The sequence below is a fragment of the Anser anser genome (assembly GCF_964211835.1).
Source record: "Anser anser genome assembly, chromosome: 16".
In the NCBI taxonomy this organism is placed as follows: Eukaryota; Metazoa; Chordata; class Aves; order Anseriformes; family Anatidae; genus Anser; species Anser anser.
In genome coordinates, this window is record NC_139737.1 from 8,227,255 (window position 1) to 8,332,780 (window position 105,526).

Consider the following 105,526-nt stretch of genomic DNA (forward strand, 5'->3'; position numbering starts at 1 on the left):
CACGGAAAAGCAGGCAGGCCCCTTGGATTCAGCACGCACACGGTTCGGTGTCACAGCTCCTTTCCACCACCTCTACTAGCACGCACTTACAAAAAGAGCCCAGATGCCCCAAAAAAAAAAGCTCGTGGTAAGAACGGATTTGGGCCAGTGAGCAGTAACCTGCAATGCCCCAAATCCCTTATATCACATTCTAGATAACATTTCTGTTCTCTGTGTTTGTGAACTGCAAATTATTATAATCCAATTCATGGAAAACAGAATCCTAAAAAGATGAAAAGGCAATGTTTAGAATTTATATAAGAAATATAGCACCGTAAATATTTTTAATTGGTACTATGAATTACATTTGGTTTATGCTGCTTGTACTGTGCACTGCACATGTTTTGAAATCAGTAGTTTATGACTGAGGCTGGCTCATGGTTTCCACCGAATGCACACTAAGAACTGGGATATGAGAGTACAATAAATACTGCTGAATAAATGGGAAAACTTTTCACTGCAGAAGTAATGTATTTTTCCTGAGTCTCTCTCCTCCTTATCTTGACAACAGAATTTGATTGTCTTCAACCTATCTGGAAAAAAAATAAATCAGAAAATGCCAAGTTTTCAAAGAAGAGAGGGAAATGTTTGCTCTGCTGGCCAAGGGTGTCTGAAATCCAGGTTTAAATTCCTTTTCTCTCTAAATCAACCTAAATGGGTTGGTTAGCTACGTTTTGCCAAGCAGGCAGGTAACCTTTGAAGTTTTGAGGCTTTTAGCGTCACCCTAGAGCACAGCTCAAGTGTTTGGTGGTTTTTTTTTCCCCAATGAAAATATCTTTTGAGGATGAGAAATCAGTTTCCTTCTCAACTCCATTTTTAAACAGCAAGTCAGAACAAAGCTATCTACTTCCTTCATGCTTTTAAGAGGTTTCTCTTTCTCTGCACCTTGTAATAACAGCAATTCAGAGGCGTATAAGAAGTGACAAATAAGAAGCTAATGGCACAGGGGTGTTCTCCTTCCTACAACAGTACAGCCAGCTGCCTACAAGAAGGGAGAAAGGCAGAAGAGAAAGTTAGACCACCCCTCACTTTCTTGTGTGGATGAACCCCAAAGGCTTTCAGTCTCACCCAAATCAGGCCTACTGGCGCATAGGGCAGGTACACGGCCGTGACACACGCACACTACAAGGACAACTTCTGCATTCAGAATCGTGCATTAAATTTTGAAAAAGTCTGACCCCAAATTATCAGATCTTCATAAACTGGAAAAAACATTTCTTTAAGGTAGCCAGGCTTGCATAACAAAGCTAACGCATGCCCTTCACACAACATCAGTGAAAGCTCAGTGAATTGTTAAATGCATTTAAATTCGATTGCATCAGGAAGATGAATCCTCTCCACAAAAGATTTTCAATAACCCTGAAATGGCAAAAGAGTGAAATTACTCTGCTAAAATCTAAGGCACTCTGAGTTTTTCTCACATTTTTGTTTATGGCGTTAAGCTGCCAGGTAGGGCTGCCGCAGCAGCCCACAGAGCAGCGCAAGATAATGCTCTGCGTTCAGTAACGCAAGTGTGCGCCAAGAAGTAGTCAGCTGGAGCATATCAAAACAGCTCCAGGGACCTTCAACAGCAAGAGCTCTTAGAAAGAAGCCCTTAAGCATTGAACTGAGACAGTGAACTCTGATGGACCGCCCAGGCCACCCCAGGAAACTAATAGCTGTGCCCATTGTAGGTGATCCATGCTTTATCTTATCAAAACGACATGCATCTGTAGAGGTTCAAAGACATCTCTTGTGCACTTCTTGGAAAACAACTGCACAATCGTTCTTGTTGGCTGAACTGTCATTAGTAACAGCCTCCTTTCCACTCCTCTTCCTGAAAGCAATGGAACTACCTCAGAATACAAAAACCTGCAATGTGCTAGTAAGGATATAGTCTCAGAGGTGTATTTTCAATCCTCCAGCATCCCAATCCTCTGCTGTTGCAGTTTTACCCTCTGCGTCCATGTATGTGCATCAGCCCTGAGGTCTCTGTGACTGCCACCTACCAGCACGTAGGTGGGATTGGTTTCCCTCGTTCAGCCGTGGGTGCAAAATATTTCTCCTTTTTTGCAGACAGTTATTTTGAGACCTACCTCTCTTCTTGGTGACATTAGCTTATCTCTTAGTTTTATATTGATAACAGAGCATTAGCATGCACAACTGCAATTCGTATTTTATTATTTTCCTACCTCATAAAATATAGAAATTTAAATCACCAAGGAATTAGAGGAATGAAAGGAGCATTATGTTTAAGCAGCTACAAAATGTGGTTTACGTCATGTAATGGGACATGTTTAATGTGGTTTTACACAGCAACCTTTCATCATTTACATTTGCCTCTGGCTTAATAAACTCTGTCATTCTGTTTATGTTTGTTACAGTTGGATATAAATGCTTCCCAGGCAGCATCCCCATGAATCACACCTGGAACATGGAAATTGGCAATCAACATTTTCATACATCACTTATGTGCTTCTGCCTCTCAGCCTTAAGCTTTAATATTTTATTTAGGAGTGTGCCAAGTGCTTTCAATTATACTTGATGGCCAGCCACGAGCACTGATATCAAACAGTGTGAAGTGATGTAAGGTTTCAGCCTGCCAACCTCACTCTGAATTATATCCTGTTCCAGGAGTCATCATGCTGATGGGGCTGCATACATCCTCTGGCTTACTGAAGGAGGTGAAACGCGGTCTGTGATATGCATTTTGTGGTAACTACAACAGCTAAGTGTCCTTCTCCACAAAAGGTGATGGGCTCAGTGACAGCCCCCCATTGGTTCCAACAGGGACAGGAATTTACCTCCAAGCTTCCGGGTACTTCGGGCATGGACAACAGCAGCGAGTAGAGACATGTTACTGAAGATGGTTCATCTGGGAGGTCATATTTCCAGATAAAGCCTTGCCTCTGTGCAGTAGCCTTCAGGTGCTGAGAAAGTCCTCCCCGAATAGCCAGGTTGGAATGCCCATATGGAGCAGTACCTCCTGAAGACATCGCAGGAGCTCAGCCTACGCTGCGATCAGTTGACTCAACATATATTTTTAAGCCTACAACCACAGTGGGATTTCACAAAAGACAGAATACATATTTGGAAACTGTCAAGAAACAGCCACCTTCACGTTGCAGCTGCCTTTGGTACGTTGGAGCTGTCGGAAGTAACAGAACTGGAAATGGGGAGGCTGGAAACACTGCGTAGGACCCACTTCTAACCCCAAGCTGCTGCAGAAGCAGCCTTTCTGGTGCTTTTTGGCATGTGCATTGAGATTTCCTGTGCAACAGCTGAGCCAAAGCTTCACTGCAGGTAGCTGTGACGTGTGTCCATGCACAAAGACTCGCTGCACAGGGACAGCCATGGCTGCTGCAGCACGGGGAGGTGGCCCCGGTGCTCCCCAGCCTTGAGCAGTGAGGAGTCTGTGGAGCTCACAGACCTCAGCACCCCTGGCTGCCTTGTGCTGTGGGGTAGCTGAGTAGGGACTTGGTGTTACAGGCACAAACTGAACGGCACGCAGAGGTTGTGCTGCTCTTGTAGCAGGGGCATGGCAATAACCTGCCCCAGCAAGTCCATGGCAGCCAGAAAATGGAAATGCCTTGACAAGCTGTTTTCCATAAATCCAAGAACATCCAGAAAGTATTAGATACAGCAATTTCACATCCAATAAAACAAGAGTAAACATTATCGATTTCTTTAAAAATCGCCTTTCATGGGCATTTTTATGCAGAAGCAGTTTTTATGTGTAGAAAAATATTCACTCTATAAAAGAGATTACAAGCACATAGATACCTAATCTCTTTCATCAGTTTTCATTAAAAATCAGTAGTGCAGGGTTGAAAGTTCTCCAAGATTTTATTAAGTTGGGCAAAGCTGGAGGAGGAATAACAAGCATGTTCACAGGAAAGAAGTTTTGGTCTTATTATCTGAACTTCCACATTTTCCACTAGTTTCTGGGCTTCTATTCTTTTCCTCCAGCACTTTCTGGCTCCTGCTCATTTTGATGTTCATAGTCTTAATTTAAATCTAGATACACTGTTTATGATACGGCATAACAAAGATTACAAATCTTGTTTGGAAGTTGCATTTTTATAGGCATGTCAAGGAATTACTTTCATAAAAATCTTCCCAAAATGCACTTTACATTTAAATAATAGACCTACCAAGTCAGCATAATAGTAGCAAAAGAGGGTGAAAGAAAGGAAGAAAAAAAAAAAGGAAATGAAACAGGTAATAAAAGACATTTTTAAATGAGATTTGGAATCAAAAGCAGTGCCAAGAACATATCTCAGTGGAAAGGAACTACCCTGCCTATTAGAGACAGCAGAGGAGAAGGCTCTTGTATAAGTCTTATAGTAGAGTAGGAGTACAGGCAAAAATCACAGTCTATATGGAAAATCACTATGGCAAGGGTAATTCTGGGATGAGAGGAGAGCCTAGTGAAGGACATGGCTGCATGTCTACATCTACAGCATCTACATCTACAGCATGCCCAGAATGGCAGGGATAACATGAAGCATGTGGAGAAAGGCATGAGTTCTCAGTTAAGCACTGGTAAACTCCAAACACAACTAAATCTCTACCCAGGACAAGACAAGAGAGGAATTTAAGACAGTAAGACATTAAGACTATGAGCAGTGTTGGCAAAAGAAATGAAGTCAAAAAAGAAATGGGCAGGCAATAAAACTTTGCTTTTAGTCTAATCACTCTCTGAAGGAGATTGCACTGTACTCAGTAACAGCATGGATAGCTTCCACTCACAGCAAACTTCATTTCATTCCAAATAATTATCAAAGACAGATTACAGCTGCTCTACTAACACATGCGTACTCTATTAAGGTATAAGAGGGAGGAGGCAACAAAAGCAGATAGCACTTCTGCATTACTTCCACATTTGCAATCACTGCAGTTAATCAAAACTCATCAAGAAAACACTGTCAATGAAATCAGGAGAAATATTACTTGAGTAACTCTTGAGACAAGATTGAAGATTTTTGCAGTACTACATTATTAAAAATGATGGGCAAGTACTGATCATTTTCTAATAACATCAAGTATAGTAATCTGCATGTTTTTAGTAGCTGCTTTTATCCAGTTTAACTGCAAAATCACTGATAACAGTAAGCTGTCAATCTCTAGCAGGTTTGGAAACCCCACTGAAACAGAAACTGTTGAATTTAAGTTTTCAAAGTATCATGAGAAAACAGTCGGAAAACATTTTTTTACTAGCTCTCACCCATGTTTTATATGACAAAAACGACTGCAAAGTAGAGCATATGATTTGAAATGCTAGATGCTTAATATGACCCAAAGTGACAAGCGTTATCGACAAGACCTTCACTAGACTTACAAGTAAATAGAATAGCACCTAGATTAAACATGTTGTAGTCAAAGTTTAAAAATTTTGTCTACTTACTGAAGATTTGACAGTGGATTTACAAAATCCACTGCAGCTTCCTGCTGTCTAAATCTTTTTTGGGTATGTCAGGACCTATTTCTAACAAAACACTGCAAGAAATATTATGATAAATCCATTATATGTTGGCTCTGATGCATTGTGCTCATGATTTGCAATGATAAAATACCCCTAATGCAACATTTTATTGCTTTCATAAATCAAATTCACAATGTCAATTACATTTGTGGTAACCTACTGTGAAAGATCTCACTCTTTTATTAGACAGATCTATTTCTGTGCAAAATACAGTGTACTCCTACCATATATCATAAAAAAACACTTCCAAAAAGTTTCTCAATGCCTGGAGTTTTCATCCAGTCTTTCTGAGTACTGGCTAATCATGTTTATCAAAGCAACAATAATTTGCAGTGAGATGGAATAGGCTTTGTTTTGCTTTGTTTTAATTTCATTAAACTCAACCTAGAGACAGACTCATTGTACCATGAAGATAGAAATCTCAACAGGTTTGAAATCTCATGTCTGAAAATCTGAGATTTCAAATAGTCAGCTTTTTCAGGCAGGATCCAAAATTTGGTTAGACTCACTACAAGCTGAAGTTATTCAGTAGAGCTATGATGATAGTTCTTTATTCTGAGACACGCACAATTAGCCATGCTGTCCATGTATGGCACTGCTTCAATTCCCTCCATCTCTATTTCCACTGTCACACCATGTATAACCAATGTTCTTATCATCTTATCTTATGAACATGGATCCAGCTTGATGGGGAGCACTGGTTTTTCTGTGTTAAGAGAATCTTCACTTCCAGACTGGGTAGAAATCTGAACTTACAGAGAAATGCGGAAATAATTAAACTAGGGGAAAAAACTACTCATGTTTAAATTTCATGCTTAGGTTCATTCACAGTTTGAAATGAAGGCATGAGTCATCAGTTCTTATTTTATTCAAACCAGGCCCCTGGAGAGTGTTAGATTACACCAAGTTACACTCTGTACTCTGGCAATTAACCAGGTTTGTTTATTGGCTGCCATTTTTCTGATCCTTCATACCAGAGAAGTAGCCTAAATTGCAGGAGCCAAAAAGCAGTGCCCATGTTACGGCACAGTGCAGCCTCCAAACAGAATGGCCATGCTGTCCCCGGGCTGCTGGAACCTCGGGGCTTCATCTCTATTAACCTGGGGCTGAAGGCCCCTGAGAGGCTCTGAACACTTTCGAGGACGTGAAGGACTGTGCACAGCTTATCACAAGAGCTGAGGCTTCAGGGTTTTTGGCTCCAACAACTTACAGGAAGCACATCCACAGAGGCATGAAGTAAAGAGAAGAGCTGCTCATCTGTCTCCGGAGCACCCCTTCCCTTTGCAACGCTAATGCCTCAGGGTGCGGAGAAAACTGTTGGATGTCACATACAACCAAGGATTAACCACAGCTTCTGAAGTTCAGACAATGCCCTTTCCTAAAGCACACGATTTTCTGACAAAAGTACTTGTAAATTAGAAGGGGCTTGTCTGTATTTAAAGGTTCCGGTAGGAAGAGACATGGGATTTTTCTTTGCTGTACATCATTATTTGTATCGAAGACATTTCCTCATTGTAATTCTGAATGAGAATGAGCACTGCTATTCACAGAATTCTCTGCACAGTCTCAGAGCTTTTCCTTTCATATGCTCCTTCAAAAAAAAAAATTTAATGTAGTGCAATTTGGTATCAACAAGAAAGAAAGCAAGAAAGAGCCCATTTCAGCATAGAGCCAAAATCCTCCTCCCAACTCAGCCCCCTGCAAAAAGACATGTATTATGGCTTTAGCTAGAGAAGACAGAATGACATTTTCCTAAATTCCTGAAAGGCATCATGTCACTTCACAGTATAATCATACAGCAAGAGCACAAAAGTCACAGAGACCTCTTGGTCACACAGGATATGGCTACAGCTCCAACTCAAGACAAATGAGATGGTGAGACTGTGATTCTGTCCTGGGTGTCCAGTGGCACCCATAAAACAGAAACTCCCAAGCAAACACGAATTTAAAGAGTTAGCTCGGCCCAACAGTTGTCTGAGATGATCTAAAGAGCCTGGGTGCACTTTTCTGTATATGGACTAGATTTCCTCACTATGTGATGAATACTGATCAGCTACACAGCCACAGAAGCATATTTCATTTGAAAGATGGAGCTGCTTGCTATATCCATAGAGAAGGGGTTTCAATAAATGCAACATATGAGACGTGGGGCTGATATATTTTTTCTTATTTGCCTACATCTCATTTTTGCACATGTACATGAGTAATAACAAAGAGGGTTAGGTTGTTAATGATCAGATTTCTGTTTCCTCAAACAGCTCCGGTGCCTTTCAATTAGTTGTTTTAACAGGAATGGGAACCCAATAAAGTTAAAGTTTCATGAATAATTTGGACTTAATTGTCATACTTCATAACAAATCACTTCACTTATACTTTCATGCTCTATTCTGTCTAAGCTTTCATTACCTTTCATACAGCATACATTTTATTCTTTAAGAATGTGACTGTGATGTTAAACAATTGCCCTCAACAGAAACATTCCTGATGGTGGGCTGTACCTTGTACCTGTCTGAGGTCATCAGAGGCTTTCATAGACTTTTACATTATGATTTAATAATCCTATTTCACTGTGTTCTAGTATTATTTTTAATAATACTTTGCATAGAATGTATGCTTGATTTGTATCTATTTTTGGTTAAAAAGGAAGGATCTGAGCCCTGCCATCCATTACACACTTTGTTATCTTCCACAAGACAGCCTTAAACAAACAAATGCTAAACTCATGTCTGCCAGTGCCTCAATACGTTGTGAGTTTGGTTATTTATTATTGTGTCTTGGTTTATTACTATAGCACCAGCACACATTAGGCTTGTTCTTTCCAACCTTCCCTCAGGCTGCTGCGACAGGAGAATGACTAATCAGTGGGGACTGCTGCTGGGCTTCTGCCTCTGCCCAGCACACAGCACGTACCTGGAAGCAAGGGGACACGCTCTGCTGAGAACTAGGATAGTCTGGTCACCACTTCATTGGCATTCCCTTCTAGTCAAATACACGCAGTCCCAGCTGAAATAAAAACTCCACAGAAAATAAGACAGAGAAGGAATTACACCAAGATAAATTCTCATCTATGAGAAGCATCTCAAAAGCAGGAAGAGTGAGGTTCCTTTTTCATTGAGATCTACAGGCCTCAAAAATCTCCTCTGAACTCTACCCTGTATGTGCCAGCACATGGCAAATCATCACATTTAGCAGTGAAAAACAATTTCCAAAATGGGAAACATTTTAATTCATCATTAGAAACTTTTTCATCAGCTTGCCCAGACCACTTCATAGAATTTATGAGCTTCATACCCATCAACACTCATTTCACTGCCAGCCTCTGACAGGCTTTTCATCTTCGGACCATTAGACCTCCGCAGTGAAGCACAAGCCTTACTTGACCCACAAACATTTTTTTTTCCACTCTCTTCCTCCAGCAGAGTTGAGAGAAAAGTGTTTGGGGCGCTTTTTTACAAGGGCTTCATCTTCAAAGAATCAAGGCCTGGCTGCACTGTCCGTATCTTCAGCCATCTGAAAGTTAGACATCTCATCCAGCACTGGCAGTGAGCCTAAGCTCCCTCTACATTTAAAAAAGAAAAAGAAGTGCATTGTATGGGTAATTCATCATCTTGTGAAGACTTCACTTCTTGTTGTTGCCTACTGAGGGAACCCAGAACCTAGTTTAGCTGAGGGGTCTTGTGCCTGGATGGTGGCTGGGAGGAGTGGAGTAAGCAGCCACTTATTTCTACCACGGCATGTGTACTGGTTTGCACACACACAGCTCCGCTCACTGTGCACAAATCAAGCTGTACATTCACTGAAGCCTGTATTCCCCCAAAATACAATCACATGAATGTACATGCATGTTTCTGGAAATAATTATAACTTTCTTGACGATATGGTGCCTGACGCACAGTCTAAAAATGCTTTTGAAAATCAACCTCCCTCTGGCAAGAGTCAAAAGAGAGGATTACATGTGCTACCTGCTAGTCAAGGATCTAACTAGTCATTCGTGTTGGCAGTTGAATGGAATGAAATACATCAGCTTACATGTAATAATTGGGTAAATAATTCTGCACCTACAATCCCAAAAGAATATTTCAAAAAAGAGACCGAAGCAAGTGAAGACACACAGAGCACCCAGGAAATGTATGTGAAGCCCCTGAGGCTTTGGGTCTCATGAAGAGTTTTGGTGTTTATTTAAAAGATTGGATTTATTTATTTTTAAAATCAGCTGCCCACATCCACTTTTCTTAGTTTTAAAATGTAAATGTTTCTTGTAATCTAAAAGCGGGCAGCATCAATAAGTAGCATTACAGGAATAAAACAGTACATCCAGTTTGCTGTCAATATAATGAAGTTTACAAGTGACAGATATCTGAACCACCCTCCAGGTGAGATCACTCACTTGGTAGCCCAGATTCACGAACAGCATTTTTCACTTTAATAAGACGAAGAAGAACAAGCAACCACATATTTCAGAGTAGGAAGCTGGAATTGCAATTAGAAGATTTTTTAAAAGAGAGAGATTGCATGTTGAGTGCTGCTGAATGAGTCATATGTCAAGACTCCAATGTAGGGAGGATGTAGGAAGAAATTCAGCATGCTGATTTCAGCATCTCCAGAATTACAAACAATTTCTACAACTGACAGATATTCAAAGATTATCTATAAACCTAAAACACAAAGGGTGATAATACATTTCTTATTAATTCAAAGTGATCTGTTTCAGAAACAGTTCAGCTCTCCTAGAACTATACCATTGCTTCTGCCCAACAGAATTGGATAAATCAGTATAGATTTGATGATGCTTTGTCTGTATAATCATATAGATTGTTAACTCCTGGGGCAGGGAGTGAATTCATTACAAATTTAAAAAGCTCAGCAAATAAAATATTAAATACTATGTTGATCACAGTCATTATCCAATAGCACTAGACCCATTACATGGTGTACCACAGGGCCAGTGGGCAGGATATTTCAAATTAGTCAATGCTATGGCTTTTTGTTACTATGATTAATGACATTTGCATGCTGCAGAAGGATCCAGTTCAGTTCCCACTGTGCCACATTCATTTCTCCAACAAAGATTACACATGCTGCCAAACCCTACCCTGTGGTCCTCTTAGTCTTTTCTTCAGGCAAAATCCCAGTAAATGCCACTGGAAGCTTTTCCTGACTAAGAACTTCATTATCTGACCTTTAATGTTATGCATGAGCATTTTGTGAGTAATGCAATTCACTAGTAACACTTTCCATCATACGATCCTACAAAAAATTCTTCTCCATCTCTTAGGATAAATTCAGCAACAGGCAATGTGAACTAGCATTGATGCCTAATGGGAAGCTCTGATCACTAACATTTGTTGTGCTGCCTCGTTCTTTGGCTTTTGGCCAGCCACTTGAGCAGTCTTTGCCTCAGTTTCTCTACCAGTGCCACATGACATTAAAGGCAGTGAAGGAATTAGCTTATCTGCAGAGCTGCTTAAAAAGCAAAAAATGAATAAAGGCCATAACCTAGTTAGGAATTAGCATTAAATATAGATTGAGAATTTCAGTTTCCTGGTTTGCTCTCATCCCCAGTACAGACTGGTGCAAGGCCAGTTACAGCTTGGGTCCAATGTATCAAGAACTGGGCCCTCAAGAAAACAGAGAAGCAGCTTCAGCCCACATGTCTGCAGCACAGGTTAAATTCACTGGAGTTGATTCTACCCAGCATTCAGGCACTGCACTTACTCAGATGTGATTTTTTTTTTTTTTTTATCCTGCTCACAGCAAAGACTGATCTCATGATATTTCGAGCTAGAGGTAAGAGAATCTTTACCTTGAGCTAACCAGTGCAGCTCTGGAAGCACCGCCATGGCTTACCTGTGTTCACCGGCTGAAGTTCAGCTGGGATGCACGCTGAAGAACAGGCTGGATGGACACAATTGCAAAAATTGGACAAGCACCATTAGAAGGGACTCCAAGCTCCTCTTTCAGATCATTAGGAAGTGGGAAAAAGTGCAAGAAGTAAAAGGATGCCTTTTAAGAGAAACAGTGAAGTATTCTTTGACTAGAATGAATGTATGAAAGGAAGGCAAGCTTCCAACACCATAAAACTCCAGCTTTTAGCTGCTTCACAAGTTCTCACAATGATTGCCCTTAAAAGCAAGTTTGGGGTTTCATCTTCAAATTGAATGAGGGAAGAAAAAACTATACCAATGATACAAAGAGACAGGGCTAATTAGAATTTCAATCTAAAGCCCAGGTATGTCCCAGATAAGAACAAAAAATGAAACAGTAGTAGAAAGCAATCCTACAATAACAGCCACCTCACTTATATGCTAATAGGATCACCACAGCCTGCAGTAATACGTGGAGTAGGGCAGCATCTCATTTTGGATCATTTGCTTTTTCCAGACTCAGAGTTCACATAGTTCTTCTCAACTCATCCCTGCTGCTCTTCCTTGCTCACCTCCATACAACCATCCCCGAGATCAGGGAGGTTTTAGTGAGTGAGCTACTCAAAACACCACTTCAGACAACAGATTTTCCAAAGCCTAAGGTGAGAAAGAATTAACTTGTTTTATCTAAAGCACTAGGTGTCAGTGCTTTCTAGAGTACTCAGCTCTGATTACTGCAGCTGACTGACCCAACCGCATACAAATACACACTGGCGCGAGCTAAGGAGACGGGAGCCTTATTTTTTGGCAGAAAAGATCGCAGATCACGCAGGAGGATGAGAGAAGGTTAACACAGTAAAGCTGCCTCTGTTTCCCAACAGCCTCATGAATTCACAAGTAGTCAGCCACGAAAAAGGACAGCTAGAAATTCCTGAGTCTGAGTTCTACTCTAGCCCTCTAACTTGGAAGAAGAATCTATTAATTAAAATATAGCTACAAAAAGCCACAAGAAGCTGCCTTTTAGAGGCAGAGATGTTTAATTATGCTGTTGAGAATAGCAAGGCAGGCAGACCACATGAACAGAGGGGTTAAAGATACAGGCTGAGAAAAAAAGATTGCAGTGGTCCTTTGCCTGGCTGACTGAGTGACTTGGCTAAGTTGCTTCATCTCAGTAAAATGAGGCTTGCGTTGAGGAATACTGCCCATACTTTCAAAGCACGTCACAGAAGGTAACATACAAGGAGCTCCACAGGAATAAAAGGAACAGTATTCAATTCTCTTTTGTTATTAATACTGTATTTCCTTTTCCTAACAAGCCAGTATGTGTGTATATAGATATATATTTTTTTTTTTTTCTGCACAGAAGTCCCAAATACCATAACACCAGAGAATCCTCAGAATAAAACACAGGCTTTAAAAATGATGGCCTGTTTAATCCCATCATTTAATCAATTTAGAAGAAGAAGGAAAGCAGGAAAAAATGGGAACAAGAGGCTGTGAAAGAATGAATACATGGGGGGGAGAGGGGGGGGGAAATCTCACACCTTGATTATGGCTCTTATTTCTCTGTTTAGAAAGCAGCTGGCTTCCATGTGTCCTAATCCCTGGCCTTCTTAAAAGCAAATATCACCACTGCTGCTTGACTGCAGATGATGGCTGTGCTGCACGAAGAGGAGTGAATTCCAGCAGTACCTCATCAGTCATCCCTTCTAACTCAGCAGCAGGGACAGCCCAGAGCATCAATCCGGTGACATTTGGGCTCCAATTATATATCATCGCATTAAAAGCTCAAGAGCTGATCTCGCAGCATTGTTCTTTCACATGGCACCCATGGATGAGATTCCTAAATGGTTTTTAAAACAAAGATAAGAGGACAGCTATAACAATTACAAGAAACTAGCCACTTTGAAGGACAATTTGCTGCGGCATTTGGTAGGGCCTCGCAGTTGTGTTTCTGGGCCTTTTGAAGCTTGTTGTTGAATAAGAATTGTAAATGCTACATAGCAGAGGTACAGCCCTCTCCAGCCTACATGAAAGCTGGCAATTACACAGCTGCAGGCAACATAAAAAGCCTTTAAAAAAAATAAAAAGAATGACACGTATAGTTTAATAACACCTCAGCCTCCTTGCTGCTCTGAAATGAGGTGCTGCTTCAGAGGCTCTGCTCCCGCCCGGCCACATCTCCAGATCTCGGTAGGGACGAGGGCCGCCGAAGGGAAGGCCCCAGGGCCTGGCTCCCCGCGGTGGCCACGCTCAGCATCCTGCAGCAAGGGACAAGGGATGGGCAGGCCAAGGCTGTGCCCTCCCCGCAGCCCCCTCTGCCTCCCCAAATTCCTCCTCTTCTCTAAGAAACCTAATTATCGAAAGAGAACTGCAGGGGCCTAGGAATCGCTTGTGTTCTTGCGGCGCTCAACTGCCATGCAGCTCCTGTTAATTAATGCTCTTGATTTGCATTTGCATTGGGCCTAACTTGATTACACACTTTGTTCCATCACCAGGGGACCGTGTAATTCCCCTGTTCAATTGCAGAGATGGGGGTATTGCTTTTCATTGATCACGATGCTGTAATTCAGGTGCAGCACGGCCCTTCACGTCAGGCCAGTGACAGATTACTTTGGTTGCCCTGTGCCATGCCTCTTTCCAGCAGCACATTACACAGCTAAGATCTTAGGGTCTCTAAAAATAAAATTGTTTCTTTCTCCCTTATTCTCTCTTCCCCGCATTTCCCCTCAAAACACACGTTCCCTCTTCCTTCCAAGAGTGCTTACAGCAAAATAGTATACACAAAATAGGAATAAAAAACACTGAATGCTAGTGAAGAGTCTTTCTCTTAACAGGCTTTCAAGACTTCTGTGCATAAACCCACCAAAATAATGAACTTTTCCATATGCTTTCTTGCAGCTCTAGCCCAAAGAGTTAATGGTGACAGAAGCATCCACACGCCCGTTTTGCAGCTTAAGGAACAAAGCCAGAAAGCCAAGGAGACTGGACCGGCACGCACCGACATCGTTACCTTTTGTCCATACCAGCTGTGAGTGCCCGTACGGACATTCGCAGAGTCTCTGGCAGGTTTAGTAGGAAATCTGATTCTTCCCTCTCCCTGCACCCTGCAATCCGTTGGGACTGAGTAGCCCGTACGGACAAATTGCTGCCTCGAGCACTTCTCCAGCTTTGCGCTCAGCAGGAGTCAGTACATTTTCCTCGGCCAAGCCTAACTTAACCTCCACTTTCTCCCGTATGTCATCACTCAATCAGCATGACACTACCACTCATGCTTCAGGCAATGAAGCTGCTCTCAAAAGCTGCCTTTCCCCCCAAAATGCAAAAGATGAGATTGTATTAGTTTGGGTTTCACAGTATTTTCACAGAAACCGTCAGCTTGCCAAGCCCTAGAAAGCCTGCAGTGCACCTCCAGCTCCCATTCACATCCATCGCTGAACCAGGCTCCCTGGCTGGATGGCATCTCCTGGGGTTTGCTGCAGCAGTTCAACAAGAGAGGGGAAAGTTCTTAACCACAGAAACGTAATACAAGAACATAATAAACCCAGTCCAAAGAGGGGCATTTAACTGATTTAATTTTTTTTTTTTTTGAACATATGCATATAAATACAGGGACCCTCAAAGATATGACCATGCGATTGAATGCCTTCATTTATTTTTTTGGTTGAAAGAAAATAATTGATACTTTGTGGTTTGCTTTCAAAATTCAGATTCTTAGTGGAGTGCTGTTCTGCGAGTTATGCAGTTGCTATACTGAAAGTCTTTCACTGAATAGAAAGAAGCTCAGGTTCTGGCTGGTGCAGACAAATATCCGCCTGCTCTCAGGCAGGTACAGGAGGTGGGTGAGCCACCTCAGCACTGAGCTCTATAGGGAAAGATGCCTTCTCCTTCCCAAGGTAAGTTAACTTTATGCCACTGCCTTTATACAAATTCTGGTATGTGCTAGATTACTTACAACTTTACAGCTTAGTTGTCTCTGCACTGAGTCACACCGTGGTGCAGATTTATCTTTAGAGAACCAAACCTCCACGGATTGTCAAATAGGGGTACCAAGCAGCCATGATCCTTGGGGCCCTTTGACATTCCCAGCCGTATATCTACAAGCTGGCCTTGCCCATAAAGTATGTAAGCACATCTCTGAATATTTTTTTCTGCTTACTTGTCAGACTCTGCAGCCAGGCATCTGGATATCAGACACTGAATTTTTTTCTGTATTTCGCACAGACTTCATTAAAAAATAACAAATACCCACTAAATACACAAGCTATTTCCCATAGCTAAGATCTGCTTTAGACTAATTTCCGTGATGTCTTCCATAACCCCAGTTGCCATTCACAGCATCATCTGGCAGAAACAGTCATGCCTATGACTGTTCAGTTTGAAGGCAACGCACAGTAAAACAAATTAATTTTATAAAAATTAATTTAAAAAAAATAAAAAATAAAGTTCCATACAGCTAACCACCATTAGACAGTCACTATTTTTGAGGTCATATAGCTTCTCTTCGTTTTTCCTGCCACTCAGCTGAGAATCTTTAAGTTACTTAAGTCTTCAGTGCTGGACCTTGCTTTACCCTTTGACAGCAGTGTATTTTCTTCTGCTCAGCTCAAAGGGGGTAGTTTTAATTGATTAACTCAGACATGCTCCAGAAAGACTTTCCTCTAATTTAATTTTTAAATTAAGAACACCGTGTTCACATTAGGAGCAGCAATAGGGAAAGAAAGAATAATTTCTCAATAATTATTAAAAAGACCAGAATTTCAATTAAATTCATGACCAGTAACAGGAAGGGTAAGAGGATCCAATTACAGCAGCTCTTACTTCCATCACATGCTCCATGGGAATAAAGATGATCACGTGTGTGAGTAAAAATTGCAATATGAGATCCTATTTAAGATGTATGCTCTGAACTTCTGCAGCAAGCAGCTTTGATTTTCTGCCACTTCCACTGACAAGCAACGCGCTTCTCTCCTCTAACTTACAGGTAGTCAGTATTTACCAACGAGGTATCCTTTGGGTTAATAGATATAAAGAACCCATTACATGTATCTTATTCTATATCCTCCCAGTGTGCATTAAGGATCTGTGCATTTGCTACCAGCTCAGCTAGACAGTTATAAGTGGAAGCAGAATTGTGCTGGCTGCTCTTAAATGGAACTTTCAAGATGGTAAATATATATATATCTTGTTCGATTGGATGAGATGGAGAAATTTCTTGGCTGTCAGAACAGCTGTTTCTGTAAGAAGAAAAAGGATGTGTGCATCCTGTGTCCCTTGCTTCCAAACGAAGAACAAAATAAATCTTTCCCTTTCATCTTTTTCTCACTGCAGGGATATCATCTCACTGCCATTGAATTGCTGCCACAAGTTGTGAATGACATCTGAATTGAAAGCCTCTGCCCGTTGCACAAGGGGAATGCACGTAACACTGTGTAATCACGGCTGTGCAGTGATATTTACTTTAATACTGTACCCAGACAAGCAGAAAAGGCCAAATCAAAATGGCTCCTGCTAACTGAAAGGGGTGAAGTTTAAGGGGTTACAGTTACAGCCACCTGCAGCATAAAATTCTAAGGGCAATTCTCCAAAACATGGACCTTCATACACTCCTATGAATCAGTGAAGTTATACTCCACATTTGCAAATCAGCACCTCACCTTGAAAACATGGAAAATCCTTTCTAGAGCTCAAATATACCATTCCAAGAAATGGGGAAACGGTACGTTTTAGGCCACCTTTGCAAAATTTCACTTTTGCAGGCACTTCTGGGCACATCCTTAGTGTATGTTGCCATTTATGCAGCCTGCATATCAAAAACGAGCTAGGAAATAACCTAGGAGGAAATGGGATCAATTTCCAACTCTGTTTCCTCCCCAGTTAATGCACTTCATCCTGCGCTGCCAATTTTCTAACAGAAATATCAAATCCACAGAAAATGCCAAATGTAATTGTAAAAATGACACCTGGGTAACGTGAGCCCAGGTTTGGTGTCTTTGCCCCAAGAAGGGAGAAGCTGGGAAAGTTTTATCACCCAGTTGGTCTAGTCTATGGTCTTTGCTGGCATTCTCCCCACCACCACGAGACCCTGGAGGGAAGGATGTCATCCTCATAAACGTGTCTGAGAGCACAGTTTGTAACTGCAGCCCACAGCGCTCCCACACAGGCTGCCTATTTGTTCATGGAGTTTAATTGATAAGCAAATGTCAGGTTTGTTTGTTTTTTAATTATTTCTCAGCTCAAGCCATCAAAAAGTTCTGGAACAGAGAGACAGCAGCTATTTGGAAAGAAAAAGGGCAGCTTCATATCTGTGAAATAAATTTACTGCAAATAATGCTTGTTTGAAATAATTGCTCTCTCCAGAGTGCCTAAGAGTGTCTTTCCTAAAAACAAGTTGGAAAACACAATTTGCGTTAAGTTCCTTTCAGTTCAGAGCAATGGAAGAGTTGAGAACATCAGTGCAAATATTTCTGCTATGTCCATGTCTGAATCCAAGCATGATCTGAGTGATGAATCACTTCAGTCAAGGGGAAAAGTAATATGCTTCGTACCTTAAAGAATTGAACGTGTTTAAATTCATGCTGCACAGCAAAACAAATTATTAAAAAAAAGCTCACTTGCTGGAAACTGCATCCAAGGACCTGCTAGGAGACAGGCAGCAGTGTTGGGTGCTGTTGGGTTCTGCGATTATGGGTTGCTAATCTTGAATCCTAGCATGGTGCTCATTTTTATGAATTGCTTTCCAGCCAGAAGATCTCAGAGTATTTGGGAAACTTCTCTGAGCTAGGGCAAGTTTACCTGTAACTGAGCGGTCATGCCTGCTGGGACACGCTCACAGGTGTTGTGTTTGCTCCATGTAAAACACATTTTAAAAAAAAGGAGGAAGCACCATGAACCATGAACATACCACGGTTCCTGGCAACCAGGCTTTCTGTTCCAGCATTCACTGGTGCTGGCAAAGTAAAATACCTGTGCATCTCAACTGGAAGAGAGCTATTAAGACAATTAAATTTCTCCCCTCAATATCGCCAGCAGATATGAGGCTTTCCTGAGCTTCAAGCAATCTATGTTGGGGAGCGTTATGGACCATTATTCTGGGATGTGAGGAGAAATACAAGAAAGCTCGGGTAAAAATGAAAAAAAAAAAAAGACAAGAAAGCAGCAATGCTGCCTAGGCAGAATTACTGGGCCCAGTCTGAGCCTGGGACTTTTTGTTACAAGGAAGCCAGATACAGGCTAGGTACTGACCAAAGGGATGGTCCATCCTATTTGCTCTTCATTACTTGTAGAACACCTGTTCCTTCAGGGGGACAAACCAGCAAAAATCTCTAAGCCAAAATGATAGGTATTATAGTTTTAATTTTGTACAACTAGTCCTGCCTAAGCTTTTTTCTTTCAAATAAAGGGATCCTCTCTAAACGCTTACAAATGCTTCTGCTCTCCTGGATCTGGTAGTTTCTACACTTAGAAGACAGGCAAACGTGGCAAATTTTTTATGAAGTATTGAAAAGAATACTACTCAAATCCCAGGTGATAAAATAGCATTGCTGTTAGAATTGAAATGCTAGAACAGCGAGAATAACATTTTTTTTCTGCAAGAAAACAAAGAATATTAATCAGACAGAATTGGTTCACACTGGAATTTTACCACGTTAAGACTGTAAGACTGATGCCCTGCACAAAAGCAACAAACCAACCGTCCCCACGCAGATATTTCATGTGGAAGGGCCACACTGGATTTCCTACACGGAGATAATGGATGTATTTATTTTTGAAATGGCACATTTTGAATGTTACGTTTTCAATATGATGGGAACTTTTATTCAACCTTTATTCATAAACGAGCCCAGCAGCTTTTTGAGAATCTGGCTACACTGAAATAATTGTACAAGTATGCTCACATTAAATTTATAATGAAAGACCAAAACAAACAAAATAAAACCCTTTCACACATTGAATTTCCAGTAGTTTTGTCACTTGCTGTAAACCCGTCCACAGAGTGACAGGACTCATTTTCTCTTTGCTTGTTTTCAGAAAACAACATAACTAAACTGAACCTTAGTATTAAATCTCACCCAGTCCCTGACAGCAGTGACACATGTCAGCATTGACTGAAAGAGAAAAGTCACTGACCACCAAAACAAGAGTTGTTTTTTTTCTTTTTTTTCCAAAAGGAAATATTTTTTCTTCATAAGGGCAAGCTGATTACATAAATAGAAGAAAATTATTAATGTCATTTGACTGAAAATGAACACATGCAGCTGCAACAAGAGTTCAGCAAAATTTTAAGCAGAGCCTTTAACTCCAACTTGCTGGTAGCTGAGCACAAGCAACATGAGTAACAGCGCTCAGCACTGTTCCTCCTCACTGACTCAGGCACGGACTGCCAGGGAGTACTCATGCCTTCAGAAATGTTCTTTTCAATGTACAAACATACTTCACAGTAAAATATCTAGTTTTTTGTTTTTTTTTACTGTTTTAAAATGGATTTTAGACGAGTAATGGCAATGCACTTATTGTCCTGATTTTGTCCCCGAGGTTCTCCTACTGATGCTAGGACGCAACGTAAATAGCTGAACAAACAAGAGACAGAAATGAACGGTGGAAAGGGAGATAGTGAAAAGCCATTACCTGGTGGAAGACAGCTCAGCATTTTTATCAGCGTTTGACTAATGGAACTTCAAAATTGGGCAAAACAGGAAGGGAAACAGGTCAAGGCCAAACACCAACAGTGAAGAGCATGCCCATGAAAACCACTGAGCTGCCAGGGAGCAGGCACAGCTCTGGGCACATAGCCACAGAGAAATGACTGAACCGATACACACTGCGTCTGGGAGTCACCCTCCACCCAGTTCACATTCAAAATTCTTATAAACCCTTGTGTTGTGCTTCAAGATACAAAAAGTACATTCACATTTTAGTCTTATCTCCAGGAGCAGACAGTGCTTATGGTTATTAAGTGACTGCTCCTTTTCTATGTAGCGTAACAACACAAAGGGGACAATCTCAGGGGACAATCCCAGTGGGGCTGTGCCTGCCTGAGATCCCCTCCTTGTCCAGAAGGCCCAGAGATGTCTTCAGGGCTAAGTGAAAGCACAGCAGCAGACGTGGCTGCTTTTATCTGGTCTTAAACCAGACAAATTCATGTGCTGTGATAACATTGCTAAATCACCTCTTAAGCATTCTCTTCCTCTTTCAGGCTCTCCATCCCTAAATTGGTTTGACTGTGGAGCCTGTGATGCTTCCAAAATGGTTTGATTGTCTTTAGTTTTCCCTTTTCTTCCTTCTTACTGAGTCAACAGAATAATGAGGAGACTGTTCTTTGGTTTTGAAGCTGAATGAATAAATGACATTCCTATTCATTATTTATCTGCATTGAAATTCTCATGAATATCACACCAGTGGTAATTACCTAATTTCTATCAATTTATTTCTAGATTACCATCACATACAAAGTGTACTGAAGGTTGCAGCTCAATCCACTATTGATGAAGTGATATATATATGTTTTTAATGAATATCTGGAGGCTCAGTAGTTATAAGTAGAGCTGTTCTTTGAAATTCCATACTGGGGATACAATGAATAGAAATACATCTCAGTTTGTTGGAGTTTATGCTATTACTTGAAAATGTCATAATCTTTCAAGAAAAAGGATACAGTAGCTATAGAATTTAGTAGACATAGAATTAGATCTACAAAAAAGGTGTCTCTCTCTAGTAAAGTCTGCCATTTCTGCTCAGCAGGGTACTAGCACACCAACCAGTACTGGCAGCGTCCACCTGGGCTGAGATAAAGGCCACTTCTCCAACGGCTGAGCACTAGGGTAGGCAGAGAGCTTGCAGGTAACTGCAAGGAGCTTACGTCCATGAACAACTGAGCAGTTAGGGAGGCTCACATCAACTTAGCACAGCAGAAAGTTGGGCAACTGTCACCTCAATGACCAAGAGACCCCCAAGGCAAGCCCGAGGCAGATCTCCGTGCAGCAGCCCGTGCTTGTGGTGCCAAACGTAGGCATAGTGTCAGACCTCTAATTGCATGAAGATTTGCTAGAAGGTTTTCCCTGTGTTTCACCGGCTGCTTTCAAAACACTGTAATGAGAGGGTGTCCACTCACAGCAGTGACAGAAACAGCCTGGGGAATTCAAGCATTTCAGGACTTTTAAAGCTTCCTGCAGGACATAAGGAAGGCAGTGTCTTTCATGCTGGATTTATCAGACATCCTGGGTAACGTCATCACATTCAGTGAGTTTTAGACTATAGATCTTCATTGCTTTCACGTCACTGCTTGTTTTACAGGACTTTGTTATAGGTCTTTGAACAAATACGTACAACTTGGGAGGCCTTGGTAAATAAAGGGCTGTAACAAACTGACATTTTGGATCACAGTTACTGATAAAGAATGATAACGAACTCTCTTGTACAGTTAGCATGCACAAAAATGAAAACCAGCGCAAAGCCGACGGAATAGCAGCATTTAATGATTGTCATGACAACAAGCTATATGTTTGGCTCAAATGAAAAACCAGAAACTCTATATGGCTGTAGATTAAAAATCAAATTATATTTCTTGCAGCTACCTCTGCCAATGCCATTGGTCTATATAATACAGAATTTTTCAGACTAAGAATTGTTACAGATCCTCAGGTCATCTGTCGAAAGTTGAGGGTTACAGTGCACTTCAACTGAAGTGTTGAACAAAAGAGGTTCAACTGCTTCTCCAGAGGACAGATAAGAAGAATTGTCTGTTAGCATTGAATGAATTTTTGCTGACTCCATGCAGAATACTTGCAGTTCTGTTCCAGCCATGCCTATTTGCCAGGTGCAGGGTTAGTCCAGAACAGCATCTAGATCTCCTCTGGCAGCCAAGGGCACTCTCATGCTGGACAGAAACCCAAAAGTCTGTTTTCAGTTCTGGGTAAGGACCAAGGCTGGAACCTTCAAAACCTGTTGAATATCTCAGGAAATTTCTACTTGCAACCTTGGATACAAACAAGCACGCTGTGATCTAATCCCACCTTCAATCCAAAACACGGATGGGATTTATCTTCAGAATCTGTACAGCCAAAGGAATCTTGTTAAGACAGGTGGCACTAAAAGATTTCAGGCCAGCTTATACTGAAATTGTGTATGATGATTTATGAGATTTTAATGCTATTGAATTTGAACTCTGATTCAACCTTGGACGTGAAGCAAAAGCTGATGTATATCTGAATGCTGACAGCTCTTCTACAATCTATCTACTCCCTGCACTGTCCCAGCTATTCCCTAACCCAATTTAGCCAGCAGTGATCAACAGCAGACCCAGGCAATTGAGTTGTTTTCCTCCAAATCTGACAAACTTTACTCTGACTCAAGCTGATCGTCGTTCCAAAATAGGGAAAGGGAAAGCAGCCAAGTCAAGGAAAGGAGGAGGAGGAGGAAAGGGAGGAGCTGGCAGTTTCTTTGCTTTTGGAAATAATAGCAAAAGGAAGCTCGCATGTCAGCAAATCCAAACAGAACGAGTATCCCATTTTTAATCTTCCCCATGAAATTCAACTGTTGCACAAGTCTTGGGATAACAGTGAAGCAGAAAGAATGGGCACGACATTAATTTGGCATGCATATGTAAACATTGAATAACTACATTTTATATATATGTAGCATGCACAGCCACCACCCATGAAGAGGATGATAAGAAATCCTTGTGGTGGGCATAGCGAAAGATCTAAAGGCGAAAATTTGACCATAAAAACACCCCAGTCCATGTTTGTTTAATAGGGGAGGGACATTGCAGTGCTTATGTGATGATTTGCTTTTTCCTCACTCCCTTTGAGCACATTACAAGAGTAAATCCTCCCGCCCTCAGAGGCATTTGTATAAGAAAATGGCAGTGCCCAGCTTTGCAGTCAGTCAGCATTAAAAGCTGGGACTGCTGTGAGCTGGCTGGCTGACTGGGTGTAATCTGGTAGCTATTAGCAAGAGAAATGAACCAGAAAATATCCATAATAAGCACATGATCAAAAATGAAGTATTGAAAGGAGAATCCATCCCAAAGGGAAGGCAGCCACGAAACTGTCTGCTCCTCAAAATCCCTGCAGGAGGCACAGTGATTTCCTTCTGGAGTTTTATTTCCTTCTGGAGTTTTCTAGCATTAAGGACGGTGGTAGGAACACAGCACAAAGGTTTGTAGTTTGGCTCTTTTCTTTCACACCTGCCACTCAGTCCCCTCCTTGTGCCTATGTGGAAGCCAGCAAGTCCCCTTCCACAACCCTTTACAGATCTGCAATGTTTTTCTTGTCCGAGTGCCAAAGCATGTCTCTGTTCAGCATTTGCTTTCTATGGAGACCGATTCTTCCAGGGCTGGAGCGCCCTCAGGGATGCTCTACTGCACAACAGGTAGCGTGGAGGGTGCCTCTGGTTCCCTTTCTGCCTGGGGGACCACATGAAGGGTTAGCAGCTCAGCCGAGGCATGCTTGCAGAGCATTTTGGGACAGTGTCCTCCAGAAGGATGGGTGGTAAAAAGCTATAAAACTATACAAAGGAAGAGAAAATTAAGAAAGGACTGTCAGGAAGGAAATATCTGAGTGGAGCAAGCACCATGTCAAGAAGGCCAGTGACAAGCTGAAGGAGCAAAGCGATGTTTCAGATGCTAGAACTGTCAGTGGAAGGACAGTCCGTGATAACAAGCTCAAGAAGGATCTCAGAAGAGCACCCAAAGTGAAAATTCCTATTTCTCAGGTGTAAATATAAACTAATCCCACTCAAACATGGCTCATGCCAGCTATTCAGCAGGAGCCCCGCCCTGACGTGCAAAGCTGCTCTCAGTGCCAGGTTCAAGGGCAGGACCCTGACGTCCCCTTGGCCACGAGGGCCACCGGCAGCAGGAGGCCGGCTCGGGGCGCACAGCACCCTCCCTGCACGGCCCCACAAAAGGGACCACTCGCTGCGGTTGTTGCTATAACAACCATAAGAAAGGCCCATAAATAGAACATCTTCTGCCGGCAGGAGATCATATCGGCAGAGATTTCGCCCCAGCTTCTTACAGTGCGCCTGCTCCTTAAATATACAGATACGCATACATGTGTATGCCTATATATAACGCATGCATGCATATAAATGAATACGCATATGCATGATGTACAGAATGTGTGTAAATAATACCTATGCATCCATACAAGGACTACAGTCAGCGGCACATACAAGTGCGTGGCTTCAGCCAAGCTGTGAGGGCGGCCACTTGGAGCTTTGTGGCAACCAAGGGAAGAGCTCAGGTCCTTCGCTCCTCCTCTGTCCCAAGGAAGACATTTTTGGTGGTGATGTGGCCTTGGAGCCCTGCATAAATCTTTTCTACTCTGTCTAGAGAAAATACACCAAGAATTCTTGCTCCCCCTCCTCTGAGCATCAGAACGGACAGAGCGGAAGGGCTGTCCTACTTCTTTGGAAAGAACAGAAAAATAATTCAAATCACTCAGGTGAGAAAGTTCCCCAAGCAAGAAAGCAGCAGGAGACTCCGTGGTACGGGCAGCTCCCTGGCACAGACACAATGGTTCTTGCTCAGATTTCTGGATGATGCAAGGAACCCTTACCACATCCTTTCATTGAATATCAGCATCTTAAACCTTCTCTGCCAACTGGGGGGTTTAGACAAAGAGACATTTATTACAGCAGTCACATTAAAAATAAAAGTAAACTTTTACACTTCAGTTGTCACAGCAGCAAGGCACATTTAAACTGCACTCCCCCAGCAATCATAACAGCTGCATCCAGCCATCGCCGTCAGGGCGCCCTGAGAGGAAGTGAATGCCATGCTTCAAGCCCCTTCCAACATAAATGTCAGTCGTTGTTTTCAAATACTAGACATTGCCAGCGATAATAATACCTCTGCATTCCACCGTCCATAACTCCCACTAGCGCTCCCCGCAGCCCCATCCCTTGTGCCATGCACGCTCCAGAGGCAGTGAAATCACCCACACTGTCCTCAGGCCCTTTATGTGCAACAGACCCCACTGCCTGCCCTCTGTCCAACTCCGCTGGAGTTCCCCAACAAGAACATCTCTGCAGAGACCTCCACATCCTTCTGAGTAGTGTAAGAAAATGGTGTGTTCAGTTTTAGAGACAGGGAACGCAGACAGGGTAATTCGTCTGAGGCACGTAATACATCTGTGGTTTATTATGGAGGCAACCCTCTCCATAATACGGATGGGGAAACTGAGGCACAGGCACATGGCATATCTGAACTAAGGTCACCCAGTGACAAATCATGAATAAGTCCCAGGCCTACTGACTGCAACACAATGTTTTACATACAAGATCATATTGTTTACCAGCAAAACCCATATCCTAGTAGAGATCATCATAATCCCAGCTAAGATTAATAACTCTCCCTTCAGAGTCCTCAGGTCTCATCTGCACCGGACAACACACTGAGATAAAGGAAGATAAAGATAAAGCTTCCCAAGTATCTGATCACATCCCTATTATTCACTCCTGCAGCTGTTTTAATCCCACTGATTTTGGACTAAACTTCAAAATAAATAACATGGTGCTTTTTCCACCACCATTAAATGTAATTAATGGATCCAGCTAGTCAAAGATAAAATCCCCTAGCAGAAAGTCCACAGCAATGTGAATTTTTGCTCAATTTTTCAAAGCATTTTGTTTACTTGGCATCTTTGACTTTGTTTTTCATTCATCGTAATCTTTTCATCTATATTGATTTCATTTCAAACTGCTCTTAATCTCAGCTAATAAATGTAGCTGTTACACCATTTCATATTCCAGTTGTCTGAGAAGTTGACACAAACAGGTTTTTAATATCTCATTTCCCATTTAAATATTTTTCAAATTATGTTTTCAGCACAGAGTCATCTTGTTTACTTTATCCTGAGTCTCAATAAACGTGTATCATGACAAACACCTGTGACTACAGGGCAGCAGATATTCAAGTTCAACCTGCAAAAGAGCTGATTCCCAGACTTTGTGCATCTGTTTTTGAACCTGTAAGGCATCCAAATGAGGGCACAATATTGGCATATGATGAGGTACTGTGTCCAGTTCCTCTGGATGCATACAAATGACTTATTTTTTACCCACAGCCACACCGTTTGTGCATGCACTCCCATTAACTCTGCCTGTCAATTAAGCAATGCTTTACTGACAAATTGCATGAAAAATCAGAATTCATGTATGTAAGGAATGAAGACTAATGGACATGAAAAATCGAAACCCTCATCATTCAAGCAATTGCAAGTTGCAGAGGTTTCTGATAAACCTCTGCCTCACCTGTAAAGCCAACTGAAGTCAATGGAGTTGAAAGGATGTAAAGCAACAGCAAAATCTTCTTTCTATATACTCAGAGATTTTCGTCCCAAAGGTTGCAGAAGAGCTTTTCCAAGATACATAACGTGAAATAATTCAATTCATCTCTGAAATGAGACCATCTCGAAGGTGAAATGTGATAAACTTTTATAAAAGACACTTGGAATGTATGGGCAGAACATGCTGTACATTAGCATTGCAATCAAACGTATTGCTCAGACAAGGATTAATATCACAGTTCTGCCAAAAGACGCGTGCATTGCCATGAGACCCTGTGTGTTTAGAACCTCAGCTTTCAACCAGAACCAAACCAGCTCCTTGTTGCATGATTCAGCGTTGACTTGTGTGCAACCTATGCTTCTCTGTGTGGTGGGGCTGCAGAATCCTGCCCTGATCCTTCTTTACTCCTAATCAATAGCTTTTCATCATTAGGGGGTAGGCAAAGGGCAAAACTGAGGTGGCAACTGACTCCTGGGGGAAAGACTGGTAAAAGAGCAGAAAGAAGCACCATCTCATTTCATACGAGAACTTTTTTTTTTGATGGAAATTCTGATTCTTGCAAAAAGAATTTGTTATTTGAGGGCTGAAGTGATTCCACGACATTTCAGGGGGCACAAGTAGCAAAATTACAGGCTACTTGCTGGTGACCATTTTAACTAAACAAATCTTCTGCTGATCCTCTAGCGAAAAATAAGCAGCCTTAAGAGGCCTCCTTTGTATGGGACAAACTTGCCCTCTGCAGTAAATGTGCCGCAACAAATTCCTTTGTAACCGACCTCAGCAGTGCCTGTCCCATGTGGGAAATGAATTTGTGTTATACTCCAGCAATCGATTCTTTACCAGGGATTCTTCCTTCATGCACCTTTGGGCTCACTTGGGAAGCTTAGCTCTCATTCCATATCCATCAGTAGAGATGAAAGGAAAACTGCAAAGCAGGTACTTAAGGACTTTGTATTATATATATCAAATAAGTGTGTTAAAGAAAATCTTTATCAACAAAAGTCCTTTTAGAGAAATAAATATCATTGTCAAAATTTGCTATAAAAGTGGGATAAATTTTCCCTGAGTAACAACAAATAGAAAACAGTGCGGGTAACCACTATTGGACCACAGGCAGCTCACAAACTACAAGGCACAGCTTGGAACGAATCAAAAGCTTCCACAGATCAATATTAGTAGCGAGTAAAAGCCATGTCAGGTTTTGATTTTGCAAAACTATTACTAAATCAGACCAAAAATTCTTTTCATCTAAGACCAAAGTTCAAATAAATATTCTAACATTGATTTGACTCTAAATATCTGACTTGGAACAAAACTCCAACAGAAGAGAGATAAGCACACGATGCCATGGAAATGAAGGAAATTCTTTAATGAAAAAAATTAACTCTTACCAAAATGAAAACAACAAAAACACAAACAATTGCTCTTTGAGACCAAATTAACACAACAATTTAAAGTCTTGTTATATCAAGTAATTTTAGGGCACGTGGCTTCAGCTGCCTCCTACTCTGACCCTAGACTTTAAACCCACCCACATGCCATTTGCCCGTGGTCTTCACATCAGCCTTCCAGGCCTGCTTTGATAAGGAATTGCCCTGGCATCTCAGCAGGGCCAAGCATCAGCTTGGGTGAATGCTACTGCATCCCATGCACGTTTTGTACATACAAAATACCCAGTGGAAGTGCCACTTGCCCAGGCTAACATTTGACCGAAATGTTGAATATAGACACATGCTGAAATGGATATATATGGAGGTGTGAGCGATGCACTTACACAGAGACTGTGCAAGGATAACCAGGCTCCAACCCTCACAGCCATCCCCAGCATAGCTATCACAAACCTGCATGCAAGACGTGTACTATGTGGTAAGTGGCTCTTTGTACATGGCCTGCTGTGACTCACATTTTATATTCCTTTCTAAATCATCTCTAATGATTTCATCTCTAATGATTTTCTTTGAAGACATTTTTCCCCTAAAAAAAAAATCATTTTTAATGTAAAATAGCATTCTGCAGCCAAAATGTGTTTCTGCAAGAACTGATCCATACTTTGTCTAAGAGAAAGAATAAGATCAAAAAGGAAACACTTATTTCTGTAACACAAATCTATACCAGCAAAAGTCAGCTGTAATTTAATTAGCAGCTATTGAAGATTAGAAGATTTGTGATTCCTTCACTAGAGAGAGATTTTTAGGACCAATTAACACAAAACCAGATGTGAAGCCTTGAAGTTCAGAGAGAACGAAGGTGGGAAGCAGACATGAAAAGACAGATGCAGGAACTGGAAACAAATAAGTTTTCTAATTTTTAATTACAATTCTCCTTGGTTGGGGCAAGACACGTTGCTGCTGTAAGCAGGTAAGTGCCTAAAGTTGGGCCATAGTTTGCTCAGCTGCTGAACATAACTCCTTCTCTCAGTGTTCCTCTATTTACAGCAAAGTTGCTTACTCATTAAAAAACAAAACAAAACCACACACACACACTGGTAGCAGAATTGCCTTTTACTGGGTCATGAACTTTTATTTGTTGCATCTAATCAACACAGAGAAAGAAAATGGTTCTGTCTTGACTGGAATAGCATGGGAAGTAATATATCAGCAAAGCACAGAAGCCAAAGGCAGTCCACTTACTGCTGCTGCATCTGATTGTTTGCTTTATGGTTTAATAGTGTAAATGGAAAGAGAGCTTAAATGTTAGCATATCTGACAAGATGGTAAATTCAAAACAATAAGGAAGGAAATAAAATGATTCATGTGGAATTTAGAAATATCTCAAAATATGCCAGCCACCAGATGTCACGAAGCCTGCAAGCGATGATGCACTGAAGCGAGAGAAGGGCAAGGCTCCGGCAATAGCACCCAAATGCAGAGCGCGGCAGGAAAATTTTCCTATAAACCTCCATAAATCTCAGAGTCTTGGAACAAACGGCATAAAACACACTTAAGACAAAACAAACAGATTTTCTCTGCAGTCATCTACCTCAAAGTGGAAATAATATGTTCAAAAGCAGCATCCAGAGCACCAGAGAAAATACAGGCCACCTGTACACTAAAAGGAGCATTTAAAGATATATAGGGCCAATCTGATCTTCCATAAGCACAGACAAGGTCAAATGCTTACCATCACTCACAAATTTTCACAGACAGTTACTTAAACTGCTAGCAACACAAATTCCCAAGCATTTATTTTTATTCACACACATATAGAGAGAAAGATGGTCATCTGTAAGCTCACTGTAGCCTTCATGCAACATTTGAATACCTATGTTAAAGCCACAATTTAGTCTAACTAGAAAGGAATCTTTCTGCTGGCCTTGCCAGATCCATTATCAGATACTTATGGAATCACACAAAATATGTACAAACCAATTTCCATCACGTTCTGATGCTAATAGCAAGAGTCTAAAGAAATGATACTCAGTAAAGAACTTGACAAAGCCTGATTCTTAATATTAGTTCCACAAAAAGCATTTGAAATCTTAAACTGAAGTAAAGGTTAAATCTTACCCTATACCATAATAGTTCTGTTTCACACTCTGTAAAAAGAATGTGCATTTCCCCAACCAAAATAGCACTGTAAATCAAGAATATCTACTGAGAAAAAGATGTCAATAGGTATGAAGTAGAAAGAAAAAGTGATTACTAACATTCTGCGATCCAAAGAAAAATTCATTCAGAGCAATAAATAACTTCACTTTTGTTAATATAAGCTCCTATTGCTGTTGTGTGACTACAGCAATCTCCAAGAGCTGCAACAATATGAAAAAAAATGAACGAATTTGCTCAAGGAAGTAGCAGTTTATAACCTCTGATAACGCTTCCTACACTTGATTGCTTTTATTTACTACTTTTCTATTTTAAAAATCAAATGCTGGACTATAGAGCTATCTGGTGCCTGTGCCAAAACCTTGTATACGGTATGTCAGATGTGAAAGGTCAGTATTTATACTGCTGTATTGCACAACCCATTAATCATCGGTCTCTGCTGTCGCCTAATCCCACCGCAGGATGCTGTTGTTGTACGAAGTGCTTGGAAATTAATAAAAGATGAACAGAGTAATTTGTTTTATCTATCTGAAAACTATATAGAGGCTTAATGTGTTTTGCACCGTGGTGCACCCAGACAAGGACACCTATCTTTGCTACTAATCTAAAACCCAACCTTACAGAATAAAGTACTCTGAGCAAATCAGAAGACACAGATCATTACGAGCTCCCTAGTTTAGGAGGAAGAGGGGTGTCCTGCACCTTCACTACGTTACCTGTATGTTCACAGGTCTGACCGGGGTCAGAGCCAAGGGCTGCGGCACACCCAGGTCAGCGCAGCAGGTATGCGAAATCCCAGAGTTCCTTTATAGCTCTGGCTCTTCACAGTGGCCCCGAAGGCGATTCAAGAGATTCAACCGGAGTACAAAGCCAGGAGGAAGAAACTGGAATTGCTTACTCCAGCAGCACCAAAATCTTAGATTCAATTAAGTGAATGTTTTCTCTAATGCATACAGACGTGAACCTAAGGTAAATACAGTGATCCTACAGGATTACCAAATTCTGAAACCTACAGGCAAGAGGGTTGGGATTTAAATTCACAACAATCAGGGCTGAAGCCTTAAACACTGCCCCACACACAGTGCATAAATGGCCCTTTAGTTACTAGTACTTGGGTAGTACAAGTGACATGGACAACGCCAGGTCATGCTTTCTGTGCTCTCATTAGCCAGGAGATGCGAGCCGCAGAAGGTGCAAGTGACCACAGCTAATTTAGTCAAAAGTAAGGCAGCAAAGCATGAAAACAAGCGTTTAACCTATGCAAGAAGGAGCTCGAGTGAAAAACTGTATTAAAGACTTTTGAACACTTAAGTGTTCTGCAGAGAAGAGCACCGCTCTGTTGGACTCCTTCAATTTACAGGGTTGGTTTGCAGTGACCCAGGAGCTCTGGGAAGCATTGCAACCAAAATAGGGTGCCTGGGCTGCAATGCCAAAATAGGGTGCTCGGAGTGCGATGCAGCAGGATGCTTGCTAACAGCAGAGCCTTTGGCTGGGGGTGCAGCAGAGTGACTTCAAAATGTTAGGGTAAAAGTTGTTATGATCACATTAATCAAATTAAACATCAACACTAAAAAGTTAATAAAAGAAAGAGTAAGACTGATTTTCCACCTTTTTGACCTTGAGTTGTTAATGAAGCACAAATGCCCTTAGCAGGAAATGTGCCTGCTTGGTGGAAGCCTGAGAGTCTACAGTTGCACCTCCGTAACTGCTGTATAGGTCCTGTTTATTTTATTCTGACTGAGGATGCAGCAAGGGAAATATAGAGCTTTGAATCCGAAGCAGCTTGTGACATATAGAAAGGAAACAGAAGTGATTTTTCAGTCAGATCACCCACTACGTCCAAAATAACAATCCACCCTATCCACTCTGACAAAATAACACATAATAGAACTAAAACTGGGCTGAAAAAAATAGTCTGTTAAGCTTCCCATTCCTCTGAGGGCTGACATCTATTTTTAACATGGAGAACTGAAGTTACATACGCCCCATCGAAGCTGCCTCGCTGCAGCCAATTGAGAGAAGCAGCCTGCAAAGCATTAATAATTCATCTGATTTAGTTTAGCTGGCATATTTCAGCAACCAAACTGCACCAAATTCTCCTCCATGGAAAGAGAGAGAATATTTCAGAACAAGCTCTCCTCTCTCACAGTGTGTTTTTTCTTCTTTCTTTCTTTCCCATTTTCCCATGTACTTATTGGTGATGAAAAGCCTTCACAGGCAGTCATGGAGTTAAAAAAAAAAAAGGTCTCCACATAGCACTGGAGTGGGAAAAGCAGAGACACTAGTAAGAAAAGATTTCCATGTCAACAACAAACCTCCAATCCAATCTATTTCTGGTGAAAGGCAGATTATTCTGTGCTCTTTGATAGTCATTTCGAGAAGTTATCCCTGGCGCGGCAAGAATAACAAAGACCTTTGTCTGCCAGCTGTACCTTTACACTACATCTAAGACCAGGCTCTTTTCCCATTCAGTCTTAAAGCCAAACAAAACTGTGGACATAACTTGCATGCAAAACATCCCACTTTTTTTTTTGTTGTTCTGATATGAGCCACGTACAGCTTCAAAAGGAAAGCCTCTGTTGCTTTGCTACACCAGCGCTTTACCAACTCTTCAGCATACTCAGTCCTGCATTTATGTCCATTCATTTCACTTTTAAAATGGTTTCTAGAAAATGGGAGTGAATTAAAACAGTGGCTGTCTCTAGGTTTATTCACTGTATTGATTGCTTTGGAGATGAGTGGGAGTAATTATTCTGAAAAGGTTCACTCTTAAGAGTGAACATGGAGGGTGCTAAATGTATTCAAAGTGGTGAATAACATACAGCTGAAAGTGAGAAAAAGATGCAATTATGAATGAATGAAGAGGAAAGCACACAAAGGACAGGGGTCTGAAACAGTAATTTCTGGTGACCAGTACAGCATAAAGGGGAAGCTGAGAATGTCCTAAATAGCGACTTCACACTTCTGACCAAGCTGATGTGTTTGAGAAGGGCCAGCTTTATTTCTAGACATCCCCACCACAGCCTCCTATGGAGTAGGGGCCGGTGTCTTCAAGGATCATGTGGATGGGAAGGAAGCAGGATTTACTGCCTGATAGGGTTTGTCCCAGGTTAGGAGCAGTATTTAGCAGTATCAGGTTTCACAACTTTTTACAACTAACAAGAGTCCTGTGAGATTTACTATTACTTTTAATACTACTGGTAAAAGTGTTTGTCAAAAACTGAGAAAAATGGTTTATAATCCAAGGATATTAATCATCCAAGCACCTGTGGACAGAAAGTTCTGCAAAAGAAAGGACACGAAATCTGACAATACGCCTCCAAGAGAAAGTGCATGGTCTGAGACAGGCTGGGATTTCATTGGGAAGAGCTGCGTGCACCTCACAAATAAATGGGTTAGGGCTTTGTGTGTGCTTTTTGCTCGGTGCTTTCTTAGCTCTGAGCGTTTTGTAATTGTGCTTTTAATAAATGTATAGCTTGCTTAGCACTTGAAAAAAATTAGGCCCCTCTGGCATGAATTTGTTTGCAATTTTTCATTTGCATGAAACACAAACCCTAGGTACTTTGTATTCATAAAAATCTAACACCTTTACCATGTTGAACTTTGTCCTCACATGGAGCAGGTCATTTAGTCATTACTGAATCATCTTCAGTAATTAAGTCTCTTCTATATAGCAGTTATTCATCTGAGTAGGTCTTAAAATATTACAGAAAGAGCATTAGAGACCACTTTTAGAAAAGCCACTTACTAAAGTAAAAAATAACAGAAGACCATTTGTCCTTCCCAGTTTGTTTTTCTGGCCTCAGTCACACACAGCCCTCAGGTATTACTGGATTAAACATGGATTGGAACGGAAATATTTACTCACCCACGTAGAGTAGGAGCCTTTTCTTTTTCAGAAGCTTCAACATTTTACCAGAGTGCTCATTTCCTTACATATTGCAACTGTTTGTGCCATGTTAACCAAAAGTGAATAGCTGTATCTGTCATACCCAGATTTACTATCACATGAATATTTTGCAAACAAATCTTAGAGGGGTGGGATTTTTATTGTTGTTCAAATGCATTTATCAAATTGCCTAGGTTAGCCCATTGTGAGGCATTCTGTGCCTTGGAGCACAAACAAAATGAAAAGTTATATACAAGAAAAAGAAGGACCAATCTAATATACTACAGAGGTCCTGTAAGCATTCCAGCACCAGATTTCCCCGTGGAAGCGTGGCATAGGTCAGTGCCCCCAGGGCACCCACCAGCTGACCGCTGCGCTGGCGATGGAGTCGGCCTTCAGCAAAGAGCAGAACGTACTAGAGCAGGAAGCACAGAAGCACAGTTTTCACTTGGAATTGCAGTAGATTTTCCTTCACAGAGTTCCCTTTTGCACACAATCCGGTGCTGCATTACAGACACTGCAGTGAAAAGCAGACAAAGCCTGGGCAGCAGCAACACCGTATTCCCAGGAGGCCTCAGTCCTCGAGAAGAACGTAGTGAAGGTCATCGCAGGACTGCAGCTCCCGACCACGCTGCTCTCAGGGGAAGCAGCGACAAGTGCTGTGGATGTGCTCAGGGGTCAGGCACAAGCCTGGAATCACAAGTTCTGGAGGCAGCGTCCCCACGGGAGCCATGCTCAGGTGCCTTGACCTATACATACTGGTTCCCCGTCACTGGCAACCCACAACTCAGCATAATTCCTCTCATGGGGAGCAGTCTTTCAAGTATTACCATTCTGCTTGGCTGCTGTGATTACTGAATTAATGCAAAGGATTTATAAAATAGAGCTACCAGCTCTTGCTAACTTATTTAGTGAATAATCCTCCATCTTCTGGTAAACCAATAAAGAGAAGCAGCAAAACAGCGTAACGAAATGGCATGACCACGGGAAAAAAATCAGGGTAGCTTTCCTATGGATAGCTGAAAATGGTATTAATTTCCTACCTGGAACAGTGATGATGTATTTGGTTGAATAGAAAACCAATTTCTTTATCAAAAGTTTGCATGCACAGTCCCTACAGAGCTCCTTTAGTAAGAACCTCAATAGGGCAAAGCAAAGAAAGATGAGATCTCTTCATTCTCTGCCACTTGTAGAGCAATGATTAATCCCCCTTTTCCTTCTCCTTTGCCTTTCCCAACTCTGCAGGAGGAACTCCTGGTTAGTCAGCCAGTTATCATAAAATTATTTAGCAAGAATCCCCAAGAACAGGGTTTGTGTCAAAGTATCATTAATTCCTGCATCCTTATTCCAGAAACGCTTTTCCCTTTAAGACAGCTGCTTAATTTAGCACGTACAACAACAGCTCGAAAACAGGACGCGGTGGCTGTTTTCAAAAACCTGACAGCCGCTCTCTAAAATATCACAAGGACCACGTACTTGCTGTGACCTTTTGGTGCTGGATTATGATGAGGAACAAGACTACACTTCAAAGGCCTATCAAAACCAGCACTACTGGGAGATGGTTGGCCTTCTTCAGCACTGCTCTCCGGAGAGGAAGCATAACTCAGTCATTAAGGTGCGCGTGCCTAGCAGTTCCCCAAACACACCTCATAGAAGGAGCTTGTCTCGTTTTTGTCACAATAAATTTCCAACAGGACAGGAAGTCCTTGCAATGGGAGCAGGCACTGCATCAGGAGAAGGTCATTTTCATTGAACGACTGACACACTGGGTCTGATACCTCATATTTTTGCATCTTGTATCAGGCTGTACAACTGCATAATGCCACCTCTGCTGCATGGGTTTCTTCTGCCATGTAGCAGGAAATCACCTTATTAGGTGGAAGCAGCACAGAATTGCATCCACATCCAGATTTAAGAACTTATACATCCTTATCTAAATTTAAAGAATTTATCGCTTCACATAGGAAGATTTAATTTTTAATAAAAGGTTAAAATACTTCAATATTTGGGGTAAGAAACACATGCTTTGATTCAGGAATTCTGTGCTCCCATTTACTTTGGTACATTGAACTTCCTGAGCGGACCATTTACTCCGCTATGGATCCTCCTCTTCGAGGGTAGATGCTGGACTGCAACACTTCAGAGGCCCATCAGTATGATCCCAGAAGAACGTCCTTTCCATAGGGAGCAATACGTAAAGTCAACTGAAGCATCAAATGGGCAAATGCAGCAACATATACAAAAAAAACTGGTTCAACTCAGAGCCAAAATATTTTTCATTTCCTACCAAAAAAATCAACATGACCTAGAGAAAGCTTACGTGGGAAAAATTACCTAGGAAGTCTAACATTTTTCAAAAAACAATTAGCATTCAATTTTAACAGTCCTTGTACTTTATCCCATCTGCAGCCCTGCATGACTTCAACCAGATTTTGAAAAATATAAGCATCATCTTGTTCTTTAGTTGTAGCAACTTATTCACAATGTTAAAAACTAGTACGTTCTCAAATTCCTTTTCACCTTTTGCCACCAGCAGTGATTCATCCCTACTTTTTACTTCCCCTTCCCTGAGGACTCATTTAATTGTCCATGCAGGATGAATTCATGGCTATTGGATCAAGTACCCCAAGTCTAACAAAAAAAAGGAGGCTCGTCCTAGACATAGCTGTAGGAACTGGATATCGCATGCAAAAGAATATGCAAGTTTTAGTTCTCTTTGTTATCCAAAATATTCCAGACAGCCCAGGGACCAGTCCTTTATTGCAGGCATTCACTGTCATATTCATGCTTCCTTCAGCATACCTTTCACTAAAAAAGATATTTTTTGCTGATTTAGTCTCTTTTTCAATGCCCTTTGCTTGTGGGTACACACCTGCAAAGGGCATCAGGGACACACAAACTGCACCTGGCATTGACCTCCGGCGGTTTTAGTGCTGTAAAAGCAACACGCCCATAAGGCATGAACAGCTTTTTCAAACAAACAAACAAACAAACAAAAAAAAAAACCCGCAGATATTTAGCCAGCTTTTATGTCCATTTCGTCAAGGATTCTAGTTTAAGACATCATTATGTAACCAGAGCAGAAATTTCCTGTATGCCAAGGAGAACGTTGGAAAAGTTCTCCTCCCCGCCCCGAAAGCTTGCTGTAGGTCAGATTGCCCTCTGGAACAAGAGATTCACAACAAGACAGTTTTCCTGCAAAGAGACAGCCAGTTCTCATCACATTTCATCTGGTTAGGACCGGAAAGCCAAATAAAGAAGAGCAAATCGCCAGCTGACCCAAACAATCCTGCAGGTATGTAACGCGCCGTGTTTGCTGCCTGTGCTCACTTGTTTGTCCCCTGCCCTCGTGGCTCTCGCAGCAAACACAAACGGGCACAAACGCTTCCCGCTGGTGCCAGAGGACAGCCTTATCCCTGAGCAGGAGGCATTTATCGGGAAAAGAAATTCAGTTAACACTGGGGGACTTATTTTGCTTTTGTGCTCATAATTCAGGCTTCTTGATTTTGCTTGTTTCTGCAATTCCAGATATATAGAGGCCTGTATTAAAAAGTTGCCTGGCACAAAGCCTGCATCATTTGCCTACTCCTCAATGCCAAATGCTCCTGGTTTTAGCATCCTCTTCCAGGATTCTCAGAGCACGCAGCCATCTGCAGAGCTCCCCTCCACCCCCAATTTTCAATTATTTCGCCGCCTAAGTAGCAGTTACTCTACCACTGAGCTGCAATTCCCATGAGACTCTGCAGCTCTCCTTCAATCTGACTGTATTTCTAGCTGAGCATCTTTCCTGTTTTGTGAAATTATTCTGATCAGCCGAACATCACCGGTGTCGTGTAACTTTGCAATTCCTGGACAAAGCTGTTTAGAGTCCTGCAGCTTACATCCTTCAAGTCTTATGAATAAATTATAGCTCCCTGCACCAAAATATTCCATTGAACTGACAAAAAAGCTCCCCACCCAAAAGCTTTGGTTTTTAACAGCTCTTTTCAAGACAGCAGAATTTCTAAACAGACTTCCAGAGGTCTGAAATCTGCACTAACAGTGAAGAGAGTCCCAGACCAGGCAGACTGCATATGTCTTTCTAAACACTGTCACTCCGATTTAGCAGCATCGGAGAAGTCTAAATTATTCTTCACACATTTCCCAGATGAAATAAGGGAAATGGGTAATCCGTACGCATTTACAGGATATTGCTTGCTGGCAGGTGGGGCTTTCAACCCACTCAGGAGGCCAGGGCAGCTCCTATTCACTGCCCCAAATCCCCACTGCCCAGCAGTAATGTGGGTTGTGCCCAGGGCGCCCTGATCCTTGATCTCCCCTCTACCTTGCCCTCCCGTTTTAGGGTCTCCACTCTCCTTGCACAAGAACTTACGGAAAAGTAAAATCAATTTCTTTATTAAGATAAGCAAAAAATAATATTTGAGGAGGAAGATTTGCCATTTTTGTTATCTTCATTTTCTGGTCCTGCATTTTCTAAAGAACTGTGCTCACATGGGCAGATTTCTTGTAGCAATTTTTAATCACTTTAAGAAGAAAAAAATCTCTCCAGCTTCTGCTGTACCTTGATTGTTGCTACCACAGACACTCATTTATGATTCTGCCAGCTCTGTATGCAGACGTGGCAGAACATCATTCAGAAAAAGGCCACGCTTACGAACATCAAGCCAACCTAAACGCTGCCACTGAAAGCAACAGTCCCAGCCCGCCCCAGCCGCCCACTCCCACCGCAGCTCGGTGCCAGCACAGGCATTCGTACAGCTGCTTAAGGAGTAAGTGCATCTGAGGAGCAACCTGGCAGAACTAAATGAATTATTGTTCAGCTGGCTGTCTCCTGGCCCAGGCCGGCAGCGCCGCTGAGCTCAGGGCACACAGGGAGGAAGGGCAGCAAGCAGCACCGAGCCCCCCGGGTGTGCTGCCGTGGGCGCTGTGCAGACCCACTGCTAGCAGACACCAGTGGGAGAGGTCAGGAGCTGCGTAACCGTGTGTTTCAGCTTGTCAGGAGGGGAAAAGGCAGTTTGCTGCCACTCAAAGTCAGAAAGGAATTTTAAAATGTGAAGGACTCCGATTACAGCAGCTGGGTCTTGGCTAGGACACAGCCGTGCTGAGAAGTCAGAGCATTGCTTCAATGCCTTCCAGGACGTAGAAACCAGAGCCCACAGCTAGGCACAGCTCTTGACTGAAGGGCAATGTCAAAGCCATCACTTCCCACAGTTCTGACTTAGTGCACAGAGTAAACAGTGCAGAAACGTACAGAAACGTACTCCACTTGTGCGAGCCGGCTGGTTGCCAATACCAGTGGCTTGATTTTTTCAGGAACTAACACATTTCCACTGCAGCGCTGGCATGATATTTCTTTGATCAACAAGCTCTGCTGTAACTGCCCCTTTTCACTCACTTTCTCATGACAGGACACAACACAAAGCAGCTCCACACAATAAAGTTACCAGAAGAGCCCCCGCCCCAAAGCCCGTTCTGCCTCTGAAGCCTCGCACCCAGAGCACACCAGGCCTGTCACCGAGCACAATGTCCTGGATTTATTCCTTTTTAATCGAGACAACTCTGGTGGTCATTTTTATAGTCAGGCCATTTTTATGGTCTCCCCTTCAAGTCATTTGAGCAGCTGTTATACTTCTCTGGTTGCCTTTGTTCTATTTTTCATTTATACAGGTTTGTAGCTGGTGTTTGCTTTGGATTATTTTTTTAAATTTATTGAGCTTGCTTAGACTCCCATATTCATGTGACATCATCACAAGGATCGCAGAGAGGACTGCAGCTGTGAACATGATCAAATCCACCACTGAGCCTTAATAGCGGTCATAATGCTGCGGCACGGAAAATGCCAGTGCCTGTTAGCGGCAGCCCTAACTCTGACCCTCCTCGCACCGCACACCTCATTATCGAGATCAGAGCCAGCAGCCTTGAACTCCCTCCAAGTTCAAAGAGATGAGCCCATTCGGATAACCCCTATCACTGTACCAGTGAAGATGGGCTCATGTTCAATTAGTAAGGGGAAAATCAGGTCTTTTGGCATGGGTGCTGTTTTGAACTGCCAAAGTGAACTTGAAAGCATGCTAGCTTAAAGTTACCAATTCAGATAAAAACAAACCAGTCCTTTGTCCATCCTGCATACCCCCCTTAAACTAAAAGTGTTTGAGATCATAAATCCTGCTGTAATCACTTCTGTTGGTTTAACTCAACTGTAGCTACTGAAGTTTGTGCTGGTCGCTGAGTTTGATATTTCCCCATGCAGTTCAGTCGTTCTTCCACGCAAGCTCCTCTGGCTGCAGCATGCGAGCTGCTTGCCAAAGATGCCAATAAACAAAACAGCAGCAACAAGCCCTGAGCATATAGCGAGGCTGTTTATACAGACAACGTGACAGGAACATATATCTGAGACTGCTTAGCTGCTGTGACATTTGCCTAGCCTGTATTTTAAATGCACTTCTGTAAAGTTAGTGTTAATCCTATTTATATAAAGTGATTCTATATAAAGTGATTCTGTTCAGCTACTGAGCACTCTTCTCCTTTCCATGGACATACATGGAACCACAGAAAGTGATGAAACCTGTAATTCACCATGGTGACGTTCACTGGTGTTCTGACTGCTGAAGTAGAGGGCTGTTTGTATGGGGTTTTTGGTTTTTTAAACTTCATATTGTGCAATATATATATTTTAGTTGCCCGTTAAATGGGTGAAATGATGACTTGTTATGTACAATTTCATTTTTTTTCCTCTTTAAAATTTTTCAAATCAGCCTTTCTTATCTCTCTGCCTACACAAAAGCAAATACTTGAACAGCAAACACTGGAAGAATCCCTTCGAGGTCTGCAGAAACACAGGTATTTCCATGCTAAAATGTAAGATGCCATCAGAAGTGGGAACCAACACTAAATGCTGCTTTGAACGTGAAATGGAATACATCAAAACATGAATGAGAGCAGCTGAAGATATATTCTGTGCACAGACATCAATTTACAGCACGTTAACCTCCAGAGAAGTGGCTTCTGCTCCTGGAGAACTCAGCACGCTGCCCCTGCACCCTGACGTGCTGTAACTTCAGAAATGCAGGAGACTTAATTCTCTCTGAATTTCACAAAAGCCATCTTGCTTAGACTAAAAAGGCATTGCAACCATTTGAAGAAACAAGGCTTCCTTTGTATGTTTTTAAAGTTGTCTCTTGTACCTTTCACAAAGAACCTGTAACTGATGATCAAAACTTAAAAGGACAGTTCAAATACATTTGCCATGTGTATTAACTGGGCTTCAGTTCAATTGCAATGTGTCTCAGAGTACTAGATTTATTACTACGTAGGGTAACTCTTGGAGAGCAAAGTTTCTGCTACATTATCCACACTTACTCTCTTTGCTGTGGGGATTCTGATTATCTGCTGCACTACAAACGCTAGTGCAGACAGATAAGCACATTGTAATGTTTGTTTCCAGTTCAAATTCGTCTTTTTGTCTATTTGGCAAATGACCAATTTATAGAGAATGAGAAAAAGGGCGAAATTAAAACAGGCAAAAGCATTACACTTAAAATCAATTTCAATTTAGGTACAGCCCCTCTGCTGAGAAGCAGACATGTTCTTACAAAGCAGCCCACCAATCACAGAAATAAATAACGCTTAGAGACAAGGTTTTCCTGATGCCAGAATAATATGTCAAGTGCTGGAATTTAATTCCCATTTCCAATATGTTTGAAAACTGAGCTGATTTCCATTTCTGCAGGTAACCATTAGTTAGATGTGGTTCCATATTACCTTCACGAGCACATAGCCTTCTACTGACAAGAATGACCACAAAAAAATAAACACACTGCCTGGAAACTGCTTAGCTGCTGTTAAGCAGCCGTTTTGGCATTTTTTTGTAATCTCAGACTTGCATCATTATACCCAACATTGCATGCAGTATAAGATAGATGTGTTTTATTTAACCCGAAGTGTTATATAATGACCAGCAACTTTTCAAAGCCTAATTTTATATCTTAGCTTTCAGCAGAGTCCATTCCATGAAAGAAATTACTAAGCACACACCAGCATTTACACTATGGTGGTTTTTTTTTGTTTTTTTTTTTTTAAGCTGCGGGAACATTAAGTATTCCCACACCCTCTCTTATTGCCTCTCCTTTAATATAGTTTCTCTCTAACTCCGCTTACAGAAGAGAATGGAAGCACACTGATGGTTTGGGGAGTTGGGGGACTGAAGGATGCGTGCAGGGGGCTGCACAGAAACAGACTAAAAGCAGAACATGACAGAATAGTTTGCAGATACCTTTGTCTGATGAATCTTTTGTTCATTTGTGAGCCTTTCTGCCAATTGTTCCATTTTCGGTAAATTGACTATAAGGTAGTACTTACCCTGGTTTCTCTTCTGGCTTATTTACAAATGTTATTTGTTCCAGTGCTTTGTGCCTGGCCACTTTGAATACCTAAGATTACTACTATTGTTTCAGAAGAGAAGCTCTTCAGACAGAGAGAGGAAAGCAGACAGACACTGACGGCAAGAGTAATGAGTGATATAAATTCAGCCATCTCCAGATATTGTGACTTGCATTGCGGGAGAATAGTGTTCTTACTAAAAATACCCACTACTTAATAGTATAACAACAACAAAAAAAAACAAGTAGCCACATTCATATTAGCATTTCTGTCTGAACAGACATTCAGAAAGGCAAACAACTTCACATGTCTGTTAGTTTGGGGGTGCTTTGCTATCTCAACTAATTTAATATAGTCATCTAATAAAAAGATGATTTGCTTTAAGTACAATTATATTCTGTCCACAGACCTTAACAGAACAGGTTTAAGAGTTTAGCCCGTTGTCTGTGATGATAAATGCAGAAGTTTCTGCAACTTCATGGGGATGCAACTGAGTCAAGGCTGATCCCTTGGGAAGATTATGCCTGAAAACTTCTCACTGTAGAGTTTGCAATGCTTCCTTTACACTATGACATTATACAGTATGCTGTATAATTTATAATAGTGTCATAACTGCCCCCTCCATCATTACAAGTATTCATTCTCTACAATTCAGACCCCAAAACCTCACTATGAACATTTTTGTATCTTCGGTATCATTGGTTGTGTGTTAGTCTCACAGCTCTAGGGATAGTCTGATCCCAGCTCCTCTAATGCTCTTTGCTGAACCTATTTAACTTCTACCAGTAAAATGAAAATAGTTAAACTTGTCTGCTTTCAGAACGGATTTCTGAGAGAAGAATGGAAGCATATTATGACAATATATGAAAATACCACAAAACCAAAAGGCTCTTCAGGTACTTATAGACTTTTATGCCCTCTAGGAATTGGTAGGTAATAGTCATATGTCATAAATGTTAATAGAAGATGCCTACAGAGGCAAACATTAATATCTGAAGCAAAGAAATGAGTATTCATTATCACTTGCAATTAACATTTTAATTCATTAACCTAAAAAATGAAAAAACTAAACTGTATTTCCAAGTTTAAAAAGGTTTACTAAAGAGGATTGATTATCTGATGTTGTTAATGTTTTGAAAAAAACTCTTTTCAGAACAAAATGCAGAATTATTTCTTGCATGATGAAAATACATTTTTCCTTGGCCTAAATCCCCTTCCTTACAGAGACTTTTTCCTGGACACAGACTTGTACTTGCCTATTCCAAGTTTGGGGTCATTCATTAGACCATGATCATTGCAATGGAGCTGCTTAAGACAAATGTGGAAATTCAGATAAAAATTTAAGTTATCACCTGATTTGAATTCAATTCTCTACTCCCCTATTCCCATCTTTTTCATCTAGGTCATTCTGACAAACCATTTCATGCTAAGGCAGTACAAAAAAACCCTGAGCACAAATTCCTTCCCCTCACAGGCTGAAGCTTCATGAGGTTGTAACCAACGGGTAAGAGAACATCACAGTTTTGTGAAAGTTCTGTGACTGATTCCAATCTCAGGCTTGAAACAGCATCCACTTATGAAGTCCCTGTTCTGTTCCCTTTCTGTTGAGTCAAGATAAGTTATGTCTAGACAGTAACAACCAAATATCTGTCCAGGAGCTTGTTGCAGATCTCCAAAGACTCTTCCCAGCTCTTTGCAATGCTTCACTGCCCTGGCCGATGGATGGTATTCTCAAATCTCATCTAAATCCTCCTCACCTCAAATCAAACCAGGTAACTGTTGCCCTGCTCTCTCCTGAATTAAACCACTCGTGTTTACATTGCTGTTTGCTAGCGTACTGTACTTGAATCCAAATCCAGCTGGAAAATGAAAGAAACTAGAGTTTAAACTCTATCCCTTCCCACCTCTTTATTAATGTTTAGAGGAAAAAAATTATTGCTGGAAGGTACAAGCATTTTTTCATGAGTAACTCACCAGTTTAGCAAATGGCTGCAGTCCTAGCCAGTCCCAGCTGGAACTAATCTGAGCTTTGCCTGAGGTTCAGGAGGATCCTTTTACTATCTTGAAATTACTCCTGCCTGTCTGTAGATTGTGGCTCCAACACAGCAAACATACCTCCTGAGTCTTGCTTCTATAGTATCAAGCCCAATTTGTAAGTGTTAGCATTTAATAGTAATGTTCCTGCTTTTAAGCACAGGATACTGTGAGACCTTTTGCATGAAACAAAGGAAAGAGGTATCAGGAGTTAGTATGTAAGATGTTCAGATTTCACAACTATTGTAGAGAACAGCAGATAGTAAGAACAAAAAACAAACAAACAAAAAAAACAAACAAGAATTAAGTAATTTACTCATAGGATAAGAAGTACTGTAATGAATAAAGTTCAGAAAAAATCAGGCTGAAGTTGCTGTGCACTGCAGTTTGAAACTTGCAGTGAATAAAGGCAAGAAGTGTTCTGGAGACCAATGCAAAAGTTTTATTCAAGTTTCTGTTAAAATAGTTGGTGATATTTGGCAAATAAACCCACAGAGCTCTGAATATTAGAGAGACAGAAGTTATTTATGGCTGGCAAAAAGTGCAAAATACCAGACCATATTACTTTGCAACAGAGGCAGGCAATGCCAGATGTTTCATGGCAGTATATATTTTCAGCCCTTAATTAAAAGAAAGAAAAACAAGAACAAGAAGTCCCAAGTCAAAATTATTACAAAGCTTTGGAGGAAAAAACTAAATCAAGTCTCTTACGATTCTCTAGGGACTTAAATTAAGTGCCCAATAAAATGGGCGGTTAACCATATAAGCATAGATCTCTTCACCGCTTTAATTAAATGTGACTCATCTAAGTCACAATTTTCTTGGAAACTTCAGGTACATTCTTCTCAAGGGGGAAAAGCCCCAGAACATGGAATAGGATGAAAATTAGTTAACTAAAAAGTTGCACTCTGGGGGTAAAGTGTGCAGATAGATTCAATATATTAAAAGGAACAAAAACAGAATTTGCAAAATGATGTGTCATGCTTTGTGACACTTGATACACATTTTCTTCCCCCTTCCAACAGGAAAGTAATAGGAAGAAGCTGCAGAGCACAGTATTTCAAGGGAACGGCAAATTTATAATTATACAAATGAACATTGAAGAACGATCTTCAGAAAAGAATAATATATGCCTATTTCTCCATATCCAGTGGAAAAAGACTTTTTCCCTTTAAGATGTGCACAACCTCCTGGAACAGAGGGCAGAAAAAGAGCAGAGCTCTCAGGATCAGGAGATGCTCTGTACTGAGCCCACTCCTGCTTAAAAGGTGAGCAGAGACTGTCCCAGATCGTGTCATATGCCAAAAAGAGTGGTGCGGTCTGAGTCTGGAGAGCTGATCAAGCTGAAACACCCTATAGTTCATAGGAAACTGGGACATTTTGGAAAGTTTTAACTCTGGTTCTGAACAAAACCTGAAGTTTTAGAAATTTTCCACCAAAACATACTAAAGGACACATTTCGGGAAGAGCAAAACTCTGTTCCAAGAAGAAACACAGGCAGCAATACCTGCTGCAGACCAGCTGCACCGCCACAGCTCTGGAAAACTTCCTGGGCTACTCCCAAAGCGGTGAGCCCAGCTGGGGACCCTGGGTCCCATGGGGGCTCTGCGCACCCAGGGGCAGCCCCACAGCAGGACGGCAGCTGCCAGGGGCCCGGCTGCACCGCAGAAAGCTGCAACAACCTTTGTGTTAGAAAAGTCCAAAAGAGGCAACGGCCAAGCGTGAGCGCCTCCCAAGCTAGCTCGTGTGTGCGCACATCTGCTCCAGTTGGAATTAAGGCTGGAGACTGGTGAACCCGTGTGGGTGAAGTAAGAAGAGATTTAACTTGTCCCTTTAACTGAGTCCAACCCCAAATCCTGCCAAGGATTCAAAACACTTCCAGTTAAGTGTTTTTCCATGTGACACGGGACATGCGGTTCCAGGGCTGGCACAGAAACAAATGCAAGAAATGCTCTCAGCGGCCTGTCAGAGAAGCACAGCAAAGAGGGCTGGAAACTCTGAAGATGCTTTGCTTCATTTGCTGCTAGAGGAACCTGGAGAAGTTTCCAGATTTTTGTGACTTTTTCAAATGGCAATTTTGGAATCCTAATCAAAAAAAAGTCCCTCTAGATCCTCCTGCTTTGCTTTTCTATTTTGCAACAGAACAAGAGAAGTAAATTTGCCAGAAGCGTCTTTCACTCAAAATTGAAAAATGAACAAAACTGCATAGTTAAAGCACCACAGAGGTGAAGATACTTCACATCGGGTGAAAACAAGAAGTAATATCTAGTAAAAGAGCCTTTTATGAAGAGATTGTATGTCACTCTCCGCCTGTAAGATTTCTGATCATAGCTTTATTGCATTCTTTGATCCCCTAGCATAAGAAGAGGATATGTGAAAGATTATTACAGAGAAGCTGAACTAGATGAGATGACCGAACCATAATGCTACTCCTGCTCTTTCCATACCGTTGTATCCACTGATGACTTACTCTGCACAAGAATGAGATCATCTCATACTCCTGGATAAACATGCCATTATGGGTTGTTCTCAAGCCTGCAAATAAAGTGGGTTTTTAAGCCTGGGTGATAGGTCCAACTCTTCTCTTTTATCACTCCCTGTACAGATGTGAGGTATTCTTTCATGTGAGACAGCAGTAACTGCCCCAAACCTCCCCCGCTTCTGCAGCCAGGCCAGGCTTTGCCACATCCTCATTCCACTACTTTAACTTGAACTGTTGGCATGGCACCTAGCCTGCATAAATGAATTCCTGCTTCATTAAATGTTAATTCCTGTTTTTCCAGGAGTGTTGTGAATGATGCGTTATTGATGTTTACAAAGTGCTTAGGAACATTGGACTGGAGATGAAAGATGTGATATGTTACGATCTCTCCAGGCATATCTATAGCAGAAAGAAATTGGGCTGAACGGTGGATTTATTAACCTTGGAACTTTATTTGACTTTAATCATTGTTGTGACAAATGTGGGTTTTAAGTGGGAATTTAGAAGTGAATTTAAGTTTTAAATTACAGCTCAACTGTATTTTGTATGAACTATGCCTGCCACCTACCTCGGGTTGCCAACCGGAGAGAAGAACACTCCTTAGATGCTCTGCACTAGGACAGAAATGCAAACACTTCAAAGAAGTGAATGCAGTAAATATACAAATCTAAACATCTGAACACTGCTAGCTTGTCTTAGATTATTTGTTTTCAATCATCTACCTAAGTTCATTACATCTTTTTTCCCTGCCAGAACCTTTGCTTTGAACATACGGCGGACAGCAATATAAATAGCATCATGCAGCTCATGCTTGGTGGTCACTTTACCTCTGACTGAACCAGCGAGATTGTTCTTGCTGCAGGGTAGATCTGCACAGAACAGTCACTGAGCTCTTCGGATTTTGGGAGAAGTTCCATATCACTCCAGTGACATTAAACTACATTTGAACTTTAGAAAACCTAATTTTCTCTTTTAGATCAATATAGTCAATAAAGGTGTTAGGGGAAAAAACAATTACATTTGCTGTACTTCTGCATTTTATAATAACCCACAAGCAGACTTTGTTTACCAGCTAACAGAAACTCCATTCTCATGAATCAAAAGGAAATATTGGTGACCTACTAATCACAGACAGGGAAAATACTGACAATGGACAGAACCTTTATAGGAATTACAACCTGCAGTGATTTCCTCCAGTGACTTGAATCACTGCCTTCACCCTTAAGCTTCAAGAGGATTCAGATTTTTTTTTCTTGTCTTCTATATTTGACAAGAATTTTCTGGGTTATTAAAACAAAGGGTGCTGTCTACACTAGTGATCTGTGGATCAACTGGAAATTCTATTTAATGTATTATATTTTTCTACAAAACTAGCAATACTGTATTTATTAGAAGATAACTGTAAGCTCAGGGAAGAAACTATCTTAAATGTTTGTGCAGTATGTAGTAAAACAGCTTTGTTCCAAATATAAGAAGTGTTTAAGTAGGAGAAGGAAGGGGTGGTTTCTTAAATCAGAAATAATAACCTTGCCAGGAGATGCTCATGAAAGTGGAATCTTAATATTTACTTCGGCTTTCAGCAGCACTGGATTTGCACTGCAATTTATCACCTCTTCAAATATTGTACAATGTACCTAGATATAAAACATTAGCCACAAGAAGTTTACCAGAAAAATATTATATCAGAACAGTGCCTATTTTAAGCATACACCTGGCCTTGATTTATCTTCACATTCAGTCAAGGACAAGCTATACATTTCCATATTAAAACGAGTAAGATTTTTCTTTGTTGCTTCCCCTCATACAAAAGAGGTTCAAAAGAAGGAAAGAGTTACCACAGATCTCTGCTCGTACCCTAAACAAGCTCAGAAGCAAAAAGGTGTTGTCAGCACCTCCAAACCACTGTGTTAATATTGCAGATTCCTGCGTTAATGACATCTCCACATCCCTCTGATACTAATCCAGCCACTGGAGCACTGCTAGCTATAGAGGTCTCCAGCTGGTTTGCTGCAGTGTTCGGATCAGCCCGAACCACTGGCACTCTTCCCAAAGGAGAAAGGGTCCAGGCAAGGCAGATGATTCACATCAAATTCAGATAGCTGTCTGAGAAACCCTCTGTGAACTAAGATCAAAGGGAGATAGTTGGTGCATGTGTGCGCTAAACCACTACTTAGATGTAGTCTGCTGGCACCTTTTATCTAATATATTAACAGCAACTTGTTGAATGGCTTTAGTTTTCAGTTGTTCATAGTATCCAAGACTGTGTTCACTTATGTTCTATATTATTTACAATAGTTCTTATAGTTCTATATTTCTTACACACACCAATTTATTCTAGTAGGAAACTACACAGACCTTCCACTTGGTTTGACTTGGTACCATTAGCACCAAGTTTCGTCGGGGCTTGAGGGACCCCAGATATGAAATTCAACTCTGGAAAACAGTCTCACAACTCATAGTATACCATAAGCCTTTAGCAGTAAGCCTTTTCCCTGCTCACTTTGCATGTAGAATTATTTCTTTTTCTTTTTAATTTTTAGCTCCAAAAACTTGAATCTACCTGTAGATTCCTTAATAAAACCAGCCATTATTCACCCAACAAAAGTCACCCATTTCTATGTAACATCAGGTCCAGAAACATGTTTGGAGAAAACACAGCTAAGTGAAAGGGAACGCCAGAGGGCAAAATGTGTCAAACACAAGAGTCAGATCTGAAAGTCTTTCAAATGGAAACACAAGCCTGACATGCTCCCTTGGAAAAGCTAAAGCAGGTGTTGCAACAAGAAATACTCCATTCTGTCTGCTGAGGTACAGTTCTCATCAATAATGGATACTCCTTAGCATTCAATTGGATTTCTTCACCATTTACAATTTGATGCAGCTTGTTCATTTTCAGGAGATATTTTTCCCATGAGGAGCCCCAACACTTTGCTGTCACAGTTCCTAGAACTTCTTTGCTGGCACTTGGCCCAGACAAGTTGTCACTGAACGCATGCCTTTATTATTCCCGAGCAAGACAGAAAATTGACAATTCTGATAAACAAAAAGTTGGATGCTCCAAGGAAAACGGAGTGCTCCTCACATGCTAAATACTTCAAATGATACTCTGAATATTTACAGGCCTCCAAATTGAACTTGCCTCAATGAACTTCAGGGAAAAGGTTCTCACTGATCTTTTGCAGAAAGGCTGGCACTGTGGTCTTTAAGATCAGTATTTCAGTGCTGTACGAAGTCCCAGGTATTCATCTGGAAGCAGTCACTGATGATACCTTTATGAGTTAGCTTGGGTCGCTAGAAGCCTAGCTAGACTTATACACATTCACCTGATTTGACTTTGATCTTGCGTCAAAATTGTTGTTCAGGTTAAGCAGCCTATTTCTCCAGTCCTTACCCAGTCAGAGTTAGTCTCGCTGCTCACATCTTGCTCAACTGCACGAGTCCCTCTGAGGTGCAACGCACGAGACTGACAGATCATATTCCTGGTTTCAAGATAGCCCAACTTCTCCTGAAAGACTTGTCTATATAAGAAAAGCCTGCCATCCTAAAGAACATATGGTTTTCCTTCACACAGTTGGAGACCCTATTGCTTCCATGTATAAGAGCACTCCAAACAACATATGGAGTAGATGCATTTTCTAGCTGGGCATAATAGTGGCTTTGGATGCACAAATGAGAGAACTCCACAGAGCCTGATCTGCCAACCTCAGGACATTCTGCCATCACTGCCATGCTCTGAATTTGCAGATGTCTCAGATCCTGGCTTTGCAAAGGGTTTTAAGTGACATTGTGACTAAAGTGAACAAAGCCAAAACAAGCAGGGGCAAAACAGTAGCCCCTTAGTCAGGAAACAAAGGTGCTAAGTAGTAAGTCTAGTAATTAATTCTTTCCCCTGCTAAAAATGCATTAGTTTGTTTTTCCAGTCTCTAAAACAAATGCCTTTAGTTGCTCCTCCTCCAATTATAATTCACCTGGAAAATGGAAATAGCAGTAGTGTTTTGAGCACTATTTGCTCAAAGCCACCTCTTGAGTATTTCACAGAATAACAAAACAGTTGCTGTTGAAAGGGGATTGTCCAGTCCAACACCTCAGCTAGGGAGGAGCTGCTCAGAACCTCATCCAGTTGGGTTAAAACCTTCCAGGATGGAGACTCTCATGGGCAGCCTGCTCCAGCGCATGACTAGCTGCACAATAAAAGCCTTTCATGTTTAAATGGTTCCTGTATTTCAGCTTGTGCCCTGTGTCTCGTCCTTTCACTTGATACCACTGAGAAGCGTTTGACTCCATCTCCTTTACTCCCTCAACCCCGCTCCCATCAGAGATTGGTACACATTAAGGTCTCCCTGATCCTTCTTTTGAGGATGAAGAGTTCCTCTTCTCAACCTCCTCATGAACAACAGGTGCTCCAAGCCCTTTTGTAACTTTCATGGCCTTTGGCTGGAGTCTCTTAAGTACGTCCTTGTCTCTCTTGTACTCGGAAGCCTAGAGCCAAACCCAACACTCACACTGGTGCTGAGTGGAGGGACAAGATCACCTCACCCAACCTGCTGTCACTCCTCCTGATGCAGCACAACCATCTGGTGTATCAGCCATTCCTTCCGATTTTGCATTGGCTGTAAACTTGCTGATGATGCATCGTCTCATCATCCAGGTCATTTATGAAGACATCAAACTGTATTGGCCCCAATAGCAACCCCTGGGTGTGCCTCTGGTAAGTTGCCTCCAGTTGGTCTTTGTGCCACCAATGACCACAACCCTTTGTGCCCAAAAACCTCATTCAGTTTTCAATCCATAATGTTCATTTATGCAACCAACTCTTCATCAGCTTGTCTATGAGGCAATAATGGCTGAAAAGAAGTTTTGCTTAAGTCAAGATAAATGACACTGCTACTCTCCTCTCATCTACTGAGCTTGTCATTTCGTCATAAACGGCTGTCAGCTTTACAAGATTATTCCTTCAGAACGAAGATAAATGTTATTTTCCCATTTATACAGGACACACATTAAGTTGGTTTTTACTTTGTTTTTCTCCATTGAAGGTGCGCAATTTGTTTTGTTACACTGAACCTGAGTTGCTTCTTTAAGACACATATGACTTCACTTCGGTGGACACTAAACTCAACAATGAAAACCCCCATGAAAACTGGAGTCCCTCCCTCGCTCGTTTCCTACCTGGAGGAATTCTCATGCTCTTCAGGCATGCAATAGCCATACCTGAGTGTTTTGGTCCCTCAACATATTAGCTCTCAGTACAAGGTGGTGGTGTGATGGTGCTTTTCACTATGTGCTACAGCAGCCAGTCATTACAACAGACGAGTGATAGATCTCCCTGCCTGCACATCAAACTTTCAGTGTTGCCCTTCCAGTACAATATAATTTGTTAAACTTTGTGATCTCCACCCATAATCATTTTCTCTAATGTAAAGCCTGCATAGTTACCACATTCTTTAAAATCTATCTTAATAAGGATTATTAGATAATCATATTATTTTCGGCTAGTCTGTGCTGTCTTGCTGTCCTCAGTGGACTAAAGACAATCTGTTCTAAAACAGTCATCTCAGGAAAGCATGATTAATGTATAATTAACAGTTTGTGTCCTATAAACTGCTGTCAGAGTGTCTGCTGCACTGTGAACTCAGCTTGCACAATAGGCCCCATCCTTCAAATTACCATAGATTAATAAGGTTTATTGCGTTCTACATTTGTCCTCGGCATCCAGCTGTTCTCTCTATTTATTTTGTAAAAACTTCACAGCATGCAATCAGCTGTACAAGTTGAATGATATTGTTTCTACCACATAATCAAAAAGCACATAAAAATAAATAAGGCACCTTCCAGAACATGCATATGGACTCCACAGCTTCTATCCCAGAAGCTCTAGAACATCCATAGTTCAACAATATATTCAACAATATATCCCCATCAACCAAACAGCAGTTAAACACAACCACCACAGTCTGTACTACAGCCACAGACTATAATTTGAATTCATGTATTAGTTTCCCATTAAAGAATGCATTCTCTAGGGAAAGCCCACTAATACCCTTGTGTCTTGGGTGAGAGCAGGACCTAGTCTTTAAGTTGCTTTTTAAGGAAAGAATTTAACTTGTAATCTGACTTTCTTCACAAATTATATTCAGGCACACACACAAGAATAGGGTGACCAAGTGGTGAGCTGTGTTGCCAACCACAAACAAACTGAAGAGGAATGGAAATGGATTCAACTATTTCAACAGATGGGTGAGTTCTGCTCAACCTAATGGCAGGGGCCATATTAGAGGTGCTCGGTTTCTCCTGTGCCTATGGAAAACATTCATGCCCAATGCTAGTAGTCCGCAGATTAGGGATTAAGCTGGCCAAAGACCATTAAGAACTGTCACTCATATGACAGTACTCACTTTTGAAAAACAGCTTTTAAGTAAAGCTGGAACCGAGAGCCAAAGCGCTTGTATGACTTTCTCAGCCAAGCTACAAGGTACATACGTGACCTTCCCAAAGATGATGCTCTCCTAATATACCTGAGGATACAAATCTGACAGTGTGTCACTTGCATTAGGTTTGTAGAATATACTTAAAGAATATAGGTCAGGAATATGACCATTACCCAGCCGTTAAAGACTAGATCCAGAAAGCTTAACTCTCCAAATCATCTCTGAGGAATCCTTAATTTGTATTTTTTCTCTTTTAACCTAAAAAGATAGAAGACTCAAGTAACGGAATCTTGTAACCAGTCATTTGCAATGCCACTGATGAAACTCAGAGCAGATATTAGACCATAACAGCCCACGTACAAATACAGAAACATTGCCAATTCAGTAGAAGCTCCTTACGTAAGAGAAAAAAACTGGAAGTTAAGAGTTCTTTTTAATGCCTTTACATTCACCTTGAAAAGTAATAACAAGAGTACTAAGTTATATTCCACCTTATGGTCATTACTTTTATTGTGAATCATATTTACAGCCGGGAGCCATGGACTGGAACATCCAAAGAATCGATGCACGGCAGCAGCATTGCAGGGGGTTTTAGCACAGAACTGCACCCCTGAGATCCTATGCAGAAGATGCTGTAGAAACCATTCCCTGTAAGGAAGGAGGAACCTGCAATGTATTTTATGCTTCCATGTTTATTGTGTATCTTAAAGATTTCATGTCTCAGTGCTGTCAAGGTTAAGCCTGTACAAATGGCAGGAAGGACCTGAGGACCCTAAAGTAATGGGAGATTTTGAAACCAGTGACAGAACCTTAAGAAAATGGATTAGAGTGAAAGCACAAATGCTGCTGTGAAGAGCTTCTGCCCTGAAATGGAGCATTATTCTCCGCTTGCAAATATACTTGCTGCTGAAGAAAACAAGCTTTTATTCACATTATTTGTTTTGAGGTTTACAAATGTTTTAGCTGGAGTTCCCTGTAGTAAAAGTTTGATCTCTTTGGTGCTATTATGTTTCCAGAATCAAGTCTAATAATATTGTGCAACTCACAGATAGGAAATTTACTTTTAACATAATTCTGAATAATTCTCATTCTTACTATTGAAGTAAGAATCAGTAACCCATTGTACTGAATACTTGGGGGAAAAACTCTTACAGTTGTGTAAATCCTAAGAGGAGGACAATATCTTTACACCGTAAATCTAACCACCGATGTTAACTCTGTATCCAGCACCTAACATGCAATCACATCAGCTTTTTGCAGGTGGATGAAAATGAGAAATGCAAGTTCTCGGCAGGCTCACAGATGCAGCCTTCATGTTATCTAACCTGCAGGCAGCACCGGTTACTGGAGGAGTTAATGTGCAGTTCCAGTAACTGCCAAGCGAGCCTATATAATCAAGGAGACCATTTAACATGTTAAAAGTCAGGAACATTCCACGCCAAAGTGCTGCCTCTCATTTATCCCCAAAGAAATCCTCCTAATAGCTTCTAATAGCAATGTTTAAAAGACTTCTCATTTGAGCACATTGTAACACGCCTTTGTTCTTTCCCTCCCTTTGCAAAGCCCACTACTGAGAGACCAAAGCTATAATTTCCTCAGCTTCTAAGTGCTCCGTAGGTTTCGCTGACCTTTAGAAAACACATTCTTCTCCTTCCCCATCTCCTTTAAAGCAGATGCTTTTTCACAGCACGCCCTGTAGTCCAGGCCCTCCCGGCAGCAGGGCTGGTGACAGGCTGGGGTCCTGCAGCACCCTTGGGTCAGCAGCACCACGCAGCCCGCCAGCACGCCACCTCGCTCAGCGTGGTGGTGGCAAACACACGAAAAACATCGCTAGACATGCAGAGCAAAGAGCACACGGACTCCGACATGTAATTGTTGCTGATTGCCCCTTTTTCTTGGCCGGAGCTGTACTGTTCACCAGCACCCGGAGCACAGACTCCTCCTTTCTAATGCCCATCATTAGCCCTGTGGGTAGCCTGGGGCAAATTGCAGGGCCCAGCTATTACAAGTGCACCCTTCACGTCAGCCCAGTTGGGCACTCACTTGAGGCCGCCTGCAGTTTCTTAGAATTTGAAGTCATTTACAAGGCAGCCAAGCTCTCAGACCAAAGTGTTTGCTGTGCACCATGCACATACAGATCTGCACGACGGGGAAACTTAAAAGGGCTTCTCTTACAGGCTCACAACACGCTCCAGCTCAGCACAGACGTGAACAGGATGGCATCGTGGGCTCTGCCCAACGTGCTTCTAGCAAGACAGCACACTCACCATGAAGGAGCACTGATCACTTGGGACAAAAATCACAAGTCACAGCCCAAGTTTTCACTATGACAGAGTTGATGAGATGACCAATGCAGTGCTGGTACCAGGGGAAGACTACTTGGAAGCCAGAACCCCCTTGTCCCTGCAGATGTGACCTTTGGGGAAGAAGGGCACACCAGTAGCGTCCTCTCCTCGACTCTGCCCACTTTATCACGCTGCCAATGCACAACTAGAACAGGTGGCAGCCAACTATGAATACTCAGTGGTTTCATTCCCATCTATTTACTCACCAATGTTGATTTACAAATGTTTTAAAAGCAGCACAGTGGACAACCTGTCCCTTTCTGCAAACTCTACCAGAAGTATTGTTTTTAATCATTTCCTCCAGGTGAAAGCAAACTTTTATTACCTGCCATTCAAAGCCAACTAGACTAAGATGAGCAGCACATCTTCAGTGCGATATGTGGGAGATGTGATAAAGTCATAGATGGGATTCTTTTCATATTGTATTTTATTTCTTAAATAAGACACCTGCTGAGCCACTGACTAGGAGTGCAGAGAGATCAGGACAGAGGGAGGTGCTGTTCCCTCAGCCATGGAGTTGGATGCTGTGCTTTGGGCACCTGGAGGTAACACAAAGGCTGTATCGTAGCAGCACGGATGCAGTGAGCTTTCAGAAGTAAAACACTTCCAGCGATAACAAGATGATCTCTTCTGCATTATTGTGACATCTTAATGCACACATGAGACTGAGTTGCAGACTGATACTGTCCAGATCATTTAAGATTCAGAAGAGAAACTTTATGAGCTTAATGGAAAAATAAAGACAGCGGGATGTTTTTTTTTTCTACCTCTAATTCTGATGGAGAAGACAGAGAAAATGCCAACTTTTACCAGCAGTAGCCCAATTCTTCACTATTACATAGTTATTCCAAATACTGTTAATGCATCTTCCTTTCATGCTGAACTTAACTACAAACAACAGTTTCATTTTTGAAGCTTCGCACACCCTTTAGAGACTGGCTTTGCCTGGAGGAAAGGATCAAGGAACTAGAACTACACAATCTTCTCCAGAGACCCAATAAGACTAAACCAGACCAAATAAGCTCCAATATCAGTCTTTAATGGACACTCATGCCACTATAAAAAATACTTCAAACCCCAGACGAATGAGAACCCATACAAACTTCATTTATACTATAACTCACCCAGTTCATTAGAAGTTAAGCTAACAAATTTGGTACAAGAAAGTGCTCTCAAGAATGGCTTCTTGGTTTTAAAAAGTTTGAGGATGAAAGTTTTAACTGTCAAACCCATTTTTAAATACAACCAAGCTCTTGCCTAGACAGATCAAAATGGATATGATTTCATCTCATGTTAGACACAAGCTTCTGCTTTCCTTCTGACAAACTCTGCTCTGTTTAATACAGGTGTTCTGTATGGCAGATGCTTTCCAAACAATGAAGACATTTATGAAAAAATTACAACAAAACAAGATGTAGTACATAGCCATCCCATCCTACCAACGGGACAGAAAGCTCAGCTCCTATCATCACCAGTGAAATAATTCCAAAGGCCCCCCATGCAAGAGCTCTTATTAAAGCACCACAGTTTAGTTCAGCAGTAATGGTCCTTACAGAACTAACTTCCCTATAAAGACATTGCAAAGAGCATTAATGACTGTAATGTTTCATTAATTAGTAGTAAATACAGGTAAATCAGCCAGACAAACAGCTCTGCAGAACTTCTGGTGCTCAGAGCATGCTAATATGCTACTAATTAAGACCTTCAGCATTCATTTTAATGACTACATTTGCTTGTTTAAGACTTGATTCATATTTTTACCTACTCTCGTTTTTCTTATTCAGAACAAAAACCAGGCAAAGACTATACAAAAAGAAAAATAGAGACATTCCATTCATGTTTGTGGTGATAAACTCAGTGTTTTAGCTTCCAGCTCAATCTGGTTTCCAAATTAGGATGTGAATGGGAGACAAAGACAAGGAAAAGCATGCACACAGAGTCCCATCTGTGTAGGAGTTATTTCTAGGAAGTTCTGTTTGCTTGCAGGCATTGGCCCAAGTTCACCTCTCAGATGAGAGGTCCTCGTTCAGACCTCATTTGTGCACAATGGTCATTTTCTATGAGAAAATTAAGCTCTCCTCTACAAGCACTGGAGTTTGCAAGTGTCCTTCCAGCCACAGGATCCAGCCATCAGGTCTTTTGTAGCCATTTCTGCTGCTCCTTCTGAATCTCCCAGCTGGGGACATGCACCATACATGACGATCAGAAGAGAAGAGGAAAACTGATGACAATAGCACTGCAAGAGTCACATCAGGACCTCCTCTAGAGCTTCTCTAACTGGTGAACAGCATCTGGCTTGTGTCAATTCAGAGATTAAACTAACCAAGAAGCCAGAAAGAGTAGTAGTTAAAATACCTATTCTTACCTCCTTGTATACAGAGTTTCTCAATATTCAGCTACAAAAAAAAAAAAAAAAAGGCAGGTGCTTATATCCTAACCAGCTTTTCCTGCGTAGTTATTACACAGCCACATTACAGGCTTCCTATAAAGCTGAATGACAGTTTCTGCTCATCAGGAACACTAGCACTCTGGCAGCATGTGACCCTAAAAAAGACAGCCTATCTTAATACAGGTTAAGTACATGACAGCTCCTTTTCAGTTTAAATTGTCATTTGAGCAACTATCAGCGTAGACAGCTGTTTGGCCAAATTGGCTTCTCTCAATCCATTTGAGATCATCTAATCTCAGCACTGTAAATAATTATATAGTAAACATGCATAACCCAGAGGATGCTTTAATAGAAGAAATTCATCTGTGTTGAGCAGCGTAGAAAGACAATAATCATTCTGAAGTGTATGCACAGCCTAAGAGTCAAGTAAAGATTAAACACGACTGCATGGATGCTAGACCCAAAAGGACAATAATTTTGCATGACCTGGTGCCTCTGAAACCATAGGCCTCAGTTCACCAGCAGCCTGCAGAGCTTTGTCTGCAGGAGTTTAAGAATTACATATTTTGAGAACAAATTCTCAGAGGACTGGAGTGCTTCAGTGTTCAAGACTTCTGTTTCATGAAGTGTAAAGTTACAGAATAAATCAGTGAATCACTAGTTTAGATGTTTATGTCCAAAAGCAAAATGCAAACCATTTCTACTATATCACTGCATTTCTTAAAAAGAAGAAAAAACACACTCAGAAGATCCTCCCATCTGCTTTCTTCTCTGCTGTGTCCCTGCTTGGATTGCTTCAAAACTAACAGCTTCTGAACAAGTTCAGAACAGCAACTACCCCGAAGAGCTGTTGAACTAAGTTTCAGAAATTGTCAGATACAACCTCATGAGAATTTACCTAGAGGCAGAAGTGAGAGAGATCGGAAATAAAACCATTTCCATCCTTTCTCACTAGAAATATTTCACAATATTAGAAAAATACCTAGATGTGAATATATTAAAACTAAAAGAAATGCATTTAAACAATACAAAAACTCTGGCTTCACACAGATACATAGTTTCAGTCCTTAATTCATCTCAGTCCTCCTTTAATGCCTTTTCTATAATATTGTTTCCCTTAAGGCTAAACACTGTCAGGAACAAGACAATCTAAGTAAGTGTAATGGGGTTGCCTCTGAGAACTTATGCTGATATACAGTGCAATCAGTCCCTTCTATGGACCAAATTAAAACTCACATTCATCAATTTACTGTAATCAAGCAATGACCTCATACTGTTACCGAAAGTACCAGCAGCTTAGTCACCTAGTCACTTCGCAGTAGGAAAAAATAAATAAAACTCAATTGAACTTCCAAAGATAGAGCTCATAAGACACCACGTCCATGTGAGCTAACCAGGTGTTTGCCACACAGCAGTTCACTTAGAAATATGGGGTTCCTGCCATTAAACTCTTAATAACAACATATTAGACTTTGTTTCCTCTAACAACATGGCAAAAGGAGAGAGTTAATTGCTGTATGTATATGCATAAGTTCTTTGCATAGTTGCTGGATCTTGTACCAGCCAAGAAGCGCAATCACACACATGTATGAGATGTACAGTAACAGTACCCTTTCAAAAAAGGTTCTTCCAATGACACGTCCCCTATTATGTCCTAAAAAAAAGCAGCAAAAATTATTTAGCAATTGTTTTTTTTCCGGGGAAAGAATCCAGTGATGCAGAGACCTCTGAGGAGGGCAGTACCCCCAGTACAGTATTCTCTGAAGGGCTGAAATCCAAACAAGAGTGTGCATGGGAGAGAAAATAAAAGAGGGAAGATAGAAACAGATGCATTAAAAGGAAGAAATATTCTCTTTGCATACAGACTGGTGATGAAACGGAGAGGGAATTATGACGATTTCAAAAAGCCACCTTGAAAACAAGGAGAAAAATTCATGTGACAAGAAAGGAAAATAAACAAAACTGTCCTGGCAGGAAGCACTGCATCTGCACTTGGCCCCTTACATGGCAAAGCCCTCAGAAATCCAAGTCCTTTGTTTGGATTTCATGTTACGTGGCAAGTGAGAACAACTGCTCTGTACGTCTTTGTGGTTTGCCCATCTTACCCTTTCACGTTAGGGGAGTTTCGCATTTATTTTGTTTTTATTTTTGGAGGGGGGGGAGCACAGCTTGTCCCAATGACTTAGCCAAGCAGGCAGTATGCCTGACACTGACAACCAGTCTTCCTTGTATTCAACAAAATAAAGCATTAGAGATGAAACTGTTCCCTACAGAGCAGCAGGTAGACATGTGTGCTTTGCAGTGGAACAGGCCCAGAAAACATTGTTCAGCTGCCTAAAACATGAAACAGTTTATAACAAGATATTTTAGATTACGCTAACAAATCTTCTCAATTTATTCAGAGAACCAAAATTCCTCTTAACCAGCAGGCTCTGCCCCCTCTGAGTTGTGCCCAACAGCAGCTCTGACCTTGAGACAAGCCTGAGACCGACCGTGTGAGGATGCTCTTGGAGTCCCCCTGCCCTGAGGGCAGGACAGGGCCGAGCCCAGACCAAACCTGCTCAGGGAACCTTTCACCCTCCTGAAAACCAGCTGCCAGGAGGAACGTGCACAGTGCAGGAGCACACGTGCAGGTACATTGCTATCTGCGGGTGACAGTGGCAGCTGTCACTCAGCTGTTGGGTTGCCCAGGCTCACAGTTATGCCCACATCAGAGGACTCTGGGTTTGCTTCGTGCACACAAATGTGTCTGAAGTTTGACCCCTACTAACTTACCCTAGTAAATTAAGTTGTAAAAGGGTTTACAGTGCTTTGGACAGGAATATATTACTTCACCCACTTAATTATGGGCACTTTCTCTTGCAGGAGCCACCTGCTCCCCCTGCACTATAATTCCGATGCCAGGGCAGCGTTTGGCATGCAATTCTTAGGCAACAGTAAGAACGCATTGCTCCCAGGTCTCCACATGCTGATAAGCTATTTAACCAGTCAGCTATTTTTAGCTCTGCCAAGCAATCAGGATGCTGTTCATAAACCACTTCACCTTAAAATATAATTGCTTTCCTCAGATGACATCGTCATGCTCTGTACTTTTCACCTTTAATGTGAAATTTCAAATAAAGAAACTAGATAAGGTGGCTTATTGTGAGAGTAAAGACGGTTCTTGGTCATAGAGGAAAGACGAATGTGTGCTTAAGTTTTAGTTTAATGATACCGAGTGATTATCACTGCTCTTTGTGGAAAGACGTTGAGTCCTAATGGATGTTAAATAACAGGGGGAACCAAATCAGTCAGGAGCAATTACCAGGGCAGCACTGCCTGCCACTCGGTATTTTTGAGGCAGCCAGTCTTGGAAGATGCCCTCATTGTGGCTACAGCACCTCAAAGCCACACAAGAGCTTCAGCTGATTTAAGGGTCGTGTCTTCAGCAGCCAGCTGCCTGCAGGAAGCCTTCTGCCTTCAGGGCCTATGGCCTGCCCACAGCCTCAGAGCAGCTCTCGCACACTGCCAAGCCCAGCTTTAAGAGCACAGTCTCCAATACCAGATTACACCCATCCACATGCTTCCCCCCCCCTTTCTTTCCTGCTAGACTCTTACCAGTATGTTTTCTCTCCCCACGACCCCTCGGATCCCACACTCACCACCTCTCCCCCCCAGAAGTACTTTCACTCACTCCAGTTCTCTACAAGCCATCCGCTAAGGTGCGGACTTTCAGTCAGACTGTCCACAACCAAACTTTCACTCTCCCTCGTCCCCACAAGCCTTAGCACACAGCATGCTTAGGAAGAATGAGGCAAAGACCAATCCAAGAATTCAAGAGATTTGCAGACAAGTCCAATGCCTGCCCTGATCTGTGGGATGTTCATGTGAGCCAGAGAAATGCCACTTACAGCAGAGTTACCTTGGGTGTTACAGTGTGTCTGAGAAGCCCTGGGCTCGTTATCCATACAGTGACAGATCATTTATGGAAGAGAATTTAAAAAAACAGGATACCAAGTGATCCAATGTCTTGATAGACAGTCGACAGTAGAGACAATGTCTCTATTCCTCAAGAACGGAGCAACAAGCCATGCTACGTTTGCCTTTCCAAAAATCAGAACAGGCACAGTTAACCCCACAAAGTAGCAAGAGAAATCTTCCTGTATCACAAGATACCTTCATCTCCAGCACATTTTTCGACTGTCACAGTCACATTTGCAGAAAGGATTCATCTTTATCTGAAACTGTAATTGAATGCCAGTAGTTACCTTGGTGACATTTAAAAATCTATTGCTGTGCTTTGCTGTCAACACTTTGTAACACAATAAAGTGCCTCATGGAACAAGTCAGAACACAGCTTAGGAAATAGTTCCTATGACAACTATATAAATTGAGGAGATGGCAAAGATCCCAAAATGTCAAATGGACAGTACCAGGCAGGTAAAGAAAACCCAGGCTGAAGTCAGTGCTGTGCTGAACTGCCGTACAGAGCCTGCTCCTAGCCATGTCTGTAATTAACCAGCCTGCAATTCTCTAGGTGCTCCCGTTTGCACTGAGAGTGCTGAGGACTATGAAATTTATTATTCAATCAATCCGGCCAATTTCAGCAGACCTCTGCTGGGACTAATCATTAAGAATGAGGAAGAATCAATTCCTGTGAATAGTTTGTTGTACTTAAAATATTTAAAACAAGTGGAGAATTTAATTAAGCATCAAAATGCAGGATTCCCATTCTGCTTATTGCAGCATGCCCATTTACTTTCAGATGCCGGTACAGAGCAGCCCGGAGAGCACATTCACCCTTTGTATTTACAGATGTAGTGTTCCTCAGTTACCCAGAGATGGATTTCTCTCCTTGTCACTGGCCCACAACTATATGCTCTTGGTCTAAATGAGAAGTAGAAGTCACAGCCTGCCACAGCTGTGCCTCCAAGCTGCAGCCTGCTCACTGCCCAGGCTGGAAGTAGACAAGGCAGCTCACAAGGAGGAGCAGGGTGAGGGCATGCCATGCATGGCAGTTATTTGCACACATCAGCGTTACAGCGAACGCGTATAGCTCTGCACAACTGGGAGAAGACCTTGGCTGAAGCAGAGGATGGCTGAGGAGAGCAACCCATACCTTATCCCCTCAAGATTGCCTACAGCTCCATCTCTTCTTCCTCAGTTCTTCCTTTTCCTTTCTCTTCAAGTTTGCTTGGACTCTCCAGCCTCTCCCAGGCTCTTCTGCTCCCTCCCGATCGCCTGAAAGAGCAACTCTGCTCCCCAGCACATGGGCCTCAGTGCTTCCACCACAGACCATCTGGGGCTGGAACATAGAAGCATCTGGACTGTTGGCCCCTAAAGAAGGTAATTATTTCTTTTGTTGTAAATCAAAAACTGAGCACCAGTTTGTTTGGTAAATCCCTCAAAAATTTGCTGTGGCCTCCCTCCAGCCCTTCCTTCATGTGAGACCTATACACATCCTCTGAGGCTGTTTAGGAGCCATGGCCCTGAGTCCTAAATTCATTTCCAAGTGACAAAACCTAAGTCAAACAAGTGATAATATAGTAACAGTGCCTTGGTTCATGTGCTAGTAAGCCCTTCTTTGACAAAATCAGGAAAATGCACTGTCCTCTGAATGCAGCTCTGTTGCCAGTATGGTGAGAGACAGGTGCCTCGCATCGAAGTGCAGCGAACACTGGCTTGGCTTTTTGGCACTCCCTAGAAATGTCTTTGCCACACTTTCATTTGAACTCAACCTGAGAGAAGAGAAAACCATAAGCAAAACTGATAAAAACACATGCCGGTGAAAGACAAACGGGGTAAATGAAGAGATTACATTCTTGCCCTCTAGTAAAGTTTTTTGTTTTTTTAACCTTAAAGCCACCTCTGAGTACAGAAAATCCTGCCACTGGAGAACACAAAAGATAAGTCATTCGCATACAGAATAGGCTCACAGAAAATTAAACTGCTGTGGAAAACTAGAGCTTATTATGCAAGAAATGTGATAAGCTAAAACATACAAAAAATCCTCCTCAGGATCTGAGCAACATGAGCTAAAAATACCTCTATCGCGTGTCACTTACAAATTCAAAGGGTTGTTTAGGCTGTGTTTAGATTGTGATCAAACAACACTCGATACATTTTTTTTCCCCACTTATGATTAAAGATAGTGCCGGATTTTAGGTGTTCTGATTGCTTTCCCTCCCTTCATTTTATTTCTATTTTTAGTTTGCACTCAATGTTCCCTGCACCCTTGCTAAAAGCAAACAGCTCAGAGGGGACCAAGGGAATGCACGGTTATCGCACACGTTGCCCACTCTTCCTAATGACGGGCACAGGACACTAGGCAGGAGCCACTGCACCAGAGCAGCCTGGAGAGAGCACCCCTGATTTACTGATTTACACAATAAATGGCTGAAGACATCATGTTCCCAGCCTCTGTTCCTGTTCACATGCTCACATCTGTGCTGTGCAGGTGCAAGCAGTAAGTAAGGCTGTTAGCCACCTGCACACACCTTTCCAGCAGCACCAAGTGTGTTCAAATGCCACAGACACCTCTCGTGCCAAGAAGGTTTCCAGGCTCTGATGCAGCAAGCTGCCAAACATCCCCAGCTTCCTGAGAGCCAGAGGCATGCAACACTTTGCTGGCATTATGCCGCACAAGGTAGCATCGTGCTCTGAAAGTGGCCCAGCACTGGGCTAGGTGAAAGCTAACATGGGCAGGTGTCCTGGAGCAGCACATGAGAAGTCCTGTGCAGGTGCAAGGGTTTATAACTAAAAGTCTCAGCACAAGTCTCCAGACTTTTCCATCTTTCAAACTGCAAAAAAAGAGTTCAAGAACCTTTCATCACAGCACTGAACATAAATTAATATCATTTTTCTGTTATGTAACGTGATTCATCCAAAGCATGCACTGGGCTCATTCCAGTTTCCACTGAAGTCAATACAATTGTGAGTGTTCAGCACCTCTGAAGAATCAGGACATGCTTATTCATGGGTATAATTTATGGTACCCAAATTAGAACAGTCTGTCCTTAAGTTACCATCGCAGAAAAACATGGCTTCTTACTCCTTTCCCTTTTTTAAGGATATTAATGAGGCAATACTGGAATTAACCCCCAGAATTTCCATAAAATTTCTAGAACTGGTCAAACTTTCAATGAACCAGAACACAAAAGATTTGAAATACTGGCTCCAGAAATGCCTTCCACCAAGTTAGATCAAGTGAGCTCCACGACGATTTATTTTTTTTAACCTATGTGAGCCCTTGCCTCCAGGAGGTTTCACAAAGGAGTAACTTCCAGAGAGATTTTCTAGTACAAGCATATTTCAAGTTCTGGTTGAAGAAAAGCCATCATATAGCAAGGACATTTGGAAAGCCAAACCAGAAATCTGTGAGTTAAAAGCAGCAAAGTAGGAAGTCTGTGCTGACAGCTCTGCTCATCCTAGCGGCAACTGTCTCAGTGAAGTACTAGTTATCATCCCTTCTTTATATGCCTGTTAGACACAATCCTTCATTCCTTCGGGATTGTGCCATCGAGGATGGCAATAAAAATCCAAAGATCAGTCATGGGTTTCCTACACATCTTTCCTGCACAGAAGGAGGCAGCAGTTTGTGGGTCTGACCAAAGAGCAAACGGCACAGCCTACGTAGATGGTTTGAGCCTCTGTGACCCCAACGTGAAGCCACAGAAGGAATGTGGGACTATGTAGAAACTGGCCAAACCAAGTGGCAGGTTGCCAACTGGTCCAGCTTGGTTCACCTTAAATTCATAGCACGGCACCACGCTGCCAAAGCAGGAACAAGACCACAAACTGCGATGCTGCCCCTTGCACCTTCGCAGCTTCCCCTATTACAGCTGCACCTCCCTAGATGTCCTCCCAGGGAAGCACTGAAGAGGTGGGAGAAGTCCAACAGGCTCTGCTCCTGTAAAGCAAGCAGAGCAAGGCCTTTTTCTCCTCTGCATTCCCTCCCAGGGCAGGAAAGAAAGAGTTAAGTGAAACTCTTGGGCTGGGAATACACCAGAACCAGTAGGAAGATGATATTTTCCTTACACCAAATTAACAGATCTTGTTTTTATCCGGTCCCCCGGGCCCCACACAGAGGATGGGCAGATGGATCCCGCCAATCACTTGATGCCACAGTTGCACCACACAAATGTGCTTGAAGGAAAACTCCTGCAGCACTAAGAACGAGGCTATTATAGGAGTCCAGAAACAACAGCTTGTGTGTTCGCATTTCTATTCCAAGTTTCAGATTCCTTCAGAAAACAGGAGGCCAATCTAATCCTTTTGACTTTGAATCCCTTTGAGGAAGGCTGCCCAATCTTCTGTCAGGCTGACAAGGAGGCGCACACCTCGTGCCCCTCAGGCCAGCCTCATGCCAGGTCCACCCTCCGTCCATCAAGGACTTCGCAGGTGATCAGAGAGCATAAGAGAGCGATTAAGCAGAGCTGGCACATACTGTAGAATAGCTAAAAACCCCAAAGCTGCACTGAGTTTTGCAATTGCAGCATTTAAGTTAAAAATATCCGGGTGGTGGAATTACATAAACTGTAATCTTTACTGGTTTCTAAAGGCAAAAATCTAAAATGGCCTAAAGCACACATGTATAAGTCACCTGATGGAAAGCAACCTAAAAACACCCATCCTGAAACCCCACTTGAAATGTCATTTCTTTCATTCATTCAAGAATGAGATAACTCAAGGCTCTGTGTACAGACAGCTAGCAGCGGGTGCTGGAAAGGTACGAACCTTCAGGAGGAGCACTTATTCCAGAAACAGGCAGTTACTTGAATATCTCCTCAGTGTGCTTATTCATTTCTCCTTGCCTTCCAGCTCTGGTCCCCTCTGCCCCCTGAAGAAGCCTTTGCACCCTTCCCTCCCCAGCTCCATGCTCCGCTTGTAAACAGACCTGTCCCTACACCAGGGACAAGCAACATATGGTCCTTAGACACCTTCCCAAATGGAAAGCTTCCAGGCTAGAAAGAAGGTGACAAACCTGAAACAGAAGTTTTGAGAAATTGCTGAAGCCAGATTGTTTTTTAAAGGGCTTCATCAGGAACTGAAAGTACCATTAAACAGAATTAAAAAGCTTTTCCATATTTCAGCTAGTTTACAGAGATAAAATGAGATGGATTTTCCCACACCCTACTTAAATCCTACACATTTAATAGGTGTCAAGCCCTTCTCAAAGGCCTCAGACTCTCTAAACAAGGCATATATAGCACTTTTAACAGCTTCCTATACCTGCAGCTGCTGTACAGGCAGGCACCTCATCTTTTCTCAAGCTTGGTGTACTCAACCATAAAAGTGACAACAATATTTAGCAGTACTCATTTCACAGGAGGAGGTGTGGGGCTGGTTTGTAAAGCAGTGATTCACTAACAGGGCTCTAAGTGTAGAAATGATAGGAAATTGTTCTTTTATTATTGCTAACCCGTTAGTATAGTTTCATTATCCGCAAATGTAATGCAGCACTCAAAAGCAGCTAGCAATTAAGAGCACAAAAGGCAGGAAATCCTTTACATTAAATCCCCAGCAGCAGATCCATGCCAGTAACTCAGAGCAGCATTAGCCTTAGCATTAGTACACAGTGAAGCCTGAAGAATAACAGAAGAATCTTCTGATTCTCCAGCTCAGGAACAGTCTTGAATCCTGCATCATTTTTGAACCAGAAAGTCTGGTATTTGCAAGAGGAGCGATCTATATGTGAAATTGTAATGAGGTGACTGATGATCGTTACCTTGGTGACATTTAAAACTCCACCACTGTGCTTTGCTGTCGGCACTTTATAACACAATAAACTGCCTAGCAAAGGAAGTCAGCTCATCACTCAAAACGTGCTCCCATGACAACGACGGCCTTCTCCCCACCTCGCCGGGGCTGGGGCCATCGCTGGCCAGCAGACCCTCAAGAAGCTCAGCTTCCCCTCAAGAAGCTCCGCTTCCCCAGCAGGAGCGACTGTGGGACAGGCTGGTCCCTTGGGTGCTACCCAAAGGATTGGGCTGCCAGGGCTGCTACATCTCCGCCAAGATTTTCACTGCCAGAGCCACACTGCTGAGGCTCACGGGCTGACAAAGCAGAAAGCACAGACCAGGTTTTAGTAGCAAAAGCATAGGGGAGAGATCCCAAAGCAGAGGCAAAGAGCCCAGCAGTACTGCTGAAGTACTTCTCACTCTTTTCAAGTCACACATCGGCCGTTTCTTGTTACCCCCACTGCTTTAAGGTCAGAAGCAGCATTGGTGCTTGATGCAGTAGAGCAGAACACCAAGGAGCAGATGTAAGCCTTACTTTTAGAAAGGGAATTCTTGAAAGTGACCTCAAGAAGAGTCCAAATCCTTCCCCTCATTTTAAAGTCCTGATGGTCATTAGGATAAGTCTAAATGATACAGCCTAGTAACTCAAGTTCATATTTGCATTTTTTCTTTAATAACATAAAAATTCAAATCTGGAAAACCACAAGACAGACCGTTTTCCGTACTGCTATTTCAGGAGTCCCTTGTGCCGTGCATAATCTAACATTTCTGTTGTCTTAATTGCTACTCAGAAGGCGATCTGCTCTTGGTCAGAGCCAAGCAGATGGGCTTAGGGAAGCCATGAAAGTTCTGTACATCTCCAGCTCTGCAGCCTTGAGTACAATGATCTGTTTATTGATTTCAACACACACGTGGGTGGTTTAACTTAAAAAAAAACTAATATTAGGTATCATGTGTTACAAAGTAAACTTTCACTTACAGGAAAGTTGTTTCTATAGTAACTAATGTTTTTCTAGCAACACATTCCACATTAGGGTTGCTATAGGAACAGAACCATAGGGATGCGCTCAGCAAATAAGTTGTCAATAGCTTTTTTCCCTTGCCCACCACACCTTACCCACCCTGCCTACCTGAAGATGTACTTAACACCCTACCCACCGCATCTACCTGAGGATACTTCAGTTAGTCTCCAGCAGGAGTGTGAAATATTTGCTGCCCACTTGAGAGCATGATTTTCCCCATGTGATTTCATGCCCACATTTTCAGGAGTAAGCAAGATGCTCGATCACAGATCAGGTTATGAACCCAGACAAATCAGAGCTCCTGAGCAGGAGGGCATTGGTGAAACACCCTGATCTGTAGGAAAAAAGGAAAGTTACTGTACTGGGAACAGTGATTCCAGCTGTACTCATCCTCTTAGAAACCTCAGGGTGCTGCTGGTACATGTCAAAGGGACATCGACTCATGCCAAGAAGAGGACAGGATCTCTTGTGCTTCTGAGCATATATTTAGGCTTAAGCATTCCCAAGGGTAGTATACAGACTCCCACTCACATCAAAGGAAAGTCTTCAAAAAGATCACAGCTATAATGTGGCATTTACATAGCAGCTGGGATTTTAATTACTATTTGTTCAGTACCTTCCTGTTCATTCAGTAACAGCCAAATGTACACCTTCAGGACTAGCACTGTTCCTGACCTTTGTTTTGCCTTCTTCCCCACTCTTTCATTTCTCACTACTCTTCCCAGAGATGTTTCTTCTCCAGCTCCCTCCACTCTTTGATTTTCACCTCAGCCCTCCCCAGAAGGAGGTTCTAGCTTTCCTTTACAAAAGCAGCCCTTTCAGTCTTTACTCATTCCTTCTGCTTATATAAGAGCTACAACAGACAGTTCTCCAGATCTGGCCACAATGGTCCTTGCTAGGGCAACTCACTTGTCAGAAGGAGGCAGGGAGCTGTGGCACCTGCTGCTCCTACAAGATGCTAACAAGCACCTGGTGGCAAGCTGTGCCAAGAAACCTGCTCTACCAACACAGCCTGTGCATGCCTTTCCAGCATGGAGAGCAGTGATCCCAGAGGGATTAAGGTGGGCTGAAGATCGTTTCTCTCAGTCATTGCCTTCCAAGGCTCTATGGTTCAGGAAGCCATCACTGCTCCGTTTCACACTCAGTTCTCCACCACACAAGTGATCACACAACCAGCAGAGCAGCAGTCCAGATTCAGAGCATCCAGCTGTGTCCCTCAGGTCCTGCAAAACAGCCCTAGTGAGGCGATGCACAGCTTGCTCTTTGGGAAGAGGCTGCCCTGCTACACAGTGAAATGCATTACCTCCTGTGTGAGCCTTCACTGCTGCTGTCTGCTTTGCCTCCTCTTCAGAAGGTACCTTTGCTCTTTCAAGCAACTTTTGGCAAACACCACTTTGGGTGCCACAGGAAACGTGAGAAGCTATAACTGACCAACCACATTACTTACACCTGAGATTGACTGGCTCCAAATTCATCACATCTATGATATCCTTTACAGACTATCCTCTCCCAGGATCATCTTTCAGATGGAACCTGATACAGCAGCTCAAAATATGGAAGAAAATGGAATGATTTATTCAAGTGACATTATGTATATCTTTCCAAGTCAAAACCACACGATGTGGGGACCTAAAAAAAGAATGAACACAATTTCTCTGTTAACTCCATTCCAGCTGTGGCTATGTCTTTTAACTGGGAAAATGGCCAGGCTAATAGAGGGCAACTGCTCAAGCACTATACAATTCCTGTTTCCACAAGTATTTCCAGTGCTGGTTTGCATACTCCCTGCACTCAGTAAGTTGCAATGCAGGACATGGTGCTGGCATGCATCACCTGCACTTAGTACATGAAGAAACAAGAACCATATTGTTATAAAGGTCTTGTGCAGATGGATCCACTGTCCCCAGCAGAAGGGTCATTCCCACTCCATTCTTAGTGATATGTATAAGTGATCTATAAAGAAATATTGGATTGGGGTTAGCTGGTAAGATCTGTTTTTATTCAGCTCTATTTCCAAGCTGAAGAAGCACTCTTCAGAGTGTTTTCAATTATTTAAAATTTCTGTAACTATGCAATGACATAACACTGAATATGATATCCTTCATACTTCAGTCTGCCCCCACCTACCTCTCTTAATAAGAGAAGTAGCAGGGATACAGCTCTTGGTATATCATACTGGAGTGTTACAACAAAATAGTCCAAATCCTACTGCCTTTGAAAAAAAATTCAGGAAGACTGACAGGGTCCCTGTTTTCACTAAAGATATAATAACCCAACAATACAGCTTGAACTAATTGTCATAAAAGAAGTTAACTTAGGCAGCCCATCACTAGGGTTTTAGAGGGACCACCCCCACACCAGGCATGACAGGAAGGAAATAAAAATCCGAGTTCTGCAGAATCCCACTGGAATTCCAAATCAGCTTTATATGGGCTGTTATATGGGCAGCAATTTGAAAATGACCTTAAAATCCCTTTGCTGACAGACTCTGCGAGTTACAGTGAGTTTTGCTAATTCACATATACAGGTCTTACTCACCCAGGCCTGTTTGCTTGCAAAGCCTTAGGCTGGAAACAGCTCAAGCTCAGAGTTGTTGTTTGTGCATGCCCAGGAAATGCTAAATATAGTCTGAATAATATGCAGACAAATCATTTTTTTGAACTTTTTAGGTCAAGGTCCATGCCTTCATTTGTGCCTAAACAGCACCTAGTGCAGGAGGAAAATCTGTCCCAGATACACGTCTCCAAGCACTACTGCAGCTTAAGCAATAAGTTTAAGCAGTAGTTCTGTCTCTCTGTCTAGATATTTAAAGTTACTTAGCTCATCAGCTCCTGCTGCCTCACCCTATTGTCTCACGCTAACACAACGTAGTTCTTTGTAAGCTCACAAAGACTTGCATTCAAAGACAAAAACTAAGGACCAGTGTTGGAAAGCCAGAAAGGTGAGTCCAATCCAAAAAACAATCTAAACCAATAACACTTATACACCAATTAATAGCCTCACTAACATAGAAAATAAGCCTCACTACAATTAGTTGCTCTTCTGTCATCCTGTTTCCCCATACTTCTAACTATCTCCTTTTGAAATAGATACGCATTTTTAAAATGAACAGTGATAGAAGTAGGTCTTGTTTCCATGTACAGCCTCTTGATAAAGACTATTTTCTATTACTCCATGAGTTGAGGAACGATCCATAAACCGAGAATTATGAAGGGATCACTTCACTCATAACCTTTCTGTGCAACCACAGCAGACACGTTCGGTCAAAATAGTCAAGAAGAAATGGAGTATAAGATCACAAAGGTGTGAATTCCAATAAGTTATCCTCAGTAACAGGATGTCCTGATGCCATAGTCTCTCATGCAATGTTTTCTAGAAAGTTCAGAATTATTTTATTCCGTTATCAACTGAATATAGATTAAAAAAATTACCAGAATTACAACTAAGACCTATTCCTCTTCTCCTCTTTGCCCTATCTTAAGACAGACAGTGTCTCAACATGCCAGTATAGGACAGAAATCCACTCCCAAAATACAGCTGAGAGAAGAAAAATTACAGTGATTATGAAATGTACATTTTCATTTTAATTTATTTAATTATGCAGAAGCATTAGCTTTTCCAGGGATTGTTATTTTGGCATCCAAGGTCACATTAATGAATAACATCAATAGAAATGAGCCACAACATTTGGGTGCAAGTTTGAAAGCACCAAATATTTAGAAGTGCTTGAATACATCTCCCAGCAGAGAGATATTGGCTGTTTAAGCTTAATTACTAGTGACCAGAGCTTAACTGTTAAACAAAGGTGATTGAGAGCTGCCTTGCTACCTGCATTTCTTTAGATTTATGAGGCTAAATCCAATTCCCAGTTATGGCATTTAAAGTCTGCCTTCAGTCCACTGAGACCCAACAGAAAAAGGGATCAACATTTCATTCATAGATTTCAGCTATTCTAACCTCTGGTTGTCACGGATGAAAGCATTAGACAAATTCTATGTCTCTGTTTATTTTGTGGACAGCCTGATCCTATTTTGGGATCGTTTTATTCAGGAAAGTCACAAGTAAAGTTCCAAATGTTTTAAGATTCTTCATAACCCTCACCCCAAATGGGTTTCATCCACACTTTGTCTCTCTTAGTGGGGCTGCCACTAATAATACAAGTTGTCCTGCCATCCCCATGATCTGGTTTGGTTAGAAGGAAAATGCATGTCCTGGAGACAAATGCCTTTATCTCCCACTGCAAAACTAAGTATCAGATTCTCATACCTTGCACAGTAGACATGTTTAACCCTAACATCCACTCATCCCCCCAACCCCCACTTACTGCTCATATATGATCCCTGGGTCCAGCCTCAGCCCAGTCTAATTATCTGCTCAGTCATCTCCTATATATCAGGTCACACTAATAGTTTTGGTGTTTCAGAGTTGTTCCAAGCTGATGAAGGATTTAGTGTTTAGTTGTATTTCAGAACCTGGCAGCATCTGAAGCTGTCAGTGATTTGCACTGCTCATTAAATCAGGGAAATCAGTCTGAGTGATTATAGCTCTTTGTCCTTAACTAGGCAACAATCAGGGGCTTTTAGAAACTCATTTAAAAGCACAGAAGATGCCCTCAGGAAAAAAATGAAAAAGAAAGGAGTGGAGTTTGGGAATGGATAGGACAATTTCCCCAAGCAAAGAAGCAGTACTGAATAGAGAAAATAAATCCACCTTCTCAAAACACACAGAAGTCCTTCAAAAGGGGCCCCTTCACTGTATCTCACTGCAGCTGCTACTTACAAGTTGCTAGAAGCAAACCCAGTAACAAAATTAGCTTTTCCAAATGGCAAAAACAGAAGGTGGCAAACTGTGACATATTCCCAGGCTCATACACCAACAAAACATCCTGTAAGCATTTTTTTTTTTTTTATTAAGGAAATTTCTAAATACACAGGCTGGAAAAATAGTTACAGTCTTAATAAGGAAGCAAACTTCTACCCTGAAGTCAAAGCAGACTGATTAATTACAAAGCAGGTGACATTTCCTACTGACAATTTCCACTGGCTATTTTTACAGCTCTGAACAGCAAACTAGTCAAAAGAAAGTGTTTTGTTAAGACGATGGATAGACTGGCTGCTTGTTAAGCCCTGATTACTCCTTAAATATTTGGCTAGACATGAATCTCTTGAAGGACAGGTCTAAGAATTGTTCAGTCTGATCCCATAAAACTGGCACAGGAAGCCCGCCTTGAAAGATACCCTGCTGCTTGCACAGAACCTCACAACATCAGCTTAATTACTGAAAGTGGTACTGAACCCCCTGTACGACTCAGAACCCAAATATGAAAGGTTGATACAAAGCTGGGCATCTCAGATTGCCCTAGACTATTTATTAAAATTTCATCAAATATTACAGCAGTGCTCCCGTGCACCAGGATGAGCACTGAGATGAGAGGCCACTCATCTGGGTCAATTCACTCTCCAAACCCACAGGTACATGAGCACGTATATGCCCTGAGCAGGTATTGTTCAAGGCAGATGGGTTATTCCAAGCTCTGCTACTGCTTTCTGCTATTGTAATTTTGTCCTAGTAAAGGCATGACCTCTGAAAAAGCTGTGGTGTTTTACAGTTGGGATGTAAACAAACAGCATTTGCCATTTTTGTCCTTAATCCAGACAGGATCCCAAGCTTCTGTACCTTATTCTTGTGATAAGATACATCAGTGCAGTGGACAGATGTACCATGTTTAAGATCAGACTTATTAGTTTTTGTTGTTGTTACTTGTTTGCTTTAAAAGCTTCTGGCCTAAAGGTGTACTTCTATAGTATTTAAGACGGTATCTTACACCACTGCAAATCCTGAACTGCAAAGAGAACAAAAAAAGTCAGTGTAAAGAAAAGGAAAACTGGAGGCAGGAGAGCTATAGCTGGACTCCAGAGGTGCTGTGACAGGTATCTTCTGCACCCTGCCACACTTTGTAGTCCAAAGCCTGTAAGGCCAGCTGCTCAGCCCTTAGTCTCGCTGGACAACACAGATTTGCATACCTGTCCACCGCTGGACAAACACGGGGCAGAGACATGACAAGACAACACAGCACATGCACTTTTAAAGCAACTGGAAGGAGGAAAAGAAATAATGAAAAAAAAATCACTTTAAGATTCTTGCAAAGAGAAAACGAGAAGATACCTTTTCACAGAGTCCAGCAGGCTACCCAACATTATGCTATACAAAGAGATGATTCTGCAACAGGAGTTTTGCTACCAACTCACCCGGACAGGCTCACCCGATTTCACCTCTGCAGGTCCCCACAGTTGAATTACAGGTGTTTCTGAAAGTCAAGACCAAGGCTCTACAGGGTTCCAAAGTCCTAAATCCTGCTAGAAGTATGCTGTTGCTATCACAAGAGCTATAAATAAATCTCCTCAGATCACCTAAAGCCTTGCATCAGTATAATTTCAAACAAGCTCCAACAGAAAATATCAGCTACTCTGGGTTTGTGTGCTTTGCTCTAATAGCATTGAATGCCTGGGCAACAAGATGAAGAGCTCTTGCGAAAACAGAAGAGACAAGCCGAGATAAATTGTATTATGTACTAATACCCACCCCTATTGACAACACTTATCTGTAGAACTGAGGTCTGTGCAGACAAGGGGAGTTAAAAGCTCTCTTATCTTCAGAAACGGCTGTCTGCAGTGAAGTTTGTCCAGGCCCCATCCTCCCCACGTCTGGCTTCTGGACCGGCGGGGTTGAAGGAGATTCTGACTCCAATGAAGCCAACAGTAACATGAAGTCCACCAGAGCCAGGATGCAGGACCCTCCAGGATGGAGAGGAATGCTGTATTACCTGCACTGCACGCACACACGTGAGCAAAACAGCCGAGGCTTGGAGGAACACTTATGACCTCACAAAGCACGCCTTTTCTTGAGCGGAGGCTAGCATTCGCACGCAGGCACATCACCTGCACTCAGCTCCATCCGTTTGATAGCACGCATTCTAGCTCTGCCAGCAGGAAGGGAGTTAAGTCAGCCTTTTGTATAAGCTACAAGTCTGCAGAGTCTTTGTATAGCTTTGTACCTCTGGGACCAAGGTTATTCAAAACTAGAGGTTTTCACAGCACAAGAAAAAGCAGCAATTCAGAGTTTAATTTTAAAAGTCCTTACCTGCATCGCTTGTGTCCTTCTAATTTAATCTCACAGCCTCACCTCTGTGTCAACAAATGGTTTACATTTTAGTCTGGTTTATTCAGCCTCTTCTTATATCAGGCGCTGAAGGTTGATGGCTCAATGTGCTCCATCCCAGGCATCCCTAAGCTTGAGGGTTTGACCCGAATTCTAAGTGTTGGTGAAACTGATCAGAAGAGTAGAGTTAAAAAAAAAAAGTGATAACAACACACGGTAGGGAAGAAAATGTCACTGCAAGCTATGGAGGAAGAAAAACAGCAGAAAAATATGAAGAAAAAAAAAAGAGGAGAGAACACCTGCACCATACATAATGTGCTGCTTTCAGCTGCTCAGTAATAATACCTCTGTCACCACTACAGGTGTTACCAATAGATTCAGAAGTAAGCCACTGATATAAAGAGAAATCAACATATTCTTCTGAAGAGCAAAACAGCTTTAAGTGCTTTTTAACAAGAACATAGATAAGTACTCCCCCAAATAATCTGAGGACTGTTAAGGCAGTAAGTAGCACACTGCTACTGCTGGGAGTTCATCTAGCAACATCTTGAGTTCTTCTTGGATTCCTTTTTTGAGGAAACCTTAAAGATTTTAAGAAAAATCTAAGAGACTTCTATTGCAAAAATATATTTTCAAATCCCTGCTTTGTAAATCAGTTGAATACATTTTGGATTTGGGTGTTATCTTGCCCCTTTTCTTCCTGATAAGGACCATTTTTTATGCCAAGTTTTTCCAGTGTTCTCCTGTAAAGACTTGAAGTTTTTTTTTTTTTTCTTTTCTGCATCTAATAACACTGCTGCATTCCAAATCGTTGTTCCCTCTTCAAATCAAGATATTCAGGGCCTGTTTCCCTTTGGGTTGTACTTTAACAATGTACATGTAAGGTGTAAAACATTTCAAGTAACTTACCTTTGTTTTCCCAATCCCATTTCCCAACACCGCTGAAGAGTTACAACAATGCTGTCACGAGGTACAAGAGGAGTTCTGATCTTTTAATTCTACATCTCCGCTGTTTATCCATCCACGCCCTGATGGAAGGCTCAAGCCTGGAGCAGATCTCTGTGTGTACAGATGCTAAGAGGTGATGACTGTGCTCCCGCTGCTGCTGCCGTGCAGTTTCCTTTCCTGCACTGCCAGTGACCCGAGCACGGCACGGTCTGTATGCTTCTCGTGCCACGCTGAGCATTGGGAGCTTTCAGCTCAAGCTCTTCTGGTGTCACCCCATGCCCAGGCGGGTGGGCACCGCTCTCAGTGCAGGGTAGCCCTTTCAAATACCCAGTTGCATTTTTGGCATTATCAGAAAAGCAGAGATCCTGTGCACCTTAGCGGGTACTGGCAGAAGCTCCCTTTAACCCTAACCATTAACATCATCATCTGACAGCATCTTTCATTATCCCACTTCTTCGAGGCTTTGTGGTATGTCAATTCATTAGCATAAAAGATCAAGGCTTCATTTACAAGAAAAATACCACAAACAAGAAATTAATTCAGCAGATCAGTTGATTTCAAATGAGAATGGTGATGTTAATTTCAATGTTAAAAAAAAAAAACACCTCTCGATACAGTAATTAAAATCTCTTCCACCAGATATAGTCAAGCATATGCTCTGCCTACACAAGGACTGATTAATTGACCCTAAAATGACAGCATCCACCCAGCAGTGGGGACCAAACTGTCCTACATTACAGAGCCCAAGATACCACCTCCTGCTGCAGAAAAGGAGAACCTGCTCTCTTCTGCCTTGCAAAGCTCCCCCATTCTTCGACAACACGTTGCAGGTTTCCTCTTCTGCTTGTCGACAGCCTCTTCCTAAGTTTTTTCCTTCCAGGATTGGGTTAAATAGACTTCCTTAATGCAGAAAGTGTGATGATGAGCACTGGATGAAGCTTGGTGCTACCGTCCACATCCTCGTATTCACACAAACCTGCTTGCCCTTTATTGGCTTGGTGCTGAGCTGTGTATTGGTTTTGCATGGGGAACACAGCAGGGCTCCGTTTCTTGCTGGACATCAGACCACAGGCTCTGCCTTTGCAAGTCTCTTTATCTAGATTGATGAAGGCAAGCTTCAGAAAGAGTATTTCAGCAGCCTCATAGAAGGGGCATTAGTCACTGCTGCCTTGGTGCCTAGCAAGAGCCATCAATTTCTGTGAAGCAGACAGACGTAACCTTAGAGTGAAATGCAGCCAGACTCACTGACCCTGAGCTTTTCTTCTTTTTCTGACTCCACAGCTCTGATGAGACCTGTGGGAGTTTGGACTTCAAAGCAATGCAGGATCATGCCAATTAGGAGACTATAATAACCAATGTAGAACTAATCCCCTATTCCCCCAGGCAACCCACATTGACATCCACCACTAATGGAGACAACTGCTGAAATCGCTGGACTTCCCTGCATCATCTCAAAGACAGAATGCAATCCCCAGCTGCTGTGGGGACACAGGACTGCAACGGGGCTGGCAACCCACGAAAGTAGGCGTATAGCATCTTTAGCATTTCGCCTGCCATAAATGCACATTTGAGAGGCATTTAAACTGTAAGTCTCAACACCAACCCATGTAACTTTCTAAAGGAAGAATACATATAATAAACAAGGTTAGAAGAAAGAAACCAGCAAAGTTTTACAACTTAGAAAGTGTAATTAAAATATAACAGTCCCTTTTTGAAAAAAACACTAAATATACATGCAAAGCTTTCGTATAATCTGTTATTTGACAGCATTCTTAAACTAAGTGTGATCTCTAAAAGCAATGCTGAAATGAAAGAGCAAATGTATGGGGCTGAAGTAGGTTTCATGACAACACCAGGGAAGCAAAACTAAAGATGTTGGTCAGAATGACAGGATTTTGTTTAAGAACACATGTACTGCTTTGTAGCTTGGAGAAGAAAAATTGATTTTCCAGACACTGCTATAAAACATGCCAAGAAACAAGTGTAAACCAGAGAAAGCACAAGCTATAACGAGATAATAAAGCATCCAAATTTTTCCATGTATGCCTATTTATGGAGGGAAGGAATTACCCTATACTTAACTTTGCTCCCTCTGTCACAGGTCAAAAGACAAGGGACATTTATAGAAAGCAGAGCTGAGCATTAAACCCGATGTGCATGGAGTGCTATCGACAGGGGTTTAGCGGAGCTGATGAGCAGCCTGGGACCTGCATCCAGATGCCTCGTTTGGCACCGAGCGAGAGCCACGTTGCAGTAACCCCTTCAAGCCCAGGAGCGGAGCTGGTTTATTACAGAAACAAAGACTGAAAGGAAACGATGGTTATGTTCAAATATTTTGATTCCATTCATTATCACAGGGCAAAACGAGTGCATAACAGTGACCTTTCACTGGGTTCAAAGGAATTAATTTGATTTATATGTACATTACTTTAGATTGTGATGTGCAATAATCTTGTTGAAGTAAATTTTTAACTCATGCTACAAGTTACACAGTCAGATACACGTACACTACATACACATCAAAGGGAAACCTCAGAGAAGAAAGCAACTGCTACAAAATTGCAATAGGAACAGGCAATGAGCTGTGGGGTTCTGGTCCATATAACCAGAATTTGAAGGACAATTGAGAAAATAATTCTACTTGTATTAATTGTATCCTGCTTGGCTATTTCTTCCAGGCTATTTAAGCATGCTTTCCAAAACTGCACTAATTTGCTCCATCAGTTATGGCTTAATGTCGTCTTGACATGCTTGCTTCATCAGCTTCCTGATTCATTTCACATTTTATGCATCTGTTTTTTTCCTTTCCTTTAAGCCTTATTTTTTCTTAAATATATCAGACTCATGTAGGATCTTGTCCTACAGTGCTTGGAGCAAGTCAGTGCTTGGAGCTGAATTTATCGTTCCTGAATTTATCCCTGCTGCAACAGCAGATCCCTGCATGTGGCCCAGCAAGAGGCAGCAGGAAAAATGTGCTTTCCGTGCTATCTTGGTGCTTATCTTCCTGTGTGCTGGAGGCAATAGGCAAACACTTGGAAGAAACCTCGGGAAGCAGAAGAGTGTACCTGGCATTAACTTTCCCTGGAAAAACAAAGGAACATCCCCTCCATGCTGAGGGAAGCTGGAGGTAACGAAGAGCAGTGTGTTTTGGGGACACAGACCAGACAGCCTGGAAAGCAAAACGCACTGTGCCATGTTTCACAGAACACGAGCATCTACCATATTCTGGCACAGCTTTATCTGTGTGTCCTTGTTTTCTTGCAGTGATAAATAACACCTAATGTGCATTTCCACTGTTCTGCCCTCCGGGCAGGGGAAATCCAGAGTGCACACAGGGCTGGCCACAGTCAGCTGAACGCCAGGACTCCGAAGGGATGCTCAAGTGATGGCAACTGGGAACCCCGCACGTCTACCTGCTGGAGGCAGGACAGGGCTTGTTACCTTAGCCTGATCTGGAGTAGAAACTTCTGTGCTTTTAAAAAGGATCTGTTTGCTTCTGGTGATTTAATAGCTATAAAACCAAGTTCTGGGATCTGAGGCTCCAGCAAGCAGCCTGAGCCTCACAGTACATGCTAGTCCATGTGCCTCCTGCAGGAATTGCTCTGGTGAGTCTCTGTCCCAGAGCTGGGCACTGGTATTAATCCCAGCATCCGCCCTGAAAAGGAGACAAAATCCATCTTGATTCATCTGTCCAAGCCCAGGTGTGGGCAGCGGATAAGCAATATCACCAGAACAACAGGCACAGGGGAAGATATTTCCTCGCCTTGTGTGCTTTGGACTAGCAGATTATCTCAGTGTGCAGAGCAAAGCTGAACAAATCCTGCAAGTGCCTTCCAAAAAACGGGGCAGGGGGAGTAGGTGCTATTATCGGTGTCCTATTGTAGTTGTAATAAAGAAGTTTCTTCAGTTAATTTATTGCTGGTTCTCCCTGAAATAACAAATAGCTCAGGCTGCTTCTGCAGAAACAGTCAGCGGGGAGCTGACTGGCATCACGTGCATTTTACACTTCCCCCAGCTAATGCCAACATTTGAAACCACGTGGCAGTTCTCAGGGAGATCACAAGGAGCTTTTACGCTCCTGTGAGGACTGCAGGTCCATAAACTAGCCAAATAGTACAGCAAAGCATAAACAGAATATTTTCATCCATGTCAGACACAATGGTATTCCCCAAAAGCAGAGGAACATCAAGTTCGCTTGCTAAAACTAGCAGACTGAATGACTTCAATTTACAAATATAAGAGGATAATAAGAAAACATAATTAACTGATTTTATTTAATAAACTTGAATAATTGGTTTATCCTTTCATTGCTGAGCTTTTCCTATAGATTAAAAGCTACAAAAAGAATAAGGTTGAAAAGAACTGGGAAAAAAAAATGCTAATTACTTATTGTAGTACAGATCAAACATAGTGGCATATTCCCAAAGCAAGGTTTATTTTTTTTGTGTCTGGGTTTTCCAGCATTAATATAACCTCATGCACTGATGAAGTAACAGATCTGAACATTGAAGCATCTCCTGTGTTTTTTTGTTAGTAGGATGAATACCAAAGCAACCAATGCTTTCAATTCCAGTCTGCCAGCTACGCAAGAGGGGAAGTTCCTAAACAGAATGTGCAGAAGTGTAAATTCCATTTCAAAAGTGAATTTGTGGCATACAGTAGGTATTTTGGGGGTATTTAGGCACTGAAAGATGCAGATAGGCAAGTGCTGTAATTTCCTACCATATTTACCAATTACATTCCATCCAAAATTATACACAAGTAACTAGCCTAACAGTAAGGGGAAAACTGACTTGCTGTTCTACTGTTGTAATGTTCCCCTAATGTCTCTTTCAAAAGGGTTGACAAACTAATCTTAGTTGTTATGCTGGCCAAAATATGGCATGTCATCCCACTTGATTTAATATTGACGTACTGATCAAAGCAAGTAAAATAGCACACATACATTTCAGAAGAAGAAAAACAAGTGTGACATGCAAAAAAGACCCTGATGATCTGATAAAAGTCATCAGACCTCATCAGTGATAGAGAGAGAGGCTTGGTGAGAGGTGCACAGGGCGGAGCAAGCTCCAAGAGAAACCCAGGGAGAGCGAGTGTGACTATCGACGACTCGGTGTGCAGCACACTTTCTAAGCGAAATCTCTAAACAGCATTTGGGAGCACTGAAATGTCAGAAATTCCAGTACTCAAAAGAGGGCCAAATCATAGCAGGCAGGCACCCTAGAGAGCTGAAGAACAGGCTGCTGGCTCCACTGCTTTGAGGAAGTGCTCATGTGGAGCGCTTGTGCTCAGCCTCGCAGCATCCTGCCCTGCCTCTCCTGCCTCCTGTGTGCGGCGCAGCCAAGCAAGGCAGTGCTGTGGGCGTGCTGGAGGAGGCTGTGGGCTTCTGACTGGTGTTTTGACTGCTGTGAAGTTTTGACTTGCAGCTAACCGATTTTACAGCGTTTGCAGATGTACATGGATAACCAGATAGACTATCCTCAATTTTCAGTGTCCCTCTGAATAGCACGTATCACTTGTGAGAATATGCAATTGCTAAACACAGCTTTTGAACTCAGAATAAATCAATAATTTATCTGAAATGATAGTTTTAGCTTGTTTAATAATTCACAAGTGCCCATAAAGATGTTTAGGATTATTTTTATCAGTACATCAGACATGCAAACCACTCCAGTGGGTAACACCCGCACCCGATTCCCGATGTGGAAATGCCCCACTGCCTCCAGGACCACATGGTATAGAATTAAAATGTTAAGCACATTCTCTTCCCTGGGGAACACTTGAAGGCTTTCATTATTCCAGTTATAGATTCATTATTAGTCCTTTCCAGATCATTTCAAAAGCTAACAGCTCCCTGATTACATATAGCCATAGAAACTACTGGGAGCGCAAGCAGCTTAACACAGCAGCGTTTCTGGACACATCCTTTTCCAATACATAAAGGACCTTTAATGGCACAGTTACATGAGGCCTTTTATTTTTTTACATGCCTTCTCAAGCAAAAAGGAAAGAAAGCGGATGAAGAAATTTGCTTCTGACGTTTGATAACAGTTCAGCACAAATATTGGAAATTGGGAGCTCTCCCTGGCATTTATCTGTACCCTTTGAAGTTGTACCTATACCAGGGGCACCAGAAATACTCACTCTGTATTTTCATCTCAGGTGAGATGTGACTATCGCACATAAAACCCCTTCTGTCTCTATTACGTAGCCACATGGTCAAACAGGATTTGTTAAATGATGTGTTTTACTGAGCAACACCAATGCATGATGACTGAATAGGAGGCTAAATAATTTTTGCCATGTCATATGAGGATAACAAAGAGCAATATTTTTTGCCCTACTAGCAAAATCTTCAACAGTCTCACAAAACTAAATCTACATGCAAAATGTTCAAGAACATGAGCCTGAGCTGGTACGGGTAGATATAGATGGGCAATAATACCTAAAGAGCCTTTTTTTTTAACCTATGCGTGTATAGAAGAATAGACACAGGCATTCTTCTATTTGCCATTGCTTTTCCTCATGGTGCAGGTGACTGAGCGAGACACATATACCTGTGATAAATCCTTCACCTAAAAGGCAATTTGTACGTGCCTGCTGAAAGTACATTTACAGTCGCACCACGTGCCTACAATTAAGGGCTTTGATCTTCCACTGACTCCAGCATGTGTTTTAGTGAACCCCCTGAGTCACCCCGTCGGTTCAGTGGCAACTCGTTGCACCTACGCACATCTCAGTGGGTGCACACACAGGTGTCGAAGCATGAGATTTGGCAGTGCTGATGCGTTTGCATTTTTGCAATCCTATTTTCAGGGTGGGAAAGGTTTTATGATGGGCTGAAATCCTAGCTCACAACTACCTCGTTATGGCAGAAAGGAGGAGGAATGGTGCCCAACCAACAGAAAAAGCAGCCCCAGCCCTGTCGCTTCTGGTGGCCATCTGCTCCTGCACACAGAGGCTGTGGGATGTCAGGGAGGTCCCAGATGAATGGGCACGGCACGAACAGCAGGCCTTGGAGATGGATACTGATGTTTCTGGGATTTTTCTCTGATCTCTCTGATCTGAGATACTGAATGAGATATTTTCAGTCACTGGGCACAAGTGTAAGTGCTCCATTCACTACAGTGGGTATCTCTGATTTGCATTCTGCATAAATACAGAGAACCAGTGCAGGACATTGAAGTTGCCTTGCTTTAGACTTAGCAGTGTTAACGCACTTGATAAATAGGATAAAACAGAATTCACAGAAAAAATTCTGGAAACCTACTTGAAAATCTGAACCATATTTGTTTTATTTTAGTTTACCTTGTGCACCACTAAATAAACAAAGATTGCACAGAATGTGTGTAATCTGTAGTAGCAGCTAAATCAGCCTTCTTCATTTGCATGTTTTGCTTGAAACTCCTGAGATATTTTTATGTAGAGAAAAATAAATGTTACTTTCATTTTGCTTTAGCTCATTTTTATACTTTTCTGTGATAAATTATTCTTTTAATTTGAGTCTGGAGAAGAGACAGAAAAGCTATTTTCTACAGGCTGAAACATCATTGTCAAAGTAAAATGAAAACATCCAGTTCCACAAATCTAGAGCTTTTTGTAAGTACAGATGTCTAAAGAAGTTCTGGTGGTGCTGTTGTTCCAAACCAGTGCAGCAGGTAGTGATGGTAACAAGACTAACAATGACAGAACCAAGCAGAGATAATTTAGCACATGGATATTTTTATTATTGCTATTTGAAAATGTTCCTGGTCTCTATAGTAGCTCTGCTGTCAATAAATATTTCCCTTCTTTCCTTTCCTTCAGTAGGTAAATTTACATTTTTCTCTTTAGATAGCAACTATCATACCAGACACAAACTGTCATATGTGAGCCAAATTCATTCCTGAATGAATCCTTCATGCTACAAAAGGTTTAGTCAGGAAAGTATTGGATTAAGAACAATTGAAATGAAAATAATGTTGTGATTATTCTTCTACTTAATCAGAAAGTGTTACAGGCATAAGAAAAAATAAAAATAATGGGCCAGTTAGTCCAGATTAACCCCAGCCATGCTGAATTTTGGGAGAATCTGGTCCAACATTCATTCCTTCAAGTGTGCTTTCTAACCAATTTCATTTAGACTTGAGTGCACAGACTACATTTTGCAGAATTTGGTCCTCAAGAGGTTGTACAGCACAGTTGTTGCTCTTTCTGCCACAAATCACATCCTTTCAGAGCAGCTCTTGTGATTACAGCCAATGACCGGGATGGGCATGACCTTTCTCTTCATTCCGTGCCAAACCCAGAGATGTTCAAGAGAGGATGCAAGATTCAGGGAAGTTTGGCTTGGGACAAACACATCTGCTCTTAAAAAGTACTCGGTATTTGGAATCACATACTGCTAAGGACTGTGGAGACTGCATTGCTCACTCCTCCCCTCAGACAGCAGGATGGGAGAGACGCCACAAGATGCTTAGGCACCAATTTGCGAAGCACAGCTCCAAACACTGTGCGGTGCTTCATTTCTCCTTCTTACTCAATATATTATCCCTTTGGCATCCTGCCACCTTTGTCATAATGGATTATAATTTCAGTTTGATGGAAAACTTTGGACAGACTGTTCTGAGTCATGGCAGGGAGTAACTGTAGTCATTCTAGAGGTTTAATTTATACCTGCCAAATTTTAGGCATACAGTACAGTAAAAAAGGACTCAAAATGGTACAAATAAAGTACTCCTGCTGGAAACTTAAAGTGCACTATGGCTCAAGACTTAGTCTTGATTTCTGTGATTTATTATGTGAATAATTAAAAAAAAAAAGAATTCTGTATTCGAGAGTGGTGCAGATAACAGGGGCTGATGTAATCAGTCTCTCTCAAAATGGGCATTACTTACTGGAGAGGATTTAGGTGGTTTTAGGAAAGGATTAAAAATGCAGTGATCAACGCACATAGCAGCACACTAGTAAGTTAGGCTATAGGAGAGCAGTGAGAAATTTACCATATGAGCACTCACAAGGAATACAACAGACCTTCCTCCAGAATATCGTCAAGGAGCTGGAACTATCTGGACAGCACGGAATTTCTCTTGGAAGATTTTCTTGCCTAAAGAAGCAAGAATTAGCATCCATAGTATAAGCGATGCTAAAACCTTGCAGCACAGGAGGATGCATCTCAAGACTGGGGGCAACAGAGCAGGTGGATATGGGTGGATATGTGATGAACAAGGAAGGAATTCTCCTGTTACAGAGCGGACTGAACAGGTCCCAGCCCTTCATAACACATTAGGGCTGCAACTCTATGTACAGTTAAAGCATCACATCAGCACATAAGGAATAATTCCTGCTCACAGCAGGAGACACAGGAGTTTTCCAGGAAGTAGAAAAGCTATCCATATATTCAGAATGGCCCCATACTCTGACTGCAGCAAATAATGATTCCTGCCCACAGTACAGCATCATATACGGAAGTTTGTAAAGGAAGTTTTTGACAAATCATTATATGATGGCTTTCAGAGAACAGATAATTGGAAGTGTCTCCAGGTCACTGACTAAGTAGTGTTACTCTCAGCTAGAGACGAAAAGTCCAACTGCTATTTCTGTAATTAAAAGTAAAATCAGTATATTCCTAACCTCCTTCTACCAAACCAGAAACCCACAACAAGAAGCATGTGTCAGCTGTACAATTACAGCACTTCAATTAGATCTATAAACCCAACTCCTAGGCAGCATATCAGCATCTCCATTCAGATAAGCCTAGCTGCTCCCTGGAAGCAGAACAATCATGTTCCGCAGGGCTCCCAGGAGAGGCTGTGTTATCTGCCGAACCGCTCAACAAGTTGTCAGTGAAAGCTTCAGCGAGCTGGCAGCGGAGCAGACAAAACCCCGTTCTGTGTTCCCAGGGCAGCAGCACATTTTGCAGGAGATGGGGATTTCTATTTGTTAAACTAATGGGAAGTCTCGGGATGTCGTGGCATCCCACAGCAGACACCGCCTGAAAACTGATGATTTATTAATTAAATCAATGCCCTGCTGGCCAGACGCAGTCTTCACCCAGCCATTCTGAAGCGTATCAAGCCCCATAGCTGCAAACATGACTTGCTCCTTTTGGCCTCTTAGTACAGCTCCACTCCATAAAGGGTTATAGCACACACATTATAACCCTAATACTGCCTTAAAAGTGCTAGTCTTCATATAAACATGGCTAATGGGATTTATACCAGACCCTTGAAGAGCATTAGACCCAGCCAGTCCGTCAGCTTTCAGTGTTCAGAGAGCCACGAACAGTCTATAACTCTCTTCTTGTGCTTGTTTTGGCAGATGAGTCTAACAGAACGACAAAGAAGAGAGAAAATGAACCTAAACATCTCCTTTACTGGAGACAATCAGCTTCAAGGTCTCACCCCCACTGTACTTCAAAAGGCTGCTCTAGGAACAATAATGCTCTGCACACGCTGCTCATACTGCTATAACTAAGTTAGTTCATGAAATCATTACAGAAATACCAGCACAACCTTTAATGGGGACACAGCTGCTGAGGAAATGTTTATACTGATCTGATTTCTTTCTTTTCTCTCCTAGGTATGGCTATACTGGTGTAACAAGAGATCAGACAATGCTAACACAACTAGCCCAAATTTCTAAGGTACGTATGACTGTAAAGCCATAAACGAAGAAAAATGAGATTGCAAAATAAATGTAAAAAGAATTCCGTACAAAACACACATCAATATATCCATAAAAATATCTGACTGAACTAATTCTTTAAGTAACTTTATATACTCTGCGCTACAAGTTGCTCCAGAAGATCCCCAGCGCAACACTTCTGCAAATCCCACACTGCAATTATTGCTGGTTTACACCTCCTGGGCACTAAACGCTTTCCACGAGAGGACAGTTAAGTCACTTACTGAAATAGAGTAGATGGTATCTCTCCAGCACACACTGTGCTGATGCTTGAGTGCCCATTTTCCAATTAAATTAGTACATTGTAGATTTACCTAGTTGTCTGACAGAAGAAGAGGAACTGCCAAGAACTCATTAACATCTTCTTATCGAGGTACTAGCTGCTAAACTAAGATTTGATTAGCAACACAATCAGACATTGTTATTTTGGCAGCATGGTGTGGATTATATAGAGACTGAAAAGTGGGGAGATTTATCGTATATTTGTAAAAAAATAAAATAAAATAAATCATTATGTTGTGTAGTCCTAGAATGCCTGCAGATAAAGGGAGTAGAGTGGCCTTAAACTATTTCTTCCTACAGAGGAACTATCCATTTGTGAGTTATTTCAACAGATTTGTCACGACAGTTCTGTTTTCACTATTTTATGAGAGAAATAACAAATGCCAACATTGTTCTTCAATTCCCAACAACCCAGAGAACTTAGTTGTTCGGTGCACACACACCCCAAATCCTTTTCTTTGCCAGATTAAACACAGAAATGGCAAAAAGGACAGATTTTTTGGCTCATGCTGGAAAAATACTCTTTATTATTTGTATTGTGGCAGCCTCTAGGAGCCACAGCAGTGGATCCAATCCTCACTGTATGAGGACAAACAGAATTACGAGTGTTAATTAAACCACAAGATGCTTAAAATGTAAGCCAAAATACACATCAAATAAGAAGTATGATAATCTGAGCGTCCATTCTGCCCACACTGTGCTAAAAGACACCAGCAAAACCTATGACTGCTACAATATTTAAAGAGCATGAGATACAAAAAAGCCTCAGAGTCTGTGTGAGATCTTGCTCCAGCTACACCTGCGACCCCACACCAGTTTCATTGAAACCGACGGAATTTTGACTTGAATTTCAATGGGAAAAACAAGCAAAAATGTGCCATGATCGAACTCCAAAAGCATGCAACTGAAGTCTGTTGTTGCCTAGAAGGGTTCCTAGTAGCAAGCTAACGCCAGGCACAATTATATCCAAACAGGAAATGTCAAGAAATAATATTTATTTTTAGATAAATACGTGAGATCCAGAAGTTCAGTAAAAGTGAATGACTAATGCATAGTAAGCCACCAATGAAGAACCTGATTTTATTCTTCTGATTTCTACAGAATTATTTTTAGAGCAACATTTCATAAACTTAATAAGAAGGAAAAGAATCTTATTAACTAGAAAGCTGGTCTACATTTTGCGGCAATTTTGCTCTAAGCAAGACATACAGCTGAACAATAATTAGGTACAATAACTACATTATGCATGTCTTGCTTCTTGTATATGAGGGTCCATTTTTGAATTATAAGAATTACATATTGTTTTAACTTTGAATTATCTATCTGCTGCCATTGATACTTTCACATGCTAGGAAAACCAGGAAAACCAAACCTCTCCTTGAGGTACCTTGCCTGGACTCTCTGGACTCTCCAGTATTTTCATTTTTTAAGTGTTAATAATTTCAGCAGCTGTTGAATCATAACGAGATAAAGTCATAATTGGAATTTAGTAAGAGAGATGTTACGGTTTGCCACGCAGCCATGAAAGTATACAGGAGATTTATTTACTAATTTAAAAGGGCAACAGGATTACGGGGCTGTACCTTTTCCAAGTAATACAGTAACCCACAGGAAAAGTTTTTGAAGCAGGATCACATTTATTTTAGGGCTACTTACAGGTAAAATTTAATTAGTAAAATGCAATTAGTACCAGAGAAAGGGACTACCGAGGGGCTATTCACTACTTGTAGTGGGGGGTCTAGCTACAAGGTTAAAGGTTTTCAGGTAAGCTACCAGATGTTTTACAAATATTTTTATATACACATGCTGTCATTTGAGGGTTCCCTGGTGCTGACCAGGTGTGTCGCACACAGCCTGCGAGGGGCAGGAGGACATCCTTTGGGGAGCTCAAGGGACTCTGCCCACATACACTGCTGTTTTGCAGCAGCTGCGGGGCAGGAAGGCAGAAATCCCCCTATTCCCATCACGCTGGAGGTCATTCCTTCCTTCCAAGAGATGTGGAGTCACGCAGTGAGGCTCCTTGGGAAATATGGCTTTGCTCACAGAGGACAAGAATATCAGAGTCTGGCTCCGAGCTTAAAGGACTGCTTTAAATTTTCATTAGGGATGGGGAACTGTGCCGAGCCACAGGAAGCAGAATCCTGGTGGATGGTCAAAAGCACCATTTATAGAAGCAGCCCGCAATTACCCACCCAGATCCATTGTCTACCACTGTCAAATATTTGGCAATTGACTTCTTTTCTACAGGGCTTCAACCACTCATAAAGTTTTTTAATTAAAAGTGCACGGCACTACTTCAGACATGTAATGAAACATTCATTCGCACGCTGCTGTATTTACCAAGCAGAGTACAGATGCGGATGCTGCTCACAACCAACAAAATGAATGGCAAGGATCTTGTTTTCACCACTGCATGCAACAAATAAACACATTAAATGTTTGTATACTGGGTGTTTCATCTGAGCATGAGGTTGCCCATTGTGCATGCAGAGATGGAAAATTCCTGTGCAAATGGCCAGTCAGCTGTTTTCACTATTACTTGGGACTATAATTACATTAACAACTCTGCTACCTACCGAATTATCTCCAAGTCCCGCTGAGTCTGGGAGCTCATTCAGGGCCTATTTTACAGTGTATTCTCCAGATGGTTCCCTTCCTAAAGGGAAGATTTCCAGTGGTGAACATGTGCATTTTTTTGCTACTGAAAATGTTCTGCCCTCACAGACACGAGAGTCAAAACTCCTGAGGGAAAATAAGCACAAGCCGTAATGCAATTTCTCCAGTGCCTCAGAGCTAAGACAGGAACAGAACCACTGTGCCCTGTCTCCTGGTGTCCTGGCCACTGCCTGCTTGTGCAGTTTCATGTGCAACCACACTGCTGAGCGAGCAGAGGAAACACCGACCTACTGCTGCCTATCGCTGCGCTGTGCAGAATAAGGGCAGCAGTTATTTGGGGACTCAAACTATGCAAACTCCTCAGGTTCTCATTTACTCTTGTCAAAACCTCTAAGAATTAGGTTTGTCTGGATGAAGAATGCAAGGACTGGGACTTTTTAAAGCAATCTCCTTACCTGCAGAAATGCCATTGTACAGCATACCCCCATGGTTTTGTAACAGCAATTACAGTAGTCATGCAGGATGTTTTTGCCTGATAAAAATTTTCTTTTATATTATCAAAATCATTTTTGAAAACTGCATCACCAAATATGTTATTGTACAAAACAAAGTATTATGACTAAGATAATTATTTCACTTTTGCTTAATGTATCACCAGCATTGATTGAGCTAGAAAAGCAAATGTAATGGAAGCCCATCTTGTCTTCTAAAATATATCTTTGAACAGAAGTGAATGTCCAAAAATTGTGTGCCTGGCAACTTCCAGTGACATTTTGACAGTTTGTGGAATCTATCATCAGGGAACAACTTGTAAATTTAGTTTGGCATTAGGGACTCTCTCCCTGTTAAGTGTTTCATACCACAGATTCTGTTTTGAAAGCGGGGCCATTTGGCCTCTCTATTTTTCTTTTCTTGTCCATGACAGAATGAATTTCAAAAGGGGTGACAGTAAGAAGTCATTAATTTGAAAGGCCCCCATTCAAATGGAAATGCACTGGAAAGAGGGAATGGCTGACTCCAGATTTCTCCAGTTTCCCTGCAGAGATCTTGGACTCCAGCACCCTGGAATTTTACCACGAACTAAACCCAAGAAGCTAGTCCTTGAGAAATAAAGGATAAGATGGATGTTGAGCTGTGAGTTCATTCAGTGAGAGGGAAGCTGGCAGCACGAAGAGACTCTATTTTCTGGAGAAGATACCATGTGCTGTCCTGGCCATTCTTGTGCCCTCTTCAGAGCCTACTCTCAGACCAAACCTTCATGGGTGAAGAAGTGATGAAGGCAGGGAGCATGCACTGCTGTGCTCCTTCTTGCCTGTAGATTGCTCCACCTGTTGCAAAGGCGGTACATGTGCTTGTTCCCACTGTGCCTTGTCCATGAGGAGTGAACTGCAATCAGATGGGTGCGATGATGGAAAATAGTGGTTGTGTGCTACTGCGGGAGCCTAGGGGAGCTGGATGCACTGAGTCTGTTCCAGCAAAGGGGAAGAGGAGAGCCCCAGCAGGGAGCTCTGCGCTCCTCTCCAGAGGAAGCAAAGCAAGAACTTGGCCAGCTGGGACCCAGACTTACCAAGCTGGCATCTAGGACTGCCAGGTCTACAAAGCTCCAGCAACTTTCACAGGGAATTGCACACTAGAATTCATATTTACATCAGTTAGGTCCAAAGACACGTTCCTAGACCCACATGTATACTATATGAATACACCCACATCTTCTTGTTGCCTGAACAGAGGCCAGGAAAGAAGATTTTCTGTGACTAATCTGAGGCAGATGCAGTAACAAGGTGTTTAGGAGTGTTATCTACTCTTTCTCATAAAGCTGAACAATACTGATGCCTAAACACATGCTTGGAAAGACATTTCTCAGATCCTTGCAAGGCTCTTTCGGTTCAGCAATCTGAAAAAAAAGTGACATGTTTCTGGAAGCCTGCCAGAGCCATGATAAATAATACGCTGCCCTGATAGTTTCTATACAGCAGTCCCCTGAAACTCACTGCAGCCAAAGAACCTTCCTCTTCTGTAAACACTTTTGCTGGTTTTGTTAGTACATGATATAAAATAAGAATTTAAATGTGTTGAAATAATGCATATTATCAAATGTTTTGGAATCTTTTTTTTTTTTTATGTGGCTCTGCAGTAGCATGCCACATGGTTACTGTTGTGTGCCTTACCTGAAAACAGATTCAAAGTGACAAGAGCAACCTGCACGCAGTGATTCTCCTGTTTACCCTTTGCTAGTATGTTGAGTGCACATTCAGATTAGGCAGAGGTTATGCAAAATATGCACATTATATATATATGCAGAGATTCCTCTGCTCACTCACGAAGTTACAGGATTTTCCAAGGGTGGGCACAACCTACGTGGAGTAGTGTGCTGCACAGCCAAGCCCTTGAGACACACTAAGCTTAGGAATGTATGCTGCACAGGACAAACTAAAATCTTGTGAGACTTCAAGTACATCCATACCTCACTGCCTTTTTAAATTAAAAGGAGTTTTCAGCACAACCGTGCTCCTGACTTCCTGCTGTTTTCCACTTTTAGGACCTGTCAATTTCCTATTTGCTTTGTAGAGTTTTTGCTTATCCTGTCTTTATGTCCACCAATGTACCCTACTTCTAAAACTCTCATTTTCCAGCAGAGTACACCATAGGTATCAGTCACACACACGTACACCAAAGGAGCGTTCAGAACAAGCCTCAGCGTATCTGCAGTGGGGATATGGGGGAGGCTGGCAGCATGAGGTACCGGAGTAAGATTTCAAGTGTTTGTAAATTAATTTTAGTCACATTGGCCACCTTGCAAACATAAACATAACATCCACGGAGCTGCAGATGGAGGAGGTATGTGTTACTCCTCACTCCCTCAATGCCACGACTAATGCGATACAGACGTTCAGAAGCTCGTGCAGGAGTTCTCCCTAATCATTTTCAGCAAGAGCAAACAGAAGGAGAGCAGTACAAAAGCCTGATTCTGACCATGTGCAATCACAAAAGCAAGCACAAAACTCACAAAAAAAAAAAAAAAAGCTGCACAAGGAATAAAGCTAAAGGAAAGCTTTTCTCCAAACATGAATGTCTGATGCTTTGGTTCAACGACTAAAGACCAGAGCAAGATGTCTAAATTGAATCCTCCCTCTGCTACAGACCTTTTGTGGTCTTAGGGAGGTAATTCCAGGTGAGATTCCTCTGTCCAAATGTGGGCATCAGATGCCAGAATTACCTGGGATTCCTTTTGCAGGGAGTTGAGTCTTGAGTCACCCATTGAGTCAGACATAGTTTATTTGTGTTCTGCTTTAAAGTGGGTAACCACATTTGGTCAAATGCATCTCACTTAGCAGCAAAGGTAATTAAATTGACACATTTACCTCAAGCAAGGCAGGCAAGGAAATCGTTAGCATTCCTTGGAAATGGGCCCCCAAACCAGACAAACACAGTGCTACAGTGGAGACAGGGCTTACCTGCAATGTGTGCTCGAGGAGGACTGCTCTGAGAGCTTGGAGACATGCTTGGAACGGTGATACTAAGACTTTTAGCCAATTTCTTCTGGCTGGCAGAGCACTTTACCTCTCTAGGGAAGCACAGTGAAGATTAGCACTACTGCAATGCAAATGCACATCTGTGTGGCTAGGAGGGACACATCCTAAACTAGGGCATGGAGAAAGTACGTGGATTTCTGAAGGCTTCTTGAAGTGAAAGGAGGAAGTGCAAGATGTGAGGAGCACAGAAACACGGGAATCTGGATTGTTGAGTCTCGTCCCCTGCTATTGCAACTCTGTAATCTAAGCATCTCTATGAATTCCAGCAAAAGACAAATTGCTCTTTTAACTGGGTTACTTGTAATAAAACTCAGGGACGTGTTCCGAAGCTTTACCCACAGGAAGGTGTGCTACAGAAGCACTGCATTAAGAGTAATGGGGCTATTCATGAGAAAAGACATGAGAAGAGCAAGCAACAGAAATGCCCGCATAGGCCATAAATCAGCAAAGAAATGTCTCACCATGCAGTGACAAGAGAATTGGGTCCATCTGCAAGCAGCGTGCAATCTGTGTATGTCAAGGGGACAGATCTCCCCTCACAGCAGTCACCTTAGACTCACAGGGGAAGCTGACAATGGCAGTAGTGTTTCCAACAGCAATTACCATCCAAACATGGAAACATTCAATCTGGAAGAGATGTCAGGCAGCCTTCTTGCCCAGCCTCCTGCTCAACACAAGGATAGCTATGAGAGCAGACTTGGTTGCTCAGGTTTTAACCAAGCTGGGTCTTGGAAACCCCAAGGCAGTTGTCCTCCTGCCATGCACCACAGTGAAGAGCCCACCTCCATCTTTCTGAAAATCTTCTTGTTGATATTGGAAGCAATTAGGAATCCCTGAAACCCGCTATTCTCCAGGCTAGCCATGCCCAGTTCCCTCAGCCTCTCTCAATAGATCGTGTGCTCTATCCACTGACTATCTTGGTGGCCCTCTGCTGAGCTCAGTCCAGTTTATGGACATTTATCCTGTCCCGTGGGCCCAAAACTGGGTGCAGTATTCTAGAAGTCATCCAGCAGGGAGTAACCACTTCTCTCGATCAGTGGCTAAGCTCCTGTTAATACATCCCAGGATGCTGCTGGTCTTCTTTGTTACCAAGGCACATAGCTGGCTAGCATTCAGCACATGGGCCACCACATCCATTCCAGGAGAACTGCTGAAAACTGCCATGCCCAGCTCATTTCAAGGGCCTTTCCCATCAAGCAACGGCTACCGCCTGAAATCAGCTCATCTGTTGCATAGCCTGGGCCAAGTGGTCCCACAGGTGCCCACAGCTTGAGAATTTTAGGGCAGGCCACAATCATTACCTAACCTGCAGTCACTTTAAAGCCCTTCTTTCCCAGTAGGATTGTCACACTGGAAGGGCTGATGGAGCTGAACTGGCAAATACTTGCTGCTTCCTTTGCTGTGGGTGGTGCTGATGACTGAGTGGCTGCACTCTCGCTGCCCTTCACAGTCTGTCCCCATTGCCAAAATCACAGGTGTCACATAACCACTTCCTTTACGTAACTGAAGAAATCAAGATACAAATGCATCTGGGTATAAACAGAAATAAAGGAATAGATTTCCTTATTCTTGAAGGAATTCCCATGTTCTGTGTGAGAACACCACTGATACATGGCAAAATGTATGGTGGTTTTTGATACACTATTTTTTCAGACCTCTTTGAACCTCTCTGCAAGAGCAGTCTGTGCTATCCACCTTCAGCTTAACATTTTGCATATATATTACATAGAATCCTCAAAAGACAAAAATATTAAGTTTTCTAAAAGCAGGTGAATAATTTTTCAACCATAATTTATTCAATTATTTTTGCTTCTATCTCTGCTTAGAGAGTCTTCCTCAAACAGACGGCATTTTTGTAATGTATCCATTAGTTGAAATTTTCTACTGGATAAGTTCTGTGAACAATTCTTGCTCTGTAGCTTCATTTTGAAAATCCTCACCTTTCAGCTGCATAGAAATTTACGTTCTGTTTTACAAGAAATTAATTTACCCTCCTGCTTTGTTTGGAAAGTTAGAGGTGAAAGGTGCTGTAAAGTTGAAATACTTTGTTTTGCTGGCAGCACTGCTCCTGACTGCAGAATGATGCTGGAATTATCTGCGAAAGCCAGAGAAACGACAGAAAGGGATTTCAATGTCAACAATCAAAGGAACAGAGGAAAAGCAGCCGTAAGCTGCAAAAAGTAATGGAAGTGGGATTAATTTTTTACTCTGTGGCAATGCTAATTCCTTAAGGAGCAGAAAGTAGTAGATTTACTCTGGGAATCCTCAGCCAGTTTGTGCTGAAGTCAGCTTATCACTGCAGATGAACTGCTAGCGCACTACTTGTTATCTTCAAGGGCATGTAAAACTTTTGTTTTCCACATAAACTCCATGTTCATGAAAGATGCAGGCCAGGCATGCCTGAAGAGTAAAGATCTCCATTTGCCAGAACAGATTTAGGATTGCCTGCAGTTAGTGATCTCACATCTGCCTTTTATTTCTCATTTCAAAAAGTCAGGCTCTCAATGAAGTTCTTGACCTCACCTGACTCCACCAGCATCCAAAAATGAAGTGGTGATTTTTACAGTAAGTACCAAGTGAGTTCCAAGATGCTTAAATTTGCACTGGTCATCAAGCAGTAACAATTTTCAACCATTATTGTTCAAAAGTGGATTTGAAAACTGCTTACTTGGAATGGCTAGCTCCACTCACTAGCTGCTCCGGTCTCCAGATGTTAAAGAGACACTGATGCAAATAGCATAGTCCGGGGTGACTAATTTAAAAGTGCTGCATTAATCATATGTGGGATGTGTAATGAGTTCTCCTTCTGTGCCATGCTATTGTGCCTCTCTCTGAATAGATAGGTGTAGCTTGTTTGACAATCAGAAATCCTAGAAACATGGGCTGGTAAACGCTCGGGAGATCACTGAAACTCTTCTCTGCTCTGAGGAATGGTCATCCGTGCTACAGCCAGTCCTGATAGATGTTTATCCAACCTTTTTTAAAACAAATCTTCTTTAAATCTTCTTTTTAAACCTCCTGAGATTCCGGCTGCTCACACAGTAGCAGTTTTCTTTCTCTCTCTTTTTTTCCTTCCCCTTGGTATTTTAAGTAACCTCCCTAATTGCACTTGAGGAAGTTGCTTTTTATCCTACCATTGGTGGTCACAGAACAACTGATTACTGTCATCTTTACAAATGTGTTTATACATCTGGAGACTGTTGCCATGTCCTTACATTGTGTTTTCTTTTCCAGATCAAACAATCAAATTCCATCGCTCCTCATAGCTTACATTTCCTAAGCCTCCTGCAGTACTGGTTGCTATTCTCCTGTCTTGTTTGCCCACATCTTTCTTTAAAAGTGCGTGTAACGCTTGAAACTGGATAGCGTGCTTCAGCCAAGTCTGCCTGTTGCTAAACAGAACAGAAATAACACCCTCCAATGTCTTACATACGATCCTCCTGCTACTAGAGCTCAGAACAGCACAACTATTTTGCAGCACTGCACAGTCCATGACCCACCACAATCCCAAGGCTCTCTCCTGCAGTATTTTCTCCTAACGAGACAGTCCTCATTTGACGTGTGATATTCCTTCCTAAGTGGCGTACTTCATACTTCTTCTGCTAGAATTTTATCATGCTGAATTTAGACTGGGTCTTCAATATCTCAGGGTCATTTTAAAACCCAGTCTTGTACGCCGTGACTGGAATCACTGCAAGTGTTATAAAAGTACAATCCATTCCATCGCCCAAGTTATCACAGAAAATACCAGCGAAAAATGATCCCAGAAAATTCCCTGGGAGATCCTATTTGTGTGTCCTTCCTTTTTGACACCAATCATCAATAAAGGCTTTTAAAATACAGGTTTTCACTAACAGGACTGTTATAGAATACAAAAAGGGCAAAACTCTTCATACATCTCACTGTGGTCAGTAAAACCAGTTACCTCCCTTCTAGTGTTAAAGGCTGAGAGCCATCCTAAGAAAACTTTTCAAAATCAAATAAAAATTGTATGCGACATCAGGAAAAAAGCAGCAAGTTGCTCTCAGCCACAGCCGATGACAACCCTCTAGAAGTGCTGTTTAACAACTCCGGTTGAAGAATACAAGCATGACTATTTCAGTATGCCCACACAATTCTGAAGCACAGTCCAATTTAATTTAGAAAAAAAAAAGAGAGAGATTTTCCTAAAATTACTATAGTATAGGTTTTCAATTTGTATTACCATAGCAACAAAGGACCTCACTTGAAATGAGACCCCCCCCCTCTGCTCTTGGTGCCAGTGCATAATGCTCAGAACAGGAGACAGCCCCTGTCCCACGCAGCTCGAGGTGCCTCTCCCCGTCCCGCCCCGAGGTGCCGGAGCCCACCCGCAGGAGCTGCCCTCCCTCCAGGCGCCCTGCCCGGGCAGGTAAGGCCAGCCGAGGAGCAGGAGCGCAGCAGCTCTGCGCCCACCGGGAGCCAGCGCACGTGGGGTGGGAGTGGTTTGCCCACGAACGAGCCCGTGGCAGAGCTGAAGACGCTGCCGGCTCCTTAACCCCGCCACCCGGATTTAATTCCCCGCTTAAATTCGGAGACGGACCCCGCTCCGAGTAGCTCCCACCCGGCTGTCCCGCGAATTCCCGTGCAGAGCGGGCACAGGGAGCGCTCCCCTGAGCTGTGCGAGGGCTGCGATGTGGTAACCCCTGCACCCCGCGGCGGTGCCGAGGGGATGGAGCAGGATTTCGGCTTTCCTGGAGCCATCCCTCTGGAGGGGGGGGCCGTGTGTGTGTGTGTGTGTGTGTGTGCGCGCCTTGCACGCTTCCTCGGGGACACCCACAGAGCCAGGTGGGAAGAGCACCACAAGTTTATTAAGGGGTGCCACCGGTGGGCAGCACCCTGCTTCCAGCACCCCACCGGGGGTGACAGCGGGGCAGCACCCGTCCGTCCGTCTGTCCGTCCGTCCGTTCGTCCGTCCTCCACCCGCACAGCGAGCCCGGCGCGGCCCTGCCGCCGCCCCCCCGGTGCCAAGCGCGACCCCAGCGGGCTGCCCCCTTGCCCGGCGAGCCCCTCGCCCCGCGGAGAAGCGGCTCCGTCGGCGGGAGGTGCCGGCGAGCCCCTCCTGCCCCGGCCCCGCCGCCAGCTCGGGCGCGCCCCCGCGGGGCGGGCTCTGCGCGCCTTTTGCGCGGCTTTTGCGCGGGGGAGCCGCCGGCCGCCTCCCCGCCCGCCGCGCCATGCGGAGCGCTCGGCACCGGGGCCCGCGCCGTCTCCGCCTCCGGCTCCGGCTCCGGCCCGGGGAGCAGGGACCTGGGGAGCGGGACCCGGGGCTGCGGCCGCCCCCATGCCGCGGGGCCGCCCCCCGCCGCCCGGCACCGGCGGCGAGCGGCAGGCAAGTTTGCGGGGAACTTTTCCGCCGGGGCTGGGGGCACCGGAAGGCAGAGCCCGGCACGGCACGGCACGGCACGGGGGGGGCTGCCCCGGGGCTCCCCCCCCCCGGGGGTCTCGCGGGCCCGCGCAGGGGTTGCAGCAACAGGTCGGCTCCTGCGGCAGGGCTGGGAGAGGGAGCGGGCTGCCTCCGCTCCCCGCAGCGGGAGGCGCTCGGCTACCGGCAGGGACCTTCCCGGCTGCTCCCCGCCTTCCTGCCGGCTGGAGGAGCTGCCTCGTCCTCCACGCTGGGTTGGTGGTGCTCCGAGAGCCCCTCCGCGGCTCCCGCTCGCTCTCGCCGAGCCCGGTGCCTGCACGGCTCGGTACGGAGGCTGCCGGCTGAAATTTCCTCGTCTTGGGCTAATCTGAAGGTCTCTTGCAGAGTTATTTCTGAAATACTTGAGATGTCTTTGCTACCGAGCTATTTAGTGACTTGCGGTCGTGGCAGCTAATAGGTAAAGTTAACTGGTCTTGATAAACATTGTATTTCTGGCAGATTTTTTTTTTTCCGTTGGAAAAGATTTGGGGGGGCAGAGAAAGCATTCGTAAAATATCTGCTCAATGACTACCTTCATTTCAGCGGCAAAATAGGGATATATGCAAATACATGACAAATCCTTTACTTTATAGCAAGATGTTTAAAAGACTGTTTTCAATGTGACTTGCTAAAATTGCTTAACAAATATATTTCAGTGCAAGCAAACTACCGTAGTTATTAGCTATAATCTATTTCAGACCATTCTCCTGGGGATGTAAGTTATCTAGCAAAGTTATTTCACTTCTGAATGTTATCGGCAGAATAAGGCTCAGCTGTATAAAACAAAACACCGGGTAACATGTTTGTCATCATTCAGTTTGTAGGATGTCAAAAGATGCCCTAGAGCGTAACACTGAGCAGATCCAGGAGAGCAGTATGCAGATGTGATTTTTTTTTTTTTTTGAGATTCTGTGTTTTTCAGGATGATTTTGGTTTATGCTATACATTGACCTCTGTAAGTTTTACTTCGATTTGGCTGGAGGTTCACTTTGCAAGCAGAGCTGAAGTTTGAGATTTGTTGTTACTACCTAGAGAACCGTATGAGTATAGCTTGAAGTATTGCAGGGGGGACTCTGACAGTGGCAATACAGGATGGAAATCAAGTGTCAGAAGAGAGCTGCATTTAACACTGCCTATTTTAACTAAGGAAACTATAAAGCATGGAGGATCACTAAACTGCAAGACCGTTTCTTACAGAATCCTTTCAGACAAGTCACTGTATTCACATTCACCCTGCACTGAAACTTTTTTTTGCTAAATTTCCAAATGGAAAAAGGCAGCAGAGATCACTTCCAGGCACTGGAATTGATAGAAGAGTCCAGGGGGGAGTTACGCATCTTCCTTTCATGCTTGTTATCACCCAGGCACAACTTTGAATTGTCTGCATCACAGAGCAGTATCAGGACTCCTTGCAGGAGCTTTGATTACATCAGAGATGCACTGCAGAATTCAAAATACTGCAGAGGATGCTGGAGGGGGGAGAACAGAACTTGGAGTGGAATTTTAGCATGTTACTTTGGATTTTTATTTCTTTACCTCAGAAGGGCATCTTTAATAATTCTTTCCCCATTGTCTAGGAGTCTGGCACCCTTCCTGAATTTGTGCTGAAAGTAAGGGCAGTACAGATTTCTAATTCAATTTCTTCACCAGACATAATGGATCAGAATATCATCTTGTGCAAGAGAGATTTTTGAAAAGATGTTACATCTTGATTGACATGCACAACACACCATTTAGAGTCACCAAGAGCTCTTGCTATGGGACAGTTATTCTGTATTACCATGGTTTCTAGAAGCCAGAACTACGACCAGGACTGTATAATGTGGTTAGAGTCAGTTCTTGCCCTGGTAAGCTTACAAACAAAAGTAAAGAAGCTCAGAGAGAAGTGATTTATCAAAAACAAGCACACATGATGAGCAAAGGAGCTGGAAAGAACTGGACTCCACAAACTCCTAAGCATTCGATGGGCAGAATGCTCTCTCAGATGTGGAGGGATTTTATCACTGGGCCCTACTTAACCAGAGCAGTTTTATCTGAAGGAGGATTTTACTGTTATACTACATCCTTGAAGTTCATCTTGTTTAATTGTTGTGAAAATGGTTGCTGTAGGCTAATGTGTTTTTCTGACTTTATATTTTATATTTATATTCCAGTAACGCACTCCTCAATGCATTTCTTACACCTATGCCCAATGTCATCAGCCTGCAATGCACGAGTAAAGTAGGTTGCTCTTTTTGCAAGCTCACTAACAAAAAAACCCTTTCTATTCTTCAGATAGCTCCCTTCTTAAAGTAGTGCTGATCATCATTCTGTAGAGGTGCCTTCCAATGAAGAAACATGCAAAGAAGCGCATGGCTTTATTTTTCACCTTTCTCTTTTCCTTCAATTCAGACCATCTTTTCTATTGTCCCTTATTTTCTCCTATTCTTCCCTCTTAGATATTAAGCTTTGTGTATCGGAGGTAAAAAATCACGTAAATAACACATGTACAGCATGAAATACCAAAGCTGCCTACGTGGAATCTGTGGGCTTGCCAGTTCTGGTTATGGAAATAGAAGGAACCACCTTTTATAACTGCAGTCACTGTGTGTTACACAGGGGATTAATTTGTCCAATTTATTGTCTCGCACAGGTCGAGAAGCTGGAAGTGAAGAAAGAAATTATTTTTTCTTTGCTCTGTTGTTTCACAGTTGATGCCTCAGGGTTACAGCGTGTGTCTGACACACGAACATTTACATTTCCCTCTCCCCATTTCTTTCCATTGTGTCAACAATGGATGTGGTGGGAGATCAAACCAGTCACAGAGATGAGCTGCCTCCTCATTTTTCCTGGCTGAGATTCAAAGGATAAATTGTTGCTAACCAACATCATCTGGTATTACAGAAGGGAAAGCGGTTAACTTAGCTCCCATTTTTCCACAGTCTTCCATTAATCATAATCTTTATTCTCTTTAGGCAAGCCCAGCCTTAGACATAGTTGAGGCAGACGGGAAAAAACTTGTTTCTAAAGAAAAAAACAGTTACTCTTAAGGAGAAGGGTCCTACATAACCATGCCTCAGGTAGCCCCGTTTTCCCGCCTACAGCTTGAGCTCACAGTGGCAGTATTTCTGCAGATGGGCATGCTTTAATAGAAGACCAGCTCTTAGGTCACAAGGAGTGCTTCATGGGATGGGACTGTAAGTTAGGGTAATTACAAGCTCAACTGCTCCTTACTTGCACTGTTCAACATGCTCCAGCTAGCACTATGTGAGCCAGCTGTCATTCTCCTCAGATCCATTCATTTATCTGAGCCCTGCAGCTTTAGCAGTGGGCAGTGGCAGAGTGCCACTGTTTGTCGTGATGCTCCGCTGATAATCCCAGTGTTGGCTGGAGTTCTCTAGACAGTGACTCTTTAGTATGATTACATTTTGTGTTAATGTTCTTTCAGAAAACAGGACTTGCAGATCAGTACGCCTTCACTTAGTCTTTTTTGAGACAAGACACAAACTGAAATCAACTAGAAGTTTACTTGAGTTTATTACATCCTCCTTTTCTAAAACTCCTTTGGAAGTTTTAGAATTGCCCATTGCCTGCCATGGGGATTCCCAAGAGTCATAATTCTGGAGGAAAGACAGAGCCACTCAGCAATACAAGCAAGTATGTAGTGATAAGGTACTGAAAGCTGAACATAGTTAAGATTTTAGCAGAGAATGGGTTAACCCTCGAAACAGCCGCTCTCAAATCACTAGCAATAGAGATCCCACTTTGGGATAGGAGCAAGATGACAAAGCTTACCTCTGCCAAAAGGGCCAGAAAATGGTACCACAGCTCTTGAAAGGTCTGGATCACGCCTTGTCCATTCTTGTATATTCCTGTAGGCTTTCTTTTTCCACAGTCCTACCACAGGCCCTAAAGGTAAGTAAATGAATGATTTCTTTTTGTACTAAAGAGTATACACATTAAAAAATCAAAAAATATCACTCCATCCAAAGCTCAGCTGTTTGTAAGAGTATGTAAGGTACTGCTTCATTTAGAGTAATTTTGGGAAGTTTGGGAGCAGGACTGAGACAGTATTTTATTGAAAATATTATTTTAAGCCCCCATGCAGCAAAGAAAGCCTGTTGCTCTTAAACTGAAGTGCAGCTGTAGTGTATTCACGTTTGTTTTTTTTCTTCTATAACAGGTATGTAATGTTACTGATGTGGTTTACAAACCCCAGCTTCTGAAAACAACAGTTCTGTGCTTAAGGATTAAACATTGTGCATTAAGCTGTAGCTGACTGTGGGGATGGAAGACCTAGAAGCAGTACTGTACAATTCTCCTGAGCAAGAGCAGACTTTCAGACTGACTTTTAAATTGCAGTGAATTAGGGAGGCAAAACCTTTTAACATTTCCAGTACCTGTTTTTTTATACCGATTTGAACTTTGTGGTCCGTGCATTCCACCAACTTCATACTAGTTTTGTGTGAGCAGAATTTGAATCTGATTTTCAAAGTCATCTTAAGAATTTTTTGGTTTCTTAGAATCACAGCTGAAGGTAGTCACCTTGGTTCTCAGCTACTATTCAATGTTAGAACAAAGACCTATTGCTGTGTATAGGGTGTCAATTGTAATTGAAATAATATTCCAATTTTTGTGTAGAAACCAAGTATTTCTTAACAGTCTTTCGTAAATGAGACTGTAAAAGGGGAGTTGCCATGTCATTGAATGTGTAAACTCTATACAAAGATTTTATGTGATTGTCAATAAAGTGTTTTTTCCAAAATTGTTTCCATAGGGCCTTTTAGAAATTAGTCTGATACTGTTTTTCAGAAGTATTTACTTAATTACAGCATAATTGACTTCTGATTTTTTCTATATACTTAATGGGAACTAAAATAATAAAGATTTTAACATGTAATTGTTAAACAAAAAAGACATAATTTCCTTTTCTAAAAAATACACTTGAATTCTGTGTTCCTACATGATACTATCATAAGTTTGACACTTCCTTTCTGAAGCTGGAATATCCTGCCACATGCAGGAATTATTCCTGGTTTCCCTCTGTACCCACTGGGAACTGAGACCTCAGCACTTGAGACAAAAGTTCGCCAGTGTCAGTAAATAGAGTCAGTTCTACCTGACTGGGCAAAAAGAGCCTCACCAGAAAGCTTTTCTGACCATACTCAGCCACTGCTGATTTCTTTCCAATTATTTTATCAACCATAAACGTTTCTGAGCTTCAGTCACTACATTTGTTCCAAACTCGAAAACAACGCCTCACTCACTAAACCCATATATCTGTTTTTCGTTCCAGAAGACACTTGCAGAAGTAGCAAAGTGATGTGAAGTTATCTTCCAAGATGACTCTTCTACCTGGAGAAAATTCTGATTATGACTATAGTGCCCTGAGCTGTGCTTCAGATACTTCCTTCAACCACACATTCTTTCCAGAAACAGAAACCCTTAAGGGAGTCTTTTACCAAAGAGCCAAGCTAATTCACCCTGAAGAGGATCTCCTGAAAGGGTTTCACCCCGATGATCGGAAGCATCATATTATTATAAACGTAGGGGGCATTAAGTATTTGCTCCCATGGACCACGCTTGATGAATTCCCATTGACACGTTTGGGACAACTAAAATTCTGCAACAATTTTGATGACATTCTAAACATCTGTGATGATTACGATGTGACATGTAATGAATTCTTTTTCGACCGCAACCCAGGAGCATTCAGGACAATCCTGACCTTTTTGCGGGTTGGAAAACTTCGGCTCCTGCGGGAGATGTGTGCGTTGTCTTTCCAAGAGGAGCTGCTCTACTGGGGAATTGAGGAAGACAACTTGGACTGGTGTTGTAAAAGGAGGTATCTGCAAAAAATGGAGGAGTTTACTGAAATAAATGAACGGGAGGATGACCTCATAGAAAATGAAACAGGTGAAACATTAGAGGAGACAAAAATTGGCTTGTGCATGAGAAAGTTACAAGACATGGTGGAAAGACCCCAGTCTGGCCTCCCTGGGAAAGTGTTTGCTTGTTTGTCTGTTTTATTTG

At 42.2% G+C, this 105,526-nt stretch overlaps 1 protein-coding gene and 2 long non-coding RNA genes across 4 annotated transcripts in view; 1 reads left to right on the top strand and 2 right to left on the bottom strand.

Moving 5' to 3' along the window:
• Positions 1-354: 354 nt before the first annotated feature.
• LOC310882536 lies at positions 355-78,188 on the bottom strand. The gene is made up of 3 exons (XR_014573008.1): positions 44,449-78,188; positions 8,414-8,518; positions 355-7,094 (listed from the first exon to the last, which is right to left on the bottom strand). It is a non-coding gene; the product is annotated as an uncharacterized lncRNA (long non-coding RNA).
• A 21,260-nt stretch (positions 78,189-99,448) lies between these two features.
• Positions 99,449-105,526, bottom strand: part of LOC310882533 — a 43,812-nt gene continuing 37,734 nt past the window's right edge. For both annotated transcript variants that reach the window (XR_014573003.1, XR_014573004.1), the window contains 2 exons: positions 105,222-105,342; positions 99,449-103,402 (listed from right to left, as the gene is read on the bottom strand). This is a non-coding gene — a long non-coding RNA (uncharacterized lncRNA). The remainder of the gene's footprint in view (positions 103,403-105,221; positions 105,343-105,526) is intronic.
• The window catches only part of KCNG1 (potassium voltage-gated channel modifier subfamily G member 1), an 8,339-nt gene continuing 6,221 nt past the window's right edge, over positions 103,409-105,526 (top strand). The window contains exon 1 of the mRNA XM_083801435.1: positions 103,409-105,526. This exon is cut by the window's right edge and continues 24 nt beyond it. Coding sequence (XP_083657561.1) covers positions 104,836-105,526 — 691 coding nt within the window. The 5' untranslated portion in view covers positions 103,409-104,835.